The sequence below is a fragment of the Colius striatus genome, chromosome 2, assembly GCF_028858725.1.
Source record: "Colius striatus isolate bColStr4 chromosome 2, bColStr4.1.hap1, whole genome shotgun sequence".
Classification (NCBI taxonomy): domain Eukaryota; kingdom Metazoa; phylum Chordata; class Aves; order Coliiformes; family Coliidae; genus Colius; species Colius striatus.
The window spans coordinates 9,641,189-9,784,937 of record NC_084760.1 but is presented as its reverse complement, the minus strand read 5'-3'; the positions used below and the strand labels follow the sequence as shown (position 1 = coordinate 9,784,937).

The window sequence follows — 143,749 nt, the reverse complement described above, 5'->3', positions numbered from 1 at the left end:
GGAAGAGGAGAGGTGACAGACACAGCCTCTGTGGTGTAAGGGCAGGGTACAAGCAGTGAAAGACTCGTCAGGAAAAGCCTTGGTGTTCTAGGAAATCAGTCTTCCCACTAAGCCTGTAATTTTTGAGACAAAGCTGAGCTATTAATTTTAGTTCCCTCTTTGATTTTTGCCTCAGGAAACCAACTGCCAGTGTGACTGGTGATGGTCTGGTCTTACCAGCATCAAGGTGTTTGTGATGATCTGCGTTTCCCAGGCTGTACAGCCCAGGGTTACTTGTCATGGTGACACTGGTGACGTGCTCAGGACTTTTTGTTCTGCTGTAGTTGGGTTCCACTCTGGGGCATGATAGCTACAGGATTAATTTGCTTCTGGTAAGGATTTTGCTATGGCTCAGGAGATAGATACCTGAGGGGTCTGAAAATACCTAAGTTAAATTGTGATCTTATCTACTACTGTACAGGGCACCTTGCAACAAAGAAAAATGTACAGCTCTTGGGGCTTCATCTTCCTTTGGCAGTATGTAGTGTTCAAGTAGCTCATAATATACATACATATATATATATGTTCATGTACCTGGAGATGTGTCCTTTGTTCAGAGAAGACCCCCAGTGGCACATAGGCAGGAGGTATCTTCAAACACAGTTACTCACAGCTTTTAAGGGTGTTTGGTTGCTAGTTTTCTGGAGAGGATTGTGTTAGTGTCTGGGTCTTTCATATACAATAACATGTCATTATCTCTCTGATATAGATTATGAAGCCTGGAAAGGAGATGACAGAGTTACAACAGTCCTGCAAGGATAACTTTGTTCTACCAGCCTGAGCACTATTCTTCACATCAGGGCTTGAGGATTGAGAGAGGCTCTCAGGGAGCAATCTTCTGGTCTTCTTTTACACCATCTACTCAGAGGACTCATCAAATACAGACTTTGTCCAAACCCTCTTCCCTGTAAGGCCCATTTTAAGTTACCTGAAGAGGTGGAAGTGGGTGCAGTGGTTTGCAATCTTAAGCTACTACCTGCCACACACAAGGTTTTCTGCCTAGCCCATTGACATGAGATTTTGAAATGACAAAAGCAGAAAAGTCACTATTTTTTTTTCCTGGAAGAAAACAGTAACAATTTTACTTGACACTTAAGTCTACAGTGTGATATAAAACAGAAGAAACCAGAAACATAAAGGGCAGAGTTTTAACTATGAGTATCAAAACTGTGACAGCAAATTGGGGTTTATAAACTACAAAACAGGTTTCAAATATATGAGCAAAGATTATGTATACAACAAAAGCATTATGTTCTAACACATTCCTCATTTAAGATTCCCAATGTTATCTTTGCCCCTTAGCCGCTCTCTAATCAAACAGCCCAAAAGGAAAAAACCCTTCACCATCACCTGCACTATGCTCAAGTCCTCATGGACACCCAGAATCACATCAGCTAATGAGATATGTTGTTCTACAGTCATCAGCTGTGTCAACAGCCAGGAACCCAACTCCTTCCTGAGCTGCTCCACAATGCAACCACAGGACTGATTTCTAATATCCCCACCCTTTCTCTTCCCAAACACTTCATAGAAATCTTACTGCACCCATGGCAGCAGCAAAAAGCCAGTGGGCAGATGCTGCTCAAAGATGGGGAAACTGCAAAAGAGTAGCTGTTAGAGTAAATGATAGGACAAAGGGCAATGGGTATAAACTGGAACACAAGAGGTTCCAAAGAAATACAAGGAAGAATTTCTTCCCTGTTGAGGTGAGGGAGCACTGGCAGGGGCTGCCCAGATGGGTTGTGGAGTCTCTTTCTCTGGAGACATTCAAACCCACCTGGACAAGTTCCTGTGTGACCTACTCTAGGTGGTCCTGCTCTGGCAGGGGGGTTGGACTGGATGATCTTTCAAGGTCCCTTTCAGCCCTTGAGATTCTGTGATTCTGTAAATAGTTTTACACTATTGCAAGAAGATCCTGCTACATATGGATATATTTAGGCTAGTAAGGAGCTTTCACCCAGCTGTAAAGGGGAGACACATAGCTGGTACTTATCCAACACAAACCCTGGGATAACCTTCTCTTTCCCCCTTGCCACTGTTTAAACTCATTGTTTAAGCAGGATGATAGGGAGAGAAGAGGAAGGCTACTGTCCAGTTGGAGCTTCTGAGGCTTGCTAGGAGTAAAAAGCCTGGTCTGAAATTTCAGTTGACTGAAATCCCTACAGCTCAAAAGCTTTATCTTTCTGCTGAGCAGACACTTCCTGCACTCACCAGCTGTGGACTGGAAATGGTGATACATATGAATCATCATGAAGGATTTTTAGCTTGGCACCTCCAAGCAGTGAGACATGTTCACTGTCTGCCTATCCACACAGCTGTTTGACAGCCACTCCTCAGCAACTGTTTAACCCTTTAGTCAGTTTTTAGCATTGTCAGGTGATAGGTAATGACCTCAGCCTTTGCACAATCTTACCAGTTTCTTACCAGAAAATCAGCACCTGCTGACATCAAACTGTAAAAATTGGAGTCTGATTGAAAAGAAGCCAGTAGCAGCCCTAAGGACATACACCAGACAGCAAACAGTGGCGTGGCTCTGCCTCTGGCTGATGACTCTGCAGCAGCTCAGGAGGGAACACAGTGAGGCTGCCCAGGAAGGAGGGAGAACAGTTTGCTGAGGACATGGCAAAATGGATCTTCAGGCAAGGCACAGACTGTCAGGAAATCAAGCTTCACTAGTCCCTCTGCTCACAGAATGAATGCTATTAGGACTGTGGTGATAGAGGTTTATATAGGTCACTGTGACAGTAAAAACCTATCATTTTTATCTTCAGCATGCTTGATCTTCAGCATTTTTAATCCTCAGTATCAGCCTGACTGATTTATTGCTACTTATAAACCACCCTGACGAGAACTTCGTTTTATCTCCATGTACAAACACTCTGTTCCTAAAATATAGAAGATGCACATTGACTATTTGTGTAAACAAGAGATTAGTTTCTCTTCACATTTGGTGAAATTGTCTCACTGTGCCCTCTCAAATAAATACAACCCATCTAGTGTCTATCTTGGCCATTTTCTAATATAATGAAACTGTACTGTTTGGGGGGTTTTCCCCCCCTGTTTTCCATTCCTACTGGAAATCTGGTATTTAATCCCTACAGATATAAATCTAGATTGTCTTCCAGCAGATATTCCCATTCATACCCCATTTATTCTCTCTGGTCAACGGTATGAGCTTCCTAACAACATGTAGCATTGTTTTCCATAGCCCTGACTGCATACGGGCTCACTAACTTACCACCATCACTCTTCTGAATATGGCCTGGGTTTTCATGATGGCTTTCAAACAGAAACTATTAAATTCTGACTTCATTCTAACAGCTACAATGTGAAAAAAAATATGTTTGGATAATCTATGTTAAGGATGTAAAGTATTGCTGCTGAAACTGCATGGAAACCAGGACTCAGGGATCCCTTCATGCTGGCCACTGCAGCCCAGACAGATGCACACAGTGACTCAGGAGATCTCTCCATCCTGGTCAGATGGACTCAGCTCCTGTCTCTCTGTGCAAGTTTGGCCATCAGCAAAGCTGAGCATCTGTCCCACATAGACACACAGACACACATACACAGAGAGGGCACCAAGGCAACAACCTCTACTTATATGTAAGTAAGCTTAGTCCTGTTCTTCCTCTCTGCTGATCAGAACTAAAGTACTCTATAAAAACATATGTGTCCTCATTTTCTAGACTCACAAGCACAGTCCCATTCACAGATCCTCAAATATCAGCCCTGCCAGTAAAGCTCTCTAGTACTCATGCCTGGGCATCCTTATGCAGTAAGCAGTATCCTTATCCTCCTGCTCTCCAGCCAGTCCAGCTTGAAGTTTGCTAGCAAGCAGATGCACGTGCTCCACACTTGTCTCACAAGCATCCCCACCATCATGGATTCCTTGAATATTAACACAGGTTCTCAGTCCACCCCTGCCCAGACCCTGGGTCTCTTTACCCAGCAAAGGCTTAGACCTGGAATCCTTCCAGATGCAGATTTCCTTCTGCTCACCAACTAGTCCAGTTTAAAATGTGCTGTAAAATTACACACACACATGCACTCAGGACTAAATTAACTGGGAGAAAAATAAACACATTTAAATATTGACAGATGTTGCAATTTAAACTTCCACCACATAAACATACACCCTGGTCCCTCCTGTTGCTGACACCTAGACCTACAAGCCTTATGGTCCACAGTCTCTCCAGCCTAGACTACTCATGATCACATCTCTGTTTGCTGGCATTGAGAGCTATGGGTGCCTTCTCCAGTTGCTAGCACTCAGGCCTTGCAGCACTCACACATGGGGTACAAAGTGAGATTACAGAGGGGGGAAAAGATGTTAAATAAAGGATTTAACAAGGTGATAGGACAGACTGTGGTGATCAAGCAGAGGTGAAGTCAGACAACCATGTTGACTGGCAGCTTGACACACTCCACCAACCTCTTTAATACCCTTCTCCTCTGTTTTCCTATACTTGCTCCTCCTCAGTCCACTCTGAACCCCCCCACCACCTTTCTCCACCCTTGTTCCAACTTATAAATCTCTCAGAGCAAGGTTTTCACAGTCCTACAAGCCTCTTCTTCTATCCCTGAAAGAGTTTTGCAGAGCCCATGGCAGGGAGGGAGGCAAGGCTCCAGTTACAGAGCTCAGGCTACATGGCCCTGCCCGAGGCCCCATCACTAATGGCCTATCAATCAGTTGCTGAAGAGGTCTGGTCTCCCTTATCACCTGCTGTTAGGTTTCTCTATCTGCCTGTTTATTTTATCACTTTCCTTGCTAAACTGAAGAGTTGGAGCCAGATAACTTGATGAGGGGGGTGCTCTAACATTCCACAGACCTTCACATACCTCTTTGCTGCCCAAGGTTGCTTTCAGTGGGGAGAAGAATCCATGAGTTGGGAAGTTCACGACTAAATGAAGCAAGAGGGAAAGGCTGGAAGAAGGCATCCATGAATGACACAGTGCTACAGCATCTCATGTCTTCTTTAATAGATGGGCTCCACACTAACTGTTTACTGGCTTTCAATATTTCTATGGTTTTACAATGCAAAATGTGGAAGTTGATTCAGAAGATGCAGACAGAAGTTTATCACTTCACCAACCTGCTATTGTGGGCAGCAGAGGCATGCCAGAGGAGCTCACCTAAGTAAGAGGTCAAGTCTGGCAAGACAAAGAGGTCCAGCTCCCCTGCAAGTGAACTTCAGGAAATGTTTCCCTGCTCTCCCTTTCAGTCCTGCCAAAGTACCGTTCCCAAAGGTGATAATCTTGCAGCTTCAAATCCCTCTCACGTTTGGGAATTACTTAAAGCCCCATACTGTGCTGCTCAAGCATACCCTAAAACAGCTAATACTGTTGTACTACTCCTCTATTCCACCACTGCTAAATGAAACTGTACATTTCTTTTTGTCTGACTCCACATCCATTCACCTTTCTATATGGGAGGAGACTAAGTTCAAAGGAAAACAAAAAATGGCACAGAAAAATAAAGCACTGTGTACAGACGATACTTATGCTTTCTGCCCACAAGGTAAGGAAAAGAATGGAAGAGAAACAGGAGAAATAAAATATCGAATCTTCAAACAAATCTAAACACTGAGTTGAATAAGGAGAAATTATTGCTTCTTCTCCTGTCATTTTCCCATCCTTCCCTTTCTCATCTCTCCCCTCCCTAAATCTAGAAATTAACCGCAGCAGAATCTCTTTTTTGTTGCTTTAAGCTATTAAATCATCATTTTTTCTCGAGAAACATTGATGATTTAACTGACAGTTTATTTTTAATAAATCAAGCGTTTGGTTGTCATGCAAGTGCTGTATTTGGTCCTTAATGGAAAGAATTAAACTTACTTAAATGCATGAAGAAGCAAAGAGGAGATAAAACAGTCATCCATCTTATTCAAAGGTCTACCCAGTGTCTTGAACAGAAAACATAAAGTTTTACACAGCGGTCCTATAAAAGCTGAAAGAAACAAATATTCCATTCACCGTTGTTCTTGAGCGTTAATAAAGGGACAGGCTTTAGGATTTATGATAGTAGCAGGTACTGCAGTGACAATCTGTGTGGTTCTCGATCTTCACGTTGTCCTTAAGGGTAATCTTTAAAAAAAAACCAAAAAGGAAACACACATATAACAAATAAAAAGGATTAACTACACGATAATAAATTAAAAAGCAGATGTCTTAAGCCTTTTTCTTAACCACCAAGTCACAGGGGTTTTTTGAGGTATATCTACTAGAACAGCCTCTGCAGCAGTCTGTAAAGCTGCATCATCACTGGCTTTCAGATCCATACAGTTTTTAACAGGTATAGTGCCATAGTTTAGTGTCCTTAATTTAACACTTCCTAAAGTGCCTCGTTTTCAAGGAATCAAACTGTGAAAAATCGGGAAGTGTCCTTAAAATATTTCACCTGAGGATTGTAAAACCAGAGACTACAAACACGATGAGTCATCTTTAGTTTTAATCTCAACTGAATTTGAGTTGCTGCCTCGGGACAAGTGTAAGGTCTGTGGTCTAGAAAAAGATTTATACTCTACTCAGAGGTCCAGGATGGGTTCAGTTGTAGGTCTCTATAGGTAAGTCAGATATCCGGGCTCTTCTCACAGCCAGTAGAGACCCATTGCTCTGCTCAGCTGCACACACAGTGCTGTCAATTGCCATTTATGATGTCAGAGAGGATCTCATCAAGCCTTCATTTGCCACTCTGTTATGTCTTTTAGGGGTCCTGTGTCTGCCAAACATGCACAGATGTCTTCAGTACCCCAGGGTATCTCAAATGGCACCAAATCTATGAGTGGGTAACTGAACTGAGCCTTAGTCAAGGCACTGAATGAGCCTGGTTCGGGTCATTGTAGGATAAGTTGTTTCAGCTAGCTCACCATTTATTACATCAAATTTAAAGTTTCTTCACCTGGAGCTGCATCACTCTCAAAATAATCAGCTTTAGCAGCATCTGTCTTTAAAATAACCTTCCAGATGAGAGTGTTAAATGCTCAGAGTAGTTCCACACTTTTACAGCTCCCTATTGGTTATACTGTTAAAAGTAAAACACAATCTCAATTAATCTAACGAGCACAGATGGCTTTAGTCCCTTGTTCCCACATATGTAATTGATAGTTTTGAGCAGACAGCTTCCCAGAGAACTCCTGCTTATGCAGCAAAATGACTTATTAAAATCAAATACACACTGCTTAGTGTTTTAGGAGGAGGTGTGCATGCAGGAGAATTGAAAATGTGGGGACAAGTCCACCAACAGGACTGCAGGTGTCACGAGCCAAAGCAGTTTCACTGAAGTCAGTAGCACTGCACCAGTTTCCACATCCCCATTGAATATCAGACTCAGTAATGACTTACACTTTAGTTTCCTCTTTAGAAAAGAAGAGAAAGGATCCAAGTGCAAAAGATAGAAATGCCAAGGATGCTTGTCTCAAATAGTTCTTCAACGTCCCCCAGCAAAAACATATTTTCTATTCACTGCTTCAGCTAAAACTTGCACCCTAAAATAAGCTTAAACAGATCTCATTCACAAGCTCACCTTGGTAAAAGCCTTTGCTACACAGCACGTTGCTTCTGATGTTATGTTCTTTGGAACAAGCATGGTCTTCTTGGACCTCATCGGAGTGGGATAGGCCCGGGAGAAACAGCACCCAGTGCACTGGTAAATGGGTGCTCCTGGCTTGGAAAAGAATCTGTTCTCCCCTAGCTTGCACTCTGGACAACCTGCCATGAAAATGTAAGGAAGAGGATTTTACTTGGTCTCCAGCTGTATTTCCATTTTCAAAAAGAAAGGCAAAGTGCAGGGTGTAAGAGGAAGCACCATCCACATTCTGCTGCTTGGCACACACATCAAAGCTCCCTTCTTAAGGGTCCTTCAACTCTGCAATACATACCAGCTGTAAAAGTAGACTGTGGCTTTCTAGGTAATACACAAGGGTTATTGTGTCTTTTCTGGTTTTCTTTTCAATTTTGTTGACAGTTGTGGAGGGTTTTTTGTATGTCTAGAATTCCTGGATGAGTTCCTATGTGACCTACTCTAGGTGGTCCTGCTCTGGCAGGGGGATTGGACTAGATGATCTTCAACTTGGGTTGAAGAACAAGGTTTCACTTCCTTGTTCAAGTGAACAAGGGTTCACTTCCAACCCTTAAGATTCTGTGATTCTGTCATTCTGTGTAATTGTTTGGTTGGAAAAAGCCTTTAAGATCGAGTCCAATGACTAACCTCACACTACCAAGCCCACCACAAAACCCTCAAAAACTTTCTGCTAGATATAGTTAAATCAGCAGGATTTGGAGAAATCAAGTTTAGAGAAGAAATAGGAAGCATGCTCATAGCTAAATTATCTTGATTTATTATACCTTCACATCTCAATATCAATAAATGCAACTGAACCATAAGATATATGACCACATTTATAAAACATGTGAAAGTTTAATTAATACTCTGCAAATAATTGCCCTATTTCTGAATGCCAGAACCAGCTTACCCTGCATGAGAAACTCTCCATCTGGGACAGCATGAAGAAGGTGCAGAAATACAGACAAAATGGTCAAAGTGACAGCTGCATACTTCCCGTAGCAATCCATGATCTGCCTGGAAATGCAAGTACACACATTTTTAAAGGACTGTTTTGCACTGGGTACAGTACTGGTATCTAGGCTACACATTGATACAGCATTCAGTGCAAGTAATAGAGGCAATTTAGAACTGGGATGGGAAAGTGAAAATGCAGTTGCTGATGTGCATTTTATAGGCTCAGAAAATTGACTTCATCACAACAACAAAAATACACCTTTGTCTCTGGCCTTAACAAGTTTGGGTTGGGTTTTTTTTTCCTGAATATTAACACAAGCCACAGCATATGAACTTCAAATGTCATAACTGTCTAATATTTATGGCAGAAACTACAGGGTCTGGGACTCGGAAAGACTAATTTCATGGAAAATTATTTCACATCAGGACATAATTTCCTGAACCAAGAGTCAGATTATTTGTCCACACACTGAAATGGCCTCGAGTTGTGCCAAGGGAGGTTTAGATTGGCTATCAGGAAAAACTTGTTCACCAAAAGGGTTGTCAAGCATGGGAATGGGCTGCACAGGGAAGGACTGAGTCACCATCCCTGGAGGCATTTACAAGCTGTGTAGATGAGGTGCAGAGGGACATGGTTTAGTGGTGGACGTAGCAGTGCTGGGTTAACAGTTGGAGTTGATGATCTTAAAGGTCTTTTCCAGCCTAAACAATTCTGTGATTTTATAACTTTCATCTATAAATAGATTTTCATAGTCCTGTCCCTTGGTGAGGGAATGCTCCTCTGATCTATGTACATGCTCTAGAGTGCTCAAGGAGACCTGGTGCTGACAGAGAACTCAGGAGGGCTTGAAACAGTCCTAGGGCCACCTGTCTCACCCAGAGCCAGAGGAGTCCCAGGGAGTTCAGCACTGCTGCAACCTTCTGGCTGAAATTTCTTTTAGCCTTCCTTTTGCTGATGCAGCAACTTGGCTTTTGGGTTGTGAGTAACAGAAAGTAAGTTTGTTATAAACAAATCCTTGTCAGCCTGAACTTTTAAGGTTCTTTTCAGTAGGTTAATTTGTGCAAGGCTACATGTAGCACTGCACATCTGTCCTTCTGCAGCTAGTGTAGGAGATGAACCCGTTGTAAACAGTGTAACACTTGTTCTCTGGGTAGTTCAACAGAAATGCAGTTGTGTGGCTATATTTGATCCAGATCAAATCTATGCTATAATGGAATGGATACCTCTGATACAAATAATGGAGGGGAATCATAATAGTAAAAGGCAGGACATATAATCTGTGACCCTGTGAATAAAATTTAAAATGATCTGCTTGATTAGGGGAGGGCTGAGGCAGGAATGAAACCTCAGTTCTCCCCATATCCATCTGATGTAAGGGCTACATGCAGATGCTTTTTGGTAACTACCAAAGGACCTTTAAAATTATTCTGAAGCATTTTGTGCCAGCCTGTCAGAGGCAAAGAACTAGGCATAAGAATCTGATGTTTCTCTTGATCCAGAGAACTGCTATGTGCATATGTCATGGCCTGGGAGGACCTTGTGGGAGTTTACTACAGGCCATTTGAACCGGAGCAGGGTTCCACAGGGGCTGTTCTGGGGCCAGTCTGACTCAATGTCTTCATCAAGGACCTGGATGAAGGGACAGAGTGTACCCTCAGCAAGTTGGCTGATGACACCAAACTGGGAGCACTGGTTGATTCCCCAGAGGCTGTGCTGCCATTCAGTGGGATCTCGACCAGCTTGAGGGCTGGACAGAGAGGAACCTCATGAGGTTCAACAAGGACAAGTGCAGAGTCCTGCATCTGGGAAGGAACAATCCCCTGCACCAGGACAGGCTGGGGATTGACCTGCTGGAGAGCAGCTCTGCAGAGAGACCTGGGAGTGGTGAATGATAATAAACTAAATATGAGCCAGCAATGTGCCCTCGTGGCCAAGAAGGCCAATGGCATCCTGGGGGCATCAAGAAGAGTGTGGGCAGCAGGTCAAGGGAGGTTCTTCTCCCCCTCTCCTCTGCCCTGGTGAGGCCTCATCTGAAGTCCTGTGTCCAGTTCTGGGCTCCTCAGCTCAAGAGGGACAGGGAAGTGCTGGAGACAGTCCAGTGGAAGGTTACAAAGACGATGAGGGGACTGGAATATCTCTCTTACAAGCAAAGACTGTGAGACCCATGACTCTTTAGCCTGGACAAGAGAAGACTGAGGAAGGATATTATCAACACTTTCAAATACTTAAAGAGTGGGCGTTGAGAGGATGAGGCAAGTGTTTTTTCTGTAGTTCAGGACACGTGGTATGGGGCACAAGCTGGAGTATAGGAAGTTCCCCTTGAACATGAGAAACTTCTTTACTGTGAGGGTAACACTGGCACAGGCTGGCCAGGGAGGGTGTGGAGTCTTCTTCTCTGGATGGATGACTTCTCACTTGGATGACTTACTGATCAAGGTGAATCTGCTTTAGCAGAGAGTTGGACTAGATGGTCTCCAGAGATCCTTTCCAACCCTTACCAATCTGTGATTCTGTGTGACTCCGCCTCTGGAAAGTCAGGCAGGATCTAAGTTAGGCTAAAGATGCCACACATTGTCAGATCTTGGATTCTTCTGAGCTATGAACATATAAACCAAAATACAGAACCTCACCTCTGCCCTTGTCAATGTTGAAATGTAGTATTTTAGGCATGAAGTTTATCATCTTCTTTCTCAAGCACAGAGTCTCTGTATTGTACTGACAACTTCATTGTGCCAAACTACAGGTCATTTTGGTCCAGTCTCTCACTGAGAAAACAAATTTTCACCCTTAAAAATGATTTTCTTCTGAAACATAAGCCTGAGCCCTTCTTGTAGAAATGATCAGGAATGACATATATCCCACGGTGAAGTAATTGGGTCCATGGAGAAAAGGAGGTATAAAGAATGTGAAATATTAATTCCCCACCTGGGGCAGCCCATGCAGGTGACAGAGACAGCAGCACTGCTTCACCCCACTAGGCTGATTAGGGACAGTCTTGTCTGGAAGGATTGAGCCTCAAGGATTTTTTACTGCTGATAAACAGACTGCATTTCAACAGGGAGACTTTCCCTGCCCTTGTAGATTATCCTGTGAGGGATTCTGGGCTGAGCACTACTCACCTTCACCCTGAGAGAATGTTTGGTTGGGTCTGGTTTACTGGCTCCACTTGTTCTTGACTGGCTTCAGTCAAGCAACCCAGGCAGAATCCCAAGCCCACAGCCCCTAATCACTAAACTATTTACCTGCCTTCTCAGAATCGTTATCTGATCATGCAGATCTCCCCACCTCTGCAGTCACCCACCCAGGCTATGCCTGAAGCTGACTGACAGCTTGTTTGGGCTGTCTCTGAACTGCAGTGCTGAGGGTACCTCTAGAGTCTTGCAACTGGATCTTTTAAACAGCTTCTTCTGTGCCTTTGTAGAGCACCTGATCCTTTGATATTAAAACACTGAAACTGTCACACAAGAGCATGATTTGCTATGACTGATGTGCAGGATAAGGCCCCAAACTGACAACACTGATTTATACATTTTTAGATACTGAAAGTTACTCTGCTAAGCAAGGGAAAAAATAAAGCATTCAGTCCTTAACTGCTTCACAGCTTCTCTTCTTCCAAATCATAGAATGGTACAGGTTGGAAGGGACCTTTAGAGATCATCTAGTCCAACCTCCCAGTCAATGCTGCTACTCCATCAAGAATATTCCCCAGGGACAGATCAAATTGTGGCCTCAAATATTTCTAAAAATGAGGTGACAATGAGAAGGACAATAATATCAGCAACACAGAATTTGATCTTCAGATTTGCTCTAGAGGTTATATTTAATCATGCTTTAATGATCAGAGAAGGTATGGCCAACCCTAACCAGGAAGGATGGTAGGAAATCAAGTATAGTGAAACAAAGATAGCTTTCACACAACTGAGACGTACCTCTTTGCCCATTTTGCATCTATACAGCAGAATTCCTGCAAAGACTGCCACAATGATGCAAACATTCAAATCATGCCTGCTCACATCTGGAGGGAGAGGCAGGCCTGAGGTGGTCCAAGGAATAAGGCTGCTTGACACATATCTGAGAGTCAACCTGTAGCCCTTAGATGCATGCAAACAGAGTACTGACTAGCAGAGGGATACTCCATCACTGCACAAACTCCCAGAGATATATGGGGACCTGAAGCTGCCACACTCAGGTCAGCAGGTCTTGACTCATTGATTAAACAGACATAAAATGCAGCTATCAAAGGTAGCAGTTCAGATGGCAGCAGAGCATAGGCCTTACAACGTAGCTTTGAAATCAGGAAACAAAATCAAAGAGAACTCCATCTTTGCAGCAATCAGAAATCAAAGGTGGCAGAAATCAAAGGCAGGATAACAAGAACATGACCCTTGCCTGACTGGGGTTAGCAAAGTGGAAAGCAAATTTATGAGCAAGATATGCAGTGCTCTCCAATACAACCAATGAAGGCATAAAAGGGGAAACAAAGCTCTCTCTAATTAAGACATCAAAAGCTGTCAATAGAGACTGATCTGAAGCCCCACTAAACTGAATGACTAAGAGGCCATTGAGGCTGCAATTAACAGGAGGCAAGGGCTGGCTGCTGGGTACAAGTAGCTTCTCTTCCCTCCCAAAAGTCAGTCCATGCTGGCAGAAAACAGGATCAGGAGTTTAAAGCAGCCCATAAGGAACAGGAAGAAAAGCCATTGGGAGCAATTGTGGAAGCACTGGAAAGCAGCATTTGGAAGAGGTATCAAAAAGTCAGTTCAAGGTATGTATGTGTGTGTGCAGGCTGAATGCAGCCTTTAGTTACCCATCTCTGCTTGGGCTTTTACCAAGATCCTACCTAAGTACAAGAAATCATCTCCTGATGTTAGTTAACAGCTGGCAAAGGAAACAGGCTGCCATCAACACAGGAGCCCCAGAGGAGTGTTGAACACAGCTCTCAGATTTCTGAGAAGCAGCTGCCAGGTGCCCTGTTACCTCAACAAGAGTAACCTGTGTCCACAGGAGAAAGGTGGGTATTCATACTGTTTTGATCCACAGCCTCCTACAGTCCTGCCAAACGTTTCAGGAACTGAACTAAGCTCAGCCATATCCATGGAGTCACGCAGAATAAATTTGTTGGATCCCCCTCTCCAGAAAATAAGGCATGTTTTAAGGTTATTTGCTGTATATGCTTTTTCCAGACCCATAGATGGGGTGTGACTGCCAGCAGACTTGCTGCACTGTCATGCAATCTCACAGTTTAACATCAAGACCTGCTCCATGCCAATGGACATTCTCCATGGTACAAGGAGTTGGATGGAATGGCTCACACACCAGTAGAAGACTGACAGACTTTTCCAAACAACCTGTTTCCACATCATCCTGAGCTTTTTGATAGCCTGGATGCTCCAATGTCTCCAATAAGACACCAGACAGAGGAATAACATCACAACCCCTGACTGATCATTCCATGATTGTATGCTATTTGCTGGAGGCACAGTGTCATTCTCCATCCTAATCTAAGAACACGCAATGCTATGATTTGGTACATTATAAGGGCTTGAGGTAATCCCAGAGGGAAGTTGTTTAAAATACATTAACCAAAAGGGGAATTGAAATTGCTGTTTTGCACTTCTTCTGTTGAGCCAGACTGTCAGGCTCATTCAAAAAACACCAAAGCTACCTGTCAATAAAATCCAGGTGTGAACTTCTTTACTCTTCTAATGCAACAGCAGTTTTGCCTGATGGTCTTACATGGTTTTCTGACTGTGCCCATGCTGCTAATCCAGTTAGTGTCTACACCACTCACTTCACCTCACCATCAAATCAAAGGAAGCTTTTACTTTGCTCCATCAAACATTACCTTTCTTAAGCTCTTGGAACATTATATAGTATATTAATTTCAGCAGCTCTTTGGTCATTTGAAGTCTTCCTCAGCAGTCAAAATCTCACTTCATTATTTACATTACCTTGTCTTTTTCTGAAGGTAAGTTAACCTGTTACCATCACAAAAACAGATGACCCTCTGTATTCACAAACAGGTCATCTGTTCAGGTACCCACAGGACTCTGTGAATGCCTTTACATTCATGTGAAGCTCCACTGGATCAGAATCCCTTGTCTAACTCTGTGGTGCATGTCCTGGCAAAGACACTTTTCACATTGTGCTCATTCTTTCTGGGATGCCTGGCTGTTGTGTCACAGCAGCGAAGAACTAAAAGTGCCAGAGCTTCATTTGCAGCCCACTGTCATGCACACAGTAATCTGTCAGCAAACCACCAAAGACTGAAAAATCTTGACTAATTTAACATATTGGTTTTTTAACATATTTATTTCTGACTGACAACTTAAAGACTCTAAAAGATGTGGGTTGCATAACATTTTACATTTGGCAGCAACACCATTGACCAGGAGAAAAACTCAAGGTTACTGACATAACATTACTGATCAGAAATCACAAAATATCATGATTTAACTGCAGTACAATTGTAGAACCTTCTTTTATCTTATGTACACAGCTACTGCAACCCCAAACACTCATATGTTTAGTCCAAATGCAACCTATTAATTTTCAAAGTTAAAACTTTGACAGAATGGGAGGAGAAGAAAACTTCTGGAGAGAAGAGAAAGAGAATGTAAAAACATACTTAATTGTTCCTTTTTAATAGCAACAAAAAAGCTAAAACTATGTTACCTCCTGTGTGCAAGAAGAATAAATCTGACAGCTGAGAAACTGCAGGATGGTGTCTGAAGGTGAGCTGTCCTTGATGCTTGGATGTACTTTCCCAAAACTGATCTATGAAAAAGTTGCATCTTTCTTTTATACCAGTAAAGTGAGATCATATTCCTCACCCACACCTAAGCCATAGGATCAACTGTACATTTTATCTAATGACTGAAAATTACTTTATGTAATTACCAGCCCACCATGCTGATCTTATCTCAAACTTGACTTTCATAAAGATTATTTTCTTTTCTTATATAATGAAGGCAAGGTCAGTTTGAGAGCACAAGCTCAGTGCTGCGTGAGCTTCCTGGGGCACTCAAATATCGAGTATCCAGTCATTTGCTGCAGTGTTCAACGAACAGGTCTCATTTTTTAAAAGGAAGTGTCACTAAGGCTTCCTAACACTCCTTATTAAACTGGAGGATAGATATTTTTTAAAAAAAAACAAACACTTTTACAGAAGTGGCATTGCTTTAGTAAAATGTAAGAAAAAATGAAGAGTGGCAGAGATCTATCCAAACATTTAAAAGAATAATCTCCATTTGAATTTAATGCCTAGAGAATGAATGCATGGATAAATACAAAAGAATTGTCTTTTCAAAGACTAGATTTCTGGCAAGATTTCATCTTGGTTCTGAGTAAATGTAACAGAGGCACTTCTGAAAATTGCATCAAAATGTAGATTTTTCAGGCTTAGGGATTTATAAGTCCTCATTTCCAAGTGACAGAGTTTTTGTTGATGCTGGCTGAATAAACAGATCCACCGCTGCCTTCTGCTGTGGTGCAGCACTTGCAACAACACAACTCTTCCCCTTCCTGCTTCTGCAAGGGGGTTGGACTAGATGATCTCTAAAGGTCCCTTCCAACCCTACTATTCTATGATTCCCAAAGGAGCGATGTATATCCAAACTACCCCAGGAACAGTCCCTGGCAATGCAGACAGTCCTGGGTTGGTTCTCAGAGTGAATCCTGAAACCTTATTGTGTTTTCAAGTCCTGGAGACTTGAAGGAGGTTCCCTTCAGATGTCAGAAGTTCACTTCAGAAGGTACTGCCTAAAACCCGAGTTCCTTGCTATAAGCTGCCTTTATAGTCAAAGGAGAGAAATTGTCCGAAAGACCTTTTCTATACGAGATTAAATGGCTTTTCCAGTGCACCTATTTTTCATCATTGAGAGACCAAGGTAACTAGCATGGACTGCTCACTGCTCTACACTTAGAGGTTTACAAATGTTTTGTAGCTTTAAGAAACTCCTAAACATCCAAAGGATTAAAATTACTTTTTATACACTTACTTTTTGTCATTCCCTGTTGGAGAAGTGATATTGAAAGAGAAGCCTATAGCTTCCTGTGTTCCTATGAAAATGAGCCTTTGACTCGCAACTCAATCTATCTCTTCCAAAATGTGTATTGTACAGACAGATTTGGTGAAACACACCTGTCCAGATTTCTGCTGTTCAGTTCTCTTGTCCTTTGCCTTGACTCTCTTTTTAATAACAGCAGCACTCTCAGACTCTGTTAAGCTATTTCAGACACATTTTTCGCAACCTTATCATCTCTTCCTTCCCTAACATCCTCACCTGCTTCGAGGTGTCAGACACCTTTTTCTCTTCTATTTATTCACCTGATCGCTGTAACAAAATTAAACTCAAAAACAACTGTCCCCAGACTATACTTGGTTTGAAACTGGCCTCTGCTTCAAAACTGAAGATGGATTTCTGCACCTGGAAGCCTGTCTGGTTTCTGATCCAACAATACAAGCTGGTCTAATAAAAGATAAATTAAAAAAGCCTCACTCCTTACAATCTTGTTTCATTTAATAACAAAAGCATAAGGTTGAAATTTGAAAGGTATTGGTAAACATAGTTCAGTGAGAAATATTTCCCTGGAAGACAAAAGCTTGGTATTTCTTCTCGTTCAAAGCAAAAATCAGTGAAAATTGCTGAAATATAGACAGAGTATCTCTGACTTCATAGAATCACAGAATGGTAGGGGTTGGAAGGGACCTTTAGAGATCATCTAGTCCAACTCCCCTGCAGAAGCAGAGTCACCTAGATCAGGTCACATAGGAACATGTCCAGGCAGGTACTGAAGACCTCCAAGGAAGGAGCCTCCACAACCCCTCTGGGCAGCCTGTGCCAGGGCTCCCTCACCTCACAGTGAAATAGTTTTTTCTGATGTTTAAGTGGAACTTTTTGTGTTCCAGCTTCATCCCATTATCCCTTGTACTGTTGCTAGCTACCATTGAAAAAAGGGATGTCCCAACCTCCTGACACCCACCCTTTAGATATTTCTAAATGTTAATAAGATCTCCCCTCAGTCTTCTCTTCTCCAGACTAAACAGCTCTGTCGTGCCCATTGCGTACTCATCCCAGCTTGTAGTCCTACAAGGAGACCAAGGAGGATTTATGATGCCTCACAAAAGCAGAAAACTAGCTTTATCATCAGGAAAATAAGCAATGATTGTATTGTATATTGATATTTAGCACTTATTTACCTATGCATTGTAACATGATCAACCAGTAAAAAGGAAATGCTATACAAACCAGTATTTTCATTAGAAGGAACCAAGCACAGTGACATTGCACACACAGCACTTTAATAAGTGCCCGCACACACCCTGGTACTTTTTTCCTATCAGAATGCCTTAGGAATAAATCTTGTGAAGTCAATGGAATTACACTGGTATAAAAGATAGTTTAAAAAAAGCTCTTATTTTTATTAAGAGGATTTCTTACTTTAGCTGCTCCAAATCTCCAACTAAAAATACTTGGTCAAATCTGTCTTAATGTGTGACTGAATGGGAAATGAGAGTGTGGATCAGAGTTTGGGGGGGTTTGGGGGTTAACCTCTAGTTTATTAAACAAGGTATTCTTAAATCACTTAGCAATACCCTCACAGATTTTTGCCACACTCAGATATTTTATGGTCTATATCAGTATATGGATAAAACGATAGGTAAATATATACATCAAAATGGACCATGAAATATGTTCTGCCACGATCAGTATTTTGTTTCCTATTTGTAAGAGCAGAAAGAGTCATTCTGAGATAGACAAAAGCAATAAACTGCTAAGCTTTTCAAGTTTCTTTGAGGCCATTATGTACTTAAATTGGTTTGGGACTCTGTTAAGGAACATAAGTGAAACTGAATACAGCGCTTCTGAAGACTGAAATCAGTGTGAGCTCAGCACCTGAATTTTGCTCAGTTTCAGAACTTCTGGCTCTCTTCTAGGAGCTGGGTCCCTACAGCTCTTTCTCTGGCTTTCTCTAGGGGTTTCATGCCTCTTCCCCCACTCTGCCAGATGCTGTCTCATAAGGTATCTGTCCTACTTCCCTACTTAACAATATCTGCTTATCTGCAGGCTTCTTCCTGATGCTGCCTCGTCCTCACTAGACAAAAGCTTTTCTACTTTGCCACTCAGCACTGACAGTGCTGGGCATCTCCCAGCACTATCAGTTAAAGAACAGGAAAGGGCTCTCTTGCTTCAGATAATAAACTCTTCTATTAAAAAAACCCCCTCAATTTAATAAGCAGATGCACACCCCAAATGTGGTCACAGATTAGAACTATTAAACAGAATCTACTTCCTTTCAATAATAGTTATACAAAGTTTGCTATATCTTACCCTTGAAGAAAAAACAGTCCAGCATACCTGCTTTTGGGGTTTAATCACTGCTACATTCATCAGAACTATTCCTGCCTTCTGTCTGTTTTTCCCTATTCTTTGTCTATAAGCAAGCAAGAAGAAACAATCTTTAAAATCAAGTTCTGACAGCATTTTTGGCTTGTAGAAAGAAGCAGGTTGAGTTCTGGAGGATTTTACTTGTTAAACAATAAATCACATTTCAAAACTTCACAGAATCATTGAAGTTGAAAAAGACCTTTAAAATCATTGAGTCCAATCATTCACCTCACACTGCCAGGCCCATCACTAAACTAAACCATATCCCTCAGCACCTCATCTATGCATTTGTTGAGTATCTCTAGGGATGGTGACTCCACCAGCTCCCTGGGCAGCCCCTTCCAATGCTTAAGAACCCTATCAGTGAAAAAGTTCTTCCTAATCTCCCTTGGTGCAGCTTGAACTCATTTCCTCATGTCTTATTATTTGTTACTGGAGAAAGCAGATCAACTTTCACCTCACTACAACTCCCCTTCAAATAGTTGTAGAGAGTGATCATGTCTCCTCTCAGCCTCCTCTTCTCCAGGTTAAACATTGACAGATCCCTCAGCTGCTCCTCATCAGACTTGTTTTCCACACCCTTCTCCAGCTCTGTTGCCTGTCTTTGGACACCCTCCTCCAAATGCAGCCAAAATCCAGCCTTGATCATTTGTGCAAACTCAGAAACCAGCAGCCCCCTGTCTGAAATTGGAATGGCTCACCCAACACCAGAAATTCCTCTATCCTTCTTCCTTGTAATCTTGGAATACCTTCTTGACTTCTTTGTCCAGTTGTTCCCTGAAAGTTGACACAGCTCCCACAATTCTGAGTCTGCACCAGACCCTGCATGAGAAGCCATCCTGGAGTGCTGGTACTATCCTTTGCATTTTGGGTGTCACTTCCAAAGAAACATAAGGAAAACCTTCTTCCCTGTTGAGGTGAGGGAGCACTGGCAGGGGCTGCCCAGATGGGTTGTGGAGTCTCCTTCTCTGGAGACATTCAAACCCACCTGGATGAGTTCCTGTGTGACCTACTTTAGGTGGTCCTGCTCTGACAGAGGGGTTGAACTGGATGATCTTTCAAGGTCCCTTTCAAACCCTAGGATTCAGTGATTCCTTCATTTTTCATGTTATCTTCCAGGCATCCCAGGAGGAGAGAGGCTCCCACATATCAAAAAGTGTTCTGCAGTGACGCAGGAAAATTATCAGAGCTGCTAAAAAGAGATAGATCATGAGGAAAGGCCTCACCAGAATGGGTGAGAGTATATTCTGGATAGAAACAATTTGCTGGAGATTCAAGGTAAAAAGAAGTAACTTGAGTGTTAAACAAAAACATAAGCAGGTATTTCAGTATTTCACTGGGTCTCCCTAGTCCTTCCCAGCTTTCTGGTAACTTTTCCAGTTGCCTTCCATCTAATCCCAGAGACAATAACACCAGCTTTGTAGATACACAGTTAGACAAGGCTCCGTGAGGCAACAGAAAATACAGATATACATCATTTTGAAGCCAAGAGCTCTCGTCTGACATAATACTCCATATCATAATTACGCAGAGAGTGAAAGTCAAGTTTTCTGTTGTTTTACAGATTATTTCAACTGGTTAAAATTATCACTCAAAGCAATACTTTTTGGCCTCATCCTCCTTTGCTTAAAATCAATGGGAGTTCTGCCATTATTTCAAATGGTACTGGATCAGGACTTTCAAGATCAGCTATTAGTGTTCTCAAGCTTCAGCCAAATATTGATTATTCTGAGATAATAAGGCTTTCAGTACTTATTGCACATAAATAATTGACTGCAAAGCCTCTCCTGTTCTAAAACCAGAGTGTAAAAGGCTTCACTAATACATACCTGTTTTATTTTTAAAGGAATGAATATTACAGACTCTGACACTTCAGAAATACGTGCAATAACTATTATTTCACCAAAGGTAAGTAAAAGTTTTCCCTCTGAAGAAAAATAGTAAGGATATAAGGAATACATATACTTCTTTCCCCTTTTTTACTGGAATTTGTCAAGGTCAAAATGTTTAATCATGGCATGTTATTAAGTAATTTATGGTACTAACAGGATTATGGCTTCTGTTTAGCTCTGTTTTCATGCTTCTTTTTGGAACAGGTTTCTTTGAAATTCAATTTCTTTGAGCAAAATTAAAATAGATACTATTACAAGTGTCACAGCATTGTGGAACAGCAAACAAAATGCCATCAACACGTAGATTTGACCTCAAGGGCTTTAGAGATTGCATCTCAAGATTCTTTTTCTCTGCTTTTAATTAAGAAAAGTAACTATATCTTGAAGGACTAAACTTGCTCACAAGGTCAGGAAGAACTATCCCTGTTATGTATAACATTGTCCAGCTGAGGTAACTAGGTTTGTTAGACTTCTGAAACATTGTTTATAATCAGCCAGAGGTAAAACACTAGACTAGATAGACTACTGATCAAACTGATTATGTCAGTGAGTATGCTCCTGCACCGTAAGGGTAGCCCACAAGAGATAGATAATGCAGTCTTGCTTGAAACAGATTTCAGTATTTATCATAGAATCATAGAATGGTAGGGGTTGGAAGGTACCTTTAGAGATCATCAAGTCCAACCCCCCTGCAGAAGCAGTTCAACCTAGATCAGGTCGCTTTTATTCATGGAAATAAAAAAACCCCTTTAAAATTACCATATGAATGGATCATCGCATGTCAGGTTTAGAAACAGTCGTGTAAAAGTGAAATGTATACTTCCAGTGCAGCTAGAACAAAGAAGCCTGATCAATAATGCAGGATGTCTCATTTATACAACTAGCAATTTCAAAAAGTCTCATTATCTAATACAGAAATAATTGTTCAATTATCTAGTATCTTTCTCTAGCCCCAAATCTGAACACTTTCATATGCTTGCTGTATCACTTCTTCTATTAGTAGAAATTTCTATTATGAATTGCTTTCCCCATTTCATAGAACTGCATTTCTTTCTTTTTACAAATGAAAGCAGGAAAAAAATGCTTAAGTTCATCAAATTCCAATCAAATTGCAGCAAGCAAGAAGTATCCTACAGTGCTGATAATAATAATTTAAAAAATGCACTAACAGAGAAATGTATCTGGAAAAGGGACTTTGAAAAAAACATCTTTCTATCACATTACCAAGAGGCACATTACCAGTTTGTTGTTACCCTCTCTACTGTCAGTGCACAGAGAAACCTGGCTGCCAGGTCATTCAGATGAATAAAAAAATCAGCATATATACAATCTGTATTGGAACAGCACCTAAGACCAAGGAGGGTTTGTCCCCTGCCCCAGAGAACTTACTGTCTTGCAAAGGGTTTGGAGGAGTAAAGTCAGTACCCCAAAGTCCTCCTGTTCCACCCACCTAGGCATTTTTTCTGAAGACATCGGATCTCAAACTGATATTCTGGGCTTCATCAAAATTTCCAGATGAAGTTCTCGCCTATATAGTGCAGCAGGTCAGTTTCCACACTCACAGTAGTCTCTTCTGATCACACACCTAAGCAATCTCTTCGCAGCCACCTACACTTAGAATCACAGAATGGCAGGGATTGGAAGGGACCTTTAGGGATCATCTAGTCCAATCCCCCTGCTCAAGCTGGTTCACCTAGATCAGGTCGCATAGGAACATGTCCAGGTGGGTCTTGAAGACCTGCAAAGAAGGAGCCTCCACAACCCCTCTGGGCAGCCTGTGCCAGGGCTCCCTCACCTCACACTGAAAGAGTTTTTTCTTATATTTAACTGGAACTTTTTGTGTTCCAGCTTCATCCCATTACCCCTTGTCCTGCTGCTTCTGTGCATAGCAGATGTTTCACATTTGCCAGGGACTTCCAGAGAGGTGAAGGAGGGAAATTAGATGGTATTTGGTTATCAGTGTGACACAGCACACAGAAAACAGGATAATACATTATAATTAATGCCATGTTGGAAAGTAAAGCGAGACAATATTGTCCACCTTCAGACATATGTCTTTCAGAAATAAGAAGGGCTGACATTTACAGAATAATACTTCAACCTAGATCTTACAGTGCTTTGAAAGCTGAATATTGAGAGTCAATTTTCCACCTTGTTGAAATTTAGCCACTCTCAAGAGGCACAACAGTAGCCATTTGCTGCCAGCAACATTACATGGCTGGCCTCAGAGGGCCAACAATTAATCATAGCTATGTCTCACATTCAAGCTAAACATCTATCTAAGTAGACTGTAAAGGTCTTAGCTGTAAATTTAGGGGGAGAAGGTAGACAGGGAAGGCAGTCCAAAAACTGCCTGGAGAGGAGACTGGTGAAAAACTACTCTGGTAAGTGCCACACAGGATCCTGCAAGGAAATCCTCAGCCCCAGCTTTGGGATGTTGATGTCTTTTTCAGGACTGCCCTATACACTATTCTAAGTCAGACAGAGCTTTCATCTAGCAAGCTAATAAAATCCATTTCAATGCCAGCACTCTTTAACTGACTGTGTTTTTCTCTGGGAATATCATTTAGAGTTGTTTTGGGTTTTTTTTCAACAGTTCACTGTTAGATGGCAAATTCAGAGATAGCACACTTTTGCTACTTCTATTGGCAAGTATCAAACACTACCAAGTGAAGTATGACTAGGTAACAAATACTTGTATTTTTACATGCCTTGTCAAGCTGAAACATGCCATTTTTATTTTAAACCAAGCTTCACTGCAGCACCAAAGCAGGCAGTGAAACCAGATTTGCTGCTGTTTGATATGCTGCAGAACACAGCAATGCAACTGATTCATCACAGCAAATAAGGTCATGAATTTGCCATTGATTTATTGTTTGAAAGGGTTGTGTGTGTGAAATCAGCTCGCTCTGACAGGGTGAAGTAAAGCTCAGCATTAATGGTTTTGTGTTTTAACAGTTTCCTGGCTGTTTGCTTTAGCTCTTCCACCAATGTTGCAGTGAAACCAATGTGCAATGAAACAGAAGAAGTAATGCCCCTGGGAACTTTTTCAGCCCTATTTCCATAGCAGTGTGCTTTAAAAAGCTTTATTAAGCAAATCATGAATTAGAACTCTTAGACGTATGATCAGCAGTCCTCAGAGCACAACTTACAGAATTATTCTGTGCAAACAGGCAGGACAGGCAACGTAGTGAGCGGTGGGTTCAGTTTCCCAGGGTGTACAAAAAGAGTCCTCTGTGCCTACCTTCAGTCTATTGAGTTACTCATTCTGTTGTCTGAGAACCACTGCTGGGTCACAAGATATCTGTGTGGTGGTCTAGTAAATGTTTGCAAGAAGTTTAAATCCTATCCACATGCTTCCCCTCCTACTCAACCAAATCCTACGCACAGAGTTGCAATCCTTACCATCTACAAATGAGGAATGAGCAAGCACTAACCGTGGAGAAAGTGATTCATCAGTCTAGCAAATCAAAGTCTAACAAAATAAAACTGAACACAGATGAAAAACTGTGGAAGAGAAACGAGAAAAAAAAATGCAGACATGGGCACAAACTCATACTTTCATTATTTGCCATAGTTGATATGGATCTTTGAGGGTATGGCTACACACATTCTGCAAAATTTACTTGAATAAGCCTGAGATCTGTCTGACTGAATGCAAGCAACTGCAGTGCCATATAGACATCTGAGAGCAATCCCTCAGAATTGAAACAGAAAAAAAGGCATTTCTACCCCTATTTCTGACAACTATCTCAGGACAAGATAAACTAACCACTCTCCTTGATTATAAGGGGAACTTAGACAAGCATTTCACATGCAGGCATCTACGGATGCACTGCAGAGTCCTACATTTGGCCAGATAAATCTCACAGCAGGACCCAAAATATCAAAAACTCACTTTTGAGCAACCTGCCTAAATCAAATCTATCTACTCCCTATTTCAACCACTGCAGCTTTTCTCAGAGCATCACTACACACATTGAGGTCCTGAAAGCAGGTTAAAAAGTCCAAGGAGGGTATCAACCAAAACCTAGAGGCATTCTGCAGACACTGAATGGTGCCAGGATGTGCGCTGGCATGGCATGGCCACATTGCTAAGTTCAGTTGAGAAGCAAGGCTTGTCACCAGAGTCACAGAGATATCCTGGTGCAACTGTATTGCTCCTGTATCCAGGACAAGCACAGCTTAGGTGCCTCTGCACGTTTCCCTGCTCTGCATGGAGCTCACCTGATCCATCTGCCTGAGGCCAGAGACAAGACTCTGTGCCTGAGGATACGCTGGCAGAAACCCTAATTTAACACCTCTTCATGCAACTCACTTATGCCCAGCAGCGACTATGGTCATCTCTGCTCTCCTGCTCCACCAACATGCTCTCTTTCTATCCCAGTATGCAGAGAGAGGGATAATTTCCAACAGCAAACAAACATTCAAATACAATTTAGGGCAGGGTTCACGCCAAGTCCCTGACTGAGCAGCCTGTGGTTGTTTGCAGAGTAGCCACTGGTGTGAAGTCTCATTAACTTCAGTAATGTAGCAAGTCCCAGTGATTTCAGAGACATTTAATCATGTACTTACATGTTGGCTGAGTAGGGGTGTACATAAGCACACATGCTTTTGTGATTACAACAATTTTTTTGACACTAAGCACACACACTGCAGAATGGTATCAGAATTGTCAAGTACAAGCTTAGAGAGCCCAGCCCTTGATCCCACGATACTTAGGGGGAGAAGAAAGAAATAGTTAGAGGTGTTTCAAGTTAGTGGGCTGTGACAAAATTCACTGTGAATGTTCAGAGAACCAGCTGAAGTGATGTTTGAATCCCTCATGATCAAGAACTAACAGCCAGCAAGGAAGGTTTGAACTCTAGAGAAGCACAAATGTAATACCTACTTTTTAAAGAGAGGACAGAGGACTTAGAGCATTTTAGACTTGTCAGCCTTCTACCCCTTGAAATGGAACAAATTATTAAATGAAGAATTTGAAAATACCTGGAAGACGATGATCATTATTAAAAAAAAACAGTCAAAAAGGATTTGTCATTAAAAGAATCATATCAATTGATGCTAATCCCCTTTTCTGACAAGATAATTGCTCTAGCAAATAAGTGCAAATAGCAGATATGATGCATCTTGACAAAGACAAGCTTTTGACACTGTCCCACACACCACTCTTCTAAGTAAGCCACGACAGTGCATTCCAGAGGTAATTAACAACCTGATAGGTGCACAACATCTGAAAAATTATTCTCAAATTGCAGTAATTGATGGTTTGCTGTCAATCTGAGAAGGTTTCTCTGGAGGAGACACCCGAGATTTTGTCTTGAGGCCAATTTTATTCCCCACACCCATTAACAGCCTGGGTGATGGCATGTGGGTGCACTGCTACAGTTTGGTGGTGAAATCAGGTTGGGGAAAGTGGCAAAGGGCTTTTCAAGATGGAAATGGAACTAAAAACTGGCTTCAAAAAGTGAGGAATCAGCCTGAAATCAACCAGACAATTTACAAACCAGATAATACTTTAGAAAGATAAATCTAAGGAGGAGAGTAAGTTACATATAGAATATGAAATCACTGCATAGGCAGAAAACAACGTGGGAGATCACAAACTGAAGAGTCAACAATATAATAGATGACACAAAGAGTAATTATTCCACTTAGCTCTGGCAAAGTCCCAATGAGCATAGTACTGAGTTCAGCATCGGTCACTGTACTCCAAGAAAAATAATGGCAATCAATCGTTGGGAGATGTACAACAGCAAAGAAAGTTTAGGAAATAACAACTGTGAGGAAAGCTGAAGGAATGGACTTTATGTAGCTTAGAAATCAAGCAGTAAATTGAGAAATGATCAAGGTGGAACATTATAGCAGTGTTCCAAAATGCAGAAAGCTGCCTTAAAAGATTTGGTGACCATTGTTCCCCTGTGACAAGAGGGACAAAGATTGGGTGAATTTTCAGCAGAGATTTAAGTTGGATATTATGAATCCGTTCAGTCAGGATTGCAAAGCATTGAAAATAGGCTATTCCAGAGGCTGTGAAATCTTCCCTTCAGAAGTCCTGATCCCACTTCTTTTGAAATACCACACAGCAAATTTATTTGTATAAATAATATAAATACTAAAGGTGTTTATATGCCCATCAGTGAGTTTGAAAAGTCTGTGTGGTCTCTGCAAGCCAAAAGTTACTCAGTCCCTAATAGCTCTGTATCGTTGAAACTGCACATCGCAGCGATTTGATGTTTCTGTAAGCACGAGCTTGAACAGCAACAGGATCAGACCTACATTTTTCCTTGCACAATGGTGCCTAAGTAATGGAATGTGTGTCTCAGATCTTTTAATGTAACATAATTCAATGCAGTTTTTGTATTTGAATAGTATACATAAATCACTGCAGAAAGAACTGCTATCTCACTGTAAGAAGAGAGCTACTAAACTGTGTGTCCTAGACAAAGGAAATATTTTTCAAGTGGTTTGCCTCAGGGGGGATTTGACAGAGGAAGTTAATGCATTCCAGCAAGAATCTCCATCACTATAATACCAGTGGATTAATTGTAAGTAAAGCTAAAGCTGTGAGTGAGGAAAATTTGCAGCATAAGGAATGTTGATGAAAAGTGAGGGATGGCTGTTGAAGATAAATACACAATTTGAAATGAATTTTCTTTTTAAATGGTTATATTTTTCCAGCATTTTGTTATTCCCATGGCTAACTCTTCAGCCATAAGAATGAGGTTTTCATTTTATTCCAAGAAATCATTTTTGAATCAAGAACTCATCACATTTCCATCTTTTCATTTTCACTGCAGTGGTTTCTTTCTCTGTGCAATGATTTTATGATCTGATTGCAATCAATATTGCTGTAACAGGCAGTACATGTAGTTGATCATAAGTCAGAGAATGGTAAGGGATTACAGAGCATTTATACTACCCATGCTTAAAATCCTTCCCTTTACCTCCTCCTCCTGCCCTTTGCACTGTGTACCTTTTTTTCCTTCTTTTGATACTGGGATCTGTATTACTTCAAAGGTTTTCAGTATTAATTTGCTGAAAAAGTATATTAAATATGCCTTTTTTTTAATAGCTTGCTGTAATTCATACTCACAAAAAGCATTTTTATGGTTTATCACAGTGAAGAGCTGCATGCCACTACCAGTTAAACATTAGATTATAAAATAGGTAAATCCCAGAGTCAGGAATGCAGAAGGCAGATGAACATGAAAAACAAAACCTTATTTGAAATGATCTCATGCCCACCAGAAATTTCTTCCTTTACCTTTGAGAAGGATATTTTCTATTGTTAATTTAAATAAACTCTCCTTACCCTCCCTGAGTCAATCACAACTGCTTTACCCCGATGACCAATCCTTTTCTTCTGTGTACATGAAAAAGATCCAGTTCTCAGAAATTTAAAACAAATAACTCCCACCCTGTTTCTGTGGAATCCACCTAGTTGAGATGCCTGTCTTGCCAAATGGAGAAGGGAATGAAGAGTGAAATGATGGGAAAACAAATCCATCTCCATATCCACATCAACAAGAATAGAACTACTGAGGATTAAAGCAGCGTGCATTAGGAAGCGAACAGAGCAAAATGATAAACACAAAACACAACTGTAAAGGTAGAAAGGCACTATTAATTACATATAACAGTACTGTGGTTCTATTATACTATGTAAAATGAGAATGCAACCACACCTCTGCTTTTAAGATAGCTCTGAATCTATTTTGCAAGATTCCCTTTTGAGAAAACAGCTCAGGCTATGACCCAGGCTATACTTTCAAATGTGCTGTCCTCCCTCATCATTAATTTTCTCTCTCTGGAAAAGAAGGATTCTCCATGGATGTTACAAAACCCTTCTCCTTTCCTCCTCCCAGCTCAAGCAGAAGACAACCTACAGACCACACTCTGGGCAGTTGGTTTTATTTTCTTGCTGAAGAAAATTAGATTAATGAGCAATATAGACTCACATCAGTGATTTTGAATTCATTAGGAAGGATGTGACTACAAGGGATTAATTTTCTTTCCCCATTTGCAGTTCAAGTTTTGTTTGCAATCAGTTTTCACAATCAGATCTCCTTGCACAAATCTACCATTTTACCATTTCCATAAAGTTTCTTTTGGAATGTTGTGGAGAAGCATGTAAGTGCATTAGAAATAGCACTATTTATAGTCTAATGTGATAGCTTTGTCTGCTTCAATGTATTCAGCATTCAGTTATAACCATTTTTTCTTCATACAGTACCACCCTTCAGCTTGAAAATCTTTTGTCCTAACATGGTTACTTTTAGTGTTTCTAGACTGAAATCACATTTCTTTCAACCTTTGCTTTCACTGAGCTAAATGAACCATTTTTACTTTCCTCTCTCGAAATATTTTCCATTTTACTGATCGTTCTTCAAGTCCTTCTCTGTATCTCCTGCAGGGGCATCTAATCTTCTCTGAATAATAGTGACCAGAATTGCACTATCTGTTTCAGGGGAGATGGTACAAACTTCTTCACCCACAGTATCTAATAGAAACAGCTGATCTTCCGTGTCATGTGATTTTTAAGTAACTTTTTATTTGCAGCTGGACCTTATCTGTGACTTGGTCATCATCAACTAATATGATGAGCACTTTCTGCTTACTATAACTTTCAACTAGTGAGGACTCCTCTAAAAAGACATTAGTTCTATCAATCTCCCTGCATGTTGTGTTCTTGAAATGAATCCATTTTATTATTTAGGCTCTCAAGGTCATCCAGTCTTGATATTTTTCATATTGAAAGTGTCTCACTATTTTGCGTCATCAGCACATTTCAATAGTACAGCTCATGGTTTTTTACCTACATCATTAATGGAAATTTCTGGCTGAATAAAGATCTTCTGATGTTTCAGATGGGTATGCGATAGGTATTTTGCTTTCATCTCAAATATGGAATCATTCATCTTCATATCTTCTTTCTCATTAGGCTCTGTTTTAATTTCCTTTGTAAGGAAACACAGCTGGGCTGCTGACAATTCTCACTTTATTCTTACTCTTCTTAATATTTTTCAAGCCATCATTTTGTTCCATTCTTTTCAAGCTTTTGATTGTTCTCAATAACTCTTTTGAAGTGGCTATTTATCCAGCTGGGACTGACTGTCCCTCTTGTTTGAGATATGAATTCCAGATACTTTTCTACAGAGACTTCACAGATGCCAAATCTTCTCCACATGCAAGTCCTCAACCACCTAGATGGAGTCATCATCAGTAACTCATTCCCTTAATTTCTTGAAGTTTGTCCTTTGAAATTAGGAACCTTAGTTATCAACACATATGTGGTGGTTCAGCCCTGGCTGGGTGCCAGGTGCCCACCAAGCCGTTCTATCACTCCCCCTCCTAAACTGGGCAGGGGAGAGAGAAATATAAAGAGAGGTTGTGAGTTGAGATAAGGACAGGGAGACCACTCAGCAGTTAGTGTCATGGGCAAAACAGACTCAACTTGGGGAGAAATGGCTTGATTAGTTAGTGAATCACCAGAACAGAGATATGAGAAATAAAACTGAATCTTAAAACACCTCCTCTCACCCCTCCTTCTTCCAGGGACTCTCCTTCTTCTCCCTCAAGCAGTCCAGAGGATGCAGGGGACGGGGGTTGTGGTGAGTTCATTACAGATGGACTTTGCCGCTGCTGCTTCTCAGGGTGAGGCCTCCTAACACTTCCCACTGATACACTGTGGGGTCCCTCCCACAGGAGACAGTCCCTCACCAACTTCTCCAGTGTGGGTCCTTCCCATGGGCTGCAGCTCCTTATGAACTGCTCCAGCCTGGGGCCTGCCATGGGGCAGCTCCTCACACCCTGCCCCAGTGTAGGTCACCAACTGGGAGAACAGTCCTTCAGGAACAGACTGCTCCAGCCTGAGTCCCTCACAGGGTCACAAGTCCTGACAGCAAACCTGCTCTGGCCTGGGCTCCTCTCATCTCACAGGCCCCCAGGTCTTGCCAGGAACTTGCTCCAGGGTGAGCTTCCCACAGAGTCACAGCCTCCTTCAGTCATCCACCCACTCTGGCGTGGGCTCCTCCACGGGCTGCAAGTAGGTCTCTGCTCCCTCATGGCCTCCATGGGCTGCAGGGGCACAGCTGCCTCACCATGGTCCTCACCACAGGGCACAGGGGAGTCTTTCTCCCAGGGCCTAAGCTCCCTCCTCCCCCACTGACCTTGGTGTCTGTGGAGATGTTCTCACATTCTCACTCCCTGTTGCTGCTCCAGTTCAGCAACTGCCCAGCAACTTCTTCCCCTTCTCCAATACGTTAATCTCAGAGGTGTTACCTCAGTCACTAATTGGCCAGGCCTGGCTCAGCTGTGGGTCCATCTTAGAACTGACTGGCATTAGCCCTACCAGCTACAGGGGAAGCTTCTGGCAGCTCTTTGTTTAAAGAAGCAACCTCTGTAGCCCTGTTACCAAAACCTGACCCAGGTAAGACCACTACAACACTTCTGCTCTGAGTTGTACTTTTTCCTAATAAACTTACAAAATCTGTTTCTCTCCATACTTGAACCTACATATTTCTAGCATGCCTTCATGCTAACAAAAGCTCTTTGCCACATTTCCCCCATACTGATTTGAAGAACGTCTACTTTATCTTCCTTACTGCTATGTCTCTAATATCTATTAGGCTGCAAATTCTAATCCTCCATCAATCCCCCTTGCCACTCAGTCTTTTAATATTTGTGTGTTCCTGTCCTAATTTCTACTGTTATATTGTTATCCTCAATGGATCTAGTTTGTTTGTCCGAGCTCTAATAATATAGAAACATCACAGTTGTTTCTTGCTAATGCTCTAGTCTCCCTCGAAGAGTTAATAGTCCTCCTTCCAACAACTTGCTACATACAGTCTAAGCAACACTCCCATCACTACTCAAACCCTTTCTCCTTGCTTTCCATTGCCCTAACCTGCTGTACTACTGTTGCTATTTGTTTGATTTTCCTCCTCCAGCGTGTTAAATAGTGGTGCATCACCTAATATGTTTCTTTTTTTTTGTTAAAGCTATTTCAAAACAGTGATAGGGAAATAAGCCACATACAGGGGAGCTCAGATCATGAAGAGTACTTCTTCTCTTACACACCTCTGGCTAGGCTCAGCATCCCAAAACATCCAACCAGAGTGTCTGAAGAGCCATAGGAATAGTGTCTGAAGAGCATCCTCTTAATGCCAAGTTTATTTGAGACATGAGAATTGCCTTGTGGAGCTAGGAAAACACCACACTGTGGAAATACTGAGTCAGTCAAGGAAGTGGCAAGAGTGAGTGGGAAGAGTGTATTGGAATCCCAAAGGAATTTCTGGTGATGAGGAATCTTTGCTGCCATAAGCCTTTATCTTAAATCTTTATTTCTGACACACCCTAGCAAGAAGTTTGTCAATTCTCTTAACAAGAAACTTCATCGTTGTACTGGTGTAAAACTCATGTCTTTCCCCTTCCAGTCTTCCATTCTTTTCCTGTTCTTTTTCACAGTCTGCACCCTTTTTATTCCTTGGACTGCTTTGGGTTTTTTTTTCTTTCACAGGATTCACTGTCCTTCCTCATACACACATTTTCCTTATCTGCTTCTTCCTTCTCTATGTTTTCCAGTACAGCAAATGCATTCCTGGACTATATTTCCCATGCACTGGTAAGCCTCCTCTCTCTTATATTCATACTTTCACTGCCATATAGTCTGCCACACATGCCCATGGAGAAAACAGGTATCTGAAAAGACTGTCTTCTCTAAGTAATCTCTTTCTTTCAGGTCACTGTTGGGGAGCAGCTCTTCTCTTCCATGAGTTCTGTCTACCATAGTGCAGCTTCTGTCAAAGACAGGATTAATACCACAGCTTTGCATCCGGTTGTGCCCAGCATTTTCTCCCTCTTCCTCAGGCCACCACCACACTTCCCTCAGTAGCTGTCATCATATTCTCATTGTTGTTAAACAAGAAAAACACAAGAATGTCTCCATTATTCACATCTGTTTGTGGTCATTTCTTCTACTTACTAATTCCTTCCTTGGTCTCTTAGGTATGAGCTTAGCAATTAACTGCCCATGAACCACGATTAAAGGCAGAAATCTTCCCTTGCACAAGGTCCCTGGAGGCCTAAGGGCAAGTCCTCTTCAGGGTTGGATAGCTGAAGGACAGACTCCTTTCTAGTTGATCATGATGACAACAAAACAAACCACCCTTACCCAGACATCTCAGAGTGCTGATCTTTTGCATGAGCAATAAACTCATGTTCAACTTTTCCTTCCTGGCCTAGGCCCAGTTCAGAAAGCCCTCTGGGCAAGGAGAAAACAAGACAGCAAGCTAAATCAAGGACATTCATGAGTATGAATTTGGCTATTGTGGTTTACCCTTAAGTGAAAATAATTACAAATAGCACAAGATAGGACTGAAAGAGTTATCCAGAGGAGAAGCTGTTTTAGCTCCTACAGATAAATTAGGTGATTGAGAAAGAATAAATAGGTGTTTATGCAGTTGTTTCTAGTATATGCATTACTCATTAGTACTGGTGTTACAGACACTTTGGGGTGAGGAATACATACAAGCCAGTCAGACCTTTCTGGTACTACATTAGGTCTCAAACGGTAAAGCTGAAATTTTTCTCTTCTGCTTGAACAGAATGGGTTTCATGTACAGTAAAAATCAGAAATCTTTCAGTCTTAAGAAGGCAAACATTTACTTGGTTACTTGTATGGGAAACTAAAATCATACAGCTTTGGGTTTACTGCCATAACCACAAACGTGGTCATTTTTGGACCAGACCTCCAGGCCTCTCTCCAAAATGTTGCATATTCACTACTACCACTGTGGATGTCGACATTTGTAGACTAACATTTCTGCAGTCTCAGAGGAACCTCTTTTCTTTCCAGCTCCAATTTAATCTTCATTCCATCACATGTCAGCTTTCAACTGTAAGCAAGTAGGTAGCATCACTTTTTTGTCATGACCAATAAAAGAGAACATAATCATCAAATTAGCCCAATGGTCATCCAAGGCAAGTTAGCAGGTGTAGGATATTGGATTAAACCTGGGAGTTTCCAATAAGGCTTTTCCTGCCAAGTTGTGAGGTTCAGACTGGATCTCCTTGCTTTCTGAACTCCTTCAGGGATGAGTCTGGGTGCAGCTGGATCCAATCTTAGTCCCTGACCATAATGAAGAGTTTGGACTCTAGGTTCTTGCATAGTCAGTTTATTACAGCTTGAGCTGGACTCCTTTTACCAGATCAGTCCCAAACCAAGAAATCTCTGGGTTATTATACCTTTACAAGTTCCCCTACCCTCCTGTGAAGGCTTGGTCCAATAGTGACATTTGAATCCGACTGCAACCTGTTTCTCTCCTTATCTTGGAAGTCAGATTTTGTTGCTGGGTAAAGGGAATCTTCATCCTTTAATAGATATAGGTGGAAGCCTAGTGACAAAGAATGAGGATAAGGCTGAGGTACTTAATGCATCTTTGCCTCAGTCTTCAATAGTAAAATCAGTGTTCCCTAGGCACCCGGCTCTCTAAGCTGGAAGACAGAGATGGGGACAGAATGAAGTCCCCTTAGTCCAAAGGGAAATGGTGTACAACCTGCTGTGCCATCTTGACTCACGCAAGCCCATGGGGCTGAGTGAGATCCACTCAAGAGTGCTGAGGGAGCTGGCAGAAGCACTCACCAAGCCACTATCCATCATCTACCAGCAGTCCTGGCTCACTGGGGAGGTCCCAGCAGCCTGGAGGACGGCAAAAGTGACCCTCATGTGCAAGAAGGGCCAGAAGGAGAATCCTGGGAACTACAGGCCTGTCAGCCTGACCTCGATGCTGGAGAAGGTTATGGAGCTGATCATCCTAAGTGTTATCATGAGGCACATACATGACAACCCACGGGTTCAGACCCAGTCAACATGGTTTTATGAAAGGCAGGTCCTGTTTTATCAGTCTCATCTTCTATGAAAAGGTGACCTGCTTAGTGAATGAGGGAAAGGATGTGGATGTGGTCTTCCTGGACTTTTGTAACACCTTGGACATAGTTTCTCATAGCATCTTCCTGGAGAAACTGGCTGCCCATGACATGGATGGACCTACTCTGACATGGGTGGAAAACTGTCTGGATGGCAGGGCCCAGAGAGTGGTGGTGAATGGAGTTAAATGCAGTTGGTGGCCGGTCACCAGTGGTGTTCTGTTCTGTTCAATATCTTTAGCAATTATCTGGATGAGGGGATTGAGTGTACCCTCAGTAAATTTGTTGATGACACCAAGTTGGGCTGTTGTGTACACTTGCTGTAGGGCAACAAGACTCTTCAGAGGGACCTGGACAGGCTGAAGAGGTGGGACAAGGCCAATCACATGAGGTTCAACAAGGCCAAGTACTGGGTCCCGCACTTGGGCCACAACAACCCCAGGCAATGCTACAGGCTTGGGGCAGAGTGGCTGGAAAGCTCCCCAAAGGAAAAGGACCTGGGGGTGTTGGTCAACAGCCAGCTGAACATGAGCCAGCAGTGTGTCCAGGTGGCCAATAAAGCCAAGGACATTCTGGCTTCTATCAGAAATAGTGTGGCCAGTAGGATCAGGGAAGGGATTGTCCCCCTGTACTCAGCTGGTGAGGCTGCACCTCTATACTGTGTTCAGTTCTGGGCCCCTCACTACACGGACATTGAGATGCTGAAGCATGTCCAGAGATGGGCAACAAAGCTGGTGAAGGGTCTGGAGAACATGTCTGATGAGAAGCAGCTGAAGAAGCTGGGGTTATTTAGCCTAGAGGAGTCTGAGAGGAGACATGATCACTCTCTACAGCCATCTGAAAGAGGAGTTGTAGTGAGGTGGAGGTTGGTCTATTCTCTCCAGTAATGAACAATGGGACAAGAGGAAAAGGGCTCAAGTTGTGCCAGAGGAGGTTTAAATTGGACATTGGGAAGAACTTTTTCATCCAGAGAGTTGTTAAGCATTGGAAGGGGCTGCCCAGGGAGGTGGTGGAGTCACCAGCCCTGAAGATATTTAAAAGATGCATAGGTGAGGTGTTGAGGGACATGGTTTAGTCTAGTGATGGGCTTGGCAGTGTGAAGTGAGTGGTTGGACTCAATGATCTTAAAGGTCTTTTCCAACCCTCATGATTCTATGGTTCTATGAAGTTTTATAGCTTAATGCAAGGTGTCATCAGCATCACCAGCCTTTTGTTAACTTCAGGTAGGATGACTACCTCCTCCTTCTTCATCTTCTTGTTTAGCACCAGAGGACTCCCAGGGCTTTGTAGCCCCGAAGTTTGTGGCCTTAGCTCTTACAGTTGTCCAGCTTCAGCAAGTTTCAATTAATCCTGGTTTTGCACAATTAATTATAGTGTTTTACAATAATTTAAATTTCCAACACTGAGCAAGACTGACTGACATAATGAGGAGTCTACAGCTACAGTCTTTTCCAGCTCAAAACCTGTTACACCTGACGGAAGTTTGTGAAACATACAAGAGTGTTCCTTGCTTTCCAGATGACAGGAAATGCCCAACTTAATGCAGCACACCTTCTTTCACTGCTGGCTGACGAAAAGAAATTATCCACTCCTAACAAGACAAGGCTCTTGCTTCAGCCACACATTTTCTTCTTGGTTCCTCAATGCACCTTGGCAACGTGAAGGGTGTGAAGTTGTCAATCTGCATCAACCTAGAAGACTGCAATCATGTATCCCTGCCAATTCATTGTCCATCAGGTGCATGTTTCCCTCATCAGTTCCAGTCTCTAGCATTTCCAAGACTCATGAGAAGTGAGTTTCTTCAGATTCCTGGGCACATGCAGCCTGGGCAGGTGCAGGGGACATCAATGCCCCTCCCTGGAGCTTTCCACTATTCTGAGGGCACCACCAGCTTGCAAGACAGCTTAGCCCAGCACCAGGACTCCGTGGGCAACAAAGCCCTCCAAAACATCTCCATTTCAATTGCTTCATTTGAGGAACAATGCTGCCTTTGTCACTACCAGCTACAATACAAGCAGGACGATCCCAGCAGGTAGAAGACAATCCATGAATTAGCACCCTTGAAGTTAACACACCCCGTTACTTCCCGAGGAGGAAGCAAGAAGGTTGGAACGACACGCAATAAACCCGAGCGGTGTTGACCACGGCTGGCGCCACACGGCCCTCTGAGGCAGGAGTGACAGCTCCGGGGAGCGGAGCCACCACCCCGAACCCCGGCCGCCGCCATTAGCTACCGTTTGCCGCCAAAACCCGTCGGCGGGAGGGCGGGGAGCGCCGTCACGTGGGCGCGCGGCCGCTGGGCGCGTGGCGCCGGGCGCGTGACGCGCGGAGGCGCGCCCCCTTCCCGCTCCCGCCCCGCTCCGCCCCTGCCCGGGCCCGGCTGCGCCGCGGGGGGACGGCCACGGCGCGCGCGCGCGCTCCCCTCTCCCCTCCCGCCCCCCCCTCCCATCCCCACACCAGCCCCCCCCCCCCCCCCCCCGGTCTCTCGCTCGCTCCTGTGGCACGTGACCCCTCCCCGGAACGTGGCATTGTGTAATCACGTGTCCTGGAAACGGTGCGGGCGGGGGGGGTGGGGGGGGCCGGGAGGCCGAGGCAGGGAAGGGGGGGGGGCTGCGTACGCGACGGAGCGGGGTGCGAAGATGGCGGACGAGGAGGCCGAGCAGGAGAGCGGTAGCCTAGGTGGCGACCTCCTGGAGCTGCGGCGCCTGCGGGAGCGGCTGGTGGAGCTAGAGACGGGGCTGCGGGAGAGCCCTGAGCCGGCGGTGCAAGCGGCTACCGAGTACTGCAAGCAGCTCTGTCAGGTCAGGCCGCCTCTTCCCTTCCTTCCCTGCCCCCGCCCGCGCTCTCCCCTCCCCCGTGGGGTGTGCGTGTGTGTGTGCCTGTGCCCGGGTCGGGTGAGAGGGAGAGCGGGGGGCCGGGCGGGAGCAGCGCCGCCCCCGCCGGGGCACCGGGGGAGCCGCAGCCCGCCGGCCCGGTGCGGCAGTTGGCCCGGGCGCGGGGTTGTGGGGGGGGGAAGGGTGCCGGGAGTTAGTGCTCCGGGCCGGGCGCCGCGGGGCGACTGACGCCGCCGCCGTTCATTGTGGGCTGCGGTGAGGCGGCCCGCCCCCCTGCGCCGGGAACCGCTCCGGCCGGGCCTGTAATCCCCTTCCCCCGCCTCTCCTCCCCCCGCTCCCCGGCGGCCGCCCCGGTTCTCGCGGTCTCTAGGCCCCTTTGTTGTGCTCTGCGGCTCGGCTTATCGAAGGGCCCTTTGTTCCTGGCGGTGGCGGACCGAGGAGCCCCCCCCACCCCCCCCCCCCTCCGTCCCCTTCTCTCCGGCACCCTTCCTCCCCTTGGAGGCGAAGCGCCGGGCGAAGGGCGGCAGCCCGGGGGATGGGGGCTCCGCTCCGCCGCCGAGGAGCCGGGGAGGAGCTGAAAGTCTGTCCCGGGTCCCCTTTGCGCGGGGCTCCTGCTCTATGCCCCAGTATCCCGTTCCTCCCCCCATCCCCTTTTCCTCTGCCTTCCCTGTCTCGTACCCTAAAGGCATAGCGGAGTTTTTTGCCATCTTGGGAAAGAGAAAGGGGTGAAACAGTGGTGGACTAAACTTAGGTCACCAGTGATGGTGGAAGGTCTGTAAGGTCTGCGATCGTCATTCACCGTTTTTTCGCCCTGTCAAGGGAGCTCAATCCCACCTCTGGAGAGGGCTCCTGAGCTGGCACTGTTTGAAGCACCATTGTGTGAATTGCTCTGTTTGTGACCGCTGTCGGGAAAAGGCCTGTTTCCGACGGCATGGGCCGGTCCTGAAGCAGGGATGTTTGCAGGTGTTTCTTCTGAACTAGTGACCCTGCTGAGTATCCTTTTCTAAACAAACTTTTGTTTAGAAGTGATGCTAGCTCTTCATTTAAAACAAATTGTTCCATTTCAGTCACGTATTTGTCTATACGTTGCCCTGATTGCTTTAAGATGTCCATTCTCAGCTAGCATTAGGTATAACACAGTGTATAAAACAAGTCCTTAAATATTCCAGGCCATAGAATTTCACAGAAGCCATTACTTCTGTGGCTTTACTATGGGTTTAACAGGCTACCTGATAAAAGTGATAATGTTTGCTTCCACGTTACTGTCACCCATTCATGGAAGGCAGGCACATTGTTGAAAGGTGGAGTTGGTAAGACTGAGTACACACCAGTGGTTTTATTTGCAGTTTTGTATCTGTGTTCCTAGAGTTGATGCTTGGTGGTAGCCATTGTAGAATGCTAATTTACATGTCTATCACTTCTGGATTAAATTTGCTAAACAGGGAGTTTCAGTGCTTTTATTTCATATATACAGGAGTCAGGTTCTTCTTTTACAGTCAAAATTTACCGTATTGTATTTGGGTAGAATATCTGTGTAGATGCAGAGCAACAAGATTGGGTTATATTGGTTTAGATCACCGTGTTCTCAACCTATTTAATCTTTGTGCCTACTGTCTTAAATTCATACTCTGGAAGGTGGAAATCTGGCTTTCCTGCCTCCAGCTCGACTTCTAAGTTGTGAATGAGCTGTTCATTGAACTGAAGTAGTTGGGTAGGTGGTAATGAAGACACCATCCTTGACAAGTACGGAGTAGATTACTGGTGTCTAAAGCAGATTTATCACTGAAATTATGGCAGTGTGTGCTTAGTGACTGGCTTCAGGAGCTGATTGATTGATTTAAAGTTCAACAGATATTATTATTTTTGTATTGTTTTAATGACTGTTGCAAAACTCCATTGTATGGCCAAAGTTTACTGTATTTTTTGAATATACACCTTTTAAAAATAAGTCTCGCTGTACAAAACAGTTGTGTTTTGAGATCAAATTCTGTACTACTTCGAAGTTAATTACAGCCTCTTCTGTACCAAGATTTATAGGAAGGCTGTATCTGTTTTTACAGGCTGAAGACTGATGTGTAACACTGAGAGACGTGCCATTCAGTATTGACAGATTTTGCTTTTCAGATCTTAAAGCGAGATCTTAAACAGATGCGTAATGTATCAAATAGTGGTGTTGAGTAGATATATTTTTTTACTGGCTCAAAAGAGATTATTTCAATCTGTTCACCTGTGCTGGCGGTGCCAAAATGCTTATTTGGTCTCTTCTACAGTTTTAATCCTTTATTTGGGCTAACACAAAGTAGTATTCATGATTCAGGTGGTAGGCTTAGCTACTTAGCTGGGTCTGCATGACAGAGGTTATAGAAAATTCATGTAATAGAAAAGCCATCTCAGAAATCTCTTTTAAATAACAATTTAAAGGCATCTGCCGTGACTTCTAGTGTAAAGTCTTTGAACATATGTGTATATATGCATGAAGGAATAATTTGAGTTAGTCTCATTTGTACCTTTTAGTTTGGAAGTGCAGGATTGAAGAAATGTTTTAGACTTTATCTCAGTATAATTCTACCTCTTTTTTTTTTGTTTTGTTTTGCTTAGTTTCTAGGCATGAAATAACTACATAGAGCTTGAAAAGTCTTGTGTCCTTATTTTGCCAGGTAGTGACTGTGGAGCCCAGCAACCACATAGCTTATTGCCATAAATCAACTTTTTTTTACTATGAAGTAAGTAGCATAATGTTTGAGAAATGAGCATATTTTCATAGTGAAGGAAGCTAAAGAACGTGCAGTAGAGCACTGAAAGATCCTTAAGTTCAAAGGTGAATAAGGTATTTAAGTACTCTCTACTGTCATTAGATGAGATGGGAAGTGAACCAGCAAATCCTTTATCTGTTTGGGTCTTTTTTCACATCTCAGTTTGAACTATTTCAGTATTTATAACCCAACAGTGTAGTACTGTTACAAACACAGAAGAACAAGACTGTATTCAAAACCCACCTGGATGAATTCCTGTGTGACCTGCTCTGGCAGGGGGGTTGGACTAGATAATCTTTCGAGGTCCTTTCCAACCCTTAAGATTCTGTGATACCTTGACAGAAAATAATGTCATGGAGCTATTTTTTTTCTCTTTTAAGAATAAAGTTTGCTCTGATGCATTTTATATGCAGCATTTTATTAGCTATAAATAATTTTGTTTGCTGTTGATTGCACTGTGAAATGACGCAATTATTTGTAAGTTTTAAGGGGATTATAGACTGGACCTTAGTCCTGTACCCATACCTGTATGGGTGTAGTTGTGTCCTCCATTGTCAGCATGCAATAGAGAGCATTGTTTTTAATTGTTGTTGGTGAAATTCATGTCACAGGGATATATGTAAAATGACTTTTTAATTGTGATTCATGTTCTTCTGTTGCAATTTGGTAATTAGCAAATCGGTGACAAACAGTTATGTTGTCACAAACAGTATGTCTGCAGACTAGGGCAGACAAAACAAGTATCTTCCTCTGTAGTGACTAAAAACTGAAAGTGTGAATTTTGCAAGAATTCAGAATGGTCCAAAGAAAGATTGCTGTTCTCTTGTCACTATGTGGTGGCTGATGAGATTCTTTTCAAACTTTGCTCTTAAAGCTAATCTGTTGATTGTATTTGGTTAGAGAAGATTGAAATATTTGGGTTTTTTTTCCCTGAGAGCTAAGTGAACTTCATGAACCTGCTTCTGCAGGGGGATTGGAGTAAATCTGTAAAGGTCCCTTCCAACCCCTGCCATTCTATGATAGGTATATCAGAGCTATTCACCATGGGCTGTGTTCCCATCCAATTGGTTGTTAACACTGAGTAACCTTTATTTTTCTAAGTACCAAATTGCTATTTTCTATTCCTTTTCTTTTCTTACTAGTTAGTTGTGAAATTTCTACTTATCTTGACTTTTTTCCTTTAGCTGACGTGTTTAATCTTTGAATGTATTAATTTTCCCTCCATTGTTGTTTTTAACTGTTCATCTCTTCTCTGAATCTGCTTTTTTTTTCCCTTTTCTCTTGCTGTCTTTTGTGGTACAAATCCTTGAAAACTGTCAGGTGGTCAGATTCATTGTACTAATGTGTAAGTTTTCAGTAGTGACCTATATCAAAAATAAAACATTTGGACTGTTGTGTGGTCCTTCCGCAATAACTTTACCCCTACTTTTTGTCTCATCTCATCTGTGTGTCTGTTGAGCAAAAAGTCCTGTATTAAAGCGTGCTTGGCTTTTAATTAATTACACATTAATATCCTTCTAGTGTAGACAGTTTACTCCATAGTTACCTAGGATCTTCTTAACACCAGCAGCAGCAGTGTAATGCTGATAGAAGAATGGAGGGAGGTGCACAGGTTTAAGCTGCTTCAAAAGAAGCCTTGAAACTTCTTTGAAAAAAATTGTTAAGAACTGATGTGACTGCACAAAGCTTGTTCCTACTGTTTTAAACTGATTTTGATTTTATATTGAGAGTCTAGTCAAGTATTAGGACCTTAAGGGCCTACTTTATTTTTTCTGTATACTGACATGTAGATCTTGGTAATGTTGAGGAATATATACTGTAGTAAATATAAAGTGTTCCTCCTAAAAGCAAACATAAATAGCTCTACATAAAATGAGGTTTTTAAAACAACATATGAGAGTTTTTGCTGGTGACTTGCTGCTATTCAAGCTTAGTCTTTCTCTTTTTTTCTCTTAACTTTGCTAGTTGGCTTCCAGGTTTTTACACCTCTCAAGTCTTCACAGCTTTCTGATAATCTCACCCTCTCCACTGTCATCTTCCTCCCTTTTAGTCTCTTTATTCTCAGTTTCCTTTTCAGACTCAAGATCACACAAATAATCTTCATCTCTGTCCATAGAATTTGAAATAAAGTCTCAGCTGAACTCTTACTCCACACAACGTTCATTGAACTCTTCATTGAGTGTGTAGATAGATATCCATCCCCTCTTGGTTTTGTTTGGCTCTTCAGCTAATAGTGATGTTCATTTAACATTGTCACAAGCTGCTGGAATGTGAAAGTTGGTAAGGTTGCTATTTTGTGAGCTTTCAGTTTAATGATTTCCTGTGTAACCCTGTCTCTTATCTCTTCTTTTGAGTATGCAGAAATTCTGCAACTTGTTAAGTGTTTTCTTTTGAGTCCCGTGAGTGATATTTTACACTAAGCTAACCCTTAAAAGCTTCTGGCACATTTGGCTCTACCATCCTGTGTTTCTTCCTGGTCTCAAAGTTGCTTTTTTTTTTCTACATAGATTGCCATCAGTGTAAGATTTCCATCATAACTTTTCATACTTTTCCTTTTTTCTTTTTCACCTGTGAACTCCTGATGATCTGCTATTCAGGGAGAGATGTACAGTTGCCGGAAATCACGAGGAATCTGCTAAATTATAGTACAACACAGATTCCCAAGTGCATAGAAGAAAAACAACTGTCATCACTGCGTCATCTCATGCAAACATTGAGCTCCTTCAGGCATTTTTGTGCTTCTTCATCCCTGTAAGATCAACTGGGTCTAACAGTCACATTGTCTTATTGACCTGGGGGAGGTAGAAACAACACATCCTGATTTTTGAAGTTAATCGACAAGGAGTCAAGGAAATTGTCTGGCTTTGAAATAAAATGGTATATGTGCATATCTAATTAGGTATAATGTGTATGAGTTTAGAAAAACCACCCTTTCTGTTTAAAGTGTAACCAATGAGTGTAACTGTCCTTGTCCTCAGTCATGACATCAAGCCTAAGCATCATGCCAGTCTGGAGCTGGTCATCATTAGAACTTCTGAGTTCTGTACTGTAAGGTTTTATTAATATGTTTTCTTGTGTACCACAGTAAGTCACCTAGACAATGATTGATTCCAAAGCAGGATTAGTTCTTGGTAAGCCATAGCTACAAATTCTCATTTAACGTGTTCTCAAAAGTCTCCAGTAAGAAAGGTTCCCAAAGATTCCCCAGAGAATACTTTTTAGTTAAGTTATCTTGGTCTTTTTTCCCCCCTTGCAGTCCAACTTAGTCTGTAATCTCTTTTTGCAATTTACGACTACTGTGATTTATGCTATCCCATATAAACATGGAGAGGAACACTTTCTGTTTCTATTGGAACGTCCTCTTGGATTTTTCAGGGCTATTTTCTCTGGTCGTCACTTTCGTGAAGTTTTTACAGCCCTTGATTTTAAGTTTTTCCCTGTATTTTTTTTCCTCTTTTGTTTTTGCGTTGTTACTGTGTATTGGAATCTCTGATTTTGAAGTACTTATGTGTAGGGAAAGTAACAATCTAGTAAGAATAAAATGAGAAGATGACAACCCATGTAACTCTCAGGGTTTAAGTACTTTTGCCACAAAACAAATTATTTATCCTTCTCAGTACAAGCAGTCTGGAGAAAAGTGATAATTCTCCAAAAGTGAAACAAATAAAGGTAGTTAAGAAGGTGACAAGGTGTAGGTAGAGGGATAAACTAAAACTTCAATAAAACTTAAGAATCTTGACAAAAGCTTACCTTTCTATGGTGCTGCATAGGACACAAAAATGAAGCATTCCATTTAGTTACAGTGGGAAAGAAAAAAGCTTTAATTCAATTTGGCAAATAGATCCTTAGTTTCATAGTTACCCTGATACATGACTTTTGCTGGGTTAAAGTTACTTGGTGCTTTCACTGAAGTTCTCTAAGAAAACCTCTCATATCAACAAACTACAACTTCTCTAAGTAATAATCTTTAGCCAAAAGGGTATGAAGCGTGATTACAGTTGCGTTTCCTCCGTAGTATCTTTGATAATTCTGCTTTTATCAAAGCAGAAAGGCATTCTGCTTTCCACAGTCCTTCAGCCATTAAAAGAACTCTAAAAACCTTACTGTAGATATCAATTTATCCATAGTAGTTGACTAGAAAGAACAGCTGCACATTTCCGCTAGTGTAATTAAGTGTATCAGGTACTTTTTGTACTGGCACATACATTCCTGCCTTTACCTTTTCCTTACAAATCCAAACTGTATTCACTTTTGACTATTATTACACTTTTGAAGAATGTATATCAATAATGTCTGGCTTGCTTTCTAAATCTAAGGTTATTTAAGACCACTGTTTAAATCCATGAAATGTTAACTGTGGAAAGCATCTTATTTATTGTGCAAGGATTAGACAAAGAATATATATATATATATATATATATATATATATATATATATGTACAGCTGGTCTCTGCCCTCTCCCCCAGAAGTGTCAGGAGATTGGGACATCCCTCTTTTCTATTGTAGCTAGCATCAGGACAAGGAGTAATGGGATGAAGCTGGAACAAAAAAAGTTCCACTTAAATATAAGAAAAAACTGTTTTACTGTTGAGGTGAGGGAAGCCCTGGCACAGGCTGCCCAGGGAGGGTGTGGAGTCTCCTTCCTTGAAGGTCTTCAAGACCTGCCTGGACGTGTTCCTATGTGACCTGATCTAGGTGACCCTGCTTCTGCAGGGGGGTTGGACTAGATGATCTCTAAAGGGTCCCTTCCAACCCTAACATTCCATGATTCTATGATATACATAGTTGTTAATGTTCTGTAAGACATCTCATTTATCAAAATACCCACAGCACGTGTCTCAGTTTCTTCATAGGGAAGTTGTGTATCTGTTTGAATATTCAGTCCATTTTCTCTCTCTTAATTATTTTTTTAATTGTTATTTTGTTAGAGAATTAACACCTCAAACCACAGATAACGAGGGAGGGTGGCACAAAAAAATCTGTAGTCTTCTGAGAAATCTTTGCTTCCATTGTGACTAAGAATCAGGGAATTTCATCTATCCTGTTCCATTTACTCTGCCATGTAAATGTCATAGTATTTTGTTTACGCTAGGCTTTCTGCAGACATACTGTATGTTGTAGGTGGTTTCCACATAAGATTTCCCTAAATTAGGGATGAGACTGGAACTGTTAGGAGACATCAACATATTGTTTCTTCAGTGTGATGTATCACCTAAGCTGACACACAAACCAAAGAAACTATTTCAAATTCATGTATGTATGGAGCATATCTTCAAGAAAATGCTCCAGGCATTGATTTATAGGCATCAAAAATCTTTTGTTAGTGTTGTTTTTAAAGGCCTCCATATAAATCCTTGAGCAGTTACAGTACAGTGTGTATGAATTGTTAGTTTTCATGGGGGAAACTAGCATGACATTCTTATGTGATCAACGTCTCTATAATGGTGATGTACAACAACTTGCAGATATGAATTTAAATAACAGGTAAACAGTATGACTTGAAACTGTCTTTTGAAATAGTATTCACTATTTTACTTTACACGTGAAGAACTTAATGTCTCACATTTTCAGAAGTGTGCAGGTGTCTTTTTTAAAGCTCAGATTTTTTTTTTTTTTCTATTTGTCTTCCCAAATGTGAATTAAAGACAGCTCCATGGTATTATTTCTGGGATCTTTCGTCTCAGAGGATGATCTTGCACTGCTTTTGGGAAGAGTTAATCTAATAACACCTAGTACTTGGCAGAACAAAGACATTCAGAAAGAAGGTATATGTAACTTCAAAAAGGCAATGGAGCTTTATAAAATTATCCTCTGAAAATAGGCCTGATGCAGTTGGAAATTGGACCAAACTTGCAAAAATGTGTGCCTGAAGTTTTTGATAATAATAGTTCTATGAGATTTCTTCTTCAACTTCTATAACTGTTTATTACATCTTCTGGTATGTAATGTTTCTGGATGCATGATTCCCTGTATGAAGCTAAAGTAAATTTATCTTTCATCAGAGGATTAGGAAAATTGTGGGATAAATTGATGTATTTCTCACTTGATTATTTTATTATTCTGAGCTAATCACACAATTCTTTGACCTTATATAGGGGCTTACATAGCATGAACAACTTCTGCCAAAGCTCCATCCAGCTTCAGATACTGACTCCTAGTGTTCATTCCCTCTTAACTGCTGGACACGTGCATTTGTTGGTTTGAGAAACTTAACACCCTGGAGTGAAATTCTTTAGGATAAAGGCCAGCCTGTGTTGTAACTCTTTTGTCTTTTGAGATCAATATAGCAGTTACATGTTTTCATTTGAGCTGATAGCAGATACAGTTTTATGTCTCCTGTACATCATAAAGAACAGAATTTGGTAGGACTCCTTTTGTCTTCTGTTACTCAAAATGATGGAGAAATTTATTCTGGTGAATAGATAAATCTTATTTTATATTTCTCTATCTAATACTCTGAATACTGTTCTGATTAATCAGTAAAGTATATTCAGTGATCAAATTACGAGTAAGGAGTTTCTCGGTCTTGTGATTCCTGTTTGTCTCAGGAGCTTGTGATAATACACTGTTTTGTAAAACAGAATGAACACAGGATGAGGACAAAAAGAGATTAAATATTCAGAATCATTAAAGACATAATCTGAACTTCTTTTTTACTTTAATCATTGGAAAGTAGCTCTTACAAAAAGAATTACTGGGATAAAAAAGTAACTTCTTATAATGAATCCATGGTAGCAAAGATGAGAACTGAAATATCCAGATTCTACAGACCTAGAACCTGTGTATTGTTCTAGTTGAAACTGGCATGCCTATTGAACCCTACTTCTGGATACTCAGACAGACTTCATGAACCACATCAGTGTGATGGCCAAGCTTTGAGTTCTACTCAGAGTTGTTAACATACTCAGGAGAAACTGTAATCTTGACTCCTCCCTCTCCTTCCTCACACCTGAACACCATGGCAGTACCTTGACACTGGTTTAAGAGGACAATTGGTTGTTATACTGTGTGAATGAGGTGTCAATGTTGACCTTTTTCTTTCACAAGGAAAGGTAGATCAGAAGGAAGCATCCTTTGGGATGCCAATTTACTGTGCTGAACAGACAAGCTTAAAATGGCAATTAAGTAACCTTTCAACTGAGGAAGAAAGTTTATCAATAAAGTTCTCATCAGAATTAAAAAGGTTTGAAGTAGCAGTAGGAGAAGTTGCATTCATCTGATATAGGCAGCTAATACTAAAATGTAACAAATGAACCAGATGGGTCATGGAATCTCCTTCTCTGGGGGCATTCAATCCCTACCTGGATGAGTTCCTGTGTGAGCTTCTCTAGGTGATCCAGCTCTGGCAGCGAGGTTGGACTGGGTGATTTTTTAAGGTCCCTTCCAACACTTTAGATTCTGTGAACAACAGAAATATTTATAATATCTTAGCTCACTTGACTGAGAGAGCAGGTTCAAGTCACCTATGTTGCAGGAAAAGTGTCATATTTTCAGATGACACAGTTATTCTGGCTATCTTCCTATTTTTAATCTGCCCATATGCCAGTTTGATAATTAGAAGAATAGGTAAATTAGATTTCCTGGCACTGGATAAAAGTTTACTGTAATGAACATCCCACCACATTGCTGAAATACACGCTTAATAGCCAACTGCTGAATATTGTTTTTTCTAAACAGACTAAAATATGAAGGTTGGGATGACAACATTGAGACCTGAATGAAAACCTCAACAGGGAGAAATGTACCCTAGGAGTATGACAAGTTCATTTCTCATGTGAGGATGCAGGAGGGAAATTAGATACTACCGACAAGATCAGAAAGAGTATATTGAATGCAAAATGTTGGAAGATTAAAGGCAAACCTAAAGAAGGATAATTTTATGACAAAGCATGAGGCTTAATGAAGTTATTTCCTGGTGTTTTAAGTAATTATTTTAGAATAGTTTATGGATATAACCAGAGACTCCATTCATTTTTAGTTCTTTGTCTAAAAAAAGCTAGGTTTTGAATTTTAGGTAAAACAGTGGCTAAAGAATAAAGAGAGGAATAGCACCAAGGTAATTACTCTTTTCATTTGCCTCTTTCAATTTAGTAATTAACAATGTGAGCTCATGCAGTATGTTCAGTATGCCCAAGATGAAGAACAGCCAAGTTGCATGTGTCTTTTGACTTACATTTGGGGAAAAAAATATCTCGATCAGTGAGCACAAAATTCTGTGTTTGGCAGTTAACTTTCCAGAGTCAATCATCTCTCTTCCTTGCTGTGGGGTTTTTTTTGTGACATTTTCTTGGTGATGGTAGATGACACAATTATCTGAGAGCTGTATCAGAGCCTCCCAGGCTTTTCTTCTATTTCAGCTTTCCTGTCTGCTGAGTTGCTCTTTTCCAAACTTTTCACCACTGTAGACTCTGCTTTAAAAATGTAAATGTGTTTTTTGACAGAGTATTTACATCTGTCTTGGTTTTGTTATCTCTAAATTGGAGCAGTGATACTTTTCTGCTCTTCATAATTACATACATTAGAAGACTAGACTTGGGTATTTTTTCATTACTTTATCTGGCCAGTGAAGTAGAAATAGTTGGATGAGAGGCATGGTTAACTTTTTGTGCTTGTGTGCGGAAGACTCAGGGTGATAATATCCTTACAAACTCAATTGTGACAATAGCTTAAAAAACACTTCAAAAGGTTAATCTTAAGGCAGAGTTTCTTTATGTCGTTGATCATCGTTACATGGATTTTTCCTGCAGTTATTCTTTACTCTCTTTACTAGACATGTGCAGCCGTGAGAGTCACAATCAAGTAGCTGTGAAGAATCATTAAAGTTATTAATGTGTTGTGTGGTGTAAATAAATGTAAGGAAGGGAGGGAGAAGTTCATACAATCAGTGTACTCTTTCAGAAGTGTTGAAATCTGTTGAGTTATTACAAATCGTGATAACAAGAGCTGTGGTGAGATTTGTTATTTAAAAAAAAGAAATCCATGAAGGAGACCTGGATAAATGTGGTTGTTTGGGGGGAGTCTTTTGGGGCAATGGCCAAAAGTAGCTAATGCTACTAACTTCAATGTCCTCAATGTTTATGTTTTGCTTTTTTTGAGGAATTATAGTCAAGAAACTTACTTTGCATAATAAACTATTGTATGTAGTGTGTCTATATACACTGTGTAAACTACTATAGAGATGTATGAATGCATAGGAATGGAACAAACTGAGCAAATCAGTCATTCATTGCAGGGTAGTCGATCACTGGATTTCAAATCTATTCTAATTCTTTCTATTAAATCAAAATCAATTAGAAGTTAGTAGCAATCAGTTTACCATTACCTTTTCTATGTGTGTATTTCTCTAAAGTTGGTTACTCTTGTCTCTGAATACACGCAAAGTAATTGTGTAAGATTTGATTTATTTCTGCTTCTATGTCTCTCCTTTTCCCTTTATGGTGAGGCCACAGCACAAAACTTAGATCGATGTCTTTGTCGTTTTGCTGTAAAAAAAATCATGCCGCTGTAATTCCATTTATTCTTTGTATACTGGTTTGATAGATAACACTTCAGATTTACATGGTAGTTCTGAAAATTCAGACTGAATAAAAAAAATGAAGAGGATGGTGAGAGGAAGATGTTTGTTTATTTTTAGAAAGGGAGGTTTGTAGATGGGTAGAGTTTCACAACACTTGTTTTGCAGATTACCTTTAAAAATGTTCAGGAAATGAGAAAGTATGTGAGCTGGCTTTTATTTGTTTAGATAATGCCTAAACACAGTAGTTCTTAATAACTGCTGGTTGTCTGAAGTAGAGTGCGTACCTGTGTATCTGGGTGAAGACATCAATAATAAAAATCAGTGCCATTGTGTACGTAGTACTTCACTTTGAGTACAGAATAGACTGTGAAGCTTTTTTCTTCCATAGAAGAAGAAATAGTGTAATAGAGAAAAGAGTATAAAAACATAGATACTCCTACACTGTAACAAAACTACTTTTATTGCTCTGAATATCTCTTCTCAATAGATGAATAGTAAAGTGAGTGGTTGATATAACAGTTTTCAGATAATGTAACCTATTGGTAGATGATGTGTGTGAACCAAAACGGTAGATTGCCTATACATTAATTCTCTCAATCAGACAAGAGGGTCACTTTGAAAGTGATCTTTTGATCATCCCCACTTACCACACTTTGTTTCATGTTGTAGTGTGCCTTTGCAGTGTGAAAATTGAATGTATTTTGGGTGAAACTAAACCACAAGTAGTGCTTCATAATCAGCCACTAATCGATATCCAGTTGATGGAACCACCAGAAAGATAGGCTGAAATAGTATCTCTAGGGATGGATACACTGGGAATTTGGATTTTCAGCATACGTGGATCCACACCTTGTGCAGTGCATGACACTGGAGTTCTGAAGCCATTCTGAGCTTTCTGTGGACCAACACTTGATTGCAAACTCAAAATTTTTGTTTAGAACTTCATCTCTGAATAAGTCTCGGTTGACTATATTTCTTGGACTCACTAATTCAATACTCACAAATCTTGAGTTGACCTTCCTGCAAGATAGAGAAGCCAGTGGTGTTAGGATAGGAGTATAAAGTGTAAAAGCAGCTGGAGTTTTCTGTTAGAAGGGAAAAAAAAAACAGTGAAGAAGATCGGAACTGCAGCCTACTGGACAGCTCTGCACCATGTCTGCAGAAATAGAGAATGAAAACAATTGCTTAAATACAATCTTGTAGTAAGTGATGGAATTAAGAGTCTGGCTTCAATCCTCTCTTCTAAGTACTAGTCAGTGTCTCCATTAGAATTAAGAAATATCAACTGTCTCTTCAGCCAAAAACATCTTGGCATTCTAAAGGCACATTTCAACAACTTCATTGTGAAACAATTTGGAAGTGATAGTGAAAGTAAAAAAAAATAGCCATCAACAACTAAATCTGGAAAGGTTTTAAAATCAAAAATTGAATAGTACTTGTACACTAATAAATATCACCATATTTTATTGTCATCCTTAGTTTTGTAAACGCAATCTCATGTCCTTTACTTGCTGTGAAGTTCTGCTGCTCAACTCTGGCTTGTGTTGTATTGTAGTAACAAGCATTTAAGTGCTGATACAACTGTGGTACTGCGTGCTCACTTAGTAAACAAATACTGAATTGGTTAACTGGTAACAGTTTTGATTTCATAGAATTGTAGAATGGTAGGAGTTGGACGGGACCTTTAGAGATCATCAAGTCTAACCCCCCTGCTCAAGCAGATCCACCTAGATCAGGTCACATAGGAACATGTCCAGGCTGGTCTTGAAGACCTCCAAGGAAGGAGCTTCCACACCCTCCCTGGGCAGCCTGTGCCAGGGCTCCCTCACCTCACAGTGAAATAGTTTTTCCTTATGTTTAAATGGAACTTTTTGTGTTCCAGCTTCATCCCATCACCTCTTGTCTTGTTGCTAGGTACCATCAAAAAAAGGGATGTCCCAACCTCCTGACAACCACCATTTAGATATTTGTAAATATTAGCAAGATCCCCTCTCAGTCTCCTCTTCTCCAGACTAAACAGCCCCAGTTCCTGCAGCCTTTCCTCATAGGAAAGATGTTCCAGCCCCCTGATCATCTTGGTGGCCTTGTGCTGGACTCTTCAGCACTTCCCTGTCCCTCTTGAGATGAGGAGCCCAGAACTGGACACAGGACTCCAGATGAGGCCTCACCAGGGCAGAGTAGAGGGGGAGCAGGCTGCCATTGGCCTTCTTGACCACGAGGGCACATTGCTGGCTCATGTTTAGTTTATTATCAATCAGGACTCCCAGGTCTCTCTCTGCAGAGCTGCTCTTCAGCAGTTGATTTGCGTAATTATACTGCTTTGGGAGTGAATTAGAAGCACAATACTATGTTGGATTGTTGTAAAAGGACCTCTCTGTGTACCAATAAAATCAGAAACTGATTTATATTTACTTATTGATATGACCTGGTTCTTTATTTTGGCATATCTGGGAGGGCAGAGGTATCTCGGATGGTACTGTTCTGTCTGATGCCATAGTGTACAGATTTGAAATGGGCATGCTTTTGTATGTAATTTTTCTGTAATCTAGAATCAGTTTGCCTGTAGAACATCACAACTGAAAAAAGCAAAATGGAAACAGATATTTTCTCTTTGAGGTTCTTTGTTGGAGACAAAGGTGAAATGGAAATAGAGATTGGTTACGATGATAGGGAGAAATGCCTTGATCAGAAGGTTGTCATTACACAGACAAAGCAATAGATGTTCATCTTATTTTATTCCTAACCCCCATGCCTTTTAAAATGGGCATGAAGTACAATGTTGATACTATATGTAAATATTTAACTTACTCTTTTAAATGCTTTAAAAATCTTCTGTAATAGTATTTATTTCTCATACCCTTAGTAGTGAAGTCTCACAGGAAATCTGAGGTAAATTTAGTTTAAATGAAACATTATTTAATTGAAACATTAAACATGCAGAACTAATTCAAGAACTATTGAAGTTTTTAGTTGAATATTCTAGTTGATTGACAGTTGAGTAGTCTGTCCTCATACAATGTGAACATAAACGCTGGTTTATGGTTGTGTCCCAACTACTCCATAGCTGCCTCTATCCTCCTCCAATTAAGGTGCATTTCTTGGGAACCTTAACCGTTGCAGCAGTTGTTAAGACTCATACTTTTTATGTGATGAAAGGCTTGTTCTCCATCTTCTGGTAAAACACTGAACAACAAGGAGGAGAGAAAGCAGATCACAGAATAAAAGGTAGTCATCAGCTCCTAGAGCTGTAGGTCAGTGAGGCTGAGAATAATGGTATTTCAACACCTGAAAAGATTCTTTTGGTGTCTCTTTAAGATATAAGTTTGCTGTGGGATTTCACAAAGAGATCATCTGCTACTGGTGCATAGATCTTAATATATTTTTAATATCCCAACTGCTTGATTGAAAAGAAAATGTGCTCTAAGCCTATTCTCAAGTAGTCAATCAATTTCCTTCATGTTCCAGAAGAGAGGCATCACTGGCAATATTACTGCATTCATTGAGTCAAGTTCTGATGGTCTGGAAACACTTCTTGAACCAAGTGCTTTTTTAGGTGCCATGGGGATTTGAGGATATTTTTGCCCAGTGCATCTTCTTTTGCTCATCGATTGCGCCTACTGTCATCTTAATAATCTTATCATCTTAATCTTGTCAATTATCATGGTGTCTTGTGGGGGATGATTGCAGCATGGCAAACCAGGTTTGGTTTTATTTTACCAGTTCAATTCCATGACTGACATTTCATTCTGTAAGGATACTAGCACAGGTCTGGAGTTGCACAGAAGAGTCAGAAGTCCAGCTTAGTTTGTAAACTCTCGTAAATTACACCTTAAAAGCAGACTGTTAAAGCTTTCCAGGAATTTGTGCCGTGCTGCTTTCATCATATGTTCAGTCCCTTAATGTTTATAGCAGCAAGTGAGATTGTGTTTAAGGTTCACAGTTTTACTCTGAAAAACACAGCCCTCATAAATGAATTTGAATGAAATGAATGTCTAGCTTCAGCCCAAGAATCAGCATATTACCTGTTTCCTCCCAAAAAAGCCTTACCTTTTAATTACCCTATTGTTAAGTCAGAAGATATAAACATCATGACTATAGACCTAGCTACTTGATCAAGAATAAGTATCAAGTAATCATGTTCTTTGCATTTCATCTCTTAGGGGCTTTGGCACAAACTGAACTGTCTTGCAATTTGTAGCTCTTGATTACTCTCCAATACCAATGCTCTTTTGCTGTTCAGGAACTTGTCACCTCTGCACGCAAGTTAAGAAGTTCCTTGCATCCTAAAAATAACAGAGCATTTCATCCTGTTGTCTTTATCCCTAGAAAGCAGTGTCTTATACAGTGGACAATGTTTTTTGACTCCTTTGATGGAAAGCATTGTATTTCTCACTGTATTGTTCTATCCTGATTTGTGGAATAGGTTTATGTGTCATAGCTTTACTTTCATATTGTAGTTTGAAGTGGTCTAACCTACTGATCTGTGAAATATTTTTTGTTTATATGAATCTCCTGTAGATATCTCCCTAGGGAATCTATCAATATTAAAAAGCACCAGTGTATTATTTTCTAAAGATATATGTTCACCTCTGGTACCCAAAAGCAGCCGTATAAACCTGTATAGCAATGAATTTCTTTTTGAAGCTTCTATATTTGATGGCCTAGATGTGAAGATTATACTGAGACCTCAAAATATTTCGCTATCCCTATGTCAGGATGTGTACACACGGTTTGAGTGAACGTGTCTTAAAAGCTACTCATGCAGAGTTGGCTCATGTGCTTCTGTCTTGAAGTATGGCACATCTGAGATATTGTGCTCAATATTTCTCCTTCATGGTTCTGGTCCTGAATGCAAGAGCTTTCACTGAGCGTGTTTACTGCATAGATGTAATTGGTGAAGACTTTTTTCAACTGTTATCATGGAATTTTGTCTCTGTGTGCATTCCAGTACTGATGAATGATACCTCTTGCAGAATCATGGATAGTGCAAGAGCTTCACCAGTTTTAACTAATACTTCATGGTGCTTTTAGCTCCCCTGGAAAAGAACAGGAAAATAAACAGCAATGTAAAATGTTTTGTTTTCTTCTGAGGAATAGTTAAACATAAAGAATTTGTTGTAATTCATGAACTGCCATACCTAAAAGGTCGGTTATGTGAAGCATATGCATGGAAAATATTTTTTCAGGGAGAAACAGATGGTTTTTAGTTTCGGAAGTGAAAAACTACTTAAGATTACAGGCCCTTGGAGTTAGTAGTGAGGGTGGTCTTTAATCTTACTAATTGGGTTGGTTTTGTAACTGAGTAATAGACAGCTCCTGTGTTGGTGAGGGAACACAGCAGAGAGAAATGATTTAGGCTTACTGGTCAGACTTTTAAGTCCTTATGTTCAGCTAGTGATTATTTGCAAGGTATGGAGATCAACAAAAAAGGCAACAAAATGAAATAAGAGGAAAACTATATATATTTTTTTACAATACAGTAAATCTCACTTGTGTGAGCTTCAGTAAAATGACCTTGGAAGTGTCTAAAGCAGAAAGATGGGAGTTCAAGAATAAGGAAATACATAGCATACTGGATATTGGGGGTACTGGAATTGGGTTACTGATGTTTCGATTTTAATTTAAGTTTGGTAAGGATCTTATAGCTTACTTTCAGGACTACGTTTCAATTTCGTAATACAAAAGAAAGGATAAAACTGGAAGACATCATCTGTTTTCTTCACAGGTCAGTATGGCTGTATTGTCAGTGTTCTTCAACAGCAGTCGATTAGCACAGGAAGATTCAATAGGCATGATAAGCATTTTCATACCCTTACTGCTATTATGTCACCTAGCTCACATGCTTTAGTAACTTAGGCACTGACAGCAGAAGGTATCTTAGATTATTATTGTGCATTATATAATTGAAATGCAGTGATATAGATTTGAAAAGTAACTCTTGCTCATCTGAAGTATTACAAAAGAATTTGGAGGATGTGAGAGTTGAAATAATTGCAAGCCACTAGTAACATGGACCTGCTGAAGGTCAGCATATTAAAGTTACTGTGCTGTTTTGTGTTGATTATTAGCTGACCACAAGGCAATATATTTAATGACCTGAAGGAAATAAATACATATGGCCTTGAATTTCCCCAGTTTGCCTGGAGAAAGAAAACTTCACAGATGATGAGTAGCACTTCAGCAGTACTTATGTGGAGGAAACAGTACATGGTGTTACAGATTCTACTCCTTTTCACTTTTGTTGTGTGTTTTTAAAAGGTAATGTCTAGCAATGGATCTGAGCTTATGACAAGATCTAATGTAGAAGACAGCTGCTTCCAAAGAACATCTATTTAAGTCACAAAAATTTGCATGTCTCACTCTCCTTGTCTTAAAGTAAGATAATAGTATCGCCACAGTAAGGTGATTTATTCCTTCAAATTAAAAAAAAATCCCTGTATTTCAGGATAATGAGTGACAATTTACTTATTTCGGTGTGATGTCTGTATCTCTGGCATTCCAAGCTAAATGAAGAGCATTGTCTGCTTTTCTCTGTCTGAAAAGTTACATATGATTTTGACAAGAACTATCTCATAATGTACTTTTTTAAAAAAAGAAAAATAAAGGTTTTGGCAGTAAATGTTTCTGAACCAGCTCTTTGGAAAGAATAATTATTTGAGATTTTTCCCATAGGAGTATATTAAACTCAATCTTAAACAGACAAACTTCAGGCATTCAAATACAAAAAGAAATCATGGATATACCTGTTTGCATTCTTTGTAATTTCTCTTTCCTGAGTTCTGATTTTCTAGAGAGGGGAAAAAATACCAGAGATACATTGACTCACTAGATGAAGAATAATAAAAGTTTATTAGAACTGCTTTGAAGGTAACAGTATTCATACAAGATTGAAAATGGAGAAATACACCAGGCACAGACTGTACAGAACCAGAGAAGTGGCCTGTCTCGTGCAAGCAGAATAACTCTTTGGGGCCTACATCTAGTCTTGTTTCTTTGAAAATTATGCCCAAGTGAGGGTGCAGTTTCTTCAAGAGAATAAGCAACTGTCACTTGTCTTCAGCTGAGATGGATGGTAACACACTGAGATTGCTGAAGAATAGTAGATTGAATTAGAAAATAAATTCAGCAGACTGTTAAGAAAGCAAAGAGGAGAATTTTAGCTTTATGACCGATGAAATTCATTGTAGTCGTATTAAATCATTACCTGAATGTATACGAAACATCTGTGGTCAGTTCTTTATTTTCATACTGTTTTAGAAGAACTTCAGGTTGCTCATTTCAAAATGTTCATTAAACAAACTGAATCAGAGTTGCATGTTTGACTAGTATATAGGATATAAAATTGGGGAACACAGAAGCCGTGCACATGTCCTGCAAGGCAGTTATGGAAGTCACTGCTTGTGTTAGTGTTGTTCAAAGAAGAAACCAGTTAAGTCTGCTTGTGTTGTCCTCCTGATTTTGCACAGTAGTTGAAGAGTCTTAAGATAACACTTGAGAAATAATTATGCTTTCTTTGCTTTGTGCTCCTGGCACAAGCACTTGAGTCCACACACTGAACGTATTTGGGAAGCTGATAGAAATTAAAACTTGTTTCTTGCTGGTGAAGCCCTGCTCATGGATTTTCTCAAGATCCTAATAGCCATTACTTCATAAGTTTTAAAAGACGATAAACAACAAACATTGTGAAAACAGCTGTGCTGTGTACAAATGAAGCTGCTAAGCACAGAATCACAACTATGGTGGGTAGGATCAGTAATGCTGAAGAAAGAAAAACTACACTCAGTTTGATTTAGACTTTTTTATCAATGAAGAAGTAGTTCAGTATTTTTGACTACTACAACCCATAGGAGTAATGTGAGCGTTTTTCCTTACTGGAAGGATTGACTAAAAACTCTACTCTCAGTCTTTGGTCTTGAAAGCATATTTAAAAATCTAAATTGAAAAAGCTTTTCCTTCTTGGTTGGTATAAATTTGTGCAAAGCTATTCTTTCCAGTATGAGGATGCATATGGAACAATAAAAGAATGAAAATGTTGCCAGACTCTTAAATTGGAAGAGACAGAAAGACAGGTCAGTGAGTTTAGATCATATCTAACCTGTGTATCTTGATTTGGAGTGTGCAATAGCCTTGGTTTTGTTGGCTTCTCCCTGTACCCCAGTGTTGTAAATTAAGCAGTAAAGAGCATGCAACAAGAATTACTGATTTAAGTGGTCTATATCAAGAACTTGCAGAGTGACAGATCCCAAAGGGTGGTGATCAATGGCACAGAATTGAGTTGGAGGCCTGTGGCCAGTGGAGTTCCACAGGGATTGGTGCCTGGGCCAGTCTTGTTCAACATCTTCATCAACAGCCTGGATGAGGGGACAGAGTGTACCCTCAGCAAGTTCCCTGATGACACCAAAGTGGGAGGACTGGCTGATTCCCCAGAGGCTGGATCTTGACCGGCTTGAAAGTTGGGCAGAGAGGAACCTCATGAGGTTCAACAAGGACAAGGCTGGGGATTGACCTGCTGGAGAACAGCTCTGCAGAGAGAGACCTGGGAGTGGTGATTGATAAACTGAACATGAGCCAGCAATGTGCCCTCATGTCCAAGAAGGCCAATGTCAGTCTGGGATGCATCAAGAAGAGTGTGGGCAGCAGGTCAAGGGAGGTTCTTCTCCCCCTCTACTCTGCCCTGGTGAGGCCTCAACTGGAGTCCTGTATCTAGGTCTTGGCTCCCCAGCTCAAGAGGGACAGGGAACTGCTGGAGAGAGTCCAGCACAAGGCCACCAAGATGATCAGGGGACTGGAGGAAAGGCTATGGGACCTGGGGCTGTTTGGTCTGGAGGAGTCTGAAGGGGGATCTCATTAATACTTACAGGTGAAAAGTGGATGTAAAGTGGATGGGGCAATACTATTTTTTCTGTTTCCTCAAGTGACAGGACAAGGGATAATGGACAAAAGCTGGAATACAAAAAGTTCCATTTAAACATATGGAAAAACTATTTCACTGTGAGGTGAGGGAGCCCTGGCACAGGCTGCCCAGGGAGAATGTGGAGGCTCCTTCTCTGGTGGTTTTCAAAACTTACCTGGACACATTCCTGTGTGACCTGATCTAGGTGAACCTCCTTCTGCAGGGAGGTTGAACCAGATGATCTCTAAAGATCCCTTCCAAAGCCTACCATTCTGTGATTCTATGATATACTGTGCTGCTTCTTTCAGCTACTTTGTAGGTTTTCTGTTGTGAAATTGTGATGACATTTCATAACAAGAAAGGGGCAATGAAGTCATTGAATTTGTAGTAGTGTCAAGGATCTTGATCAGAGCTGGTGTTCTGTGAGAAAGAGCAGGTTGTATGCTATTTGAAGAGTTACACATCTATAATTTTATTGGCTGACATCAGGAAGAAAAAAGCAAGTACTAGAAGTAGTTTCTTTTAAATGAAAGCCAAGACTTCTGTGGGCTGTAGGCTCCAGGTGACTCAGGCTCCAGCAATAGCTCTGTTCTACTAACCGATATTAGTGGCCTAATAAATACCTCTTTTTGAGATACTCTGTAGTTTACATAATCATAAGTCTCTGTTTCAAGTCTAGATCTTCAAGAAAGTACAGTGACAACTGTTTTCACAAGCTACTGACTCTTAAAGCATTTTATATATAAAGCAAATGTACTTCCTGTGATAACAGATTTTACATGAAAGTAGATATTTACCAAGATATCAAAAACATGTGGCTTTTGATTTAGACAGTCAACCAAAATTGTTTTGTTCAAGTGTGAAGTGTTATGACACTACAAATTAAACACCAAATAGTCATTTTAAAAATTTCTTTCAGTGCCTTTAATCCTGAGCATCCAACTCTGAACCAGTCTAGAGCAGTCATTGGAACCTGATTTGACTGAAGTAGTTACATTGTCAGGTGCATTAGGGTGTACAGCATCTCTCTGCATCTTCCTCTGTATGATGGTACAAACACAGGAGCCCCAATTCATTTTCATTTGCTCATGATCTGTCTAATGATACAAGCTGTGAATGGCTCTGGTTATTAAAGCACACCTGCTTTCTTCACAGGAGACAACCTTAAGCCAAGGAAAAGGTTCTTAAATTATGTGCATAGATGATTTGGGACACCTGCTTCGCTAATCTTCTTATTTTATCCCCTTCCATTACTGTAGCCTCCACTTTCTTTTGAAATTTCTGTTGGTGCTAACAGAATTGTAGCCATCTTTTACCACACTTGAGTAAAGCTTGCCCTGTTTTATTGAATCAGCCTCATTGATCATTCCTCTGAAGAAAACTGCTCTTTCTAGATCAGTTGCTTACTGACAGGTACTGGAGGAGAGGGTAGTGGGGTTGTACCGACCCAAGGGGAGCCCTGCCTTTGTGGGAGTGTGCTTCACCTGAACATGAAGCAGCAGAGTGATCTCACTGAGAGGCACTGGTGCTCATGAACGTGACTGTTCACATGGAGCTCAGTTATCACTTAGCCGCCTCTGCAGATGTTGACGTCGTGGATTCTTTCAGCCACACACTGTGTACAGCTCCTGAAGGTTCATCTCCAGCTAACTGCATCAAGCTAATTGCTTGGACTCTTCTGTGCGGATGTGCTTGAGGAAATTCTTTGAAATAGAGGGGTTTGTGTTATTAGAGTGCTTTGAGAGGTGCAGCTTACCTGTGTGACCACTGTCTGTCACTTTTTCTGACTTTTAGTCCCTTGTGCTGAACAGGCATGCTGTAATGTATTGAACTAAAATTGCCTTTTACCCAGATACCTACGGGGTGAGAATCTTAAGAGCTGAAGAATCACATAGATGTGGACTGTACATGTGAAACTGGTTAATACTACAAAGTGCCTTCTTTTAGTTTGAACCATATTTTAACCCAACATTGGTACTGTAGAGCTAGTTTTTAGCAAAGAGGGTTGCTCAGTATAACTTTCAAAAGTAGAAAAGCATCCTCCAGTGGGTGCATTGCAACTGCAACATTCACGTAAGGGTTCTGGATAAAATGTGTTATCTGTTACCACAGCTAAATGTTTTCTACAGTTTACATCACAGATACAATACTTACTGATCTTTTTTTTTGTACAAATTGAGATTATCCCATTTTTTGAAGCATTCTTGTCTGTATAAGCTGCTGCTGAAATAAAATGTCGTTTCAGTCTCACAGAGGAACAAACCTTTGCTGCTGTGCTCTGAATACAGTACTTGGCTTGATTAACAAGCATGTCCTGGCTAGGGAGATAAATAACTTAATGAGGCCCAGGGCTAGGGGTAAAATTCTTTCTTTTTATGGTTGTAAGCAGAGCACAACAATGATTCATTAAGCACAGCCGAATGAATTTGATTTTCATTGTACAGTGGCAATGCTGTATAGTCTGGGAACATCCAGACAAGGAAATCTGTCATACTGACAAATACTTTTGAAGGGTGTGGTGGGTGTAAATGCTTAGTATAGTTCACATAATGGCTTGAAAGTGGCTGATCTGTATATGTGAGATAAAAATAGCACTATTTAATGCTGGAATCTGTGCCACTATGTTAATAGTGCAAACTTCTCCACTTGCTTCATATGGTGTGTTTGCATGTGCACATGCTTACACGCAGCTTTTGCAGGACTGTATTGGTAGTAACAGTTCAACAACATACCAAATAGTTTTTGTTACGTGGTGGATTCTGGCAATTCGCCAATGTGTTGATTGTATCTAATGTTATTTTGGTTTTAGTTAACTACTATACCACCTCATATTTTCAAAATTAAAGTTTGTTTGCTTTGATTTGTCCTTATTAATCTGGCTGTGGATTGGAGTAAGTATTGATTAGGCTTTCATAGATTCTGAAAGTGCTTTTGCGATTCTTCACCAATCCTATTTTCTTGTATTAATAACTGCATAGTATTTCTGTAAAGTTTCTAATTATCCTGGAGAATTCCAACTGAGTTCTGTCATAGTGGGCCTGCAGTCTTCAGTATCCTCCCTTGTCTGGATTGGATGGCGGTACTGCCTAGCTGGGGATTTTTTAGCATGCTTGCTACCTATAATGTCTCTCTTTCCTGCCCCATGAAACTTGAGATCTTTTGATCTGGTTTTTAGAGGTCTCCATGGTCACCTATTGTCCTGGTTTAGCCAGGAGCAGCTTTTGGCTTGGTAACAGGGGGAGCGGGTTGCAGTGAAGACCCTCCCCCGGCTCCTAGGTTCAGACCCACCTCCGGCCCGGCTGGGCCAATCTGGCGCCTCTGCGATCACTATTTAGGGGACGGGAATTTGAAATGCGAGTCGGGAGGTGGAGAGTGATACAAGATGGAGGCGACCACGCGGACCCTTCAGCCAGAGAAGGAGGAAGGAACGAGAAGCAGTAGACCGGAGACCCCTCTGCAAGCCGTGGCGAGAATACAAGCTGTGCCCTTGAAACCTATGGAGATTCGTGGCAAGACTGAGAGCCACCAACAGCTCCGTGTGGGTGAGCCCGGACGGGCGAGGGACTGTGTGGGGAGACGGCCATGGCCCAGGCCGTGTTGGAGAGCCTGCGCGCCGCAGAGCAGCCCCACACGAGAGGCAGAGAGGAGCTGCAGCCTTTGGAATAAGTGGGCATCGGAGCAGCCCGTGCAAGTCTGCCATGCTTGTGAGTTACCCCACGGACTTGCAGGGAGGACTGGTGTGGAGTTCACCCGTCCTGAGGAGGGACAAACGGCAGAAGCTCTCGGAAACCGACTGACTGAACCCCCCACTGCCTGCCCCCCCGAACCGTTCAGGGGGGGGCAAGGTAAAAACACCGGGATCAGGGCTCTGAACCCGGGAAGAGGGGAGGGGTGGCAAGAAGGTGTTCTTAAAAAGGCTGGTTGGACTCTCCATTGATGTATTACTCTGGGTTGTTTCATTTTGGTTATGTTTTGGTTGATTTTGCATTAAATTATTTTCTGTTTTCTTCCCCAAAACCGAGTAGCCTGGTCTGTTTTGTCCTGAACCTTAAGCGGCAATTAAGCCCTCCCTGCCCTCGAGCAATCCTCAGCCTCTTCGGTACTCGAGGCTAATCGTGGCCCTTTGTTCACTGATGGGCCTAAACCACGACACCTATCATGACTTGTTTAAGAATCAATGCCTCTATTAGATGTTGCTGTCTTAACAAAAACTGGTGAGAATCCTCTTGATAATTCTTCAGTCATGCTTCTCAGATGTCCAGTTCCTTAGTTACATCTCCCTGCTTACTTCTGCGCCCCTTCTTCCCTCTTCTGCTCAACTTAACATTTCAAGACTTTCAGGATATGTTGTTCTAGCTTGGTGGCTAACTTTGAAACGTCCTTTGCTTATCAAAGCTTGCATTGATCTTGTTGCTCTTTTGAGGACAGTAGTAAAGGTAGGGGTTTTTTGTTGAAACCTGTTTTTCTTCATCTTTGCTGTTTCAGTGTTCATCCTTAAACATACCGTCCATGACAGATCAGTACCTGAAATCATAGTACTTCTATTCATGTGAATATTTGGGCGGATGGGGACTTTCTACTGGAGCTTCTTTCAAGATTCTTTGAAGCCTGCTCCTTTGTTCTGGTTGATTATTGTAGTGCATTGATCAAAATTGCCAAATGGTACCAAAACAGATGTTTGCTAACGTTGTTAGCTTGTTTATTCAGTCCTCCTGTGTTGCTTTTTTCATGCTTCTGCTGTATTTTACTTATCCTTGGTTTCTCTGCTGTGATCTGTGGTGTTTTTTTGCTGCTGTTAAGAGAGCATCATGCTAGGCATTACAGTAAAAGAGACAGTATTCCAGACAAGTTCAAGGTTCCAGGAGGGAGCACTAGATGCTGCAGAAGCATCTTTTGCTTCAGCAGGAAGGTTGAGTATGTAACTTATTTTAAGATGACTGTGTACTGAGACCTCCTTTAAAACAAAACCAGGTTTTAATGCAACAGCTTTCCAAAACCTACCTATTTCTAACCTGGTATGTCCTTGACTGGGATACCTTGGTCCATGTTTTGTCTGTGCTATAGTCTGGCAGCAGTATTGTCACTGTGAGTAACCACATTAAACAATTTTCTGAATCAGTATAATGCAGTTGACATTTTTTATTGAGAAGGTTTCTTTTGGACACAGTATGTTCTTAATAATACCACTAGCTAACTCAGTACAGATGTCTAACAGGACAATGCTGAATTAAACTTACACTAAGCTTAGTGGAGTTAAGGACAAGATCAAACCTAGTTTTGTTTTGTCTTGTCCTTTAATGTCACTGACTTGCCTTTCCTGAGGAATCCATGTTCAGTTTTCTTACTTTCTAATCTGTAAATCCAGAGATGACTTGCTTAACATCTGATTTTTATCATTTGAGTTGCAGGTTCATTAAGATTCTTACCTTTGCATATTAAAAAAAGAAATAAACAAAACTTTAGTTTGTGTGTGTTAAAATTTAGAATCACTGTGTTTTTTTCTTCAGTTATGTGGGGAGTTCTGTAGCAGAAAGCTTTATATTATCCATAGGGCTCTGATTTTTCTTAACAGAACAAGCCTTGTCAGAACTGAACCCATATTGTTACAATTGTTTTAATTACAGCTGAAAGTCACCGTTCCCCTTTGTAGTACTTTCAGTAAATGCCCTTGACAGTATGAGCTACAGAAAATGTTTTTGCACTGAGAAACCTGATTTCTTTCTGTGATGAAAGCGAGTGTTGCACATGAAGGGATAGCAGGAGGTAGTTTTCTACATGCCATCAGCAAGGCCTTGGACTTTGTCTGCAGTAGTATCCTTATAAAGAGATCCATGAAATAGTCCATTTATCCAGGCAATAAAATGAAGTATCTGAACTGTGGGCCTCAGATTTGTGCATAGTATTAGTGGCAGGCTATTTGTGGCATCCTGTCAGGGCTTGACATTGGAGTGGACACTCTCTAACTTCTTTATTAGTGAACTAGGTGAGGGGACAGTGCATACTCAGCGTATTTGCAGATTACTCCAAGTTGATGGGAGCAATCGATACACAGGAGATCATATAATGGCAGGAGTTGGAAGGGGCTTTTAGAGATCATCTAGTCCAATTTCCCTGCTTAAGCAGGTCCACCTAGATCAGATTGCACAGGAACCTAATCTGAGGAAGACCATTCTTCACCGTGAGGGTGACGGCACACTGGAAGGGGCTGCCCAGATGGTTGTGGCATCTCCTTCTCTGGAGACATCCAAACCCACCTGGATGAGTTCCTGTGTGACCTACTCTAGGTGGTCCTGCTCTGGCAGGAAGGTTGGCTGGATGATCTTTCGAGGCCCCTTCCAACCCTTGATATTCTGTGATTCTCTAATTCAGAGGGACCTTAACAGACAGGGAGAGTGGGCTGACATGTAGATCAGCTAAGGTGAGCACAGAGCCCTTCATGTGGGAGGGAGCAGCCCCAGACACCAGTGGAGCCTGGGAACCAGTGGCCAGGGAACAACCTCCTCTACAGCCAGCTGTGTGTCCTCTTCTGCCAGCTACACACTCAACTGTGCTAGCAAGAGTGTGGCCAGCTGGTTGAGGGAGGTAAATCCCTCTTATTGAGGATATGTGGGACTGCATCTAGGTACTGGTGGGAGTGAATACCAATAAATGGTAGTCAGACTCAGAAATATGTCACCCACAGAGGCCGTGGAGTCTGTGTCCTTCAGGGTACTCACAGCTCCATTGGTCATTAATTCAGATATTATACTCTAAAAATAATTAAATATGTGTGTTAGCAGATATGCTTTTTGGGATTTTGTATTTACATATGAATGCAAACCGAATTTTATGGTGATACCATTGGGGGAAAATGTCAGTCATAACATTTTTTTGTATTATAAGAGAAAGATTTTTGTGTGAATTTTAAGACTCAGTTGTTAATGAAACATAAATTTTAAGCAAAAAAGGCATGTTTTGAGAATATAGAATTCATATGAAGGAGGTGGAGGTAATCATTAGGAAGAGCAATCTACAAATGAGGAGTATAGAACTAAAAACTTACATTTATTCCTCAAATCTGAGGTTGGTTATTCCTCTTTCTAAACAGACTTTGCTGGAATATGCAGAAAAGTGGAAAACATCAGAAGACCCTCTGCCCTTGTTAGAGGTGTATACAGTGGCTATCCGAAGTTATGTTAAAGCACGGCCGTATCTTACCTCCGAGTGTGAAAATGTCGCCTTTGTGCTTGAGCGTTTAGCACTGTGAGTATATTTTTCAATTACTAAAAGAAACTTGTACAGTCTAAACTTTTCACTGCCTAAGTGCTTTCCCAATCCAGTTCACAATCAATAGAAAGTCTAATAGGTTAGGAAACACCTCGCTCCCTTCCTTGTGGTGAATGCTGCGTGGGAGAGAATGTGTCTTTATTATGTTACTGGAAATGGAGCAATCTTGAGAAGAATTCCTAGGACAAGTTATCATCCATGGCTTGAAACACTTTGCTGCAGCTGATCTTCATGCTATCTGAAAGTACATCAATTTACACACAGCGTTACAAGGTCAAATTTGAATGCCAATTTCTTCTTTTGTTGTTATTATTAGTGGGTTTTAGAGCGTTTGATGTTGCATCTTCTTGCAAGAGTGTCCCTGGCCACCTTTTCTTTACATGTTCAAACAAAGCAGACTTTTATGGCTTTGGCATTTCACCTGTTTGGGTACTAATATTAAGAATTGTTGATGATATTTTTAAAAGCCACAAATTGCATCAAATAATACTCCTATTTGCCTTCCAGAAGCTGTATTGAACTTCTGCTGTGTCTGCCTCTTGATTTGCCAGAAAATAAATGGGAAGAATTTCAGGCATTTGTACAGGTGAGTTTGAGTCATGAAGTGAAGACTTAATAGCTTTTAAAAATCATTTGGAAACTTAGAGATAGTAAGTGTCTAGCATGTCTGTAGGCTTAGTTTCCTGATGACTGATAAAGATCAAACTCTTCAGCTGGAAATTCTATGTACTATGCAGTAATTACTGTCAGCCATTATCACTCGGCTGTCATAGTTCATGTAGAAGCTTTGGAGGGAAAAAATGTTTAGATACTTGAAAGAAAGCTCATGTTTTAAAAGATATTTGTCTGTTAACACTGTTAGAAATTAAACAATATCATATAAGCCAATTTTTTACTCTTTATGGTTTTATGTTTGAGATTTATTATGAGTGTTGATAATGCAGGATTGTTAGATCTCTTCCAGGGCACTAGCAGTTAAAGATTAGAGCTCTGCTTTAAAGGAGAATGTTGAAACAAGTCTGTTCCTCATTTATCAAAAATATGTGGTGTGAAATTCTGCCTACAGTTCGGGGAAAAAAAAAAGAAGTGGGAGTTAAGGAGAAGGAAAGAATACAGTTACCTCCGGATTCTCAGATGAAATAGTGGAGGAAGAGGCAAGTCTAGTCTTTAGAGCAGATTTTAACTATCAACTATCTGATGTAAATCAGAGGTGTGATTTATGCCAGGAGATACCACAGCCTTCAGAGCAGGTGCAAAAATACAAGTGAGGAGATGACAGAATCACAGAACAATAAGGGTTGTAAAGGACCTCTAGAGATGAGCTAGTCCAACCCCCTTGCTAAAGCAAGTCCACCTCTGTCAGATTACACAGGAACATGTTCAGGTGGGTTTTGAAAACCTCTAGAGATGGAGACTCCACACCCTGCCTGGGAAGCGTGTTCCAGATAAGCTTTTCTGGTGTTTTTAAGACCAGTGTTAGCACATTGCTTTTCAAACCACACTTTGTTCAAGATATTTAATTTGCACTTAATTGTCCCTCTTTTTCCAGAATCTCTCCTGCTGTCTAGATTCAGTATTTTAGTTGATTTTAAGGCTTTAGCCTGCCTTCATCATATTTCCATAGAACTGTGCATTGAGGTCTTACAGCTTAAGTCTTTTGCCTTTACAAAGATACCTTTTTTTTTTCCAGTGTCTCCAGTGAAAGAAAATTGAGCCGCTGAAGAGTCAGAGGCAGGGGGAAGGTAGAGAGTTTAGGCAGGTGGTTCTAGACCAATATGTGAACCAGAGAATTTGCTCATTTGTTTTTAAAAGGGTGCAATATTTCAAAGTCCCATTTCAGAAATCTTTTTAAAGTAGTTCTGTCAATAAATCTCAAGGCAAGCTTGGGACACTGTTTGTTTTTGGTTTCTTTGCCTAAATCTTATGCAACAGAAGCAGAACTTCTGTAGGCTGACTATCAAGATTGTTTTATTATACCGTTTAATTCTTTCTGGTAAAGATTTGGAGGACGGGAGTGGTTATGTAAGGTATAGAGAAGTATAAACCCCACATTTTATTTTTTTCTTACCAATACTTTGTTTTATAAAATATCTCTTATCAGGTGGCTCATAAAAACTTGATGGAAAATGGCAGCAGGGAACTGCATATTTTAACTACGCTTACACAAGAGAAGGGAGTGTGGAAGAACCCAGTGTTGTGTGGTATTCTTTCCCAGGAACAGTTGGATCCAGATAAAGGTAAACTTTAAAATGACGACTGGGGTAAAATATACCTCCTTTTTGTAAGATAATTAAATATTTTTATGATATATGGAAGTATTTATTGAATATAGTTTATGGGATATTTCTAAGCTCTATAAATAAACATACTTGTAAAACTATCTCAATTCTTAGGACACTGTGTTCCTAGGAATATACAAGTGATTTAATGTTGGTATTTTGCATAGAATGTAATCATAGCTGGAGATCTCTGGCTCATTACTTTAAAAGCCATGTGAAGGGAAATTACATACATACTATTTTACCATGGAGTAGGTTCAGTACTGCTAGACAAACATTATTTGACATAAAAGAAAAAAACAAAAACCAAGTATGGCATTTACTCAGTTGTGAAATGCAACCTGCATTAGCAGAGACTCAATTAGACCAGGCTTCTGAGAATGGCTAATATTACTTGCATAGGAAAGGCCTGTAATGATATTTTCCTGATGTATCATTTCCATTGCTAATGATTTGCAGTTCAGAAGCTATATCCCTGCATTAGTAAGTACTACCTGAGGTTTTCTTATTCTTTGCCTAATTGGTTTAGAATCTGTATGAACCACCACAACTAAGTGTCTGCAGCACAGTTACACAGTTCTCATGTCAAGTAAAGTAGTTCCTTTCATTATCTGCCTCCTTTAGCTTGATGCCTGTTTATTTTGTGTGATATTCTCTATTTATTAAAAAGTAAACTAGTCTTACACCTTTTAATGAGCACATCTTTTCAGTAAGACATGATTTGTTAGACCGCTGTCATATCACATCTTCTCTCTTTGGTCTCTTTATGCCATACTATCTTCTAACTTTACTGCCATATTACCCATATTGGGAGATCAAAGGTTTATTCAGCAACAACATGTAGATGTATTGATTTTCCACTTCATTCTGCATTACTTTCGTTATATTTTCTAATATTAGACTTACTTCTGGACTGAACACATGTTTTCTTAAAACTGACTGGTGTAGTCCCAATTTCTTTCTTGAAGAGTACCATCTATTTCAGTGGTAGGATTTTTCCAATAACACACAGGCTATATTTCTGTATGTACAGTTAGGTTTGCATTTTTGCCTGACTAAAATCACGTTGAGGTTTTTATTGACATTTCAGTTTTGTCTTATGCCACATTATGTTGTGTAGTCCTCTTCAGCCATTTATCCTTGGCACAGTTTTACTACCCTGCTTTTATCAGTGTGTTTGTCACCTAGTTCTCTTCCCTCTCCTTTTTGTTTATACAAATGATAGACAGCAGAGGTCCTGGTACAGTTCCTCAGGGAATCCACTGAGAGATTGGGTTTTTTTTTATTTTTTCTTTTAACTGCTAATCTATCCATATAAGTGATCTTCTTTTACTACCAAATTGATATGTTTAGAAGTTTTGAAGGACTTCCTCTAATGCCTTCATTAATTAATTGGATCTCTCTTATAAGTCAGATAAGTCCAATTAATGTGTAATGTGATTATTTTGGATTTTTAAAGAATTATAGTTACTATTTCATTCAATGATAAAAATCTCTTCCAGCTGAAACAAGTCTGTGACTCACATTTTGACACTTCTTATAATAATTTATTGTGCCTCTAGTATCCCTGGAAAGGTGATGGAACAACTCACTCTGAATGTCATCACTAAACATATGAAGGAAAAGATGATTATCAGGGGGAGTCAACATGGCTTCACCAAGGGGAAATCCTGTTTGACCAACCTGATGCCTTCTATGAGTGCATAACCAGCTGGCTAGATGAGGGGAGAGCAGTGGATGTCATCTACCTTGACTTCAGCAAGGCTTTTGACACTGTCTCCCACAACATCCTCATCAGAAAGCTTAAGCAATGTGGCTTGGATGAATGGACAGTGAGGTGGATTGAGAGGTGGCTGAATGACAGGGCCCAGAGGGTGCTGATCAATGGCACAGAGTCAAGTTGGAGGCCTGTGGCCAGTGGAGTTCCACAGGGATTGGTGCCTGGGCCAGTCTTGTTCAACATCTTCATCAACGGCCTGGATGAGGGGACAGAGTGTACCCTCAGCAAGTTCGCTGATGGCACCAAATTGGGAGCACTGGCTGATTCCCCAGAGGCTGTGCTGCCATTCAGCGGGATCTTGACCAGCTTGAGAGTTGGGCAGAGAGAGGAACCTCATGAGGTTCAACAAGGACAAGTGCAGAGTCCTGCATCTGGGAAGGAACAACCCCCTGCACCAGGACAGGCTGGGAATTGACCTGCTGGAGAGCAGCTCTGCAGAGAGAGACCTAGGAGTGCTGGTTGATAATAAACTGACCATGAGCCAGCAATGTGCTCTCGTGGCCAAGAAGGCCACTGGCATCCTGGGATGCATCAAGAAGAGTGTGGGTGGCAGGTCGAGGGAGGTTCTGCTCCCCCTCTGCTCTGTCCTGGTGAGGTCCCATCTGGAGTCCTGTGTCCAGTTCTGGGCTCCTCAGCTCAAGAGGGACAGGGAACTGGGACTTTGCCTTTTTTTTGTATTCAGAAGCTTCATTTGTCTCCCCATCCAGGTAACAGTGGCAATGTAGAAACCATTTTTTACATCTGTACAAGTAGTTTTTGTGGTTTTGAGACTCAATGATCCTGGATATGTTTAACTTACTTTCAAGGAATTAGCTTCCTGGGTGTTCCTTTTTAATCTCACTGGGACCAGTGCTGACCCCAAGTTGTAGTTACCCAGAGCATTTGTGTGTAAGACCAGAAGAATTTCTCAGTAATTATTAAATCTTACTGTCTTACCTTTGTAAGAGAGTGCCACATGATGGAACCATCATCTTTTTGAGTGAAGATGAGCAATCTTTTGATTTTGTGTAAAAGAAGAGTTGTCACTGGCTTTCTCTTTTCCAGGTTGTTAGGTTAGGTGGCATTTCAAGCCTGGGGATGTAAGTCAGCCTTCATAACTTTCAATTTTGTACCATATTGTCATCTGTTCAGCCAACATGAAGCGTTTGGCTGGGAGTGGAGTGCCATGCTGTGGGTATGTTGGGAGGTTTTTCCATCTTTGTATCAATGGCAAGATTGTCATAGTACATATCCATATTTCTGTTACTCAGTTAACAATCTCTTCTGTAGCTTTTGTCATCCTCTCCAATACCTCATTGTTTTGTGTCATCTTTTTCCTAATTTGAAAGATATCGTAGTAATACCAAGACTCTGTTGCCCAGAGAGCTGGTTTTCTTGTCTATAATCCAGCACTCCCAGTGGCTACCACTTATCCTCTCTCAGCAGCCTTAACTGCAGATTTGGGCAATTGTAAACTTCACTTAAGGGATTTTCCCAAGTATTTTAGTGGGGTGTTATCATTTGGCTATTCTGGTCGGCCTTCTTGCTTAGGGTACCAAAGACTGAAAGTTAAAGTATGCCTGAGTGGTTTGGGTTATATGATAGCCTATGCAATGGTAAAACATTCTGCTGCTCCGCTTCCATCTTTGGTTTCTGTCAGTGTGGCTTGTGCTCTTCAGCATGGACCTGTTTTTTCATCCTCAGGGTTGTCATTTTCTTGTAGTGATGGTGAAATCCTTCAAAGCTCTCGTTGGTAACTCCTCTCTCACTGGTTATCCTTGAACAGTTCAACCTGGATGTCAGTAATGAAGTTCTTGAATTTTTCATAATTTTAAATGTTGGAGGCAGACTTCCAAAGTGTGTCCCACTGAGAATTGGTTCAAGGATACAAACATCACTATTCAGAGGTTTTCAAGGTAGATAACAGGCAGGTTAGAATTTAAACAGCCATCATGGATCTGTTTTCAGTAATCAGAGCATCTGCCACCAGAAGTCGAATGATACCGGCAGCCTCACTGTTTTTTAAAACAAAACAAAGTGTTTGCATCCTGGGTGTATGCAAAGCAGCTACCTGGAACTTATTTTACCGTTTCACCAGACAATATGCCACCATAGAAGCATCCAGGATTGGTGCTGCATTCAGTAGAATTGTGCTGAGATGTTTGCATGAAGGATTCTGAGACCCAGCTCCAGGTAAATATGAAAACACGAAGTACAGCTCAGAGTCACCCACGGTGTGAACGCACATGTGGACTAACACTTGAAGATGCCTAAAGAAGTTACTGACTGGTAACTGAAGTTCTTTGAGATGGATAGTCCACATGTACATTCACCTCCTGCCTTCATCCTCCTTGGCCAGAGCGAGTTTGAGAAGAGGAAAAGGACTGTGGTACGTTAATCTATACATACCCAAGAACTGGTGAAGGGTAGAGTTAGGATTATGAGTGCTTTCAGTAAGGTAAAAAATTCTTTGTTCCATGCTCTACAAGTCAGCCAAAACATAACATACATGTGGACTGTCCACCATAGAGAACTTACTACTGCAGAAAGAATTATGCTCACATCTTCTTCATGCTCTTGTGTGCTACTACTACAGAACTGTGCTCACGTCTTTTTAATGCTCGTGTGCTACTAATCCATAGATTATCTCTTCTCTGTCTTTAATTCATGTATGCTATGAGCGTTACCCACGATAAAAGTTCATCGTAGGTCTTGTGGACTTGACATGAAATCACTTGGTAGTATGGCCTGAGACTTCAGCTATGGGATTCAAGGGAGTAACAGGGAAACTGTGTCTAAAAGTTTAAACAGCTTTTAGAACTGTAAGTATCTCCAAGTTGATGTGCCAGAGTTAGTAGATCATAGTACCATCTGTTAGATGTCTTCTGCTTGTCTTTTCTTCCCTCGTGTTAGTTCTGTAATTTTACATGAGTTCTGCACAGGCCTTGCACAAAGATAAGTTGTGAATTTCAACGGATGATGGAGCATTTCACAAAAGCAACATTTAATGATTTTTCCAAGAATCATGCTATTGATAAATTATATCATTCTCATTCAATACTTCCCTTTTTTTGCTCAAAAAGATTGACTAGCATGTGCTGGAAAGGCACTTGTGTCTCAAAGCATTTTTATGAAATTTATATTTGTTATGGTAAACTAACAGTTTGTCCACCATAACTTTGGAAGTAGACATGACACTGTGAAATGTGTTTGAAAAATAGTTTATAATAAAAGACTACCAAACCTTGTCTTTGGGGCTGTCCTACCATAGCCTTGCTCCTGCAACCTTGACACTTTTTTGTCTCAATGTCATATATAGTTAACTTACAAAATAAATATAATTATAACCTGTGTTTTGAATGAGCTTTCAAATGTTAACTGTAATGATTATAATCACTTGGATTAAAATAGAGACCTAAAAGCTCATATGTAGCTTTAACCCAGAGGTCTTCCTATATCTGGTTGAGAAGATAACAGAAAATGTTCTGGTGCTTACGCAGGTAGGCTGGCTGAAGCTATAAACACTGAAGAGAGGGGATTACTGAGCACTAGCAGATTGCAGTCTCTAAAACATTAAATGTAGTAATTATAATAATAAATCACAGTGGGATGTCTTGGGTTACCAATATAGCTTAAAGTCTAAGGTCTTCCTGTATCTTATTACAGAAATAAGGTTAAATGTTCCAGTGTTATTCCAGGCAGATGAGCTGGGAGTAAGCACAGTGGGTTGAAAGGATTACTGGTACCTGGCAGGAGGGAGAGCAAGGCTAAAACTATTGAATGTAATCAATCACTGGGTCATTTGTAGGTTGACAAAGAATATGAACATTTTCTGTAAGGCATTAGTAGTGGCATTAAAGGAGCATTTATTCTGCTATTTAAAGGCAAATGTCTTCTAATAAACACAAAAATGGTTACCATTTGTCTGTGAGTTACAGTTTTCCTTTGTTCCTCTGTAAATGGTTATATCTTTGTTGATATGGAGACAGGAAGAAAGAACTTGCGTTTGACTGAATTTTAGACATCACTGTCATGGCTTAAGCCCAGCCCAGGACAAAGCACCACACAGCTGCTCACTCACTGCCCACACCACCTGTGGTGGGATGAGGAGGAGAAAAGATAACCAAGGGCCTTGTGGAACAAGCTGGAACATAAGTTCCAAAGAACACAAGGAAGAATTTCTTTGTATTCAGGTGAGGGAGCACTGGAAGGGGCTGCCCAGATGGGTTGTGGAGTCTCCTTCTCTGGAGACATTCAAACCCACCTGGATGAGTTCCTGTGTGACCTACTCTAGGTGGTCCTGCTCTGGCAGGGGGGTTGCACTGGATGGTCTTTCGAAGTCCCTTCCAACCCTTAAGATTCTGTGAACAAGACAAGGGTAGGGTGGGCTCTGTCACTAGTTATGGTTCTAGGCAAAAGAGAGTCAACTTGGGGAAGAAAACAAGACCGATTTAATCCACTGCCAACCAGAAAGACCAGACAGAAAGCAAACCAGCAGGATGATACAGTGAGAAAAACATTAATACCATCTTCCCAGGCTCAGCTCCCTGCTTCTGGTATCTCTACTCCTTTCCCCTCAGGGGAGTAGGGAATGGGGGTTGGGTTCAGCCCCTCACAAGTGGTCTCTGTCATTCCTTCTTCCTGCTCAGAGCAGAAAGATTCCTCACATTCTTCCTCTGCTCCAACATGGGGGCCCTCCCATGGGATACACTCCCTAATGAAAATCTCCAGATTGAGTCCTTTCCAAGGCCTGCAGCTCCTCACAAACCTCTCCCTATGGGTCTCCTCAGTAGCAGCACAACTCCAGGCACATTCTGCTCCAAAACTACCTGCCACAGTCACGGCCCCTCTGGGCACAGCCACCCCTTCTGCCATGGGGGCTTCCATGAGCTGCTGGCAGATCTCAGCTTCACTGTTATTCTCTGTAGGTCTCGCCACGGGATGTGTCTGCTTCAGCACACCTCCTCCTCCTCCTCTCTTCCCTCACTGACCTTAGAGTCACCTAAGGTTGCCTGCATGGTCACTTTTCTTTCATCTTAATCCTTCCACCTCCTCCTCCCGCTGCACGTTTCCCCTTTTGAAATAGTGATCACAAAGGCACACGACTGGCCCAGCCTGGGCCAGAGGTGGATCTGACACACAGCCAGGGGACGTTTCAAGCAACTTCTAACAGCAGCCACTGCTGCAGCCTCCTCCTTCTGTTACCAAAAACCCAGCTCCACGCAAACCCAACACAGCAAGTGAGCCATTGCTGAGTATTTTAGCAGTGCACAAGGATCCTGAGCAAATAACTGGCAAGTTAGTTGAAATGGTAATTCAACCATAAATCTGGAAGCGCATGAAAGATAAGGATGGAGTCTAAAAGGCCTAATTTCTGCAAAAGGCAATATATTCTGCCTATAAATGATAAAAAAGGAAACAGTTGACCTAATTTCTACTGCAAGATGAGCTTTTAGTAATATCCTGCATAGGATATTACTGGCTAGAAGAAAGAGAAATCATGAGGTAAAATGAAAGACAGTCATGAATCAAAAACTAACTAGGATGGGAGGAAACAAAATGAGATTATATTTTTTTCTTTAAGTAAACCTCATGTTTGGTTTACTAGCACTTCAAATTATGGAGAGGTAACTGATTTTGGAGATGCTGAAACTAATTATTTCATCAAGACTAAATAAGCCTTTGAAAGTCAACAAAGTATGCGTTAGATGAATGAGCAACATGATTTAATGAGTGTTTCTACCTAGATGTATCAGAAAGTGGGCACTGCAAACCATAGAATCATCGAATGGTAGGGATTGGAAGGGACCTTAGAGATCATCTAGTCCACCCCCCCTGCAGAAGCAGGGTCACCTAGATCAGGTCACATAGGAACATGTTCAGGTGGTTCTTGAAGACCTCCAAGGAAGGAGACTCCACAACCCCTCTGGGCAGCCTGTGCCAGGGCTCCCTCACCTCAACACTGACATAATTTTTTCTTATATTTAAATGGAACTATTTGTGTTCCAGCTTCATCCTATTACCCCTTGTCTTGTTGCTAGATACCATCAAAAAAAAGGATGCCCCAACCTCAGGAAAGGGGTGATAAAAATGCTCAAAGGCTGGAAAAGGTCTCATTTAGAAATGGTGAAGTTTTTACCCTAGCATTGAAAGAGTATCATGAATCTGCTGGTTTTCAGTAAAGAATTGAAACAAAGGACAGTAGAAAATTCTGTCACTGTTAAAAGGCAAGGGAATGTGTCATGAAATTAAGATGTGGGTAATTGAAAACAAACAGATTTTTCATGCAGTATGTAACTAGCTTGTGGAAACACTTGTGTCATGAGGATATTATCTCTGTGTCCAGTTTTAATAACTAAATATTGTGGAGATAGTACTAAACTTTATGTTTCAAAGCTGAAGTAATTTTGGTCTTGAGGATCTGGATGAGACCTGAGATGAGGGATACATAAGCGCAGAAACATAATCCTATGCTCCTTTTTTTCCTTCACGATTCTTATTCCTTCCACTGAAGCACCTGGAGTTGGGTTGTTAGCACAGGCAATAGTTTTTGTTCTAATAGCAGCATACCTACAGAAAATAGTTGAATAAAATACAACCATTCCTATGTTTATGAGTTCTAAACTATACAATCAAGTACAACTTAGAACAAGGTTCTTTTTCTCCAGGAAACCTCTTTGTCTGAAAAACTTTTAAAGGAGTTTGACTGCATTGTGTGAATGTGTAACACAAAATATTCAACATAATAAAAAGAGCTTCAGATGCTTCTACACTTCTCACATGTATCCTTCTGTAGCAAGGTCTTTAACTGTTATCTAAGGAGTAGCACAAACACATAAAGAAGGATGTGAGAGAAATGATTTTGTGTCATTTATCTTGCTGTAGAACTGTAATTAAACAGTATCTAAATATTTTAATATCTATGTGCTTTCTGAATCTGTTTTGTGTGCAGCTATTTTGACAAGAAATTAGAGTGAATTAGAACTTGCAAGGAAATAAAAGGTCTCTTATAGCAGAAAATCTTAACAATAAACACACACAGTTCTGAATGATGCTCTTTCTCATCTGTGCTTCGTACTTCTGTACCTTTTTTGACCTTTGTAAATTTCAGGGGTTAACCATGAATGGATAAGTGCTATTTGTTAACTCCATAACCTGTTGTGAGATGTTTATGTGATGTTTTGTCTTGTTTTTCTTTGAAGTGAATGAATTTTTAGTGTTTGAAGGCCCCGTCCTGCTGGATATGCGTATTAAGCATCTAATGAAAACAAAGCAATTAACGCAAGCTACTGCGCTGGCCAAACTGTGCTCTGACCATCCAGAAATCAGTGCTAAAGGCAATTTCAAGCAAACCTACCTGGTCTGTCTTTGTTCAGGATCACCAAATGAAAAGCTAATGGAAGAAGTAAGTAAAAATGAGTAACTTTTTTTAAACTTATTTCTTTATTCATAATGAAGTCACTTGTGTCCAGCTCTGGGCTCCTCAGCTCAAGAGGGACAGGGAAGTGCTGGAGAGAGGCCAGTACAGGGCCACCAAGATGATCAGAGGACTGGAACATCTTCCTTATGAGGAAAGGCTGCAGGACCTGGGGCTGTTTAGTCTGGAGAAGAGGAGACTGAGGGAGCATCTCATTAATATTTACAAATATCTAGATGATGGGTGTCAGGAGGTTGGGGGATCACTTTTTTTTGTAGTGTCCAGTGACAGGACAAGGGGTAATGGAAAGAAGCTGGAACACAAAAAGTTCCATTTAAACATCAGATAAAACTATGTCAGTGTTGAGATGAGGGAGCCCTGGCATAGGCTGCCCAGGGAGGGTGTGGAGGCTCCTTCCTTGGACATTTTCAAAACCCATGTGGACACATTCCTGTGTGACCTGATCTAGGTGGACCTGCTTGAGCAAGGGGGTTGGACTAGATGATCTGTGAAGGTCCCTTGCAACCCTACCATCCTGTGATTCTAGGATTCTAATCATAGACTGTTTTTCTGTAGAATTTTTTCTTTTAAAATATGACCTAAAATCATTGGTGTTTTGTTTTTTCTTTTTATTTAAGTCACTTCTAAACCAACTAGTAATGATTAAAACACCTGGGAAAGTGTTGTTATGTCACTAGGAGGCATCTTGTGTCTGACATACCTTTCTTTGATTTCACTTGAGTATTGTAAAACTCTGCCTCAGATCCCATTAGTAAGGTGAAGATCATGGTTTTCCCATTTTTACTGTTTTAATTGTAGTGTTGGAAAAGTTTCCTACCCTAGATATAGACTCAATTCTAAGGTGAAAGCTTCTATCACTGGGAACTTGTTTCTGATGCTCAGTAGGGTTGGACTGGTCGTACCCTTTTAGCTCTGGCTGCCGTAGACCCTGCCAGAGCAGGCTCAGGAGGAGCTGTGACAGGGCTGTGCAATCTCGTGTTGTGCTTGCTGAAGACTCAATGAAACTTGGAATTTGTGACCCTGCAAACATTCTTCCTTCATTACTCAACCCAACCACACTCCCAGAGTGGCATGGGCTCAGTCAGGGAATGAATCGTAAGTCCTGTGGACAGAAGGAATGGTGTAGCTTTGTTTCTTAGGATGCCATAACACCCAGTTTAAACTGTGTTTTTACAGAGAGCGTAATTCAGGTTATTTACAAACCTTGGATTGTTTGATTTGCTTAGCTTTGCAGCTTCAGCTGCAGCATGGTTTGTAGTATTACTAACAACTCTGGAAATGTCAAGTATTACCAGGAGAAGGCAGATATGCTACTGATGTGTCGAGATGGTGTTCTGAACTGAGAAGGATAGATTGCCATTTTTTACTGTGAGAACAGTAAGAAAATGTGCAGAGAAGGTGAACTGTAAAGAAGCACAGGTCACTTGTTAGTAGCGTGGGAGTTTTTTATGTCCATTCAGAATAGATGGAAAAGTAGCATTTGAGCTACTTTTCAGCTTGGATTAGTCTATTAGTTTACTTCAATAATGTGGAGAGTTCAGATCTGTGGGATATGAAATGCTAGACTAACAGATTTGATGAGTGGACCTGTACAGACCTTTGCTGGAAACTGGGTCCCACAGGAACTCTGAAAGGATGGAAAAACATTTTAGAGGAAATATCTTTTTATTCTATGTTCAGTTTCCCATATTCTTCCCTAAGCTTTTAACTGATGGTTCTTGTGTGAGATGGGGCACTGAGCAAAGCAGACCTTCAGTCTAAATTGATATTACAGTTACGTTGATCCATCCCCTCTGAATTCTTGAGAAATACAGTTTTATTTACAAGATGACTTTAAGATTATTAAAACTCAAAAGGTGTTCAATGAGGGGTGATTATAGTATAGTTAGAAAGTGTCAATTTAGAAGCAAAAATGAGTTGCTCTACTCTTCAAAATTCTCATTTAATTGCTGGACCAATAGCTGGATACCACGTGCCCAACCAAGCTGTGCTGCCACCTTACACAAAGTACCAGACTAGCTGGGTGTTTGAGTGGGCACTTCAGTTTCTTGCTTTGGATGGTCTTGTGATTTCTCTAGAGAGACTTCCAAGAGTGTTATTGCAATGCTCAAGTTATTCTTCAGCTGCCAATGTCAAAGAATATATACCAACATGTTCTGCCAGATGTGCTAATTTATATAATCAAACCAGTTTGCTGAGAATCAAATCAGACAGGAGTTGTTACAACAAGTGTGCTGATTCAGCACTGATATAGCTATCTAATACTACTGGGTGACTGGATTGTTGTTTGTTTTGCTATGACACTTAAGTGCTTGAGCAAATAAGTTACACTACAGAGGCTGTAATGTTGTTCTAGAGAAGCATTCAGTGTACCTGCTGCTTTCTGTACAGATTCCTTTTTTACCTGTCTTTCATTTTATAAAATACTGGAACATTCATGTTCATCCTTGGGTTCATTAATCACCCAGCTATTATATTAAAGCAGTGAGAACACCAGTGACTAGCATTTCAGGTAATAATCTTGTTATGTTAGGCTGCAATTTAAGGCTATGAATCTGCTTATTGCAATTATTGTATGTATGTAATACATATTAATAATATTGTATTTTAAACTTTTTAGATGACTGGGACAGTAGAAAAAAATGAGAAACAAGTTTATAGTAACTTGAATGAAATGGGTTTTCTGGTGGCAATAATCTCTTTTGACGCTATCTAGAAACACACTGATTTGCTTTCAAGCTTATCTCTATGTGATAGACTTAAATATTCACTGAGTTCTAAATTACTATCTTTTTGCAAAGAATGAGATGACTAATTGTCTGAAAAGGAAACCGCTTTCTTAGTCTTGGTCTTTTCTTTCCTCCCTTCTAGATTGCAGAAGTAGATTGCAAAGATGCTCTAGAAATGATCTGTAACCTAGAGTCTGATGGAGATGAAAAAAGTGCTCTGATTTTGTGTGCAGCATTTCTGTCTCGCCAGCTGCAGCAAGGAGAGATGTACTGTGCCTGGTGAGTTGAAATATCGTTTTTCTGTCTAGTGGAACAAAAAACTAGTTTTGGGAAGATGGAGCTGATATATAAGGCATGAGTTATCTTTCTTTAGCTGATAAAATCTATGAGCTAAACACGAAGGAGATAAAGCTTTTGGAAAGGTAAAAAGGAAAAGTAAAAAACAGTATTTGACAAGATTAGCTTCCATTACAGGAATGTGAAGGCTGTGTGTGTGGTGAGGCATTTACAAATACCAGTAGCTGGTTAATAATTTTTCTTGACAACAGTGTTACACTGTAGAAATAAGGAATTTAATATCTGCAGGCAGATTGTCAGCATTATGTCAATATTTAATGCAAAAGTACTGTTCCCGTCTGTGCTTAATTCGTAACACAGTATTTCTTTCTCTAACAGACTTCTAGAAAAGAAGAAGCTTTTCACTACTATTACCAAAATAATAAACTAGATTAAGATACATATTATTTAGGGCTTACTTTCTTCAATGGGTGAACAAATAACTGGTCTTTGTTAGCAGATATTTGAGCTGCTAGAGACTAAATTTCCAACCATTAAGAATTTGGTTGTGCTTCCAAACCTGTACAATTCCTGAACAATTTGCCTTGTTTGTGCACTTCCTTTGTATGTGCAGCAGTAGGAGAACATCTGCTAATGCAAGATTTTGCCTTAACAGATTCTGCTAAAGGTTGAGGGGTTACACCATTCCACAAGGTACTAAATACTTTGCATCTAAGGAGAAATGATCTAGTGAGTTAATGTAGATACAGTAATATTGTTTGTCTGTGGGGGCTAGTTTTTCAGTAAATGACAGATTCATCTCTTAAAGCAAAACAGCTCAAGAAAAATTTACCTACAACAGAGAAAAGCCATCTTCCTATAGCTGTTAGCAATTACTGAGAACTCAGAAGTGTAAAACTCCAGTCTGTGAAGAGTAAACTACTTTGTGAGACTTTTTTTCAAGACCACATTGTAAGTCTTCTGAATTGTGCAGCATAAATTGTGGTAATACTGGTTTTATTCTAATCTGTCTTTCTAGAATTGAGTCATTGTAATAGTTTTGAAAATTAGATACTAATAATGTGGGTGTATTAATGAAAGCTTTTCTCTGTAAGACAAGGTGTGAATAAATTCAGATTTTTTTCCTTTACCAAGGACAAAACAGAAACTGTTCTCAACATTGCATTTCTTGTGATCAGATTAGTGGTTGCATTGCTGGCCCTGAAATATTGTTCTCTTGTTCTAGGGAACTGACTCTTTTCTGGAGTAAACTGCAGCAAAGGGTAGAGCCTTCTATTCAAGTGTATCTAGAGAGATGTCGACAACTTTCTGTGTTAACTAAGACTGTTTATCACATTTTCTTCCTGATTAAAGTAATTAATTCAGAGGTAAGGATACTCCTGAAAGAATATTTTTGGCACTTTTAATGGAATTGTAATCAGGAAAATCTATGAAAGCTGCTTAGCCATCCAGTCTCTTTATGTAGGATCAGCTTTGGGGCGATCTTGATTGGTTTTAGCAAAGGCCATAGCAACTTCCTTCTGTAGATAAACTGTAAGTCGATTCATTTTGAATCATTACAACTTCTTTGTTCTTTTGGGGAAAGAAATTAAGGGATAAACAGACTGGATGCCACAACTGAGATGAAGGGAAGACAAATGGTGAGGTTATAGCCTTCTGCAATTGTTCATGTCCTCCAAATGAGGTCTTTTCTGTTAGCAGGTCCTAACATTCCTCTTCATTACTTTATGTATTTCGGATGTTGCAGAAAATGGAGAGGAAAAACTTACGAAGAAAGGAAATGAAGGCTGTATATTATTGTATAAGAACATTACAGAAACAACCAAAAACATACAAAAACCCCCTTTTGAATTACCACTAAGAATGCAGTTTGTTTTGATAAATTAAATTCCTGCCTTTTGTGGACTTTATACAGTGTTCTGTTAAACCTCTGTTCAGCGCAGCTAACCTTGTCATCTATTTTTCCTACTTTCCCCTCCTTAGCAGTTGCACTACTTAAGGTTTGTAGCTAAATTGAGCTCTTACAAAAGCTTTCAGCTGAGGGATTTCTATCATACATAATCCTAAGAATAAAAGTTCATTTTTTCCATTTGCAAGTATCTGGTATGGCTAATCGTAGACATCTAATCTTAAAGATTATGTTTTCCAAAGATCTGAACTAATATGAAGCTGGAGAGGAGGAGAAAAATAGCTTTCATGGAGGTTTGTGGTATTAAGAGCTTTGTCTGCTCCATGCCATTCTGATTTTTGCCAAGGGAGCTGTGGATCATTTCACTGCTGTCAGAAATTGGAGCCCACGCAGGTAGTAGACTTGTGCATTCATAAATGTAGTGGATTTTGTTCTCATGTATACCACAGCCTTTCCATACATCCTTGGCAGCATAAAGGGCTTGTAAAGGGGACATAAATGGAATTTATGTTGCCTGAGGATATAAATGAGAAAAGACCAAATGACCTTTGGAACACTTCAGTGATGGAACATTTAACTTCACTTAACACTTTCAATTGGAATGAAGCCATGTGTTCCGTCGAGGCCAGTTGATTTTGCAGTGGCATAGTCTTTAAAAATAAACCTCTGTACCTGAAGTGATTCCCAGATTATAGATCATTGTGAAGATCATGTGCTTCTTTAGCTGTAGCACTTTTCACCATTTGAATTCTACCCAGTGTTAATGCTCCATCGAAGCTCATCTGACATAACTCCGACACAGCTGGCAGGCTTTATGTCATGTAAAAGGCTCAATATTGCTCTAAGTTCAAGCACCTCTAACATGCAGCCCTCAAGTCATCAAACCAGACAGAACATACAGTTGATTTGTGGTTTAGTTGTATGTAAACTTTCAGGTTTTTTAGTAGCCTGAAGAAAAACCCTGCAACTTAAGAAACAACGTCTAAAAACAAATACCACGTTTCTTAGAGTAGAAAGAAATACTATAGACTGCAGGTGCATTTTTTCTGACAGGGTTGAATTAATGGCATCTTTTATTTACAAATGTAGCAAGAGTTATGGTAAGCTGATTTACTAAAACGAGCCTTGCTTTACAGATCGATGGTGCTGGCCTTGCAACCTGCATTGAACTGTGTGTGAAAGCATTGCGCTTGGAATCCAGTGAGAATACAGATGTCAAGATATCTATTTGCAAGACTATCTCCTGCTTGCTTCCAGATGACTTGGAGGTGAAACGTGCTTGTCAGCTGAGTGAATTTCTTCTCGAACCCACTGTGGATGCATATTATGCTGTTGAAATGCTGTATAATCAGCCTGACCAGAAGTATGATGAAGAGAATCTTCCAATACCAAATTCTTTGCGCTGTGAGCTCTTACTTGTACTGAAAACTCAGTGGCCTTTTGATCCAGAATTCTGGGACTGGAAAACCCTCAAGCGTCAGTGTCTGGCACTTATGGGAGAGGAGGCATCCATCGTGTCATCGATAGACGAACTCAACGACAGCGAAGTTTATGAGAAGGTCGACGATTGCCAAGAAGAGAACAAAGAAACTTCTGTGAATGGGCTTGCTGGCACTTTTGATGAAGCTACAAGCCTTCTTAGGGGTATCAGAGATGAAAAGCAGAAAAAGAGAGAAATTAAGAAACTCAGAGAAAGGGGGTTCATATCAGCTAGGTTTAGAAACTGGCAAGCTTATATGCAGTATTGTGTGTTATGTGACAAAGAATTCCTAGGTCATAGAATAGTCAGGCATGCACAAAAACATTATAAAGATGGGATTTACAGTTGCCCTATTTGTGCCCAAAATTTTAACTCTAAAGAAAACTTTGTTCCCCATGTAACTTTGCATGTTAAAAAATCCAGCAAAGAGAGGCTGGCTGCTATGAAACCGCTGAGAAGACTGGGAAGGCCTCCTAAAATAGCAACTGCCAATGAGAATCAGAAAACTAATTCTGTGTCCAAACAGGAGCAGCGACCCATTAAGAAGAACAGTCTCTATTCAACGGACTTCATTGTGTTTAATGATAACGATGGCTCAGATGATGAGAACGATGACAAAGATAAACCTTACATCCCAGAGATAGTGCCAGTTCAAAAGCCACCCCCTGTTAATGAATTCACCTGCCCCGTAACATTTTGTAAAAAAGGCTTTAAATACTTCAAAAATCTAATAGCACACGCAAAAGGGCATAAAGACAACGAAGAAGCCAAACGTTTCCTCGAAATGCAAAGCAAAAAAGTGATTTGCCAGTACTGTAGGCGACATTTTGTGAGTGTTACTCACCTGAACGACCACTTACAAATGCACTGTGGCAGCAAACCTTACATCTGCATCCAGATGAAATGTAAGGCTGGTTTTAACAGTTACGCCGAGCTGCTGACGCATCGGAAAGAGCATCAAGTCTTCAGAGCAAAGTGTATGTTTCCTAAATGTGGCAGGGTGTTTTCTGAAGCGTATTTACTCTACGACCATGAAGCACAACACTATAATACCTACACCTGCAAAGTCCCAGGCTGCGGGAAGCTGTACCGTTCTCAGAACGAACTGGAAAAGCACGTTGAGGACCACAACAAGCAGCCCGAAATGGTGCCACAGCCTGAAAGCCAGACTAATCAGCCAGATCTTAGCCAGCCTCCTAACGCTAATGAAAGTACCAATGGAGTTGCTGTTAAAGAGGAACTGACATCTCCTCCAGCCGACAACCAAAGTAGTTTTAGCGAAGGAGCGAACGTTGTGTGGAATGAAATCAAAGCAGAGCCAACAGGGAATGAAAGCGTGAGCGTGTCGGTGAGCGTGTTGCAGCAGGGCAATCCCTTGGCTGATGCTGGTCCCAAGCAGCCTCCTGCGGGTTCAGTGAAGACAGAAGTGGCACTTCCAGCAAGCAGCATGAAGATATCTACTGTGAACCAGAAGATCCGAGATAGCTTTGTAAAAAGAGGCAAATTGGCTGCTGCTGCTGGCAAAGTAGATACCACTAAACCTGGAGCCCAGCAGTTGTGCTCGTCGGTTGACTCTCGTCTTCCAGTTTTCCAAGAGAGAAAGGATGAAGACTGTCTGAGTCAGACTCAGAGTATTCAAAGCATTTCTGTGACCTCAGATACACTCAAACCAGAAGCCCTCGAATCAAAAAGCTTAGAAAGACAAGTGACCATTGTAAATCCATTCAGCGTGCAGAATCAGGCAGGATATCGAAACGGCGTACCCATTTCCAAACTTGAAATTGAAGACAGTATTAAAGCTGCAGCTAATCTTTACAACCTGCCTTTAAAAACTTTAGAAAGTATTACGTTTATTCCTTCACAGCCTAACGTAAATAGCTCTTTAGTTCCAGCTGCCTCACCGGCAGCCCCGATTCAGAAATTCAGTTGCCAGGTTGAGGGCTGTACTCGAACATACAACTCGTCACAGAGCATTGGCAAACACATGAAGGCAGCGCACCCTGACCAATATGCTGCTTTTAAAATGCAGCGGAAGAATAAGAAGCCACGAAAGTCCAGCAGCGTGCAAAACGTGCCGAACGATGGGAAGGTCGTGTATCTTGTGCCGTCCCAAGTGGGCAACCTCAGTGGTGCTGCTTTTCCTGCACAGAACAAACCTAACCTGAATCCCACTTGTTCCAGCCAAGCGCAACACGTCTCAAGTACACTTTACCCGACCCACCTAGAAAATCTGGCCAATCCTATGTTGCCTATAGTGGAGAGCGTCATAAATCCAAGTTTGTCTACTCGTATTAAAAGCGAGCCCGAGAGTGTTTTATGTTCACAAATGGAAAACCTGTCTGGTGCAACCTTACCTTCCCAGCTGGACGAGCTGGCAAAAACAGTTATGCCTCTGAACATTGATGGCAATTCAGATCCTTTTCTTCCTCTGCCTGCAGAAAACGGTCCAATGTCTCTCTTTCCTTCGTCGGCAGAGAATCCTCCAAGTTCAGTCTTCTCCCAGCTGGAAAATAACACAAGTAACTTTTCATCGCAACTAGAAGGAAACGGTAGTTCTGCTTTCCCAAAAGAGGAGAGTGTCGATCAAATCTTCCCCTCGCGATTGAGCAATGAAAATAATTTCAGTGAAACCAGTTCTCAAAATCCAGCTTCAGAAAAGATGAAGAAAGATCGTGGCCGGGGCCCAAACGGGAAAGAAAGGAAACCAAAACATAACAAGCGGGCAAAGTGGCCAGCAATAATTAGGGATGGCAAATTTATCTGTAGCAGGTGCTTCAGAGTATTCACTAATCCTAGATCACTTGGTGGTCACTTGTCTAAGAGGTCGTACTGTAAGCCTCTTGAAGGATCAGAAATTTCTGCTGAAGCTCTGCAGGCTAATGGGCAGTCTTTGCTTGCCAGTATGATTCTTTCCTCAAATTCATTGAACTTGCAGCAACCCCAGGAGTCTACCTTCAATCCAGAGACGTGCTTTAAGGATCCGTCATTCCTCCAGTTGCTCGCAGCTGAAAATCGTCCCACGGCCTTGCTGCAGACCATGTTTCCGCGGGACAGCGTGGCTAACTTTAATACCAGTGGGAATGAGGAAGGGAATCAAATCATAAAGCAAGCCTTGGAAACCGCAGGCATCCCGAGTAGCTTTGATAACACGGAAGTACTTCCACACGTGGTCACGACCAGTTGCGTCACTGGTACGACTCAGATAAATGCAGCTGTCCTCCCCAACTCAACCGCGTCCCCTCTGCTGCAGACAGTCTGTAATCCCAGTGCCCTGCTAACAGACCAAAACAGGACCCTCAATGCCAAAATTCCTCCCGTAAACGAATGCAAGAGTTTACCTGTTTTTGCAACAGAGGACTTAATGCTAAAGACTATGGAAAATGGCATGTGTCCTAGCTCGTTTTCTAATACTGTTGCAGCAGCGCAAAGCTTTGCAGGGAACAGTTCACGAGTTTCCGTTATAAATAGCCCCAAGAATTCAGGATCAAGCAACTTGAATAAGAAGGGAACCAGTGCTTCCAAGAGGAAGAGAAAAGCGACCACGCCTTTGCTTGCACCCGATGTATCGCAGAAAATAACGGTAAATAATACAACAATGGGACTTGTAACCAAAAGCACTGAGGGAAACGTACAAATACAGGGAGAAGGTTTTCAGTCCAACTTGCTGGCAAACTGTGGCTCTCAAGGGGTGGTGGAAAACCTCACGCAGAAGCTCAATAATGTTGACAATCAGTTGTTTATGGCCAGTATCAAAGAGAACTTCAAAACAAACCTTGAGACTCATACAACGTTACCTCCTTTAACGGTAAAAACCGAGAACGGGGATTCCCAGATGATGGCTGTAAGTTCCTGCGTGCAGGCAAATGCAGAGGGGCAGATCTCCGAGGACAGCGTCATGCAGAACCTTGAAAAAACCCTGGAGATCATTAAAACTGCTATGAATTCACAGATACTCGAGGTGAAAACTGAAATTCAGGATAGCGTCGCTGCTGCTTCAGGACAGAACTCACAAGCAAACAGTGCACAGGCTTCTTTGGGAAATCCCACACACGGCGTAAAAATACCTCCTCCCGCTCAGTTTGTTGTGCAGGCGGCGAGTGTCCCGGCTGCCAAGAGCAGCTCTGCTCAGGCCGAGACGTCTCAGAAGGATGACACTCAGATATTGGAAATCTTGGAGGGCTTGCAAAAACTGAAACTAGAAAATGATTCACCCGTTCAGGTCTCTGAGACTGTTGCCCAGTGTCCTCCAGCAGGTGCACCAGCACCAGCAGTTCCTCTGGTGTCGACTGAAAACAAACCCATCATCCAGATACCTCCAGAGGCAAGTAACATCCAGTTTAGTGATAAAGTTAATAAACCTTTTGTATGCCAGGACCCAGGCTGCAGTTACAGTGCTATGACGAAAGACGCGTTGTTTAAACACTATGGCAAGATTCATCAGTACTCGGCAGAAATGATACTGGAAATAAAGAAACATCAGCTGAAGTACGCCCCGTTCAAATGCGTCGTACCTACCTGTCCGAAAACATTCACCAGAAACTCCAATCTCCGAGCACACTGCCAGCTTGTGCACCATTTTACCACAGAGGAGATGGTAAAGTTAAAAATCAAAAGGCCTTACGGCAGGAAATCGCAAAACGAAACTGTAAACACGGCCCCACGACCAGTTGAAATAAAACCTGTGCAGACACTAGTGATAGAAAATAAAACTGCAGCTCCCTCGGTCAAAGAACCTCAGATAAAGGAAGTCGTAGAGCCTGTAAAAGTCTTGGAAAAGCTTCTACCGGAAAATAATATTCCTGAAAGACTGGAAAAACCTCCCCAAGTCGTTTCTGTCCCACCAGAGCAGCACAACAACACAGCCTCTCTTGATAGTACACAGGCACAAGCCAAAGCACGCAAGGTCAGGAAGTACAGGAAGGAGAAAGAGGAGCGGAAGCGGAGGAAGCCTGTCACAAAAACCCTGGAGTTTCCCACTAGATACAGCCCTTACAGACCATACCGCTGCGTCCATCAGGGCTGCTTCGCTGCCTTCACCATCCAGCAGAACCTGATCCTTCACTACCAAGCTGTGCACAAATCGGACCTCCCTGCCTACTCTGCCGAAGTGGAGGAGGAGAACGAGCCAGGCAAAGAGGAACGCGACGAGGTGGAAACCAAACTGGCCGTCAGGGAGTTCAGGTGTGAGGTGAGCGACTGCTCTCGCATATTCCAGGAAGTTACCAGCTTGATACAACATTACATGAAGCTTCATGACATGACCCCAGAGCAAATTGGAAACATGAAATCGGCTCCGGAAGCGAGAAGGTTTCCTTGTGATCAATCCCAATGTAAGTCTTCTTTCACAGCGTATCTTAGCTACATCGTTCACCTTGAGGCAGATCACGGTATCAAGATAAAGCCAAACAAGGTGGAAGATGACAACGTGTTCAAGTGTGACTGTGAAGGCTGTGACCGTATTTATGCTACTAGGTCTAACCTCCTGAGGCACATTTTTAACAAACATAATGACAAGCATAAAGATCATCTAATAAGACCCAGGAGGCTGACACCAGGTCAGGAAAACATTTCAAGCAAAGCAAATCAGGAGAAACCATTGAAGTCGAAACAGAGGGGACTAAAAAACAGGTCGGGAAAGGAAGGTAACAGGATGTCAGCGAAAACAAAACGGAAGAAAAACGTCAGCTTGGAGAACAAAAACTCAAAAGCAATCCAAGTTCAAGAAAACAAGGCTTACTCACTGAAACGTGGCAAGCACGTGTATGCAATAAAGGCCAGGAACGATGCCCTGTCGGAGTGTACGAGCAGGTTCATAACGCAGTATCCCTGCATGATCAAGGGCTGCTCGTCCGTAGTCACGAGCGAAAGCAACATAATAAGGCATTACAAGTGTCACAAGCTGTCCAAAGCGTTTACTTCCCAACACAGGAATCTTCTGATCGTGTCTAAAACGCAGGCTGTCCCACAAGTAAAGGAAGCCTCTTGCGAGCAAGAGGAGACTGACAAAAAAAGCGACGTCAAAGAGCCCGAACCGAGCGTGGTAGTGAGCAATAACGATTCCAGCACGTCTGCGTTACTGCAAAAGGAAGCTGAAAAAGGGGAGAAGGATGAAGTGGATGAACTGACAGAACTCTTCATTACTAAACTGATTAATGAGGATTGTTCCACTGCTGAAAATCCATCAAAAATCTCTTCCGGTGTAAATAGTGACTCGCAGGAGACCAGCTCCTGCCCCTCAGAAAAGCAAAAATCAAACAACTTAAAAAGAGCGAACAAGGAGAAAAACGTGTCTCAGAATAAGAGGAGGAGAGCTGAAAAAACCGAGGAGGTGCCGCCCGCCGACGGGAGCAGCGTGCACAGGGAGGAGGAGACTGCTGTCGCCATTCAGACGGCCGAGGAGCAGCCCGCGGCCTTCGACTGGAGCTCCTTTAAGCCGATGGGGTTTGAAGTGTCGTTCCTCAAGTTCCTCGAAGAGTCTGCTGTGAAGCAAAAGAAAAACACCGACAGAGACTGCCACAGCAGCACAGCCAAAAAGGGATCCCATCCAAACTCACGCAAAGCTAACGAGAAGCCCTCCGTAGTAGCAAGTAACAGCGTCGCTTGGTCGTGCTCCGAAACGGAAACCCTCGTGCCATTTGCCAACCCATCGCGGCTTCCAGGCGGCGAGAACGTGAAGATCGTTTTAGACAAGGCTCTTAAAGACTGTGCTGAGCGTGTGCTGAAGCAGCTGCAGGAAATGAAACCCGTCGTCAGTTTGAGAAAGCTCAAAGGACGTTGGGAGGAGAATCCAGAGGTTACTGCTGCAAAAGTGGTTGTTATGGGTACAGAGGAAGGCGAGACGAAATACTGAGAACCTGAAGTGTTTAACCGTGACCTGTAATAACGTTTATTTCAAATAGGAAGCCATCAAGCATGCTAGTAACTGTGGAGCTCTTTTTATTTTGAAGTGATTTAACCTAGCAAAAAACATGACCCGAGTCATGTAAATGTCTTATTTGTTTTTTATCCCTATGGGACTTGAAGAACAGAGTCATTTGCTTCTGTTTTGTAAATACTCGATCGAAACCTCAACTTTCTATTCGGATCGTCCTTTCCATGAACTAAAACCTTTGTGAGTTGTCTGTGATTGGTATCTTTCACCAGGTCACTGCTCATGTATAACAGTACTCTTTTATTTGTAGATACATTTCTCTCTTTTTTTTTTTGTATATATTTATTATTGTAAATCATTTGCTGCCACCAGCAGTCTGTAAGTCTAAACTATTAAATGACACATTTATATTCGGAAGTTTAATTTGTAACTAAGTGAGCAAGTTTTTAAAACCTGTCCTCGGATCATTTTAAATTAAGAACTTTTGAACTAAAACTAGCAAAGCCTGCCATATCCAGTTTATTTTGCATAAAGCATTTATTTACAGGAGAGGAGCTGGATAAGATCACATTTCGTAGGTTTAAACATACTGACACGCCCTCGTTTTTGTAAATTTTAACATCCAGTACCTATGGATGATATTCATATGTAGTTAAACTCATAAATATAATAGTTTTCTTATAGCTACATTTTTCATTGCTTTTAATTGGATACAAAGCATTTATGATTCCATAATAAAAGATGGAAATGTGAATAAAAATAGTTTGCTACGTTGGAGATTTAAAACAATATTTGGTATTAAAGAATCCGTTGTGAATGTGATAGAAAATTAGTAGTGTGGAGCAGTGTATATATTTGAGGTGGTGATTTGTGAAGTAGCCCAGTATTGCCTTAAATAAAATCACATTTCATTTCTTGTTTTATACATGTGATCTTATAAAGGTTATTTTTGTTCCTGTAACTTAGATCGGTGTATAGTTTTAATTTTTGTTAAAAAAAATGAAACAAAAAACCTTCAGAAACCGTTTTTTTGTAAATAGTGGGTTTATAAAAAACAGATGGTTTATTTTGATAATACCAGTTTGGTATCTATCTATAAAATACGTGAGTCCTTATGCCATACCATTAAAAAACTGAATAAACAAGGCACTTTCTGAAAGGGAAGTGAGATTGTGATCTTGCAGATCAAGTCGGTGGTTGTGCTCTGTTGATGGCATAGGCTCTGGCTGACTGTACCCGGCAGCACTCTCGCTGCCTCTGTCTCTCTCTCTTTCTCTCTGTCTCTCTCTTTTCCACGCCGCCAACGAGCCTCGGAAGCGGTGCCGCTGGTAGTGCCCGGGATTGGAGCGATCCCTCCCCATGCTGCTAACAGAAACGACACGTGTCCAGTTGGCTGAGTAACCAAAAGGGTGAATGCCTTGGTGGGAGCTGTCAGCACCCAGGAACCTCCGATGGCGGTTTCCGTGCACGATTGTGCTTTAACTCGGATGGGACGAGCCAGCTGGATTGTGTGGTACCAAATATTTCTTTTTTGGATTCTCATTACTGGCTGTGACCTACCTTCAGTAATATAAAATAGTCTTTATCTTGGGAGAGACTGGCTTGGGGGTTTTTTTTTTGTCCTATAAGCTTGTCTTGCCGTGTAAAGCTTTACATGAAACGCTACACTTGATTGCTCTTAAGCCATTCCAACTGGAATCCTTGACGGTTCACTTGAATGTCAGCGCAGAGGGCACGTTCCTGCAACCGAGCGAGGAGTGCGGATGAAAAAGCTGAGAGGCAACAGCATTTCCCCTTGGGCACAGCCCTTGGTTTGTTACCTGGTGCTACACTGCATACCTTCCTCTGAAGGCCCGTGCTTCCATTGGAACGGAGCCCGTTCGCTCCTCTCGCTTTCTGTCCTTCCTGAGTGACTAAACTGATAATGCCAAGTCAGTAAATCACAGGTGCGGGCTGAGAATGACAAAGCCAAAACAAACGCTTACGTTTTAACTCTAGGAGAGATCATTAGAGTCGTTAGAAGAGCCTGATGCCACCTTCTACTTACCAAAGGCTGCATGGCCTCCCTGGATGGAGTTGCCGATGGGATGACAGCCATGGGAATTGTAGGAGGGATCTTCTGCAAGGGAGAAGAGGGCAGGGAACCCCCTCTGGAGAGGAGCCACAGTTCACCTGAAGTCTCTCGTTTGCAGATGTACCCTGCCACTGCAGTCACTGTCGACAGACCTCACAGCTGTTGGTTTTTTAGAAGAGTTTTGTGTTGTGCAAGTTCTGTAGTTCCAGTGTTGACATTCCTGATGATAGACACCGCACTGATTGCAGTCTTTAGACTGAGAGTAGTGTACAGCTATTTAGCTACACAGCATTCTACTAGCCTGCTATTTAACAGGGAAAAGTACCAAACCAAAATCCCATGTCATAAACATCTAGGAAATAGCTTCTGGGTTGGACCTGGGTGCAGGGTCTGAGTTTCTGAGAATGAAGTTTCTGATACTGTCTCATTCTTACCCGAACAGATCCATTTAAAGTGAGTGCTGTACTGATACTGTTAGTGCCCTCCATGGCCTGCTCCCGTTTAGGTGGGTACTGACAGCTGAACTAGGATGGGGGTTTTTTTCCCTTTTTTAAAAAGGATGTTTTTAAGCTAAGGCGGGGGACCGAAGGCATTTAAGAGGTCTTGGACTACAGAGGGCACTATGGTTTGGTAACACCACCTACAGAAGCTCCTGTGGAAGTAAATTGGGTATTTGCATTTAGGTATTTTACCTCGAGTGATGTGTGAGCTCCCCTCAACCCACAGCACCTCCAGGGCCTGGAGCAGGCCCTTGGAGGGGTCAGGCCCAGCGCTGCCAGCACCACCCTGGGCCTCCCACCCACCACTAACCCACCTTCTCTCTTCTTCCTTTTCCATGTCTCTGTCTTCCAGACGGGTCACCCATGAACTGCGGTGGGCTTGAGCTAAGACACTTGCTTTTATATCCCTTATCACTATCAGGAATGCACTGACCAAAACACCAGTTGTTGCTGATGGGGAAGCAACCAAATCCAGGAGCCTGGATGCAGCGGGGACAGAAACATCTTTAGTTAAAGGAAGTTTTTTCCATGTGTTCAAGTGGAACTTGTTGTGTTCCAGCTTATGTCCAAGACTATGGGTAACAGACATATCCTGGAACACAAGAAGTTCCACTTTAAACACAAGGGAAAACTTTCCTGTGAGGGAGCCCTGGCACAAACTGCCCAGGGGGAGGATGTGGAGGCTCCTTCCCTGGAGGTTTCCAAACCTATGTGGACACGTTCCTATGTGACATGATCTAAGTGGACTTGCTTTGGCAGGGGGTTGGACTGGCTGATCTTTAGAAGTCCCCTCCTACCCCCACCATTCCGTGATTCTGTGATTCCTTAAACCAGCAGTCAGCCTCTCTTCTTCATGATGTCTAGAAAGAAATCTTACATTGTCTGAGCCCTAATTCATGTAAACAAGAGTAGCAGGTTTGTGCTCATGTGTTTTGGGGCGGTTGCTCCCAGCAGGATTTAGGGACTGTTGGCACTAGAGCATTCTGCTGGAATATCTTGTCTGTGGGTGTTGGATAGTGAGGAAGTGATGCTTGTGACACTAAACAGTTGGTTCAGGTGAGGAAAAGCGGTTGGCTGTATTCTTGCAATTAGTTTCTATGCCAAAGAATTAGTTGGTTGGGGCTCCCACCTTTGTGAGCCGGGACTCACTACCCTAAGTGTAGGCTCCTGGGCTAAAGGAGCTCCTGCTCATGCCCTGCTCACCATCGGTGCAGAGATGATCCTTTTGAAGTGGTAGGAAACGGGGCCAGGGGTATTGGAGATGGGAGTAGAGGGAAAAAACTACCAGCAGACGGGGAGATATTTTGTGTGTGACTTCTTTTCAAACCTCATCAATCACAAGGCAAGGAGGTTACGTGGTTTTTAAGGAAAAACAGGATCTGTGTAAGACTTGGATCTTTAAATGTTTGCAGAGATGTTTTGAAATACGAGTGAGGGAACTATTTTTGTATGAATGTGCATGGAGTGATATTTCTCCATTACAGTGTGGACCCACATCAGCTTCCTACCAACTGCTGTGCTTGAGGAGACTGTAATTTTACACTTGAAAAACAAAAAAACATAGCACTTAAGTCTGAATTTCTTTCAATTGTGTCTGAGTGACCTGGAAGTTGAATGAACAAAAAAGCCCTTAACCCTTTAGTTTAAGGTCCAAGCCTACAAACTCATTTAAACCAAAAATATAAGAGCAAATGACTTCAGGGATGGATGGATGAGTGAAACTTAAACTAGAGCACAAGGGAGTATAATGTTGGGGAAAGAACTGCAGAAGGGAAGGAGCCAGTAAAAAAACAAGTGCTGGCCAGGAGCATGGGCTCAGAAAGTAGATGAGTCTGTTTCTGTCCTCTCAGGTTAAGTAAAATCTGACAGAGCTGCCTTGTGTGGTGCTCATCTCATTAGTGGTGCTGTCACACACTCTCATTTTGCAACACATGATGTAAAAGCCACGTGGTGGTTTGCTAATGAGTGAACTGGGTTCCACACAGTTGGTCTGGAATAGTTCTTTCAGAATATTTCTCGTGTTAGACACTGGCTTTGTCAAAACTGAAGTGTCCCCCCAAGACTTGAAACGTGTTGATTCGGGACTTTGTTATTTTACGGCTACTGAAGATAGAATGAGAAATAAAAACCTTGAATATACCTTCCAAAGAGTTAAAAGTTCTTGTTTTGTAGAAACATGTTTGGTCTAAGCGCTAAGCCTGGTCAGCCGCAGAGCTTTAGGGGATGCTCCAGAACCCTTCAAGCCCTGACTTAATATACTTTTTTATTAGAGAGCAGCTAATGCACAAATTTAATTAGAAACCTGTGTTGACTAAACTGTGTTTGCTTCTCTTTGTTTTCTCTCAAATAAACCTTGCTTTAAAAAAGAAATTGAATAAACACTTTTTCATTAACGTGCTGTCTTAAAAATCTGTCCTCAACAATTAAAACACAGTCACTTTGAAAGTCTTTTGTACTCTGATAGCATTGCCCCTGTCCTTAAAAAATTATGTGTTGCAGCAAAAAGGAGGAGATCATCTTGGGGTTTGTTGTCAGTTACTCAGATGGTGGCAATCACAGTAACTCAGGGCAATGGGCAAGGGTTTTGCTTCATGCACTCCTCGGTGGGTTTTGCCCACTAGCTGCCAAGGAGTCTCTGCATTTCTGTCATGAGCCACATCCTGCTCATGACAACCTGTGTAGAGGTTTAACAGAAGATGTTCTGAGTTGTGTAAAGCACCTTTTTTTGATAAACACTGATTCAGCTTCACTTAAGGGGCAAAACTTTAACTGGCCATAAGGTGGTACAACCCCCGAGAGGTGCTGTGGAGGCTCCTTGCTTGGAGGTCTTCAAGACCCACCTGGACATGTTCCTAGGTGACCCTGCTTCTGCAGGGGGGTTGGACTAGATGATCTCTAAAGGTCCCTTCCAACCCTACCATTCTATGATTCTGATATCTGAGAGACTGCTGTCGCTGCCAGGTTCAGCAGCACCAAATGCAATTTCACCTTTTATAAGAGCAGGTTGATTTTAACAAAAGAAAAGCTTGAAAATCGGAGTCAAAAGCACATAGTTTATTCATTAGTTCTTAATGCTGGAGCTGCTACCACAGGATGTAGAAGTAATGCTTATAACCAAAGCTGGGTGGTCTTGGAGTGAAAAAATAGTTGACATGCTCTTCCTCCTGTTTGTCCTTTTTACCCTGGCATGAACAATGGAATCAGCTGAACATTCAGGCGGCTCCACTTATTGCAAGCAGTGTTTAAAGAGTGTATTTTGATCAGGCACAGGGCTGATCTATGTCCAAGTGTGTTTCATCCCAGCAAGGGAAAGAGAAATCTGCCCTGAAATAAGTCTTTTTAGGCACCAATTTCTACCTTCTCAAAAGCCTATGTTCAACAGAAGACGTGTCTGTCTTCAGTCCCATTCCTCTTAGGCCAGGAAACACACACAACAAAGGCACATGGTGTTTCAGAGATACTCTGAAATATGAGGGAGGAAACAGGCCATTCTTTTTTACTATATTTCTGCTGGAGACTGTTGCTATTTTTAGATTTGACATGTTCTTCTGTGGCAATCCACAGAGGGAGTAGCAGTATTTTCAGCCTGACTTCTCCAATTCTACTAAAGGGATCAGATTCCAGCCTACCGAATGCTAGAAGTGCCGGCTACTGTTTTGCTATACTGCATTGTCTGTGTTCCTCTACTCAGGTCCTAGGGAACTAGAAATTAGTTTTTCCTTTAAATGCCACAGAGCAGAAGAAAAGTCTAATGGGCTCAGAAGCTGCTCGGGGCTGGTGGCCAGGAGTTTATTCTGGTATACACCACCTGCACAAATTTGAGCAAGTCCCTTTTCTTATGGGACACATTCTGATGAGAAATAGCCTAAAAAAAGATGTAACAGGCTCAAATACCTCCAGGAAGAGGTGCTCCACAAATAGCTAAATAATCAAGTCTGTCTTTATCACCATGGGCTAGACTAGATGCATCTACCTCTTCCTTCTTTTTTGTCATTATTGGAAGTGGTTTACAGGGAAATGGGCTTGTGACCATAGAATCACAGAATGGCAGGGGTTGGAAGGGACCTTTAGAGATCATCTGGTCCAACCCCCCTGCAGAAGCAGGGTCACCTAGATCAGGTCGCATAGGAACCTGTCTAGGTGGGTCTTGAAGGCCTCCAAGGAAGGAGCCTCCACACCCTCCCTGGGCAGCCTGTGCCAGGGCTCCCTCACCTCAACACTGACATAGTTTTTCCTTATATGTCAATGGAACTTTTTGTGTTTCAGCTTTTGTCCATTACCCCTTGTCCTGTCACTGGATACAACAGAAAAAAAAGGGATGTCCCAACCTCCTGACACCCACCATTTACATATTGGTAAATATTAATAAGATCCCTCCTCAATCTTCTTTATTTGAGTTGGTTTACAGTGGAATGGGCTTGTGAGCATCCATCTCGCTTCCAGACACCAGCAGCCACTGTAGGCCAGCGCTTTCAGATCCACCCAGCTGACAAATGCTAAATGCTGTACATCCCCCTGCTGCTCATCAGTCCCAGGTTCTACCAGCTCTGCACATAAAAAGCCTCTTTTTCTTGTAGCAAAGCAATTCCATGTAATGTTCAAAACACTACCATTTGAGCAATTGTTTCAGCATAATTTGTCATAAACACCTGAGTTTATATTAAAACCTTGTGGAATATTCAGACTTAACACACCTCTTATTTCAACGTGAAAAGATCTGGATGATTGTGTGTGTGAACATATATAATGCAGCCGAATTTATCTGCTCAAGTAAGGGGGAACTAATAGGGAAAAAGTATTTCCAACATAACCGTCCTTTCAGTTCTGAAAAGCACCAATTGGAAAAGCAATTTGTCAAATAGAGCTTGTGTAATGGGAAGTTAGTCTCTGGCTTTCTTTCAAGTCAACGGGGAACTTGCTTCACATTTGTCTTGTACATTCAGAGTAAAGGACGGGGAGCTGTTGTGGAGCCACCCTGCAGCTGCTGCTCTGTGGTGAGCAATGATTTCTGCTTTGTGGCAATCGCCTTTTGAGCCTTGGCGTTTCTTGATGTGCCTCTTCAGATAACATTTGATGGAGTATTTGAAGATGAGATAACTGAATTCACTTAGATTTAATGCAATGCACAGGCATGAAGTTCCCAGCAGGAAATAGAGGAAGATCATCTTCTCTGTGGGTTTGGAAATAAAGCAATCCACGGTATTGGGACACGGTCTTATGTCACATTTCACAAGACGTGGTACTTCGAATCCATTGTACAATTTATAAAACAGAACAAGAAAAACTATTTCAATTGCTGTTTTTAATACAAGACTGGTGAGGTAAGTCCACAGCAACCCACCATCTATCTCTCCTGGACTTCTGTAAAGTTTCTGGCTGAGATGCTTCTCTCTGTTCTTTCGATAAGCAACGTGAAAAACAACCAAGAGCGAAGGAGTGGAGACCATGATTAATTGCAAAGCCCAAAGTCTGATGTGGGAGACAGGGAAGAAATGGTCAAAGCAGACATTTTCACAACCAGGCTGGTTGATATTGCATTCAAATTCATCATGTTCATATTTCCAGATGTTTTCTGCAGCCACGATGTAAACCAGCAAGCGGAACAGGAACACAACTGCTAGCCAGATTCTTCCAATTCCTGTTGAATATTTGTTCACTCCACTCAGCAGATCACGTAGGAATGCCCAGCTCATTTTCCTCCTCAAGGAAAGAAGGGAATGCTGTATTGAAGAGACACAAAATCAGAGACATGCTTCCCCTTGGGTGAAGAAAAAATAGATATTCCTTCAGGGTGAAATATAACCAGTAGCTGAAGTAATTTAGATTATTAAGCATTTAAAAGGGAAAACAACAAACTGCTCTAAGTTCTGATAATTTGTTCCTTCTGAGGCTGTTCAACAAAATGTATTTGCTGTTAAAATAGAATTTGTCAATTAGGCTGCATCCTAACTGTTCTGTTAAGCTGTCCTCTGCAAATAAACGTGCCAGTTCTTCTCAAGGGTCTCCTGAGCATCAGGTAGGGCTTTCCCTAGCAAGTTCAGGCTAGTGCTCCACCACGGATGAAGTATACTCAACTTAGCCCTTTCAGTTATGCACACACAGTCAAATCAGATCATCCTTTCCAATTTCTGTACAGGAGCCATGTGTCACATAATAAGTTGACTACTAAAATCCAAATGGGTTTCTTTTCATCCATGGTCTGACTTCTTGGTAAACTGCAATGATTTCAATCCTGTCCCACTTCATCACATTTTAATTGTTTTGTTTCTTATCACTTAAGAAATGCACCTAAATTTTACTCCAAAAAATACCTGTATTTTCTAGTTTCTTTTCATAAGTCTTCCCCTGCCCTAACTCTGGAACACTTCTTTTGGAACAGCTGCCCAAGGAGACACTGGCAGCCAAACTCTCCTCAAAGTGAAAAGACGACCCAAGATAACTACCAAGAGCATATGGTCACCTTCCCACCTGGCCCCACCTCCGAGATCTGCACGTACCTCCAAGGATACAGAGCTCCTTTGTTTTGCAAGAGCCAAAAAGTAGATATACTGCCAGGACAGAGAATGGCTGGGAGACACAAGGAGGGAAATCAGAGAAGCTTCCAGATCTGTGTGTTCTACTTTTTAATGTCTCCATCCTATCTACTGCTCCTGCAAGCTCTGCCTCACAGGAGAGAAAACATACCCCTCTGTGCCTGCTGTGGCAGTAACTGCTGTGGCTGCAGTTACTGCTAATCTATGGGTCTATCAGTTACTACTGATCTTTCATATGAGAAAAGGCTGTGGGAACTGGGGCTGTTGAGTCTGGAGAAGAGGAGACTGAGGGGAGATCTTATTAACATTTATAAATATCTAAAGGGTGGGTGTCAGGAGGTTGGGACATCCCTTTTTTCTATAGTAGCTAGCAACAGGACAAGGGGTAATGGGATAAAGCTGGAACACAAAAAGTTCCACTTAAACATAAGAAAAAAACTATGTCACTGTGAGGTGAGGGAGCCCTGGCACAGGCTGCTCAGGGAGGGTGTGGAGGCTCCTCCCCTGGAGGTCTTCAAAACCCATTGAACATGTTCCTATGTGACCTGATCTAGGCAGACCTACTTTAGCAGGGGTTTGAACTACATGATCTCTGGAGGTCCCTTCTAACCCCTACCATTCTATGATTCTGTGATTCTATGGGCAAGTTCATCAACTGGCAAGTTTGAGTACAAGTTATCATCAGGCCACAGCATGTCAAAACTCCACAGAAAGCTGTTCCTTGATCCAGCCAAACTAGATTGTTTGCCTATTTGGATATTCCTGCATCAGTACCATTAGAGCTGGTGACTTACTTGAGCTGAGGGACAGCTGCAGAAATTAATTTATTGCGGATTTACACTGGGAAGGGTGTTGAAAAAAGGTGTTCTCACAGAGTGGTTACCAAGCTACTCCTTTATGCTGCAGGTAAAAAGGAACAATGGGAGTATCAGTTGGCTTGCATCCTATCAGACACATGCATGTATGCTTTTAAACATGTTTGGCAGGCTGGTGGCTTTGTCATTAAATTGCTATTTCTATCCTCTATGTCTGCAGTCAGAGCTCAAACAGAAATGTAAATCAAGCTCTTTGAGACTTCAGCACTGGGGCTTTAGTGCCTTCTAGATAAATAAGACACGGTCAATACATCAGGCTCAAAGGAGCCAAATAGCAAAGCTTGAAGATAGTGCTGTGTAATAGGCAAAGAAACAAAATACTCACTGGCCTTACATTCACAGTGTGAATACTAATGTGTATGAACACATCTTGTGGACGAGCTGTCCTCTGGAGGAGATTTGAAGGAAAACCTCCCTCAAAAGGCCTTTCCTAGGATCTGAAGATGTGCACAAGCACTATAGTTTTTCTTAAGTTTAAATGGAATTGTTTGTATTCCAGCTGCATCCCATTACCCCTTGTCCTGTTGCTAGCTACTGTAGAAAAAAAGGATGTCCCAACCTCCTGACACCCACCCTTTAGATATTTATAAATATAGGAGGGAAAGCTGAGTTTTGTTATTCCACAGAAAACAAGTATGGCTGTGAATGTGCTTCTGCTAATGGCCATGAGGATTGCATCATCCCTTTCTAATGCAAAAAGCCTCATGTCACCTATCAGTCCATGACTGGAGTTACACCAGTTCCGAGTGTCCAGCTGAACAAGTCAGGACAGAAAGGAAAGATATGCTGGGTCACCAGCAAGGAACAAAAATCAGTGGAAAGCAGACCATGATGATACCTAAATACAGAATGGGGAATTTACCTGAGGTCTCTTTTCACTAAACCAAGCTGTTGCTTCCTTACCCGAGCAGCAAGAGGGGTTAGAAAAGAGCAACTTTCTACTTTCTTTTGCCAATCCCATGTTGAAGAGAAGGATGTGAAGGGGAAAATAAAGTCCTGCCCAAAGAAAATGGGCAGCAGACCCTTAGAAATGGGTAAATTGTAGTCATCCAGAAGATTGGATGGATGAAATTCCTGCAGAGCTATTTTGAAAGACAACAATGTGTTCTGGTACCTAGATGTCTGGCAGGGAGGCAGCAGGAATGTAAAGAAACTGAAGGTGGTTCCTAGTCTATATGCTCTATTGATGAGAAACTGAAATGCAGGTCTTGTGGCCAGCAGTGCTTCTGCAGCCAGAAGTCTGCAGAGCTTTGTATTTTTTCCACTTGCAGCCTTCACTTGATGTTGAGCAATAGTTGTACAGGGCATCCTCAAGCCTCAAGGGCTGTAGAACCTGTTTGCTGGTGCTATTTGGGTTGTAGTTGTAAGCTGTTCAAAGGAGTTGCCAACATGCCTCAAGGTTATGCTTGCTTTATGGCTGTTTCTACAGAAGGTTGTAGATGTTAACTGATGCTTTTGTGCCCTTTGAAAATACAATTAATTCAAGAGGGCAATGTCATGAGGATTTGCAACACTTCTAGAAGTGTCAGTAGACATGGAAGCAGGTCCCAAGAGCAGGGCCACGGTATGACACCCCAGCAAAGTTACATTCTAATGTAAGGACGAGAGAGGAAAAACTGTGATCCTAATCCTTCCAGCCAAAAAGAGATTTCAACCTTAGCATTCAGAGGAGGTTCACTTTGTGCTGAACAAATCAAGGGGAGACAAGAAGAGAAGCTGGCTAAAGAAGTTATGGAGCAGATTATGGAAAATGTAGATGACATCAATTTGCATCAAGGTAATGTCCAACCTAGAGGCTAACAATGAAGTAACTCAAAGGTTAAAAAAACCAAAAGAAGCAACAAAAGAGTCAGAGGGAGATCTAGCTGCCCCTGGGAACAAATTAGAAAGGCTTACCCTCAACTGAAATTACAAAGGAGATACCAGAGAGCCTTAAACAGTAAAAGAAATGTTATTGGCTCCAAATGCTCAAGAAAAAGTTGAATGGAGCCCAAAGTGCAGAGTGGGGGTTTGAGGTTAGATTTAGTTCAATCTCCTGCTCCTTACACATACACACATGCACACCCCAACTTGGACAAAAGCTGAAGATTAGAGAGACATCAATTTGTTGTACTCAGTTTGAGCTGAAGTACTAAGGGTGAGCATGAAAACAAGCGCCTGGGCTGCTTCTCCTACCAACCAGGAAATGGAGCAGGTAATCTCTCTCCCAGCTCACACACATCATTTACTCCTAAGATATGACTGAAACTCTACACACACCCTCCCCCTCCACCCTCAGCACACACACACTTTGTCCTGCTCTCTAGAGACACCAATGATCAGAGGAGCCTCCACACCCCGCTTCCCTCAGATGTCCCAGGGCCTTGGTTTCCTCCTTTAAGGCAGCACACGTGCTCTGCTGAGCAAACAGAGCAACCTGAACGCACCATTAACTTTGGAGTGTGCTGAATGCTACTTACTGAGTCAACTGTTGGAACAATGCTATTGTTGTTGAATGTATCCATCAAGTAATCATGGCTGTAGTTCAAGGAGGTCCAGAAGGTTGGCTAATGTGCATTGAGTAATACATCCATTGAAAAGCATGGTGCTCAGAATTAGCTCACCTAGATTTCAATAGCTCTGCTGGTTTAATTACTTTAAAAGCAGAAAAGGTCTATTTGTGCAGAGGAAAATTGGAAGGAAAAAAAGAGGTAAAAAAAAAAAAGCAAGAGCAAACTGACTAAGTAGAGAGGGAGTGAGAAGAGGTGTTAGGGCACAAAGAGGGAGGGCAGCTCAGAGCTCAGACAGCAGGCAGCGTACAGGAAGAAGGGAAAAGGAGATGGAACGTTGAGAAATAACACAGAGAACATGAGCTTGGCAATGGTGGAACCACGAATCCTGTAGAAGAAAGCTGAGTTATGCTCACAGCCTGAGAGATGGAAAAGCACTTTATTTTCCTGATACAAACATTGCTAATGGGACTGTTTTGCTGCACCTACAACTTAGCCTCCTTTTCTTTTTTTATGATAGGCAGAAAGAGAACCATAAATAGTGACAAAAATGATTAAAGCAGACAGCAGAAGTAGAAAAATCACAGAGGAGGATATAGGATCATAAAAAAAACAGAGCTGTTAACAATCTTGAGAGTTCCTCCTGACTGTTTTTTTACAACCAAATCAAAGCATCTCTGCAGTGCTTGTTTTTAACACCAAGGATCATCTGTGTCATGAGGAAAAGGGAATCAGAAAAAAAAAAGGTTTGGCACAATGGTTTCCATAAACAACAAAACAAAGAGGGAACTTCAAATGTTCATCCAGTGACTGCATTTCCCCCCTGTTTTTTTTGTCATTTGCTGATATCAGGAATTGCACATCCATGTCATGGTTGCTGAGTCTTTGTGCTTGTTTACCTGCCCCTTCCTTACTGACTACCAGAGATGTGAGGTCCACAGGCTGAGAAACATTGATTCCCACCATTCTCTGGCCCTAAGAAGGCTTCATTGTGTACACACTGTTCCTGACAGTTCAGTCTGCTCTTGAATTGATGGAAGCTCTATTATTCACCTAATGCATCTATTCCAGTGCTGTGCTACAGAGGAAAAGGGAGCAGGAGACCCCCTGGGAACATCAAGGTACACTATAACTCAATTCCAAGTCACTCTACCAAGCCGCACATGCTCCAGCTCTTCAAACATCTGTGACAGGAGATGAAAAACTATTACTACAGAAGTCTCACTAACCTTACAATGCCTTTGTTCCTTGTTCAATGGTCAGAGTAGCAACACAAGGTGATTTCCAGGTCCTTATGAAAGACCCAACAGGGGAAAACAGAGAGGTCATAAAAACTAACCTTGCCTTGTTCAGACAATTCATCTCATCATAAAATAAGCTTTGTGTGTATATGTATATACACTCACTGCTTTTTAAAGCTCTTCAGAAACAAGGCAGCTAAGGCTTGGTAGCTCCTGAGCACACACAGCACTCCTGGTCTGTGTGCTGGCCAAGTTGGTCAGTTCTGCTGTGACTGCTGCTCATGGCAGTGCAGCAGAGCTCATGGATCTCAGGCTGATGTGAGCTGAAGCTTTCCCACCTACTTCATCCTTCAGGCACTTCCAGTGCAAGTGGAGGCCCCTGAAAGACAGATGTAAACAAACTGGCAACAACTTGCTCTTCTTTCACAGATGAACCTATGATTCTCTCACAGATGATTCTATGATTTAGAGATCATCTGGTCACTCCTCAGCTGAAGAGCAACAGAGAACTTCTGGAGTCCAGCACAAGGCCACCAAGATGATCAGGGGACTGGAGCATCTTCCTGATGAGGAAAGGCTGCGGGAACTGGGGCTGTTTAGTCTGAGGAGACTGAGGAGGGATCTTATTAACATTTACAAATATCTAAAGGGTGGGTGTCAGGAGGTTGGGGCAGCACTTTTTTCTATTGTAGCTAGCAACAGGACAAGGGATAATGGGATGAAGCTGGAAGAGAAGAAGTTCCATTGAAACATAAGGAAAAACTATGTCAGTGTGAGGTGAGGGAGCCCTGGCACAGGCTGCCCAGAGGGTGTGGAGGCTCCTTCTCTGGAGGTCTTCAAGACCCACATGGACACGTTCCTGTGTAACTTGATCTAGGTGGATTAAAAGTAATCTACAGACACTTTACACTGAACTCCATTGGCATAAACCCTTCATTAACTTATCATAAGAAATGGAGTCCTCTCCTTGAAACATCAACAATCTAGACAGAGAAAACACATGTGCTGTGGAGGAGGAGGTATTCACTGGAGAGGTGATGTGGTTTATCCAGTGTCACTCAGCACATCAGAAGCAGAGCTAAGAAAAGAGCCACAGTCTCTCATAGCCCCGTCCCTTGCTTTCATCTTCCTTAGCTTACTGATTCTAACCTCTCACTGTTTCATGACTATTATTAACCTCTAATTCCTCAGAGCAAGAAATATGCCCTCTAATACATTGGGAGATAAACCTCTGGGTACTGTGATATTAAATGTAGAATTCCACAAACAATTAAAGAATGCTTAAAATACACATGTGGTTTGTGGAGGCTCCTTCTCTGGAGGTCTTCAAAACCTTCCTGGATGTGTTCCTGTGTGACCTGATCCAGGTGAACCTGCTTTGGCAGGAGGGTTGGACTAGATGATGTCTAAAGATCCCTTCCAACCCTACCATTCTGTGATTCTATGACTCTATGATAAAAACATCAGCCTAGGTATCTATTTGCCAACTGACTACAGGAAGGAAATAAAAAGGTAGATGGGAGAGGGTTCAGTTGGTCATTTAACACTGGAGCAGAGCTGGTTGGTTTGGCCTTTACACCTGACTTCCACACAGGTATCTGCAGTGGCTTGGGACAAATCTTCCTTTCTCAGCTTTAGGATCTCCACTGCCAAACATTGTCCTCTCTGAAAATATCACTTCTAAACTACATCTTCAGTAGGCTTTGTAACCTTAAGCACGCTTGGCATCCTTTTTTTATAGCCAGTGGTGTCAAAATCCCATCTTGTTTTGTGTTTCTGGGAACCGCAAACACCACTTCAGAACCCAGCAGCTGCTGAGAGTGATGCTTTGCCAGCTGCTAATTGCTGTGGTCTCTTCTCTGCAGCAATGAATGGGATTTTCAGAGAGGGCAGACACATTTCACTGTTTGCTTTGTTACTTTGGTAAACTGTGTAATTAAAAGAAAAAATAAATAAACTCAGAAATAGGCAAAATAACTTTTCCCTTTTTTTTAAGTCAGGGTGTCTGTATTTGACCTATACAACTACCACTGCATTTCTTACCACTTTCATAGAATCACAGAATGGTAGGGGTTGGAAGGGACCTTTAGAGATCATCCAGTCCAATCCCCCTGCTCAGGTCACACAGGAACATGTCCAGGTGTGTCTTGAAGACCTCCAGAGAAGGAGCCTCCACACCCTCCCTGGGCAGCCTGTGCCAGGGCTCCCTCACCTCACACTGAAATAGTTTTTTCTTATGTTTAAGTGGAACTTTTTGTGTTTCATCTTCATCCCATTATCTCTTGTTGCTAGATACCATCAAAAAAAGGGATGTCCCAACCTCCTGACACCCACCATTTAGATATTTATAAATGTTAATAAGATCACCCCTCAGTCTCTTCCAGACTAAACAGCCCCAGTTCCTGCAGCCTTTCCTTGTAAGGAAGATGCTACAATTCCCTGATCATCTTGCTGACCCTGTGCTGGACTCTCTCCAGCAGTTGCCTGTCCCTCTTGAGCTGAGGAGCCCAGAACTGGACACAGGACTCCAGATGAGGCTTCATCAGGGCAGAGTAGAGGGGGAGCAGAATCTCCCTTGACCTGCTGGCCACACTCTTCTTGATGCATCCCAAGCTGCCATTGGCCTTCTTGGCCACGAGGGCACATTGCTGGCTTTCACACCAAACAGATAACTCATCTCTCCCAAGCTCTCCCGATGCCAACAAAAACTGCCTCTGCAGCAAATGATCTTCATTAATAACTGTTCCTGCTCTATGCAGGATACTGTTATAACGCTTTTGTCAACATATAAAAAACAACGAATGGACAAAGTCAAAATCTTTCCCCTTCAACAGTGATCCTCAGTAGCCACACCACAGTCTGTAACTCCTCAGTAAAGTAAGATAATAGCGCAAGGGAAGGATTATATCTGCTGGCTGATGGGACACTTGCACAAAGGCTGTTACTGAGCCTGTTTGACATTAGAAAAACAACTTCTCATTCTGCAAAACTATATTTCATAACAAGAAACTCTGACATACCTGCGCCTCAGTGACTGAGTACAGCTGGATCCCAGCTTTCTCCCGGCATTAGCAACCAACGCTTCATTTCCCAGAAAGGGAGTTATTGCTCTAAGCCGCCAAAATGGAAACTGCTCGTCTCTTGGGTAACGTAAACTAAACGAGTGAAACTTGATCACCTCTCCTGGCACACTGTTCAAACCAGAACCATGGTGTGGCTTGTATCATCAGAAAGACACGAGGAAACCACGGCTGTTGTTTAAAGTCACAGGCTTTATCTGCATCTTTCGGGTGCTCAAGGGCACCGGCTCGGATGCTGCTTTGTGCTTTCACATTAGCCACGGCACAACCTGAGGACACATGTGCTGGGGCATCCAAAGCAGCAGCACTGAGCAGTGACCCTCTGTGAGGCCAGTGTAGCCTGTGCACTTGCAAGCCAAGAAGTCATTTGACCATGTCAATCTTGCATAATCATGTACTGAAGACTCCCAACGAAGTGCCTGCTTTTCACAGCCTGTACCTACACGAATCACAAAATGGTAGGGTTGGAAGGGGCCTTTAGAGATCATCTAGTCCAATCCCCCTGTAGAAGCAGGTCCCACCTAGATCAGGTCACACAGGAACATGTCCAGGCAGGTTTTGAAAACCTCCAGAGAAGGAGCCTCCACACCCTCCCTGGGCAGCCTGTGCCAGGGCTCCCTCACCTCAACAGGGAAAGAAGTTTTTCCTTATGTTTATATGCAACTTTTTGTGTTTCAGCTTGTGCCTGTTACCCCTTGTCCTGTCCCTGGAGACAGAAAGAAAAAACTGCCACTCCATTCTCTTGACATCATCTTTTAAGTTAAATACTTATAAGTATTAACAAGGTACCACCTCAGTCTCCTCTTTCCCAGTCTAAACAGCCCCAGTTCCCGCAGCCTTTCCTCGTATGAAAGATGCTCCAGTCCCCTGATCATCTTGGTGGCCCTGTACTGGCCTCTCTCCAGCAGTTCCCTGTCCCTCTTGAGCTGAGGAGCCCAGAACTGGACACAGGACTCCAGATGAGGCCTCACCAGGGCAGAGGAGAGGGGGAGCAGAACCTCCCTTGCCCTGCTGCCCACACTCTTCTTGATGTATCCCAGGCTGCCATTGGCCTTCTTGGCCACAAGGGCACATTGCTGGCTCATGGTTAGCTCATTATCAACCAGGACACCCAGGTCTCTCTCTGCATTTCAGATGATGCCTCATTAACTTTCATCTTATCCAACTTATGCTCTCTTTTCTATATCAACTTCACTGCAATAGCAAAGTAGCAAGAAAGGCTCTCACGAAATGCTTCCTGACTCTTGCCAGCCCTCCACAGAATGGCTTCTACACTTTCCTCAGGATAACTGACCGTGTGAAAAACTTGAAACTGCTGTATGGAATTATGGTAACCTTCTGAAATCACCTAACTGACCTTAGAGCCTTAACTCTCACCCCGTTTGCTCTTTGACATTTTACAGCAGATTTGTATTTTGAGTTCTCTTGGGCAAGTATATTATCCACTAAAGACACATTGCTCCTAACAATATATTACATGAATGTTCAGACAGGTCTTTCAACTTAAGTTACAGTTAACTTAACTGTAGTAACTTAACTTAAAGTTAACTTTAAGTTACAGTGAGCTTCTCAAGAAACTGAAGCCTGGCTTTTGTTATTAAAATGTATTTTGGCTGCTGTACAGACTAATCAATTCCCACATTGGACTGGGCAGCTGAGCCACTCCCCACCAGAAAGCCCATAACTTTATTTTTGATAACTAAGCAATGGAATAAGTGTTTATGTCCTGCCGTACGCATCTTGTCAAGCATCAGTCATTTTTACCTCTGATGTGGCTACACTGCTGATTAGCATTACAAAACAAAAGATGAGTTCAGAAAGACTGAACTCCTTGCCTCTTGAATTAATTCTTCATGGCATAATTTACTGACACTGACATTTATTTAGCTTAAATTTACTATGGCTTTTATCTGTGAATGTTCAGTAGTTTTTATGGAGAAGGGAGTATCCCATAGCCTAACACATGTGCCTTGGTACTGTCCCCAGAGATGCTGATGCCTTCAGAGGATGACTGCAGGTGCCACAAAGCCTCCCAGCTGCCTGCTGGAGGGAGCTGCCTGCCAGGAGAGCACCTTCCTCTCAGTGCCTCTGCTGAATGCCTGACAAAAGCCACACTGGCTAAATAAAGTTCAGTTCCACATCAGTAAATCAAAGGCCAAAATCACTCTTGGAATATTGTGATTACTGAGAAAGCTAATATTGAATTTTAAATCTAAATTTGATTAAGGCATGAAAGGCATCTGAGCAATTGTAGCTGTCCTGTAGAGACAGAAAAACAAAAAGCCCCAACAGCCCATTCTTTATTAACTGGAACTGTGTGGTTACAATCCCATTGCTTAAACATCAAAGCTCTTTAAGCATCTTTATGATACCCAGAGTTAAAGCCCCATCATATCCAGTATATAAACATTGGATACTGCCACTCAGTGCTGTATTCCATTATGTGGTGGTATTTATATACTAAAAGACAACTGAAAGGTGCAGAAAATCTGAAGAGCTCCAGACTACAGGGTGTCAGAGACCCACACTACAGAGTTCACTCTCTTAAACCTGTGAAACTTCTACCCTCTGTGGCCTTCCCTGCCTGAGATCTGAAAGGTGCCTCGACCAGTGAAGGCACCAGCTGAAACGTTCTAACTCATCATAGCTTCAGCTGGTTGGGAACCCCAGGGCTGCAGGCAGAGGTTAGTGCCTGCCTATGCCCCTACTTCCAACTGCCTTCCCCACTGCCTTGCCTGCTTACATCAGGCTGTCTCACTCACTCAACTGAAAACTAAACTTCATTCTGTTTTCCTTTCTGACAGTGTTAGTTTTCATGTGGACCAGGGAGGAAAAGCAGTGTGCTCCAAGGCTCTGCAGCCCTGAGTCCTCATGCAAGGAAGGCTACAGCAACCACAAGTGAAAACAGGTCTCCCCTTGCCCCCTCCTTTTGGAGATGCAGTCTTAGATTACCTCGAGTTTGTCTTTGAAGCCTATTTTGAGGTATCTGGCTGTGTATTGCTGTAGGGAGTAAATTCAGTGCTGCCCATGTTTCTCTGCTCTTCCTTTTTAGTAGAAACTAGCTTTTCCTTTCCAGGGGGGATGCTTTGGATTTTGATGTTATTCTGTTCCCAGTCAGAAACCATTTGCCTGCTTGTTAATGAAAGGAGAATCAAACAAAGCGCCTTTCCCCTTCCATGCTGAATTCAGTCAAAGAGATTTATAAGCTTGATCAGTATCCAAAGAATCTCAATGGCTTTAACCTTTGCTGGAGAGCAGGTCTGGGTGATTTGTTTGTCTCTCAGCTGGCTAACAAGTGTTACAGAAGACATACACAGCATTACGAAACACAGAAGATTGACTCAGATTTTTGGTTTTAAAACACATTCTGCCTTAAAATTGTCCTGGACTGTCAGTGGTAGGGTTCCAACCACTGCATGCTGCTGTCTGAAACCTCTCCTTTCTTTCAATGGGAATGATACAAACGAGCAACAGTAGCTGAAAAGCAGCAGAAGGGCTCCTGAGACTGACACGAGCGGAGCAACAAGCAGACAAAAAGCTCTCGGTGTCACTTCTGTCTAGCTGGAGACCTGTTTGTTTCTTCTGCATTTATAGCCTTAATGTGGCAACAGTTCCACATGCCTCAGCACAATAATGGCTCCCCCCACACCCAGCTGTAAGGAAAGCAGAGGAAGTACTTGTAATTCCTAATTTTGGCTTTCCCGTCTCCCCCAGACTTGTTCAGGACAAAAAAACATTCCAATTGAAAAGTCTAACTAAAATATCATGAAACCCACAGTGTATAAAACATTGCAAAACTCAGGCAGGACAGGAATGCAAATAAACACTACACATTCATGTAGGAAAACCCCAAGAAGCAGGCGATGGAAACTGTGTCTCCCACTACCAGTCACACCAGTGCTGAAGTCCTAATGCTGAGGCAAAAGGAATTTGCTCTGTCCACAAAGGCTCGGTGATCGTGTCTCTAAAGTAGAGATAAGCTTATCGCTTAGCTTGAGGCATCCTGTCTTTACTTTGAAGACAAGGAGAAGCTTGTGTGGCACTGGCACCAGGCGGCAGCTGTGAGGTGACCGGTGACAGGCGGAGGCACGGTGCTGCTGCGCGGTCCCCGCAGCGCTGGCTACCGCACCTTAGCGGTGGCTGCGGGACACAGCACCGGAGTTTGCTCTGTTCCCTGCAGAGGCTCTTCTGCAGCTCCAACGATGAGGCGAGTCTCGAGTAAAGCGCAAACCGCCATTAAGCTCCGGGTGGCCACGGCATCCAGCACAACACCGCACGCAGAATCCCCAAGGAAGTTGTTTAAAAGGAAAACAAACCTCAGTAAAAGCTTCAGGTTTGGAAAAGGAAGGGGTTTTTTTCTGGGCATGGTTACTTTCTCAGAGGGATACTCAAGTATTAAGAGGATGGGTGACTTAGAAATACCACAGATGTTCTACCTTCTAGAAAGTCTCTCCTATAAAAACACGCCAGGCAACTTTATAAGCCTTGACGGACTGAGTATTTCAACATGCTGTTGGGTGAGACAACAGCAACATAATATTCATATTAAAGATTAAATAAGATACTTTCCCACAGTCCTAAAGCAAAACTAGAAACAGTAAGGAGTCCACGATTTTTTTCACTGCAGAGTTAATCTGATTGTTCAGCACCTGCTCAACATATGTTAAATACCAGCATTCACATCAAAACCCAGCCCCGTTGGCACAACCCTCTGTGCCCTGCTTTCTAAGCATAAAGTCTTATCCCTCAGCTCTTCATATGGAGGATATTTTCTCCAGACCATGGTGTTCTTTGTACTGTGTATGATTTCTTCCCCTACCAATGATGTCTGGGAGTTGCTTGTCTTTCATAAGAAAGAAGGGAAGTGCAGAGAACCAGCAGCAATCTAACAATCTTTGCTGCCACTATATGCTCTGCCATAAACACATCCTACCACAACCTGGCAAACACCATCATGACTCTGTCTGGCTTTGAGTCTGAAGATTTATCTGTGTGGATGGGATCAGTTAATGCCAGTAACTGCTGGGAGGGGGCACAGGTGCTGATAAGCGAGCACACTTCTCCTTGTGGTGATACAAACGTTTTGCATTCACAGGATCACAGAATCTCAAGGGTTGGAAGGGACCTCAAAAGCTCATCCAGCCCAACCCCCCTGCCAGAGCAGGACCACCTAGAGTAGGTCACACAGGAACTCAGCCAGGTGGGTTTGAATGTCTCCAGAGAAGGAGACTCCACAACCCATCTGGGCAGCCCCTTCCAGTGCTCCCTCACCTGAACAGGGAAGAGATTCTTCCTTGTGTTTCTTTGGAACCTCTTCTGTACCAGCTTGTACCTGTTGCTCCTTGTCCTATCATTGGCCATCACTGAGAACAGCCTGGCTCCATGCTCCTGACATCTGCCCTTTATGTATTTGTAAACATCAATGAGGTCACCCCTCAGTCTCCTCCAAGCTGAAGAGCCTCAGCTCCCTCAGCCTTTCATCAGAAGGGAGATGCTCCACTCCCTTCATCACCTTTGTGGCCCTGCACTGAACTCTCTCCAGCAGCTGCCTGTCCTTGAACTGAGGAGCCCAGAACTGGACACAAGATTCCAGATGCAGTCTCAAGAGGGCAGAATAGAGGGGAAGGAGAACCTCTCTCCACCTATTGCCCACAGCCTTTCTAATACATCCCAGGATGCCATTGGCCTTCTTGCCCACGAGGGCACATTGCTGGCTCATGCTCATCCTGCTGCCCACCAGCACCCTCAGCTCCCTTTCCCCTACACTACGCTCTAAGAGTTCATTCCCCAACCTGTACTGGTACATGGGATTATTCCCATCTACAATGGCTTACTTGGGAGATGTATGCAGAACATCTACAGTACCGTACAAACTCCCCCTTTCCTCAAGACAACCAAGCTACCTTCCCCAAAACCAATGCTCATGCAAAAACCTTGCATCATCTTCTTTCAATTACACAAACATCAACAAAACCCTCCCAAAAACCATAAAACCCTCACGAGCCTGAACCTTTGCTCAGAAGTGACCTTTCTGCTCAACAGACTTCAAACAAATCAGCTGTGTGGCATATGCTGCCACAGCAATAGCTACCTGATTAGCAGATGGTATGCTGTGAATTAAATGCTGACAGAAAACACAGCTATAACACTCAGTCCTCTCTTGACACCCAAACTACTTTCCCTACTATTTTTCTCACTTTGTGATATTCAAACACAGCAAAAAAAACCTCACCCACCTTTATATATTTTATCTGGATTTAGAAGGAACAAGCTAACCTGTGGTATTTTATTACCTTGCCATCTTCCAAAGAAAACAAGAACACCTCATTTTGATGACTGCAAAAGCAAACAAGGAGCAAGTGGTTCTGAGAGTCTGGATACATTTAGGTTTGTCTCCGTCTGCCTCCACAGCTGCAATAACCAGATGCTCCCCTCACACACCCTCCAGCTATGGAGAAGCGTGAGCTGGGGTTGCTGAGCCCACAGCTGTCTATGTACTAATCCACCAGATCTCTGCAGATAAATCTTTGTAACATGGCTCATCACACCTCAGTTCCGCCCACTCGTTACCTACAGGAGCACTGATCTTGGTCTTTCCCTACCTTCCAGGTATCATGTTTTTTTCCCCAAAACATTAAATTTCTAGTCTTCTTTCTAACACAGCTGAAACTGCCAATGGCATCAAAGTCAGGAGAGACAGAAAGGGAGGCACGAGCAGGCAGATGCAATTGTTTCCTCTGGGCTCCAGGTAATTTTATTAAGTTCACTTAATAGCAGAAAACAAAAACACACCGTTTACGTAACCAGAAGTTTCCAGATGCCTGAAATCTTGAGTTGAGCTCCAAATCCCAGGAAACTGGATGCTTAAAGCGTTATTTGTCTGATGAAATGACTGTGCCTCCAGAGATCCGTCTCCCCACGAAACGTCCCTTCCCAGCCCTGGCACTTGGGATCAACGTGCAGAGCAATCCCAACGCTTCTGTTTCCATTCCTCACGTTTAAAGCGTTACTAGTGCCAGCCCGAGCACGGAAAGCCCTCGGGGAGCTGATGGACTGTGGGGGTCCGGTCGCTACCGGGAGCCAACGCCTGCGGCAGGGTGCTGGGGCGGCCCGGGCGCTGAGGTCCCACCGAACCCGCTTCTTCCCTCACCGCCCGCGTACTACTCGGAGCTGTGTTTGCAGAGCAGCGCTGGCCCCTCACCCGAGGAGAACGCACCACAGCGCTCCGCCGGCCCTTGAGGGGTCGTGCCTGGCCGCGCGGGGCCGAATGGAGCCCGGGAGTTCTCCCACCCCTCCCGGCGGCCTCCGGTCCAGGCGGGGGCGAAAGTGCGCAGGCGCAGCCTCGTCCCGTTTCGCTCCTCCCGCGGGGAGGCGGCGCTGGCGGCTCGGGGTGAGTGAGTACGGGCGCCGGGGCCGAGGGGGCCTGTGGGGCCGAGGGGGCCTGTGGGGCCGAGGGGGCCTGTGGGGCCGGGGGGGCCTGTGGGGCCGAGGGGGCCTGTGGGGCCGAGGGGGCCTGTGGGGCCGAGGGGGCCTGTGGGGCCGAGGGGGCGCGCGGCCCTCGCCGTGGTTCCGCCTCTGCTGAGGCGCCGCTGGAGCGCGGGCAGCGGCAGCTCTGCCTCGCTCGTTATGTCTCAGGCTTTTCCCCGTGGGAAGCTTCGTCCGCGGCCTAAAGGCGGCAGCGAGGGAGTTGGGAGCCCCCTCACAGCCCGGGGAAGGTTTCTGTCCGGCTCGCCTGGAGTGTGGCCTGGCGATGTGCCACTGTGTGCCTGGTGGTTCCCTGTGCCCTGGTTGTCGCCGTCAGCGCCGAGCTCCTCGCTGCCCTGACCTCCCCGCGGTGTCCCGGGCGGTTGCCACGCTGGGTTTGTGAATCACCCCCCTAGGCCCAGGGCTGTGCTCCGCTTATGTACGCTGCTGGGCACGGAAGGGTCCATAGCACCGTGTCTGCTCTGCCCCTCTGTAAACAGGATTAACCACGGGCACCTTTTCATAGAACCACATAGTAGGGGTTGGAAGGCAGCTTTAGAGATCTGGTCCAACCCGCCTGGTACAGCAGGTCCGCGTAGATCAGGTCACACAGGAACATGTCCAGACAGGTTTTTAAGACCTCCAGAGGAGCCTCCACACCCTCCCTGGGCAGCTTGTTCCAGCGCTCCCTCACCTCAACACTGACATAGTTTTTTCTCCTATTTAAATGGTCAGGTTTACTCAGGCAGCATCTTGCAGGTGACTGTGTGTAAAAGTGAGACCCGAGCTAGAGCTGCTGGGTTGCATGGATAGAATGTCTGTGTTACAACATGGCATGGGCATGAGCATGTGTAAAGTTAAACAAAGAATAAGTTAAAATTTCCCTTTTTAGGGAAATTGTCTTTTTAAGACGGTGGGGTGGAGACTGCTGCTCAGTCCACAGGTAGCTAAAGCATTAGGCCAAAGGCAAGTGCACAACTGCCAAGCCCGTTACCAGGAAGCTTATATTTGCTGTCTAAAGTTGTACATCTCCAAAAGTTCATTTTAGGATTCCCAAGATAGAAAATGAGTGTGCCTAAGCTATGAATGCTGAGTAACACCAAGGGCAATTGTTAATATCTGCACAAACTAAAATTCATGCTGTAAGAAGACAAGCTGAGTGTTGTAAACTTGTATTCAGTGAATGCAGTTCTTTCAGGTTTTGTATAAAAACAACATCTCTTTTCCATTCTGCTTTTAGGAATTATTTAACATAAGTGAAAATGCCTTCTGCCAAACATCCAAATGAAAATGAAACACCCAAAGAGAGAAAACCAGGACTGAGGAGTGTACAGACAACTATGCTTTTCCGAGCCGTGAACCCAGAGCTTTTCATTAAACCCGTAAGAGGCTCATTCTGAGAGAAACTAGATGTGCTTGGAGAGACATGGTTGCTTTGTAAGAACCATCACAAGTCTGTGTGCATTATGTAACTATCATTTGTTATGCAAAACACTCAGTAACATAACTAGAAGTGATTTTGCTTTTCTTCCACTGATTGTGAAGAGCCCAGAACAATACATTGCTTATTCCAGCATTTATATCACTGTTATATTGTCTTGATTCTTTTGTACCTCGACAAGCTGCTTACAGAAAGGCTATTTACAGGCATATTACTGATGTCTTTTGTCAGTTGAAGTAATAGGAGTCTTCTTTAAAAGGGAATAAATCATAAGATGCAAGCTTTTTGATATTAAAGGAGGTGATTTTTGGTAGCTTTTCAATAGTTTGGATTTTTTGTTTTCTTCTGTAATTAAAGTTGATGATACTAGGTTTTATTTATGCTTGCAGAACCCAGCAAGACTGGATGAAAACTTGTGCATATAGTAAAAGCAGATTTTGTGATGATTGTACATGAGCTGGTTTAGAGGAATATAATCAAAGTTGCTTGGCAAGAATCACAGAATGGTAGGGGTTGGAAGAGACCTTTAGACATCATCTAGTCCAACCCCCCTGCAGAAGCAGGCCCACTTACATCAGGTCACACAGAAACATGTCCAGGTGGGTTTTAAAAACCTCCAGAGGAGACACCACACCTTCCCTGGGCAGCCTGTGCCGGGACTCCCTCACAGTGAAACAGTTTTTCCTTATGTTTAAATGGAACTTTTTCTGTTCCAGCTTCATCCCATTACCCCTTGTCCTGTCATTGAAGACTACAGAAAAAAGTGTTGCCCCATCCTCTAGACATCCACCTGTCAAATACTTCTAAGTATTAATGAGGTCCTCCCTCAGTCTCCTCCGGGCTAAACAGCCCCAGTTCCCGCAGCCTTTCCTCGTAAGAAAGATGTTCCAGTCCCCTGAGCATCTTGGTGGCCCTGTGCTGGACTCTCTCCAGCAGTTCCCTGTCCCTCTTGAGCTGAGGAGCCCAGAACTAGACACAGGATTCCTGCCTCACCAGGGCAGAGGAGAACCTCCCTTGAGCTGCTGCCCACACTCTTCTTGCTGCAACCCAGGATGCCATTGGCCTTCTTGGCCATGAGGGCACATTGCTGACTCGTGTTCAGTTTGTTATCAACCAGCACTGCCAGGTCTCTGTCTGCAGAGCTGCTCTTCAGCAGGTCAATCCCCAGCCTGTACTGGTGCATGGGGTTGTTCCTTCCCAGCTGCAGGACTCTGCACTTGTCCTTGTTCAACCTCATGAGGTTCCTCTCTGCCCAACTCTCAAGCTGGTTCTGTTAGAAGTCTGTAGTAGTCACCTTTATTGGCCTGCAGCCAGCAAAAAAACAGCACCAGGCAATGTGATGTTCAGTCTCCAGAAAGAGTCTTCTTTTTCAAATGGAATTCTTTTTGCTGTCAGGGAATGGAGTCTCTCTTCTTGCTACTTATTAAAGTCATTTGGATCAGTTCTCAGAAGGCAATTATTTTTGCAGTGAGCAGCCCTTTACTGTTCACTTTCTAAGCTAAGATAGAAGAATGCAGTTTTTGAGTTGAATGAAAACCATTTTGACTAAAAACATTGTACTATTGGGTTTTTTTCCTTGTCAGAACAAACCTGTGATGGCATTTGGACTCATAGCAATTACCCTCTGCGTGGCCTACCTTGGTTATTTGCATGCAACAGTAGAGAATAAAAAGGATCTCTATGAAGCCATCGACAGTGAGGGCTCCAGCTATATGAGGAGGAAAACTTCCAAGTGGGACTGACAACGTAAGGAAGGAAATCAGCAAATCAATCCACGGAACTTTTCAAGGCAAATAACTGGGTTTTTTTTCTCTATCATTGAAATAATGGATAAATGTCTCTCTTGCTATTTATTCCAAGTTAGGTTCCTTTGTAAATTGTTATGCCTGTACAAATAAATTGCAATTAAGATATATGCAAAGCATAAAAGTGACTTTAAGCATGGTTGTCTGTGATCCCCACAGTTTGCCAGAAGATGTGAAATTAACTTGGGCGTACAGTCAAGGCTGCTAAATGCCTTAAAAATATACATGTTAATTGAGCTCATTTCTCTCTTTGCTTTGATTAGGTGAAAACAGGCTTGTCTTTCATTTTTTAAACAGAGAGCATAATGTATTGTGTGTGAAAAGAATCATAAAATCATTATGGCTGGAAAAGAACTTTAAGATCATTGGGTCCAACCAGTCACCTCATACTGCCAAGCTCATCACTAAACCATGTCCCTCAGCACCTCATCTGTATGGCAGTTAAATATCTCCAGGGATAGTGACACCACCACCTCCCTGGGCAGCCCATTCCAGTGGTTAACAACTCTCTCAGTGAACAAGTTCTTCCTAATGTCCAATCTAAACCTCCCCTTAGTGCCACTTGAACCCATTTTGTCTTGTTCCTATCATTCACTGATGGAGAGAAGAGACCAACCCCCCAGCTCACTACAACTCACTTTAATGTAGTTCTAGAGAAAGTTGGTATCTTGATCTGTTGGTAATTAACAGTATCAGTTCCCAGCCTGTACTGGTGCATGGGGTTGTTCCTCCTGAGGTTTCCTAGTCAGTACCCCATTAACCAAACTACAAAACATGTGAGAGGGCACATACCAGGCCCTGTGCTTTTTCCACCACGGACCCTTATTAACATTCCGGTGGCATTTTTCCATTCATCTCTTCATATTTACAGCCCCATCCGGGGCTCTCAGGAAGCTGAGAGACCTCTTCTGTCCAAAGTGGCTTCTGTCTGGCCAAAGGAGGAAGAACATGCAGGGACATCTGCTTATCCACTCTGGGAATTGCTGTGGGTTTTCCTACTGAAATATTTTGTTACTGAAGATAAAAAGGGTGACCAGCTGCCTGGAGGGACATCAGTTGCTCTACAGGTTTTCTCTCTATCTCCTTCTAAATCCTTCACTTTGAACCTGTGATTTCTTTTTCACCTGTTCTTGTTTTATAGTTACCTCTATCCTAAGTTCATCTGGGACTTGGTTTGGCTGCCTCCTTTTTGAGCGGGAAGGGAGCTCTGCCTTTGATAAAGTTGTAAAAAATACCATTTCTACAGCCTTTAAAAGCATATTCCCCTGTTTGATCATAGCTGCCTCACCACAGCAAGGTCCTGGGCAAACCCAAAAATTGCAGGTGAAAAAACTGCATTCCTTTTGGCTGGTGACAGAATTTCCAGGTGAAGTGTTCAAATACTCAGAACTAGCACATGCTGTGCAGAAAGAAGGGAAGGAGGCAGAGAGTTGTGATCAGTGGAGCAGGGTCTAGTTGGAGATGGAGCCTCTTTATCTGTTGGCTGAGTCAAATCCTGTTTGCCAGATCAGTTTAGAACCGCCCAGGTTAAAGGAAGGGTGCTTACACTTGTTCTTATTATGAAGGAGTTTCTCCATATTTCTTTATGGCACCTGCTGTACAGGTAATTAAACACTACAAAAATTATGTATAAAAAGGAGGTAAAGCAGTGCAAATAGAGAAGAATGTAGTAAATTAGTGAGTTATCAATACTGGCATTTGCTGTTCTAAGTTCCTGATTTATATCATAAAAAGTATGTATGTATTGAACCACAGAATGTTAAGGGTTGGAAGGGACCTCAAAAGCTCATCCAGCCCAACCCCCCTGCCAGAGCAGGACCACCTAGAGTAGGTCACACAGGAACTCATCCAGGTGGGTTTGAATGTCTCCAGAGAAGGAGACTCCACAGCCCATCTGGGCAGCCCCTTCCAGTGCTCCCTCACCTGAACAGGGAAGAGATTCTTCCTTGTGTTTCTTTGGAACCTCTTCTGTTCCAGCTTGTACCCATTGCCCCTTGTCCTATCATTGGCCATCACTGAGAACAGCCTGGCTCCATCCTCCTGACACCCACCCTTTATGTATTTGTAAACATGAATGAGGTCACCCCTCAGTCTCCTCCAAGCTGAAGAGCCCCAGCTCCCTTAGCCTTTCAGCATAGGATGAAAGATGCTCCCTTCCCTTCATTATCTTCGTGGCCCTGCGCTGAACTCTCTCCAGCAGCTCCCTGTCCTTGAACTGAGGGGCCCAGACCTTGATAGGTATTAAAGGGGAAAAAAAAACCCACCCAAAAATCCCTACATCACTAACAGAATTTGTTCACTCCACAAGTGAAAGCACAGTTTCCCTTATGCATCTGGAGGAAAAGCAAACAGCACCAACACAACGTCTTATGTTCTACTCTTCTCAATTTCATCTTCAGTGTAGGAATAATTATCTGCAGTGGATGACAACTGGCTGGAGAGGAACTGTGAGTTAAAATGACTTCCAGGGCAGAGGCTCCTTCAGGTTTTTTGCCAATTCCTTACCACCTGTGCTGGCTTTATTGTGATTCAAATATCTGAAACACAAGCTATTGTACTGCTCTTAAAATCTCCTTAGCCCTGGTTGACATAGGCAACTACAAAAAGAGAGCATTAAAAATGCTGTGACACTGTGTAACTAGTACGGGGGAAATTAGTTCTTTTGTGAGCAAAGCCAGCCCTGCCCAGTAACAGTTGCTATGTAGGGAGCTGTGTTAAGGCTGGAAGAGGTCACTTCAGATAACCCTCTCCTCACCACCTTCCTACAGCATGTTACTGACTTGTCAGTCCTAATCTGAAGGCAAATGTTTCAGCTAACTTGGTAAAAAGTCACGGCCGATGATTGTTTCTCTCTTCACAGGCTTGCATGCGTTCCATAGCAACAGTGAGCACATTTCCTGCAAGCATGAGACCTGTGAGGAATAGAGTTCTGATGTTTTAGTGACTGTATTAACAGAAAACCACGACACCACAATGATTAGAAGTCCAGATCTGGACTCCTTTCTTTGTTGTGCTGTATGTTCAAAAGTAATACCACCACCACCTTCCAACGCTACTTTTAATCGGATCCGGGAGTATAAGCCTTTCAGAACACGGTATTACACTCACCATGACATACTAGGTAAGTGAGCAGCTGAAATCCTTTCCTCATAGCCTGAAAGGCAGGAAAGCTTAGAGAGCTGTTGTACCCATCTGTTCTTGACAGTCAAAAAGGCATTCACGTCTTGGTAAGAAAGAGCTGTGCTTACCTTCTGAGGGTTGCTGAAACCAGTGTGTTTGCAGGAGGGACAAGGTCAGCCATCCCACCATGTATGAAGGCATGGCAGGATGAGAACTGGCTGAATGACAGAGTTGGCTGAATGACAGAGCCCAGAGGGTGGAGATCAATTGCACAGAATTGAGTGGGAGGCCTGTGGCCAGTGGAGTTCCACAGGGATCAGTTCTGGGGCCTGTCTTGTTCAACATCTTCATCACTGACCTGGATGAGGGGACAGAGTGTATCCTCAGCAAGTTCCCTGATGGGAGCAAACAGGGAGGACTGGCTGATTCCCCAGAGGCTGTGCTGCCATTCAGCAGGATCTCGACCGGCTGAAGAGTTGGGCACAGAGGAACCTCATGAGGTTCAACAAGGACAAGTGCAGAGTCCTGCAAACGGGAAAGAACAACCCCACACACCAGTACAGGCTGGGGGTCGAACTGCTGAAGAGCAGCTCTGCAGAGAGAGACCTGGGAATGCTGGTTGATAATAAGCTAAATATGAGCCAGCAATGTGCCCTCGTGGGCAAGAAGGCCAATGGCAGCCTGGGATGCATCAAGAAGAGTGTGGGGAGCAGGTCAAGGGAGGTTCTTCTCCCTCTCTGCTCTGCCCTGGTGAGGCCTCATCTGGAGTCCTGTGTCCAGTTCTGGGCTCCTCAGCTCAAGAGGGACAAGGAAGTGCTGGAGAGAGTCCAGTGCAGGGTCACCAAAATGATCAGGGGACTGGAGCATCTTTCATACAAGGAAAGGCTGCAGGAACTGGGGCTGTTTAGTCTGGAGAAGAGGAGACTGAGGGGAGATCTTATTAACATTTATAAATATCTAAATGGTGGGTGTCAGGAGGTTGGGGAACCATTTTTTTCTATAGTAGCTAGCAACAGGACAAGGGGTAATGGGATGAAGCTGAAACACAAAACATTCCACTTAAACATCAGAAAAAACTATTTCAGTGTGAGGTGAGGGAGCCCTGGCACAGGCTGCCCAGAGGGGTTGTGGAGTCTCCTTCCTTGCAGGTCTTCAAGACCCGCCTGGACATGTTCCTATGTGACCTGATCTAGGTGAACCTGCTTGAGCAGGGGGGTTGGACTAGATGATCTCTAAAGGTCCCTTCCAATCCCTACCATTCTATGATTCTATGATTCTGATTTCAGCATAATGAAGTGCAAAAGAGAATTAACTGTAGGACTGTTGGCAAATGTTTCCTAAGGCTCCAGTAGTTTAGGGAGATCCATACTTGACTAAACACTTGCAAAGATCATCCCCTCATCCTTCAACAGGACAGAGCTGGGATGTTTCATCCTGAATCCTGCCTTCTTATACATGATTCTACCTGCAGACCTTAGATTGAGGCTCTGGAGAGATTCTTGAGGTTTGATTTTTTTCAGGCAAACCACAATCAGAACCTCAACAATGAGGGAAAGCATTCATCTAGTTGAGGATCTAGCAAGAATCTGAAGTATTTTTGTATGCCACACATAATTGTCATAGAGTTTCTGATCAGCAGTGTAAAGTTTTGTAGAAATCTTACTGTGCATTTTAATTAACATGTGTTGTGAAGGGAAATGTTCTTGGTTTCTAGTTTAAATAATATGAAGAGAGCCCCAGCAGTAGGGTGCCGTGGATGTCTCTGAACGTGTGGCATCAGCCCCACATCGATACACACAGTGTAAATCTAGAAGGCCCATGACAGCCTGTTTTAAACTTATTTCTCTTTACTGATTAATATAGAGGCTTGTGGAAAAGCTATGCAATCAGAGCATAACATACTTGGTAAGATTTAAACCCTGTTGGACCTGTACTTTGTTGATTTAAATGAGTTGACCCCTTTATCTCATCCTGCTACTGTCTTCAATGTACTTCCTGTTAGCTCCATGAGAGGACTCTGCCTGGCCATGTAGGGTGAGGAAGAAAACTGGAATGAAAGAGCAAGGCTTAATCCTCCAGTGTCTATGTGAAAGCTGCATCTCCTGTGGCTTTATTTCATTTTGCTTTATAATAACCTAAGAAAATGTGACTCTGGCCCTGTTGAGCACAGAGAAACTAACCATGAGCCAGCAATGTGCCCTCATGGCCAAGAAGGCCAGTGGCAGCCTGGGATGCATCAAGAAGAGTGTGGGCAGCAGGTCAAGGGAGGTTAGCTCCCCCTCTCCTCTGCCCTGCTGAGGCCTCATCTGGAGTCCTGTGTCCAGTTCTGGGCTCCTCAGCTCAAGAGGGACAGGGAAGTGCTGGAGAGAGTCCAGCACAGGGCCACCAAGATGATCAGGGGACTGGAGCATCTTCCTTATGAGGAAAGGCTGCGGGAACTGGGGCTGTTTAGTCTGGAGAAGAGGAGACTGAGGGAGAATCTCATTACTATTTACAAGTATCTAAATGGTGGATGTCAGTAGGGTTGGACATCACTTTTTTTTATGGTATCTAGGAACAAGACAAGGGGTAATGAGATGAAGCTGGAACACAAAAAGTTCCATTTAAACATAAGAACAAACTCTTTCAGTGTTCAGGTGAGGGAGCCCTGGCCCAGCCTGCCCATGGAGGGTGTGGAGGCTCCTTCCTTGGAGGTCTTCAAGACCTTCCTGGACATGTTCCTGTGTGCCTTGATGTAGGTGGATCTGCTTGAGCAGGGAGATTGGACTAGATGATCTCTACAGATCCCTTCCAACCCTACCATTCTGTCATTCTGTGATTCCAGGAATGGGATCCAAAGCAAACCCAGGCTTGGCATTGAGTAGGAAAGGCAAAAGGGAAGGATCTGAAGTGAAGAAGTTTTGGGTTGCAGAAAGGCATCTTTATCCACTTCACTCTGCAGTGCCTTCTCTTCTGACAATCCTTGGTACTGAAGACCAGCCTTTTGAATGAGTTAGCAGGGCTGTTTGCTTTCACAGTATGTCTCCAGAAGATATCTTACTTACACTCCATCCATATTACTAAAGGGAGCATCCTTGGCCTAGGCCCTGTGAAGCAGCAGGGCTTACCTCCATGCTGCTTTGCCCCTCCTTTCTAGAGGGGATTAGCGGTGCTCAGGGAGCACTGGGGCTGCCTAGCCCCTGAGCAGCCACAGCAACCCTAGAGACAGAGGGATTGCTTTGCACACGTGTGCTCTGTTCCAAACACCTGAAATATTCTACTATATCCTCTTGAAAATATACTCTCGTGTCCCCCAAGAGTGGCATGAAGTAATCTGAGGGCATCTTGGGGCCTTGGAGGATTCTGAGGGCGTAAGGGATTCAAAAAGGGCACTGTCTTACCCATAGCATCTAAAGGAAGCAAAGCCGCCCCATGACATTTGGTTGCAGACCCAAGAAAGCTGAGGGCTGACCTATTGCTTGTGCCTTGTGGGTGACTATCAGGACAAGGGTCAGAAGGATGACCAGTCATACTCTCCTGATGTGCAGCTTTGCCTAGAAGGTGGGAGTTGGGTTCAGCACTTTCCTATTACACTTAGGAAACTGTCCACAAGCAGTAACAGTTATGTTTTACTATATGTGAAATGAGAGGATGTGGGTTTTAGCCCTTTGATTTTTTAATTCAGCTGCAGAACCAAGCAAAGGGGTCATGAGAGAGGGGTGGGTTTGTGCACTGTGGTTGTTTGCTGTGCATGGTCTGCTTCTGTTGGTTGTGCAGAGATTGGAGCAGACATTCAGAAAGAACAAGAAAGAAAGAAGGAGGCAGAGACAGAAGAGCGCATTGCAAAAATGAAAGCTGAACTTTTGTCTCAGGTAAATTGAATCATGCTTCTGTCATTTAAATGATGGTTGTTCTTTGGAAGATTCACTGTAACAAGAAAACAGTTAATACAGAACTTTGAGATCACTGCTAAAGAGCTGGCTTTAATTTCAGCTCCTCCTTTGTCCTCAGATTTCTGAGTGCACTTATTTCTCCAGTTTCTGATCACAGCAAAACAGACTTTAAATTAATAACATATTTTATATCTGGTCTGAAAATGGCCTCTAAAGCACACAAAAGTCACTAGTTTTTAAAGCTGTTCCTGTAAGATTCTGTTATGTTACATGTATATATAGTGGTTACAACTGTGAGGGCTCAATGCTGGTGTGTGGCTACATTTTGCCAGGAATCACTGCAATAAAATTGACAAATGTGCCAAAATGTATTTTGCCATCTCTTTTCAAGTTTAACTTGCTCTGATTTCTTAAATAGAAAAGACAGAACTAGTGATCATATAACCTCTGCTTCATCTTTCTGGCATGTTAATAGAATGAGAGCTGCTTTATTTAAATAATGATTTGTTTTAAAGGCTGAAATGCACAAGAAGGATGCAGTGGATGAAGCTCTCAAAGAGGCAGCTGCCAAGCACAGTGCATTTGTTCAAGTCCTTAAACAAAAACTTCGAAAGGAATTAAAGGTATGAAGCAGTTTGCTTTCATTATTGTGGAAATAGCTGGCATGACAGAGCCATGTGTTTGACAAGCAAGAATGTGATTCTAACTAAAAAAGAAATGTGTTTTTTTTAATGCTTGTCAAAACAAGGACCTTCATTCATCTGAGATTTCAACTATAGTGCCTGGAGAATTACTTGGTCTGAAAGATCATAGAATGGTAGGGGTTGAAAGGGACCTATAAAGATCATCTAGTCCAACCCCCCTGCTCAAGCAGATCTACCTGGATCAGATCACATAGGAACATGTCCAGGCGGGTCTTGAAGACCTCCAAGGAAGGAGCCTCCACACCCTCCATGGGCAGGCTGGGCCAGGGCTCCCTCACCTCAACAGTAACATAGTTTTTACTATGTTTAGATGGACCTTTTTGTGTTCCAGCTTCATCCCATTACCCCTTGTCCTGTTGTTAGATACAATAGAAAAAAGTGATGCCCCAACCTCCTGACACCCACCATTACATAGCAATGAGATCCAGTGTAAATATTAATGAGATCCCCAAAGACGACTGGCTTTGTGCTAGATGACATGTAAGTATGAAGTAGCTGGATTTTTAATTCACTTTCAGCCCATTTCACTTGTTAAAAACTGAATGGATCTTGTGGATTTTGTTGAAAATTCCTTGTCAGGCCTTGATTCAGGCAGTCACTGAACCTGATTCGATGCATTTCTTAAGGGCAGTTTAATACAGGTTTAACTTTGAATCTGTCCTGAAATTTCATGTCCATCAAGGCTAGAAAGATATTTCACTGATGTACTGAAACTGCACCCTAAGTGAGTTGGAGAAGAAAAATTGACCCCATGAAGCACAGCAACTGTAGCTTTGAGTGTCTACGCGTGCTTAGCACACACTTTGTATGGCTCTTTGCATGTCTGAGGAAAGACTCAGAGATAGATATACAGAGAGAAAGGAAGACATTTGCCCTCTGAGTCTGGGGCTCCCTGTTTTCTGCACCACTTCACAGGGCTTTTTAGCTCTGGAGCAACCAAGCAGTTCTCCGTCAGCCTGACAAAGTCTAACACCCGGCATTCTTGCTCTTGCAGCCCTCCACTGGCGGATGAGGGACGCACAGAAAATTGCTGCAGTGCTTTTTACTTTGGAATTTCACTTTATACAAGTTTCTAAATAGCTATCTGTTTATACTGCAGGCAGTCAAAGCAATGTGCTTGGCATCCCAAGAGGAAAAGCAGGGAGGTTTACAGTGGTCTTAAGTTTCTGACTGAGTTCATTCCGTTTTATGGAGCTGTTTTCTAAGGGAGCTCTGCCTTGTGCTGTCATAGCATCTGCTGACAATAGTTAGCAGAAGCTCAATTTCCTCATGTTTAACCGTTCAATTACTTGCCATAAGCCTATTATATATCTTTGTAGGCCTCAATGCTCAGGGTTTGAACACCTATCATTTGTCCTGATAACATTGTTTCCAGTGACTAAGGGCTAGGGAGCAGATAAGGAATCCTACAACTGAAACAAAAGAAGAGGCAGATGTAACTGAAGTGATTGCAAGATGGTTTAGATTTGGTGGTTTGTGTTTCTTGTAGTTCATTTTACTGAGATGTCTTAACAGTGAGCTAACTGTTCACTAGCAGCTAGCTTGGAGAGGCAGTGGCAAAAAATTTACTGTTAAAGCAAACAGTGGCAGGCAGTAAGGCATCTCACTGGATGAGCAACTGAAGTGTTTTTACATGTAGGATCAGCCAAAGACACCTGCTTTCAGCTGGCAGCCTCAGGAACGGCTTTTTGCAGTAGCGCTGATGAGGCTGTTCCACCACCACTAATGGTCAAATGGCTTTAGTTAGACTTCTTGTAAGAAGGTCTTACTATTTGTCACTCCACTTGTCAACATTAGACAAAGAGTATCCACAAAAATACACAGAACACAGAACTTACAGTTGGGTGTGCAAAGGATTTACAACATACCTCAGGTAACTCTGCTCATCCCTGTATCAGAAAACTTGCCAAGACCTAAGAAGCTAGAGTTTTCCCAATGATGTCTTGCTACTTCCACAAAAGACTGACTCATCATGGGTCTTGGAAAGAGCTGTGAATGGTGGCAAAGCAGCACTGGGCAGCAGTTGGGTTGGATTGCTCTCCTGACATGAGTTTGTCATGTCCTATAATAGTATATAGTATATATGTCCTATAATAGTAATATTGGTATATATTAAATTTATTGGTATATATTGAGTTGTCTGAGATTCCAGATATATCTATATCCTTCCAGACCACCTAACATGAGTATTGTCACAGAATAACACAGAATCACAGAATCTCAAGGGTTGGAAGGGACCTCAAAAGATCATCCAGTCAAACCTCCCTGCCAGAGCAGGATCACCTAGAATAGGTCACACAGGAACTCTTCCAGGTGGGTTTGAATGTCTCCAGAGAAGGAGACTCCACAACTCATCCGGGCAGCCTGTGCCAGTGCTCCCTCACCTGAACAGGGAAGAGATTCTTCCTCTTATGTTCCAGCTTGTACCCATTGCCCCTTGTCCTGTCATTGGCCATCACTGAGAACAGCCTGGCTCCATTCTCCTGACACGCACCCTTTAGGTATTTGTAAACATGAATGAGGTCACCCCTCAGTCTCCTCTTGTCAAAGCTAAAGAGCCCCAGCTCCCTCAGCCTTTCATCAGAAGGGAAGATCCATCATCTTTGTGGCCCTGCACTGAACTGCCTTTCTTGAACTCAGCCCAAGCAATATATTGCTGACAAGCACACCAAGGATCAGGCTCTTCTCCATCTCACTCTAAATCCATGCCACTATCTGGAGAGGTTTTGTGCCTTATGTATAAAAATGGATGATGTCAAATGTTGTTACAGTAAGTCACTGTAATTATGCCTTTATATTTTCCTGAAGTCTGTTCTGATGAGCTTTGCTGGGGATTGTTTGAAGACAACTGAACAATAAGTTATACTTACTTAAATCTACTTACACCTGCTTTTAATTTTGCTTAAGAAAGAGGTGAGGAAGGTGAAGGTGGAGATGCAGAAGTACATAGAGCATGAGTGGAAGAGAGAGACTGAAGCTGCCAAGCAGCGCATGGCTCACAGACTTCAATGTACCCTCATGGAGTGTGCCCGGGAGAAGATGCAAGCAGTGGCTGAGGCCAGGAAACAGGAGAGGGAGGCAGCTCTGGAGGAAGCAGCCAGGCAGCACAGGTACCCTTAATGTTTCCTCTGACTTGACTGGCAAACACAGTCTGCTAAAGAAAATGGCCAGAGTTGCATCAGCATTGCTCAGACGTGGGTCTGCTAGGAAAAGATCCAGAGATCCTTCAGAAAAAAACATATTTGACAATGTCAAGTGCCCAGCAAGAGGTGCTGTCTCATTTTCTCTCTGATACCTTGTGTAGAAGTAAAGCATATTTTGTTCTTAAAAGCAAGTATCACAGAGCCAACTGAGTTTTGCTTTTTATGGCAGATTTAGAGTCATCAGAAATAAAGATGTCCAGGGCCTCTTGTGCCATCCGTGACATCTAAACAATACTGCAAAAGATGTGTTCACATGGAGATTTGCAGGGTGCAGGAAATTCTACCCACACACATTAAGCATTTTGAATTAAACAGCTTTGATATCAAAATAATGACACACTCCTCTCCCTTAAGAGTAGAACACATTTCATTTTGTGACAGCACACACAACAAAGTAACACTGTCACGCTCAGAAGTTCAGTTCAGGCGTGTTCCTTTGTAAGATGCCTTTTTTTTCCAATACCTGATTTAACACATCCATTTTCACTACTATAGTATGCCCTTTCTGAGAATGATAAATTGCATTCTGCAGAAACTTAGCTGGTCTCTTTAACTTCTCATGCTAGTGGAGTACTGCAAAAATATCTCCAGCAAAGCAGAGGGAGCAATTACAAAGGGTAGAAATTGTTTTCTCTACATTGAAATCATAGAATCATAGAATGGCAGGGGTTGGAAGGGACCTTTAGAGATCATCTAGTCCAACTCCCCTGCTCAAATAGGTCCACCTAGATCAGGTTGCATAGGAACATGTCCAGGCGGGTCTTGAAGACCTCCAAGGAAGGAGACTCCACAACCCCTCTGGGCAGCCTGTGCCAGGGCTCCCTCACCTCAGCACTGAAATCAGAGTTTTTGCTTATGTTTAAGTGGAACTTTTTGTGTTCCAGCTTCATCGCATTACCCTTTGTCCTGTTGCTAGCTACTATAGAAAAAAGGAATGTCCCAACCTCCTGACATCTACCCTTTAGATATTTGTAAATATTCATGAGATTCCCCCTCAGTTTCCTCTTCTCCAGACTAAACAGCCCCAGATTCCACAGCCTTTTCTCATATGAAAGATGTTCCAGTCCCCTGATCATCTTGGTGGCCCTGTGCTGGACTCTCTCCAGCACCTCCCTGTCCCTCTTGAGCTGAGGAGCCCAGAACTGAACACAGGATTCCAGATGAGGCCTCAGCAGGGCAGAGGAGAGAGGGAGAAGAACCTCCCTTGACCTGCTGCCCACACTCTTCTTGATACATCCCAGGCTGCCATTGGCCTTCTTGGCCACGAGGGCACATTGCTGGCTCATGGTCAGTTTATTGTCAACCGGCACTCCCAGGTCTCTCTCTGCAGAGCTGCTCTTCAGCAGGTCAGCCCCCAGCCTGTACTGGTGCATGGGGTTGTTCCTTCCCAGATGCAGGACTCTGCACTTGTCCTTGTTGAACCTCATGAGGTTCCTCTCTGCCCAACTCCCAAGCTGGTCAAGATCCCACTGAATGGCAGCACAGCCTCTGGGGAATCAGCCAGTCCTCCCAGTTTGGTGCCATCAGTGAACTTGCTGAGGGTACACTCTGTGCCCTCATCCAGGATTGCTGATGAAGATGTTGAACGAGAGTGGCCCCAGAACCCATCCCTGTGGAACAACACTAGCCACAGGCAAAATATTTGTCTGAATAACCTAAATGGGTGCCTGATGCCCCATGCTTTATGTGTCCACGAGCCAAGTGTGGTGAACAGCATCCATAGTGTTTTGACTATGTAACATAAATGATATGCTTTACTCCTGACATGCTGGCACAAATATGTTCTCAGTACCATTTCAGCAAAACTACAGATGGACCTGTAGTCTAGAAATCAGTTCTTAGATTTCCCTTCAAGACAGCATTTTTAGTTGGTGGCAGAATTGTTCAAAGTCTATTTGAAAATCAATGTATGCTGAAGTGCTAGCTCAAAGAAAGACCTGAATGAAGAGTGAGAAAGCAATCCTTTATATTTTTCCTTTGAAAGCAAGTGTCTTTAAATTATCACTGTGACACATAGAGGAATAGAATCTTCCGCAGCTGCCTTTCTCTGCAACATCCATGGCCTTCTTTTATTGATTTCAGAGGTCCTACATCAAGTTCTGATATTGTATATACTTATAGTTGATTAAGAGAGGTTTTACAACAACATGAATAAACCTAAATTGTTTTTTTTTTAAATGATTTAATAACAGCTATTCCCTATACATCTTCTTTTTCTTTTTTAAACAGAAAGGACTTAGAACAACTCAAAGAAGAAAGAATGTTAGCTGAGGAACTATATCGTAAGAGTATAGAGCAACTGAACAAAGAAAAACATCGTGACATTAATATTGCCCTGAGTATCACACAAAAAGAGAATCAAATTGAGATTGAAAAACAGCTCAAAGAAGCAGAGGCCCTACATCTTGATGACCTGGAAAAAGTGATGGCTACACTGAAAGCGGCAGAGGAACAGGTAAAGACTCTCACACAAAAACTGAAGAAGATGACAGAGTGGAAGGACAGCCTGGAAACTGAAATACAAATAACAAGACAAGTTTTTCAGAAGTACATTGATGCCACATTTCCTAATCTGTCCTCTGGACAAGCAGATTTTATTCTGCCACTCAGAAAAGCATTTCAACAGAACACCCCAGAAGAAGCAGAGGAAGTGCAAGGAATGTTACAGGACTAGTATTAGAAACGTGAGATTCACAGCCATGGGTAAACAGAACTACAAACAGGTGATACTGAAAAATAAATTCATCTCTGTTCACTGCAATATATGAGTGTGGTTAGAATGATACAGAAAAAAATCACCTCTACAGTCAAAAATGAAGTGATGAGCCATGCTTGAGTCTGAGACTCAGCCTGCCTACACATCTCATTTGTCTGCCCTGTGTAATAAGACTTCTCAGAGCATTCACTTAGTATTCACTAAAGCTTTGTGTCTATCTCATTGGTTACTTGTTGATCTGAAAACACTGTATGGCCTCTTCAGCTGAGGAATGTAGAGGAGCTGGGTTTTACTGTGGTTGATAGAAGGAATAATATGGTGAAGGAAACTCTCTGTAGGCACCTCGTTTAAAGGAATTGTTAAGACAGCAATCTGTGCTCTTTTACAAAATCCTGTTTTCCACATGTTCAAAAACAGCCTTAGAAAACAAAGAGGTGGAATAATCTCACAGATAACCATCACACTGCCAAACTAAGAAATGAGGACAAGTGAAGTCACTGGTTTCCTGTGGAACAGGCTAATTCTTATACAATACTTTGAACAGACATTTAACATGCTCTGGCACTGTCTCTGACCTAAATGCTTGTGAAACCTTACCTCACTGGTTTATGGAAGCTCTTTCCATGCAGAGCTAATGTGCCCTATTTGTTTCCCCTCATGCTCCCAATGAAAAGAATCCAAGCTTCGTGTTCACATCTGCCTAATCAAATGCATGAACTGCACAGATCCCAAGAAGAAACTCATGCTTATATCATAAAAGTTCTTCACCAGTCTGAAATACTCCATAAGCTCTAGAATGCATTTTTTAAAGAGAACATTTACATGTACATTAAGAACAAAAGTCTTTTGGAACTACAGGAGTAAAATACTGGAACTAAAGTACTAGCAGCTACATCAAGAAATACCTAAAGCTGATGAGTGCTTTCTGTTGTGTTAGCTGACTAAAAGCTCATCTCAACACACACATTGGAGACCACAGGCACAGTAGCAGCTGGGGGAACCCCAAAAACCCCATCAAGGAATGAGGCACCAACACAGCTCCTCCTGGGATATCCCAGGGGAGCATCAGCCCTTTGGAGAGGGACTGAGACCCATCATCAGAGAGGCATTTTGGAGCACCTTGCAGACTGAGGGTGGATACAGCCCAGAGGTATGGGATTCCTTATGGGATGCAGGGAAGAGTGTCTTAGGATTGCACAGGGATTACACAAAGGCTTATTATGGGATGCTTAAAGAACCAAAGTTGGGGAAAGGGGAATTGAGGTGTTTTTTTAAGAAAAAAATAAGTTGCCCTGTCTTACAGGATTAGGTCACTTTTTATCTGGGATACAGTAGCAGTGACTGATACAGACTGTGGCTGTCTACAGGGGTAGTTGTTCTCTGGGTACCTCAGTCATCCAGTTAAGACCAAGGGCTTCTGTGAGTGTACATAGAATCATAGAATCATAGAATGGTAGGGGTTGGAAGGGACCTTTGAGATCATCTAGTCCAACCCTCCTGCTCAAACAGGTTCACCTAGATCAGGTCACATAGGAACATGTCCAGGCAGGTCTTGAATACCTCCAAAGGAGACTCCACACCCTCCCTGGGCAGCCTGTGCCAGGGCTCCCTCACCTCAACAGTGACGTAGTTTTTCCTTATGTTTAAATGGAACTTTTTGTGTTTCAGCTTCATCCCATCACCCCTTGTCCTGTTACTATCTACTATAGAAAAAAGGGATGTCCCAACCTCCTGACACCCACCCTTTAGATATTTATAAATGTTAATAAGATCTCCCCTCAGTCTCCTCTTCTCCAGACTAAACAGCCCCAGTTCCTGCAGCCTTTCCTCGTATGAAAGATGTTCCAGACCCCTGATCATCTTGGTGGCCCTGTGCTGGACTCTCTCCAGCAGTTCCCTGTCCCTCTTGAGCTGAGGAGCCCAGAACTGGACACAGGACTCCAGATGAGGCCTCACCAGGGACCCTCCTGACCTACAGCCTTGGCAGCATGTTTGGAGACTGGCAACAGGGGCTCAAGATTTGGTCAGCTGTGTTGTATTTATATGTACTGCAGGGACACTCAGGTGTGTGCACAGCACATAGAGCATATAACAGGGTGTCAGACACTGGTGTTGCTTCTCATTGCCTTTTGGGAAGGGGAAACCATTTTGGTTTACTGCTTTCAAAGGTCAAGGTGAAATTGTGTTGTCTCTCCTTAGAAACATTATATCCTCTTAAGTCTCTGCACTTGGTTGTGTAGAGGTGAAAGGAATCAGACCCTGGCCTAAGCAAACAGCACTGCTATATAAACAGATAGGCAAGATGGCAAGCAGTAGAATCTCCAAGGGACCTGGAGATCCATTTGCCATGGACACAGTTTGGTATTTTGGGGAAATATTTTAGGAAGTAAAGTATCTCACTAAGCTTGAATGAAGAAATTTATTAATTGGAGTTGGCTGGCAAGCTGAAAAAAAAGGCCATTTTTCATATTCTGTCATTTTCTGCATGTCACACGCTTAACTAAAGAAATTTGTGAGTACATGAGCTATTGGTAGCTAATAAATATGAGGACTTCAGACACACAAGCCAGCCTTTCATTGTGTGAAGTAGAGACAGCATATGTTTGTTGGCTTGATTCTGTTCCCATTTGAGAAGGATTGCAGCATGAGAAGTAACACTGCCTGCTTTCCTTGCACTCTGAATCAGAGAGAGCATGAATACGTGCTTTTTTGGCTGTATGTCTGAGTGATGCAAATAAAGGAGCTTTCAGGTGACATCTGGATCCCATGGTACTGGTGAGGGCACATGCTGGTGGCAGAGAAAACCAAGAGCAGGGAGCTGTAATGCTGCAAAGAATAATACAGAAAATAGCATTTCTCTCTTAGTCATTCCAGAGATGTCTAAAATTGCCAGCAAGTACCATAGTCTCAGGAAGAGTGAAACTTTCTGTCTAAGGCAATGCTATAAAAGACTGAAAAGCAGGTTGTCTGACTGCCAAACTGGTAGGGAGCTCTGGAGTATGGCCGATAAGCAGCTGATTAATAAACTAGAGCCATCTTGCTCGTTAGTCTCTCAAAGGTCTGCGGGAGAGATCTGTGATGTCTGAAAAGAGGATATGCAGATTGTGAAATCTCTGAATGCCTGGCATGGAGAAATGAAGTGTGAAAGCAATTAAGGATGCTGGTAGCATTTGGAGTGTGAGCGCCCGCTGTCTGTGTGTGTGTGAGGCAATTAATGAACCTCACGGGCAACAGACCGCAGAATGACTTCACTCTGTCTGTGCATGGGTGTAATGTGCCCACACAGATATGAACCAAGTAGCTGGGATTTAAGTTACTGATGTGATTTCCTTTGCTGGGCTTTAATTAAAAGCAGTTCAGCATTAAATTTACTGCTAGTTAAAATAAAGACTGAATAAAGGAATATGAGTGACTAATTGCAAAATGCTTCAAGTGACTGGTGGGAGATGCAGATGCTGGAAGAGCTAGCATTAATATCGACTAGTAGGTACAGTACCCGGGTGTTTTGGGGATATCTAGGGAGGATTCTGCCTGGAGACATGTTGGCAGTGACCAGAGCAAAAGACAAATCCAAGAAGGAAGACTGGGACCATAGCAAAGATAAAAACATCCTGGTGAGTGAGGAAACCTGTGCCTCCTCCACTGAAGTTTCCTGGGACTAGCAGTTAACACATCACCTTAGCTTTCTTTGGGCTAGTGGGCAAGCCAAGAGTTAGGTAAAGAGCTTGACTCACAACAGCTAGGAGATTAACTCCGAGTAGAAGGAGGAATAAAACTGCTGTACCCCAACTGTGATATGGTCACCAAAATCTTGGCTCTTCTTTTAGCTGATCAACAGTTTGTCTTGCTCTTTTTTAAACCCTCTCTAGCACTTTGTTTTGGCTGCTTCTAAGGATATGGCTAAGGATATTCTTATTGTTGGATCTTGTCTTTCTTTTGCATACTTGATTTTTCCAATAGACAGCAGCAATCCTCTGTTATACTTGTCCTAAAACTTGAGTGACTAGAGAAAAGTCCTACCCCTTAATGTGTCTGAGCACCATATTTTTCAGCTATTTTTATCATAAGATTACATTCTTCCTTCTTATAATAAACTTTCCAAAAGTCATAGGCACTTTCAGTTTGCTTATTTGAAAACTTAAACCACGCTATAAATGGAATACTGCTGGCCAAACTACAGCTCCACTGAATTCTATCTTTTCCTACAACTTGTTGGAAATTTATACTGCTGATGCCAGGTTAATTGGAGGGCTCTGGGTACAACTGTGCTCCTAGCCACAAAAGCTGCAGTCCCTTCCCTGTGCTGCCTATGCATCAAGAAGAGTGTATCAAGAAGAGTGTGGGCAGCAGGTCAAGGGAGGTTCTGCTCCCTCTCTCCTCTGCCCTGGTGAGGCCTCATCTGGAGTCCTGTGTCCAGATCTGGGCTCCTCAGCTCAAAGAGGGACAGAGAAGTGCTGGAGAGAGTCCAGCACAGGGCCATCAAGATGATCAGGGCACTGGAACATCTTCCTTATGAGGAAAGGCTGTGGGACCTGGGGCTGTTTAGTCTGGAAGAGACTGAGGGGGGATCTCATTAATATTTACAAATATCTAAATGGTGGGTATAAGGAGGTTGGGACATCCCTTTTTTTAATTGTATCTAGCAATAGGACAAGGAGTAATGGGATGAAGCTGGAACACAAGAAGTTCCATTTAAATATAAGAAAAAACTCTTTCAGTGTTCAGGTGAGGGAGCCCTGGCACAGGCTGCCCAGGGAGGGTGTGGAGGCTCCTTCTTTGGAGATCTTCAAGACTCTCCTGGACACATTCCTATGTGATCTGATCTAGGTGAACCTGCTTGAGCAGGGGGGTTGGACTAGATGATCTCTAAAGGTCCCTTCCAACCCCTATCATTCTGTGATTCTATGGCATCCCACAATGATTCCTAATTTTTGTGGGGTTTTTTTTGCCCTTACCTGCCCAGTGCTGCAAGTATTAGGTTTTGGAAAAGAGTAGTTGAACTTTGAAGCTAGCATCAGAGCTACTTTGGTTCTATAGCTAAGGTGTTCATTTAGGTATCTTTGATATTTTTCTGGTAGTCCCTCTTTAGGCTGAGGTTTATAATCCTAGTTTTTACACAGTTACTATTTTCAATGTGGATTTAAAAGTCAGTGACCTGGACCTTTGGCCTTAAGCTTCACCTTGAGGGATCTTATAATTTCATTATATTGGGAGGCATCTGATGCTGAGACACTTAGCTATTCTGGTGAGAACCTGAAGCCCTTCTGTGACATTTCCTTTAAAATACTAAACATGTCTTTCTGCAAGAAAGGTTAATTTCTCAGTAAACTGATTAGATGGTTCTATCTCATTAAAAAAAAACTGTTTTCTGCTCTCCTGCTTCTATCTGAACAACTTCACTATACATGTTTGGTGACTTTTCAGCTGTCACGTCTCATTTCTTGGTCACAAAGGACATTTCTAATAGCAGTAATAACCTGTACTTGCATATACCCTTACCTATGTTTTGAGGAAGCTGGATTTGTGTATACTGGTATATTATAAACACCTCCTTTGTATATAAGAATGAAATTTGGAGACTTTTGAAATAAAGGTCATTGTAACAAGAGGAGGTGAATTCATAGAAAGGTTACCTGGACTAGAACAATTGATTGCATTAAACCTTTAGAGCTGTCATGAGAAAATGACTGGGGAGTCAATTCTCAACATACTGTTCAGCTGGATACAAATTCTTTTTGTTCCCAGTCTGACTTGGTAAATTACTCACGTAAGCTGCTGTTTACAGACATAGAATCATACAATCATAGAATGGTAGGGTTGGAAGGGACCTTTAGAGATCATCTAGTCCAACCCCCCTGCAGAATCAGGTTCACCTAGATCAGGTCACACAGGATCATGTCCAGGAGGGTCTTGAAGATCTCCAAGGAAGGAGCCTCCACACCCTCCCTGAGCAGCCTGTGCCAGGGCTCCCTCACCTCAACAGTGAAATAGTTTTTTCTTGTGTTTAAGTGGAACTTTTTGTGTTTCAGCTTCATCCCATTACCCCTTGTCCTGTTGCTAGATACCATCGAAAAAAGTGCTGCCACAACCTCCTGACATCCACCCTTTAGATATTTATAAATGTTAATAAGATCTCCCCTCAGTCTCCTCTTTTCCAAGCTGAACAGCCCCAGTTCCCACAGCCTTTCCTCGTAAGAAAGATGCTCCAGTCCCCTGATCATCTTGGTGGCCCTGTGCTGGACTCTCTCCAGCACTTCCCTGTCTCTCTTGAGCTGAGGAGCCCAGAACTGGACACAGGACTCCAGATGAGGCCTCAGCAGGGCAGGGTAGAGGGGGAGAAGAACCTCCCTTGACCTGCTGCCCACACTCTTCCTGATGCTTCCCAGGCTGCCATTGGCCTTCTTGGCCACGAGGGCACATTGCTGGCTCATATTTAGCTTATTATCAATCAGGACTCCCAGGTTTCTCTCTGCAGAGCTGCTCTTCAGCAGTTTGACCCCCAGCTTTAAATAGTCTGGGAATGTGTCTCTTGAAAGTCCTAAACCTCTCCTCTAAGGTCTGACGTCTTCTGACCACCAAGTACTTGCTCCTTCTGGCTTCTGACTTTCACTGGATGGATGAATTAAGACGCAAGCACTTGTTAAGTGAAGCAAACTAGGTATCAGGTCTCCTTAACCATATTTTCCATATCCAAAGCTTTATTCAGGGATGTTAACAGGTTCTCATAAAACATGAATTCAAGCAGAACTGTTCTTAGCTGATGCAAATAATGTGTATGCAAGTAAATGCATTACTACTGTACTTGTGCCCCATTCCCTTTAACTTGACTTCTAACCCAAAAGGTAGGGGGAGGACATGATAGATATGCTTCCTTGTCCTCTGTGTTACTGCAATGAGTCCTGGGCAGGCCACCTGGATACAAGCAAATTCCAGCTTGTGAGTACATGGTTATGAGAATGTGAGTGCCCTTTGTGTTACGAGGAAGAGGAAAGTATAACACTGAAAATGTACTGCAAACAGAATTCATCATTCTTCTTTAAGCCTTTCCATCAGTTTGTGCTTAAACAGAACCAACACAGAGGGTTTTAAGTAGCTGCACTTTCAAAGTCAATGTTCTCTTAATTCTTCTTTAGGTAGATAAAAAAAGGAGAATTTTTTCTTTCTTGTAGCAGAAAGAAAACTCACATTATTTAAGGCGTTTTATGGCTATGTTTGCTTGCAGTCTTTATAGTAAGACACATGGGTCCAATGTGTTAGAAGTGAATCATTTATACAGCTCACCTGATACTTCAGCAGAAAAAGTATGAAATAAAGTCCATAGCAGAAACTTGTGAAGGCTTTTACCAGGTATGAACTGCCATGGTTGAACACATATGCAAGTCATCTGAAGATAGGCTGTCTCGGAGAAAGGAAAGTGTAGCTTGTGTCCTTTATGAAGAGGACCTTTATGAAGAGTTGCTGGCAAATGCTACAGGAGAGTTTCAGAAAATATCTGAGGCCTGCAAACTCACTAACCCAAAAGAGACAGGGTGCACATCTCAAGTATATCAAACCACTAAACTGGTCCTGACATTATTCTAGCATTGTCAAGGCTAATATCTCAACACCAGCTCAGTCAGCAGTGAAACTCAAGTGTCAATGTTCCTCAAAGTACTGCAGGGCTACAAGGCAGCATTAAAGATAGAGTCCATTGGGGAGTAACTCTTAGTACAGACTCTCTTCACTTGTACAAAAGGAGGTTTTCCTCATTAAAGCTGGAAAGTTACTCTGGACTTGGAGCTACATACTGAAAATAGACTTCACCCCTTCATTTTCTGAATTGAGTACCCTCACCTATCACTACCTTCAAGTGAGGCCACATTCTTTCATACAGTGGAGTGTCACACAGTAAAATTGGATTAAAGAATCATCCTCCCCACTCTCTCCTTTTATTCTGGCCCAGCCGTTCTCTTTGGTGCTGTGAACTGGATCAGGGACATGATTCCTATTTGAAAGGGGAGAACTGAGAATCTGGGCTACACAAATATATGTCAACTTTTTTGTAATAAAACAGGACCTTTGCTCTTGTTGCAATAGAGAACAAGGTAAATTCTTGCTGGCATGTTTAATGCATCATCAGTAGTCATGTGGGGAATGCAGAGGAGCTGGCTACTGCTGTAATGCTTATGTTAAGTTTTCCCTAAACTCTTGCACCTCTGAGACTGACTCTTGTTTTGTGTTGGGGGTTGTTGTTTTGTTTGGGGTTCCTTACAAAACTTTTTTCTTTACTAGAAACTAAGAGTCACATTAGTGATCACTTCTGAGTAATAACCTGGACAAGTCTAGGTTTAAAGTTAACTGCCTGAGGTGTGTTTCTTTACAGGGCAACACTTCAATTCCACAACAGTAAACATTTTTGACTTCTGGCTTTCATCTATAAATATATTTAACCCAAGCATTGACTCCTCTTGCTAACAAAGAACCAGAAAGCAAAGGCAACAGATGCCATCACTGTGATGAGGAAGAGGAAGCAGTTCAAGGAAATAAAAAATAGATGTATCTCCCATTTCCTAATGTGTTTAATCAATATCAGAAAACAGCTGTGAAACCATTATTCTTGTAACCAAGCAGGTGGACCTGCTTTAGCAGGGAAGTTGGACTAGATGATCTCTAAAGGTCAACCTTCCAACCCTACCATTCTATGATTCTATGAACCAGCTTATATTCATCACCCTTTCTATTTGGGGACTGATTGAATAGAAATGGTAATTTCTCTCTGCATAATTTGGAACAGCAACTAGTAACACTCAAGAATATCTGTATACAGTCAGTAATATCTATCTTTTGACTATTAAACAGAGAGTGCCCTTTACAAGATTTGCTGACCTCTGATGGATAAAGACTCCTACGCAGTTTGAAATACTCCATTTATTAATGAGAGAAATCAGATTTCCATCACAAACTAGACTGATCCTTTCCTCTGTTACAAAACACATTAGGTGAAACATTACTGTAGTCAAGAGCAGAAACTTCCCAGGCCATCTCATAAACCACGTGAGAGAAATTGTTTCAAACCATGGCTCAGATAAGGCTACAATACACAGTTCAGTTCAGTACGATGAGCTTTGGAAATGAAAGCTTGGAATTACTAACTTTACTGCCAAGGAAAAGTTCTTATGTTTTTAACTCTGCTGCCAAAGGGGACTGTATTGGCTGGGTACTGGAGAGCTGCTGGCTGGCTTTGCTGGAAACCTTGCAATGTTACAGAAACCACCAGCCACCCAGTCTGCTGCAGGTGGGACATGAACTGTAATTCACTGACATTACTTATTACTGGTCAATTAGAGATGCACTCATGTGACTGAGGCCTTGATCTGTATCTATGCTGTGCAAGCTGACATGCTTGTGCAAGCTTGCCAATTCTGAACTGAGCTCCCTAGAGACCATCCTCTGCAGGGCTTTCACCGAAGACAATGAGGAGTTGGATTCCTTTCATGGTATGACATGAGACCACTATGATGTTGTCAGAGAATTCCTGGAAAGCTGCCAAAGAGGCAGAAAAGCCTTCTTTTATTCCATTCAGAAGGGAAATAACCTGGGATTCTCTATGCACACCACACCAGCAGAATTCTTTCAGTACCTGCCCCCAAATCTTTTTAGCTTTAAATCCAAGGTTAAGATGTTGGAATGTACATTGTTCAAGGATCTCCCTGAACAGAAAGCTTTTAATACTGTAAAAGGCTTAAAGTCTTAGTTTCATCTGTTCCTTTGCTTGGTTCTATCTAAGTAGCAATATGTCAAGTGACTTGGAGTGGGTCTTGAAAGTCTGGCAGCAGAAGAGGACAATTGTGGTGTTCAAAGACTTCCCAAAGAACTTAGCTCATTTGGAAGTGAACAATATGGATTCAACTCTGTAAGCCCTAGAAGATTCTAAAATCCCTCCTGCATTATTTTTCCTTTGAGAATACTAAACCTTCATGTCTTTCTTTTCTTCTGGTGAAAAAAAATACGGCTTCTGGTTACCGTAATCTGGAACATAAAATCAGTATTCATCTTATTTTAATTGCCTTGCAGGCCTTATTTAGGACAAAAAGATCTGTGCTTCAGCAACTTACTGATCTGTTCTCCCCCAAATGCTGGCACAGGAGGCAGACTGGAAAACCTGAGAGGTATCTTACTGTCTAAAGCCCATCATGACCCCACAGGGAGAATGGCATCTGGTGTTATTTAGTGGCTTTTTCCTGGTTCTCAGTATGTTCCTGTCAGACTGCTTTCCTTTTGTATTTTGGTAAATCCAACTTATGGCATTAAGGAGTGTCTGAGTTCAAACATGCTGTGTGGATTTGTCACCATGAGCAAGGTTCCCAGCACTGCTACAGATCTCCTTCCACAACTCCTGGCAGTGATGTTCTTACAGCACTTTCTACTGAACTATCTTTTAAAAGCTGGAATTGTCCTTCCAGTAAAAGGCTTGCAGGCATGATACCAAGCATTGTATTATATCAGCATAGTACTGGAAAAGCTGGGTGTCAGCTGATATCACTGTGACTTTTTACTGAGGCTAGCAAAACTCTTCACATTTCCCCTGTCCTTGCAAGTTATCTTAATGAATTTGATGTGATGTGGACCAGAGGAGTGGTGAGAGACTGTCAAAAGGACTGACAGCAGTTTTAACCACCTTCTTGAATCTTTGTTGGAGGCAGGAACTTCTTGTAGAATATGTGGCAGCAGTTTCTTTCTCTCTCCCCCTGGAAGTGACTGTCATGTGGTGTCACAGTATGTGCACATCCAGTATGTATGCAGAGGATAGGTACCACAACAGGTTTTTTTACAAGTACTTCAATGCTTTTGACTAATCTACTGAAGCCACAGTCAAGGAAAGCAGACCCAGCACAGAAAGGTGTGAAAGCTTTCAAACTAGCATCTTTGAGGAGGTACAATACTCATATAGTGTCATCTCTCAGCTGTATTTCACCTTCACATCCACCCCTCAAGATGCATGTGTAGCCCATTTTTCTTACCTGTTATATTATCTTCCCTTCTTGGCTCCAAATGGTGGAAATAGTTACTCTGCTACTGTGGGAACATCTCTACTTTAGCTGCAGGCCTCTTGTTAGCCCCAAGCCTTCCATGGGACATGGAAACAGTTTTTTCCTTCACTTACAGGTCAGAAACAAAGTAGTCCATGGCTGCCTCACCCCACAGGTAACCACAGAAGTGAGTGCTAGGAGTATCTGTCTTCATTAAAAGTAGGGGATGCAATGCAGGAACAAAGCAAGAGGCTGTTTCATGCCTGCCCTGAGCACAATAACATTCCAATCTGGTGCTGTGTAAATGTTTGATCTGCTGCTCATATTTTAAGGTGTGGCTTGGGTAAGTTCTACTTGATTGAGACAGGTTTACTGCCAGATATGCCCATCAATACATAGTTATTAACTCAAGCTTTTAGAAAGTTTTACATTGCTGGTGTTTTCTAGGCCCTTCTAGAGGAAGTGTGGTGCAGGCAGGATACAGATCTTAACAGGCTTTAAACTTTCTTTTGGTTTAAATGTTCTCTATTTACCCATTTAGATGTCTACCTAGAGTGCTGTGAAGTTTATGGCATAAGCAAGAGATTAAAGAAATGATCAGCACAGTTTGTGAATCCAGGGTCATCCACAAAGCTTATTTCTAAGCTTTAATACCAGTGTGAGCTTCCCTCAAAAACTCTAGAAGGAAGGGTCTTCAGAGTGAGTGAAAGGGGATGTCTTTTTGCAGAGCAGTAGAACTGTCTCCTGAAGTAAAGAATTGTGTCAAGTGCAGCCACCAGGCTTGGAACTGCCATAAAAATCCTTGCTTTGCTCAAAGTGACCATC

The 143,749-nt window shown here is 42.4% G+C and overlaps 5 protein-coding genes across 7 annotated transcripts; 3 read left to right on the top strand and 2 right to left on the bottom strand.

Annotated features, from left to right (window-relative positions):
- Positions 1 to 6,048: 6,048 nt before the first annotated feature.
- On the bottom strand, positions 6,049 to 8,613 carry CGA (glycoprotein hormones, alpha polypeptide). The gene is made up of 3 exons (XM_010205692.2): positions 8,514 to 8,613; positions 7,565 to 7,749; positions 6,049 to 6,126 (listed from the first exon to the last, which is right to left on the bottom strand). The coding sequence occupies exons 1-3, from the start codon at positions 8,611 to 8,613 to the stop codon at positions 6,049 to 6,051; spliced, it is 363 nt and encodes a 120-aa protein (XP_010203994.1).
- Positions 8,614 to 37,354: 28,741 nt separating this feature from the next.
- Positions 37,355 to 95,746, top strand: ZNF292 (zinc finger protein 292). The gene is made up of 8 exons (XM_061989440.1): positions 37,355 to 37,574; positions 65,858 to 66,012; positions 66,544 to 66,622; positions 68,138 to 68,273; positions 77,277 to 77,479; positions 80,384 to 80,520; positions 81,764 to 81,905; positions 83,584 to 95,746. Exons 1-8 carry the CDS (start codon positions 37,413 to 37,415, stop codon positions 90,775 to 90,777), a joined length of 8,208 nt encoding a protein of 2,735 aa, XP_061845424.1. The 5' UTR covers positions 37,355 to 37,412; the 3' UTR covers positions 90,778 to 95,746.
- A 1,815-nt stretch (positions 95,747 to 97,561) lies between these two features.
- Positions 97,562 to 143,056, bottom strand: GJB7 (gap junction protein beta 7). Its single transcript, XM_061989441.1, has 2 exons — positions 142,916 to 143,056; positions 97,562 to 99,092 (listed from the first exon to the last, which is right to left on the bottom strand). Exon 2 carries the CDS (start codon positions 99,063 to 99,065, stop codon positions 98,271 to 98,273), a length of 795 nt encoding a protein of 264 aa, XP_061845425.1. The 5' UTR covers positions 99,066 to 99,092; positions 142,916 to 143,056; the 3' UTR covers positions 97,562 to 98,270.
- SMIM8 (small integral membrane protein 8) lies at positions 114,939 to 121,225 on the top strand. 3 transcript variants are annotated; one of them, XM_061989920.1, is made up of 4 exons: positions 114,939 to 114,980; positions 116,295 to 116,436; positions 118,079 to 118,284; positions 121,161 to 121,225. In XM_061989920.1, exons 2-3 carry the CDS (start codon positions 116,317 to 116,319, stop codon positions 118,235 to 118,237), a joined length of 279 nt encoding a protein of 92 aa, XP_061845904.1. In that variant the 5' UTR covers positions 114,939 to 114,980; positions 116,295 to 116,316; the 3' UTR covers positions 118,238 to 118,284; positions 121,161 to 121,225. The 3 variants fall into 3 exon arrangements, with proteins under 3 accessions (XP_061845904.1, XP_061845903.1, XP_010196809.1); XM_061989919.1 differs by lacking the exon at positions 121,161 to 121,225 and having other exon boundaries at positions 118,079 to 118,517; XM_010198507.2 differs by lacking the exons at positions 114,939 to 114,980; positions 121,161 to 121,225 and having other exon boundaries at positions 116,316 to 116,436; positions 118,079 to 118,518.
- Positions 121,274 to 132,089, top strand: C2H6orf163 (chromosome 2 C6orf163 homolog). The gene is made up of 5 exons (XM_061989918.1): positions 121,274 to 121,421; positions 125,177 to 125,271; positions 125,808 to 125,915; positions 128,904 to 129,106; positions 131,429 to 132,089. The coding sequence occupies exons 1-5, from the start codon at positions 121,274 to 121,276 to the stop codon at positions 131,871 to 131,873; spliced, it is 999 nt and encodes a 332-aa protein (XP_061845902.1). The 3' UTR covers positions 131,874 to 132,089.
- Positions 143,057 to 143,749: the final 693 nt, after the last annotated feature.

Bases quoted from the DNA above. Each gene is read 5' to 3' on its own strand.
- CGA (XM_010205692.2), bottom strand. From the start codon at position 8,613: ATGGATTGCTACGGGAAGTATGCAGCTGTCACTTTGACCATTTTGTCT. The intron at 7,750-8,513 runs GTAAGCTGGTTC...TTTTCATGGCAG, and splicing joins TGGAGAGTTTCTCATGCAGG to GTTGTCCAGAGTGCAAGCTA. The intron at 6,127-7,564 runs GTGAGCTTGTGA...TTTTTTTTAAAG, and splicing joins TAGCAAAGGCTTTTACCAAG to ATTACCCTTAAGGACAACGT.
- ZNF292 (XM_061989440.1), top strand. From the start codon at position 37,413: ATGGCGGACGAGGAGGCCGAGCAGGAGAGCGGTAGCCTAGGTGGCGAC. The intron at 37,575-65,857 runs GTCAGGCCGCCT...CTTTCTAAACAG, and splicing joins ACTGCAAGCAGCTCTGTCAG to ACTTTGCTGGAATATGCAGA. The intron at 77,480-80,383 runs GTAAGTAAAAAT...CCTCCCTTCTAG, and splicing joins ATGAAAAGCTAATGGAAGAA to ATTGCAGAAGTAGATTGCAA.
- GJB7 (XM_061989441.1), bottom strand. From the start codon at position 99,065: ATGAGCTGGGCATTCCTACGTGATCTGCTGAGTGGAGTGAACAAATAT.
- SMIM8 (XM_061989920.1), top strand. From the start codon at position 116,317: ATGCCTTCTGCCAAACATCCAAATGAAAATGAAACACCCAAAGAGAGA. The intron at 116,437-118,078 runs GTAAGAGGCTCA...TTTCCTTGTCAG, and splicing joins CAGAGCTTTTCATTAAACCC to AACAAACCTGTGATGGCATT.
- C2H6orf163 (XM_061989918.1), top strand. From the start codon at position 121,274: ATGATTAGAAGTCCAGATCTGGACTCCTTTCTTTGTTGTGCTGTATGT. The intron at 121,422-125,176 runs GTAAGTGAGCAG...TTGGTTGTGCAG, and splicing joins CACTCACCATGACATACTAG to AGATTGGAGCAGACATTCAG. The intron at 125,916-128,903 runs GTATGAAGCAGT...ATTTTGCTTAAG, and splicing joins AACTTCGAAAGGAATTAAAG to AAAGAGGTGAGGAAGGTGAA.